General features: G+C 30.9%; 14 protein-coding genes and 1 long non-coding RNA gene across 22 annotated transcripts; 9 read left to right on the top strand and 6 right to left on the bottom strand.

Moving 5' to 3' along the window:
• Nucleotides 1-10,453: 10,453 nt before the first annotated feature.
• On the top strand, nt 10,454-11,768 carry LOC108342593 (WUSCHEL-related homeobox 4). Its single transcript, XM_017580385.2, has 3 exons — nt 10,454-10,749; nt 11,023-11,307; nt 11,392-11,768. The coding sequence occupies exons 1-3, from the start codon at nt 10,516-10,518 to the stop codon at nt 11,557-11,559; spliced, it is 687 nt and encodes a 228-aa protein (XP_017435874.1). The 5' UTR covers nt 10,454-10,515; the 3' UTR covers nt 11,560-11,768.
• A 5,245-nt stretch (nt 11,769-17,013) lies between these two features.
• On the top strand, nt 17,014-19,727 carry LOC108341274 (polyadenylate-binding protein 2). Its single transcript, XM_017578970.1, has 9 exons — nt 17,014-17,230; nt 17,497-17,615; nt 17,715-18,362; nt 18,455-18,532; nt 18,618-18,707; nt 18,823-18,957; nt 19,058-19,207; nt 19,292-19,438; nt 19,530-19,727. Exons 1-9 carry the CDS (start codon nt 17,014-17,016, stop codon nt 19,725-19,727), a joined length of 1,782 nt encoding a protein of 593 aa, XP_017434459.1.
• A 3,540-nt stretch (nt 19,728-23,267) lies between these two features.
• Nucleotides 23,268-25,459, bottom strand: LOC108342571 (protein ENHANCED PSEUDOMONAS SUSCEPTIBILITY 1). Of its 4 annotated transcripts, none has more exons than XR_008248280.1 (3): nt 25,249-25,459; nt 23,756-23,950; nt 23,268-23,479 (listed from the first exon to the last, which is right to left on the bottom strand). XR_008248280.1 is itself a non-coding variant. In XM_017580361.2 (2 exons), exons 1-2 carry the CDS (start codon nt 25,289-25,291, stop codon nt 24,362-24,364), a joined length of 675 nt encoding a protein of 224 aa, XP_017435850.1. In that variant the 5' UTR covers nt 25,292-25,459; the 3' UTR covers nt 23,965-24,361. The 4 variants fall into 4 exon arrangements, 1 of the variants encoding a protein (XP_017435850.1); XR_001833396.2 differs by having other exon boundaries at nt 23,268-23,531; XR_008248279.1 differs by having other exon boundaries at nt 23,268-23,531; nt 23,756-23,953.
• A 7,622-nt stretch (nt 25,460-33,081) lies between these two features.
• On the top strand, nt 33,082-34,632 carry LOC108342388 (uncharacterized acetyltransferase At3g50280). The gene has a single exon (XM_017580158.2). The coding sequence runs from the start codon at nt 33,155-33,157 to the stop codon at nt 34,520-34,522; it is 1,368 nt and encodes a 455-aa protein (XP_017435647.1). The 5' UTR covers nt 33,082-33,154; the 3' UTR covers nt 34,523-34,632.
• A 639-nt stretch (nt 34,633-35,271) lies between these two features.
• On the bottom strand, nt 35,272-36,808 carry LOC108342398 (uncharacterized acetyltransferase At3g50280). Its single transcript, XM_017580173.2, has one exon. The coding sequence runs from the start codon at nt 36,790-36,792 to the stop codon at nt 35,416-35,418; it is 1,377 nt and encodes a 458-aa protein (XP_017435662.1). The 5' UTR covers nt 36,793-36,808; the 3' UTR covers nt 35,272-35,415.
• Nucleotides 36,809-46,526: 9,718 nt separating this feature from the next.
• On the bottom strand, nt 46,527-48,087 carry LOC108342341 (uncharacterized acetyltransferase At3g50280-like). The gene has a single exon (XM_017580100.2). It carries the CDS (start codon nt 48,042-48,044, stop codon nt 46,671-46,673), a length of 1,374 nt encoding a protein of 457 aa, XP_017435589.1. The 5' UTR covers nt 48,045-48,087; the 3' UTR covers nt 46,527-46,670.
• A 3,190-nt stretch (nt 48,088-51,277) lies between these two features.
• Nucleotides 51,278-52,881, bottom strand: LOC108342457 (uncharacterized acetyltransferase At3g50280-like). The gene has a single exon (XM_017580240.2). The coding sequence runs from the start codon at nt 52,871-52,873 to the stop codon at nt 51,494-51,496; it is 1,380 nt and encodes a 459-aa protein (XP_017435729.1). The 5' UTR covers nt 52,874-52,881; the 3' UTR covers nt 51,278-51,493.
• Nucleotides 52,882-55,406: 2,525 nt separating this feature from the next.
• On the top strand, nt 55,407-56,959 carry LOC108342183 (uncharacterized acetyltransferase At3g50280). The gene has a single exon (XM_017579904.2). It carries the CDS (start codon nt 55,500-55,502, stop codon nt 56,889-56,891), a length of 1,392 nt encoding a protein of 463 aa, XP_017435393.1. The 5' UTR covers nt 55,407-55,499; the 3' UTR covers nt 56,892-56,959.
• Nucleotides 56,960-62,419: 5,460 nt separating this feature from the next.
• LOC108342523 (uncharacterized acetyltransferase At3g50280-like) lies at nt 62,420-64,074 on the top strand. Its single transcript, XM_017580310.2, has one exon. It carries the CDS (start codon nt 62,524-62,526, stop codon nt 63,898-63,900), a length of 1,377 nt encoding a protein of 458 aa, XP_017435799.1. The 5' UTR covers nt 62,420-62,523; the 3' UTR covers nt 63,901-64,074.
• A 1,851-nt stretch (nt 64,075-65,925) lies between these two features.
• LOC108342619 (uncharacterized acetyltransferase At3g50280-like) lies at nt 65,926-67,575 on the top strand. The gene has a single exon (XM_017580413.2). It carries the CDS (start codon nt 66,053-66,055, stop codon nt 67,445-67,447), a length of 1,395 nt encoding a protein of 464 aa, XP_017435902.1. The 5' UTR covers nt 65,926-66,052; the 3' UTR covers nt 67,448-67,575.
• Nucleotides 67,576-69,028: 1,453 nt separating this feature from the next.
• Nucleotides 69,029-70,896, top strand: LOC108342346 (uncharacterized acetyltransferase At3g50280). Its single transcript, XM_017580105.2, has one exon. It carries the CDS (start codon nt 69,184-69,186, stop codon nt 70,567-70,569), a length of 1,386 nt encoding a protein of 461 aa, XP_017435594.1. The 5' UTR covers nt 69,029-69,183; the 3' UTR covers nt 70,570-70,896.
• A 4,748-nt stretch (nt 70,897-75,644) lies between these two features.
• On the bottom strand, nt 75,645-77,330 carry LOC128196133 (uncharacterized). Of its 2 annotated transcripts, none has more exons than XR_008248282.1 (3): nt 76,688-77,330; nt 76,146-76,359; nt 75,645-75,974 (listed from the first exon to the last, which is right to left on the bottom strand). It is a non-coding gene; the product is annotated as an uncharacterized LOC128196133 (long non-coding RNA). The 2 variants fall into 2 exon arrangements; XR_008248281.1 differs by having other exon boundaries at nt 75,824-75,974; nt 76,232-76,359; nt 76,688-77,307.
• A 5,138-nt stretch (nt 77,331-82,468) lies between these two features.
• Nucleotides 82,469-85,582, bottom strand: LOC108342380 (uncharacterized acetyltransferase At3g50280). Its single transcript, XM_017580150.2, has 2 exons — nt 85,499-85,582; nt 82,469-84,027 (listed from the first exon to the last, which is right to left on the bottom strand). The coding sequence occupies exon 2, from the start codon at nt 83,997-83,999 to the stop codon at nt 82,596-82,598; it is 1,404 nt and encodes a 467-aa protein (XP_017435639.1). The 5' UTR covers nt 84,000-84,027; nt 85,499-85,582; the 3' UTR covers nt 82,469-82,595.
• Nucleotides 85,583-104,546: 18,964 nt separating this feature from the next.
• LOC108341275 (probable E3 ubiquitin-protein ligase RHG1A) lies at nt 104,547-111,279 on the top strand. Of its 4 annotated transcripts, none has more exons than XM_052876007.1 (7): nt 104,561-105,182; nt 105,511-105,724; nt 105,896-107,689; nt 108,460-108,510; nt 110,381-110,482; nt 110,623-110,763; nt 110,847-111,279. In XM_052876007.1, exons 3-7 carry the CDS (start codon nt 105,992-105,994, stop codon nt 110,976-110,978), a joined length of 2,124 nt encoding a protein of 707 aa, XP_052731967.1. In that variant the 5' UTR covers nt 104,561-105,182; nt 105,511-105,724; nt 105,896-105,991; the 3' UTR covers nt 110,979-111,279. The 4 variants fall into 4 exon arrangements, 3 of the variants coding, with proteins under 3 accessions (XP_052731967.1, XP_052731968.1, XP_052731966.1); XM_052876008.1 differs by having other exon boundaries at nt 104,562-105,182; nt 105,491-105,638; XM_052876006.1 differs by having other exon boundaries at nt 104,562-105,182; nt 105,511-105,638.
• A 23,903-nt stretch (nt 111,280-135,182) lies between these two features.
• LOC108341982 (heat stress transcription factor B-4) lies at nt 135,183-136,939 on the top strand. Its single transcript, XM_017579681.2, has 2 exons — nt 135,183-135,664; nt 135,767-136,939. Exons 1-2 carry the CDS (start codon nt 135,416-135,418, stop codon nt 136,619-136,621), a joined length of 1,104 nt encoding a protein of 367 aa, XP_017435170.1. The 5' UTR covers nt 135,183-135,415; the 3' UTR covers nt 136,622-136,939.
• Nucleotides 136,940-144,179: the final 7,240 nt, after the last annotated feature.

Consider the following 144,179-nt stretch of genomic DNA (forward strand, 5'->3'; position numbering starts at 1 on the left):
TTTAATTAGTTAAACGGATATACTACATCCACATGTTTTTTTTAGTTTACTAAAATGTTATATTTTAAATTAATTTATAAAGTATTTAATTTTTTTGTTTTTTATAATATATTACGTAAATAAAAATATTATTAAAATAAAATCTAAAATAAAAAGAGTAAACTAAAATATAAAAAAAAAGTTAAAATATGTAGCAGATGTCAAGATCTATTTACGGATATTAACATCCGTTGAAGGTGAAACGGATGTTGATATTCGTTTTATTAGAAGGGCAAATTAGGTATGAAGTGCTGCAAGGAGCATTTAGTGGTAGTGGAGGGAGCAACGACCTTTTGTCAAAAATGTTTATTGTCAGGATTGGTTATGTTTTTATTGCTTTTTTTTGGTACAATTTTTTTGTCCTAATAAATTTGTAGTCGACCTCAATTTCTCGTACTTGTATAATAAGAAAGGAGTCTAAATAAGAGAAAGATGATAAATTTTAAACTATTAAATGATGATGTACATCAATGTATGTGCTTTATATCCTAAAACTGTATATTTGACCATTAAATGTAAAGATAGAAGTCCTTAGATGGAGATGGTGAGATAAACAATATGTAAAAAAAATTATATATTTATTGTTTTGTGTTACATATAATATCAAGTCTCTCATATATGAGTGACTTATGATTCGGGATACATCGAATAAATCCAGCACAAATTGGTAAGTATTACAAAATTGTGCATAGAACACTTTCAAATTGGAAATTGAAAGGTAAGGGTTGAATATTGTGAAAAATTAGTCGGATCACAACAATTAACAAGTGGGTACGTCTATATTCGAGAAAGGTAAGGAAATGAATAGGAGGTGTACAAGAATTTTATGGGTTGCATAAAGAAACATTGTCCTTCACTTTACAAGTTATAATGGACTTTGGGTTAATGTTTGTCCACAGAAAATTAGAAGTCAACAATCTTAGAGGGTTTCTCCCTACACTATCACATGCTTTTTCCTCCACCACCTCATTCCATGTTTGCCCCTCAGTAAAAGGTTAAAAACAATAAAATAAAAATGTTGAAAACCTAAACGGAAATGGAAGATCCGTTGACGGATATTGACATCCGTTGAAGATCTAACGGATCTCCATTTCCGTTGAAGATCCAACGGTTCTCCATTTTCGTTGAAGATTCAACGAAGAACCAAAGTAAAAAATGGCCTTTGAACTTGAAGAAGAGATGAAAAGATACAAGAGAAAGAGGAGGAGAGAAAATTCAAAAGTATGAGAGTGGAAGAAGGGGAAAGAGAAAGAGAGAAGGAGAAGATATTAATGTGGAATAAGGGGGTGGGGGGAGTAGGGTCTTGTGGCACTGTAGTAAGAAGGAAAGGGGATTAAAGTTTTAAAAAGTGTGGGAGTGAAAGACGGAACAAGAGAAAGAGAGAAGGAGAAGAAATATGTGAAGCTAGGGTAGGGGGTGAAGTGTTGCGGCTGCAACAAGAGGAAAGGGGATTAAGGTTTTTTTTAAGAAAAAGAAGTAAAAGTTAAAAGGTAAAAGTAAAATCATTTTTACCAAAGGCCATTTTAGTAAAATAGAAAAATTTTGGGAGGTGCAGGGAGAAATTGGAGAGGTGCAGTGAGGAACCCTCACAATATTATTATGCGATAGTAGACCGTGAGTCCAATTTAATTTGGTGTTTTTCACCCTACACCTCCAAGGGTTTCATCCTGCACCTCTAATTTCCAAAATTACCCTCATGATTAATGAGATTGATAAGAAGTAAATGGTTTTTTATTGAATTAAGTGGTTGATCGAGCATATATTTACTTCTCCTGCAGTCCCTTGTCATTTCTCTCGTATCTCTTTACACCCTTTTCATTTTCTCTTTTCTGGTGGTCCTTGAGAAAGATTGTTCATTGAGAAGTGGGTTGAAGATATTGCTGTGTTGGTGTTCATCATAGTGAGTTTTTTTTTTAGCTTTTCACATGTGCATGAATCCATTACAAAAATCTCAAATCTTAATCGATTTCGAAATTCCACAAAAACTGAACTCCGATCGGATATCAAAACCCAATTTATCTTTTATCGAATATCGAAATTCGATTTACACTTTATCAAATTTTAATATCCAATAAAAAGAATCAAATTTCCACATCTGATTAATAATAAATCTAAGTCAAAAACCACATATCAGATTTCCATATCCGATATGTATATAGCTTGATATCCGATACATTGAAATCAATTGCAAATTATGTTTCCTCTGCTTTACTTTAATTTATTATTTTAGTCTCATTTTTTTTGCAAAGTATTATTATAGTATTTTTAAATATTATTAAAATAAATATTAAATAATTTTAATTCATAATAAAGTTAAATAATTAAAATATTTATATAATTATAAAATCTTAATTTTATTAAAAAAAAATAAAATATCTTAAAATTATAAAAATTTAAAAAACTATAAAACAAATAAAACATTAAATAATTAAAAAAAATTAATAAAATTAATTAATTAATTAATAAAAATAAATATTAAATAATTACAAAAAATATTTAATTCAAAATAAATTTAATTAATTCAAATATTTATGTAATTATAAAATTTTAATATTTCATTAAAAAAATAACTAAATATCTTAAAGTTATAAAAAAATTAAAAACTATAAAACAAATAAAACATTAAATAATTTAAATAAAATAATTTAATCAAAATATAATTAATTAATTAAAATAAATATAAATGTATGAAATACTAAAATTTTATTAATAATATACATAAAATATAAATGAGAAAGTGGGATCTGAGAGAGAAAGAGAAATGAGGGTGGAAGAAAGAAAAAGCTTTTAAGAATTTGGTCAAATGGTCAAAAAATTCTTTTCAATTATTTAAAATTAATAACATTTTAATTAGGGATATAATAGGAATTTTGGAAACATTTGGAGGTGTACGATGGAACCCTTGGTGCATGATGAAACACTCTTTAATTTGATTGAGCCTATTTTGGGCTTTATCTTTCACCAAAACCTTCTATTTGAATAAGGGTGGAAGTTAATTGATTTGCGCAGTGTTGTTTCTAGATGCTTAATATATAATTCCGGAATTTACTGCAGGGATGAGAAGGGGGAAAGTTAAAGACCTAAATTAATTCATACGCCATGGCAGAATCAAGACGAATACGGAGAAGGGTAAAACAGTAAAGTAACTAGTAACTTTATGGATGAAGAAATCTTGGGAGGATAAAAAACATTTGAAGGAAGAAACCGAGAAAGATAATCAATCATGTAGTCATTTTTTGCACCAAGGGTTTCCTTGTGCTCCGTTTTCTCTCTTCCTCGACGTCGGTCAAACCGGAATGTATAATTCAGAAAGATCCTTCCCGAACATATTCTTGAAAGTTTTCTCCTCAGCTGTGTGTACTATGTCTTTACTATATTTTTTATATATTTTTGTTATGTTTTATTTTTATTGATATAAAAAGTTCGGGTTAAATAATTCATAATGTTAGGGTTGGAATTTCACGTAAATTATGAGTGCAGAAAGAAATTTGAGGGGTTCATAAAGGAATTTACTTTTCTCACCACCATATGTTTATCCTACAAATTCGCAAGCCCATCACTGGACTATGTTTTTTGTACCAGCCCATCACTGGAGTTTACTTTTGGTTATTCATTTAATTTTTTTGAAATTTTAATCTATTTTAATATTTGAAAATTATTCTTGTTATTTTTAAATACCGTGAATCACATATTTAGATATAACCAAAGTTATTATGATGACGGAAAAAGGTTCAGATTTCTTAATGTCCTAAATTGTGTAAAAAAAATGTTCACATCGAAAATGATCAATAAATTTTCTTAATCGATCGTAAGTAAAATTGGTACATAATCCACACCGATGTCATATGATAATGTGAAAAATATTAAATTAATGGTCAATGCTAATACTGTATAAACATTTTTCCTACCGAAACTATACAGTGAGAGAATTCATTTTAAAAACTGTAAGAACCAAGATTATAAAAAAAATAAAATATAATTGATAAAGAAAATCAAATTTAGTTACATCTATTAACATAAAAAAGATGTTTTATTTAAAAAATTTCTTATTTATATTAAAATAAACAGTATATTTTTAGGTATTTGAATTTTTAATAAAATTATTTTATACGTATTATTTTTTGTCTGGCTTTTTTAAAAAGGGTAACATTGATATATTTAATGGAATGTACATGCTATGCTATTTGAGAAAGAAATATTTTGGTATATGTGTTCATATTTAAAGGATAAATATTAAAAAACATCAAATAGTCATTATTTTTATACCATATGACCACTCAATTAGCACTTGATTAGACGATTAATTTCCTCGTACCCTTAGTTAGTTTTTGGAAATCGGACAACCCTTAGCAGAGAGTGTTAGAAATCCCACATATCAATTACAGATAAAGTCAATTTATAGTATATAAGTGGGTGCAAATCTCACCTTATAAATCGATTTTGTGGGGTTGAGTTAGACTTAAAGTCCACTTCTTAACAAGGTATCAGATGTCTATACCTTGACGTAAGAAATGACCTGACCTCGACTTCAGTACCGAAACAATTTCTTTTATACACAAAAAACAAAAAAGAGAGAAAGAACCTACACTGTAAGTTGTGTCATACACATCTTATTAACTAATACCAATATACAAAGATGATATGAGTATCTTTTTAGTACATCTTAATTATAAATTATTTAAATACATTAATTTTAAATTGATCTCATTTTAAATTATTTTATATTTTTAACCTTTTTTATTTAGACAAAAGAATTCAAATTTACGGAATTTAAATTCTTTTATTTGTGTAAAGTATTTTATTACCACAAATTCAAAAAATAAAATTAAATATCAAATAATGCTTAAAAAATCAATATTAGCAATATGTTGAAGTTAATATTTATTTATGTTAATTTTTGGTTAAAGTTCATCCTATATGTGCAAAAAATTTCTCAATTGATATTTTGAGTTTAATTGCAATTCTTTAGACCATATTAATCCAGACTAACTTTATTATAATGCTGACAGTTGGATTGTTTTTTTTATCAATGTCAAATGGTAAATTTTTTCAATGGATATTGGTAAAAGAAAACAACCCAAATAAATGTTGACTAAAAATTTTCCGGTTAACATTACAAAAATAAATCGTAACAAATTACTGATGAAAAATAGGAGCATTGTTGATGACAGTGAGATTCACGAAAATTGGTTAGTGTATCTACATATATGTTTTCCTGTCTAACATTATGTTTGCTTTTTGCTGGTATATTTTAGTTGTGAACCCACCACCACCAACACATATTTGTTTAGATTTTCAACTCCTCTAGAATAGCTTATTATAGCTAATTTTTAATGATAGATGGAAGATTTTTGTTTAGAAAAACAGGAAAAATGACATCTGAATCATAGTTTATGTTACGAATTTAATTATGAATTTAATACAAATTAAATATAAATAAAAAAGCTAAATATTATGTAAAAAACAATATTTGTAACTTTATTATAAGATTTTAAATTAGAGATAATATGAATATCTTATATAGTTTTGATTTATATTTATAAGTTTATTAATCTCTTTGTGTGAGTTTGTCTTTGGAATATAAAAGCGGTTCAATGAATCACCTTGGTTTTCATCTATATGATTTTGATTGATAAATGATCAAAAAAGTCTTGCACAATTTGACAAACTGCTGTTTATATTTAGAAAAATTAGAAAACTCTGACTCCGTAAAACAATATGTAATTTTTGGACCGACAGATTTGTCGATGATAAATAAGGAAAAGATGAAGTGAAGTGTTTCTAAGGATGTATATCTGCCTTTTCAAATTAATATTTTATATACCAAGAGGACTTTAAATTTAAAATAATTTTATAAAATTGATCGTGATAAAATATAATTTTAAATTTAACTTAATTCTATAAAATTGATTATTAAAGTTGAGGGTTTATATCAATTATATATTATAAATTAATGTTATTTTTATTCAATAAAACCTCTAATCTTTACTGATTTTTTTTATTGTATATATATAGTCTCCTATAATTACATTTTCTTTCAAATAATTATAAAATAATATATAAAAAAATAAAATTAAAACAAATGACATGTGAAATTATTAAAAAATTTGCTAAAAGAACATATATTTTCTATTTCTTCATTATCTAATAAAAAAAAATATAACTAGATAATTTTAAAATAAATAAGGAGAAAAAGAAAGAAAATATACATATTTATTCTGGTACAAAAAGGTAAGTGTTAGTATTTGATTATGTATCATTAAGATTATAATAAGTTACACGAGTTTATTTATAATCCGATCTAAGGCGATGACGTGGACTGAAATTAAGACTTTGGAAACAAATTAGCTGGAAAACCTAAATCTGCAACACAAAAAATTTGAAAATAGGAAGAGAATGATGAAAGGCTATATATACGTGTGGAAATAGACAGAGCATTGGTTTCATTGGCATGGATTGTCGTGATTGAAGGGATTTGAGATAAGAGTGGTGCAATCAGATACGAGATCTGTTTAATGTGAGGCCAAAAACATCGTCTCAGGGTCATAATCTATTATTTGTCAACCTTGCTATTATTATCCCACGATTTCGACCTTCGTCACATCTGTCTAATGGGATAATTAAAGATTAAAGAACTCACCTTTTAAACCATACTTTTCAACTTAATTTGAATAAGCCAAGCTTATTAAGAATCAATACAACTGGCCAACTTTTAACAACTTTCAACGTGAACCCAGCTTAAGTAATTTTTTCTCGTTCAAAGTTATCAGTAACAATTTTAGAAAAACTATTGAAAATTAATTTTCAGTACTATTCGTAATAACAATTCTTTCAACTAATGGAGGAACTTCACGTGGGAAACTTTAAGTACTCTTGTGCACTCTATCTTTGAATAAAAAGAAGAAATAATCATAAACAGTGAAAGAATACTGAAAATTTGCTGGTACCTTGAAAAATTTTCAAGTACAAAATGAGCTGGTACATGACATAATACAACTCACCAAGGATTTGGATTATGCTTATGGATGATGGAATTCGCATAACGAGGGTCACATCAGGGTAAGGAGCCAGCAGTACTGAATTTTTGCATGGTGTGAATCAAATGTCTATAGATTAGCTTAGGTTTCTTCATATAAGCAGTAAAAGTTAATTAGCAAGTACTTACTGTCAACACAATTAGGTAAGATTTTCTCTTCTATGTAAATCTATATGTGTTCTTGAGTTGAAATCAATTAATTTAATATAAATGAAAAATGCAAAAATAAACTACCTTCCATTACGTATAAATTCATGAGACTATTATCTAACAATATGAGAGCTAGATTTCACTCCCAAAGCCCTGGTTTCATTTAATCATATATAAACACTAATCTCAAAAACAAAAAAACAAAAAATTACTAACAATATCTTCCTTAAACTAAATGTTTAGGAAAGTTTTTAGTTTATTTATTATGCTTCAACCATGCTCAATATATACTTTTGATCTTCACAAATTGCTCCAATTTGAGTGACTTAGTTATTATATCAACTACTTGATTTTGTGATTTTGAATGCTACAGTAGCTCAACTTGATCATTCCTTCTTTAACAAGATCTCTTAAAAAATTGAGTCTAAGATCAATATGTACACAATAATTTCAAGTCCATGTGAACGAGCTTTGATACCAAATCTGCAAATCTCTTTGTGTTCTTGAATTGAAATGTATTACATCAACATAAATAAAAAAAAAATAAAAGAAATTGAACTCCATTATTTCCAACTTCATGGAACAGTTACTTAACAAGATTAGAGTTATATTTTAGCTCTCTCTTCATAAAGAACCGGTCAAGAGATTGCCTGATTTTATTTAATCTAGATAAATCACTAATCTTAAAAACAGAAAACATAAATCTACTAACACTTACACTATTTAATTATATTATATTATGTAGATGGTAAATTATATATTTTCTAACACATGTTTAATTTGTTGATATATTTTTTGATTTTTTTTTTCAATATATTATATAATACACTAATCTTGTTTATGATATTATGATTATTATTAGTACTGTTTGTATATTACAAAAATTAAATATCTATTATATTCTTCCAGCATTATATTCACATCAAGCTTTCTGAAGTTCCCTTTTGTTTTCTGTACATTTTTTTTTATTTAAAAGTCATTTACTCCTATGTTGAAAGGGAGCCATAGGTCACACTTTCTAAGAAAGCTAGTTTGCAACGACGTTTACCGGTCCTATATCGTGTCCTTAAAAACAGATCATGGGTAAATCTTAAAGTTAGCGGGTGGTTATCTTTTTCACACCAATCTCTTTTCCTTCCTCGAATTAATAATCATACTTGTCTAAGTCTTATATCCATATACTATTTATTTTGTCTTATGTAAATTACTGTACAAAATATTAACACGTTAGAATTTTTTTTTTTGTCAATAACATTTCAGATATCACATATAATTAGTGCATGTATGTATGTTTTCCTCCATTGATTATATTGATACATTACCATTTATATTGCCACCCTCGAGAATGTGCTCCCAACACTATTTAGAAAGCGGCACAACTTGAATTTCCTTTGAAGCAACCTTTATTTTTCTCCAATCATAGCTAAAACTAAATTATTATACGAACTATTTCTAGGAATATGTTAGTCAAGAAATAAGGAATTTTTTTTTATATAAAAATGACGACATTGATGACATAAAGTTTATTTTGATAACGAGATGATATAGCATTTGGTGGAGAATGGTTTAATTTATAAAATGATGAATGTATACATTTAATGGTTAACAATATTAGGAATGAATGTAGATGGGTAGCATAATTAGCCGTAAGAGGAAAGTTTGAGTTTGGAAAAACTGTAGATGGGGAATAAAGGGTTTGATAATGATATCCAAAGGAGTGAAACAGGAAAACTCACGCGCAGCTTGCAGGTGCATGATTGTGATGTGATGATTGGCCATCATGCATTTTGACTGAGACACGTGTGCTCCCCATTTGAATGGCACGTGCATAAGCAAAGGGTGGAATTACATGAGTAAATGTTTTGTCACGTGCCTCCCTGGATGCCCAGCTGGGCTGCTCAAAGAACAGTGATTAGTTATCCGACCAGTTGCCAGCTGCACTCAACACTCAATCATATGCTACGCGGGAAATCAGAATTATTGCCACAGGTTTTCTTCCTTCACTTCAGACCACGCATGTCATCATTCATTTTTTGCTACAAGGTTTCCGACGATTTTTTAAAATATAATGGTTTAATAAAGCGATTTTGGATATTATAACGTAAGTGGAGTGTATAAAGCAGTGTTGGGAAATTGTAGTAGAGTTCCCGAAAGAGTGGGAAATGGGTTTGGGGGGTGAGTTGAGTGAGTGAGTGTTGTGTTGTGTTGGACATTCTCTGGCACTGGAAAAAGACAAAGACGGCATTCATGATACCGAAGGTGAGGAAGTCCCATTCATCCTTTTTGATATAAAAATCCGTATCCTGAAAAGTAGATCGAAGGGCTTCCATTTTCAAGTTTTGGGATTGGAGGAATCTTTTTGCATTCCTCACATCACTTTATTCATCACCAAAAGCTTTGAAAGAAAGAGAGTGAGAATGAGCCAAAGAGGCCACCGAAAAGCATGGATACCTTATCATGAAAGCAAGAAAAAAAAGTCCCGATTTGACGGGCCAACCCACACGCACAAACGCATACTTCATCATCCCACCCTTCTCCACACGCGCTCATTTCATTCCACTTAATCAAATCTACACTCAACATTTTAACATCTTTTAATTACTAATAAAAAAACGCATTATATATATAAATTACTATTACTCTACTATCATGTGATTGAGAAATACCTCATATTTAATACTAGTAAAATTTAATGTAATTAACTGATTTTCTTAATCTGTCGTAAACTAACAACACACATTTTTAACATATATTTTCAATACACGATACTCAGTTTAGGGATTCAAACCAATCACCCATCCTCCTCTCATATATCCTTTTACAGGTATATTTGTACAACGTGACAATTATGTAAATTTTAACGCTTCACTGAATATAAATAATTGCTTAATAATTGTTGTTTTGAAGCAGATGAAGTATTCAAAGCGTAAAATCAAGTAGAAATAATTAAATACGTTCAGACATATTTAACGAGTGTTAAAGAACTCAAAAAAAAGTATCAGGAATACATGTTATTGGAATATTTTTTATGATCATTAGCTAGAGGAATAATTTACTGCGTACGGTGGTATTGTGCTTTTCCTTTAAAATATATTTAGTTTTACTTTGGATTGGGTGAGTTGCATTGCCTTTTACTTTAATTTATAGGTGGAAATTCTTAAGTCAACTACATCTCATGATTTGGTCTTGGTTTTTGCAGGCAACACCTCATTTCCCACTTCGTCCACTTTACTAAAGTCTCATCCAATCCTCTTCTATATCATCCCCTTCCATTCTCTCTTCTCTCCACCATGACCATCAGCATGAAGGTGCATCACTTCACACGTGCATTCTGGGAGCACGAACCCTTCCTCACCCTTGGCTGCAAGCGATTACGCCCTCTTGCTCCCAAGCTTCCCAACCTACACACCACCACCCCTTCTCTTCCTTTCGATCTCAAGAGCTTCATCAGACCAGAAAGTTGTCCCAGGAAACAAGTTTCCTCTCTCCACAATAACAAGGATCCACCTTCACCCCAAGGCCAGGTTCGTATTATTATCTAATTATCACTATTATCACCATCATATCCCTTTACCTCTTTTCTTTAATTAGTTTAATTTTCCTCTCTGCCCATCATATCCATGCATTAGGACTGTAATTCACGTACACGTATGCACGTAAAACACACTACTAAATGCGATGCGCATGCATTTTATTAATTATAGTTTATTTTTTGAGAAAGGAAGATCACAGAGTGGTTGAAGATGCATATTTGTTGTTAATTGTTTGTTTGTTTGTTTGCTATGATTAATGCACAGGTTGAAACGCATCCAGGAGGGACGCGGTGGAATCCGACGCAAGAACAGATAGGTATATTGGAGATGCTGTACAAAGGAGGGACGAGAACTCCAAATGCTCAGCAGATAGAGCAGATCACTGTTCAGTTAGGAAAGTACGGAAAGATCGAAGGGAAGAATGTGTTCTATTGGTTTCAGAATCACAAAGCACGCAAGAGACAAAAGCAGAAGCGTAACAGCCTTGCCTTTTCTCATAGTCCTCGAACTCCCACAATTCATTCTGTTGTTACTTTAGAGGCAGCAAAGGTATGTATGCACTGACCTAGTAATGATACGAGATTTTGTTTCAAGAGAAAAATAAAGTTGAATTAATTTAATGAATTATTGCAGGGGGAAGTAGTAGATAGAGACGAGGAGGAAGGTAGTCCGTACAAAAAGAAGTGTAGGAGATGGGTATTTGATTGTTTGGAAGAGCAAAGCATGTCGTCGTCATCATTGTGTGAAGAGGAGGAATATAGAACTCTGGAGCTTTTCCCATTGCACCCGGAAGGAAGATGAAGGGGTTTAAGAAATTAACCATTAATTCATGATTTTGCTTTGCTTTAGTTCCGAATCCAACCAAGCTGATTAAATGAATGTGGTTTAGTTTTCTTTACTTTTCTTTTTTCTTTGTATTGGGAAAGAAGAAAGACAAAGTTGTCTCTGATCTGTACTCTTCCACTTAATGCTATTCCTGACTTTGGAACCAAACCAAAGCGATTTGTCTACCTTTATTTGTTGATTTCAGCTACATGGGTGTGACTTTGAAAACGATGGATCCTTTTGACTACAGGAACAAATAAATCAAACGAAGCTTTTAGGTTAAAAGGAGAAGCTACGGACGCACAAGTCCACGCACCTACTCCTTCTTAATTCTTCTTCTTCTTCTTCTTCTTCTTAAATCTATGCTTTTACTCTTCTAGTTTCAAAATTGAAAAAGCATTAGTGTCCTGAAGCTGAAATCTTATAAAATAATCATGTTAGATACTCCACTCACCCGTCATAAATCAGACTTTCATAAAGGAGAGGGCACATCAAGTATCAAAGGGTACATTCATATTTATTTTTTGGCCATTGACATGCAAGTTTCTTTTTACCACCTAGTGCCTCGTAGGGCCATGAGAACCACACTTAGGAGGGAGAGGGAGACCAGCAATTTGAATTTACAACTCCCGACCAGTTTCACCACGTGTACTGTGTCTGCATATTCAGAAAAACAACAACCTTATCCTTTATCTCTAGGATTTCGATCACATTCACAGGTTATACTTTTACAGTTTAGCGAGAGATGAAAGTAGAAGGGGTGATACTGAAACAGGCTGTAAAAGCCTGATGAGATAGTTACAAAAAATCTTTTCATAGACTTACAAAAAATATTTGTTAAAAAAATTAAATTATCTATCTTATGATAAATTTTACTATTATACCTGATATTTTAATTAGTAAGTAGTCTTGTTTCTAAATAATTTAACTGTAACCTTGTTGTTCATTTTTGGAAAGCTAAAAATAAACAATTTTGGATATCCATATATAGGTAGATTACCTCTACCCTAAATTCTTTTAGTAAACCTATGGCTCCAAATTTTAACATAAATGAATTATCTATGACATGGATATTTTTACATAAATCTTAATAAAAAGATTACACACACAGACACATTCACATGTATATATATATATATATATATATATATATATATATATATATATAACTACATATTTTTATATCGATTACTTTGTATGTAAATAAATTTACTTTTTATATTGAAAGTCAATTTAGAATATGGTAATTTCTTTACTTAACGAAATTCGAATTCATTTTACCTAATTAAATTCTAAATTTTAAAAAAATTGTTCACTACAAAAAATATTAATATTACCGATGGATTTTTACCGACGGATCAATATCCGTCGATATATCTTAATTTTCGACGGAATTACCGACGGTATTTTTATGTGCATTACCGACGAATTTACCGAAGGCTTTCGGCCGTTGGTAAGTGACATGCGCATTACCGACGGATTTACTGAAGGCTTTTGACCGTCGATAAAAAGAGCGGGATTTTTTCCGCCCATTATTTCGTGGATGATATTACCGACGGATTTACCGAAGACTTTTGGCCGTCGATAAAAAGAGCGGGATTTTTCCCGCCCATTATTTCGTGGATGACATTATTTTTCAAAACCAGCTTCGCATCCAGTGCCAATATATGTGGGTAAAAGAAGTATTTCTCCTCTCATTTCAATCAGTAAAGAAATCTCCACCGTCACTGCTCTCCACCGTCACTGCCCTCCACTGCCGCTTCTCTCCACCACCGTTGCCCTCCACCACCGCTGCTCTCCACCACCGCTGCTTTCCACCACTGCTCTCCATCATCGTTGCTCTCCACCGTCACTGCCCTCCCGCCGTTGCCCTCCCGCCGTTGCCCTCCCGCCGTTGCCCTCCCGCCGCTGCCCTCCACCACCGCTTCCCTCCACCACCGCTGTCCTCTACCACCATTCTCTCCACCACCGCTGCCCTCTACCACCGTTCTTTCCACCACATTGAAACGATTAGAAACATTTATCTTACAAATCTGATAATTGCAGAAAAACTCTCCATGATTCACTATAATTTTAACTATTGAAAATAAATTGGTTGTTTGATACTTTGGAAACTAGTTTGTTACTCGCGTGATGCCGTTTTGGTGGTGGAGTTCGTGGAAATGGAAAAAAAAATTTACACAGCGACGAAGGAAGAGGAAGAAGATGAACCAGGTCGCAACATTTACCGACGGATTTACCGATGGCCAAAAGCCTTCGGTAATTATCGAAGGATTTACCGACGGCCAAAAGCCTTCGGTAATTTCAATCATTCTTGTAGTGGTTGAAAATGAACTGAAATAAACTATATTATTAATCAAAAGTTTGAAGTACCAGCGGTGATGATTCTGATTTATTTTCAGAAGGAAGATACAATAAGTGAAAACTCTAACAAGCTATTATTACTTATTCTTAGAAGTTATATAAAATATCACATACTACTTGATTATCTCTATATGACCCTCGCAAGATTAACAAATTAATTTAGTTCGCAACTGTATTTTCATACAACTACATGATTCACAAGTTTTTATTGAAGAAGATATTTTAAATGTTTGAGCTTAAACATTTAATTGACACATATTTGTAACTTACTGAAACTCATGATATTTTTTGTTTAAAGTTATTGTACCATATAACCGGACGATTATCCACAATACAGAAAAGTGGTCGGCCTCACTTATTTCAATCTCTAATTTTGTATACAATGAAAATGAATGTTATCCGGGCATGCATGAGTTGAGGCCGAACGGTAGATTCCAGTAATAAAATACTTTTCAAAAGACGTTAAGAATCAAGATTAAGGGTAAATATCAATTAGTGTAATGGGCTGAAATTGAGCCGTGATTAGAACTCCACTCATTTTAGGCTTATCTTAAAAATTATAAATAGGGATCAAACGTAAGATAGATGATCGCATTTATTGTGAATTTAAATATTTGCTCTGACTTCCGATCAAATTAATTATTGACTTAAGTATTGGAATATCTTTAACAGATATTCCATCCTGTTTAGAATATAAAAGGAGAATTTGGATCAAACCGAGACAAATACATACAAAGACGTGTTTTGTAGAATTACTTCACCTGAAACAATTGCTTAATTATTTTATTACATCATTTCACTGTTGGTTACTAAAATTATTAACGATAAAAAACAAAACTAATTGCAAATGATGATTACTAAAATATTAAATAAAATAGTTGTCAGCAAAGCAAAAGTGAGTCTCTGTGTAGTAGTCAAAGATTTTCACCTATTTCTTTGAGGACATGAAAAATATTATATGAAGTAAAAAGTATTTTTAAGAGTGACGTAGGAGTTACTTTTCCGTTAAAATGATGGATTTTTTTTTTTGGTGGAGATTGACATTAGGTAACTTCTTGACTAAATTACATTTTAGGGACCTTGAGGAGAGTAAAAATGCATGGGTGTTTTCAGTGTATTTATGTGAATTGATATTTTTAAAATTTAGTTTTTGAAATATATTTTAAAAATAATATTTGAAAATTTTATCAATCTCTATAATAAATTTCAGATATTAACCTCAGAGACCTAGGACTTTCGAGACCCTTTATATTTTATAGAAAAGTAATAGCTTGGTATACTCTATATAACATTTATAATACAAAAGTATAATTAAAAGTTAATATTTTGGATTGTGAATGTTTCGGTACTAAAATATAACTTTTTATTAAATCGTGTCAGGTGAACACATACCCTCGATTATTAGCAAAGTACTTTCTTATAAAAACCTGATGATTGGCCTTAATGATAAAAAAACTTGATGTAAGTTCTATTGCCATGGAGAAGAAGATGGTTCTTGTTTACAATGAAGAAATAAAAAGGACATCAATAAAAGAGAAAACATAATTAATATATTAATTAAGCCGAGAAAAGTGAAAGACCCTCTTCTAATTAGAATACTTTTAATGTATATAAATAATTTTATAGTCTTTCTGCGATTCATGATACCTTCTCATGTTATAGATGTATATTGTAATAATTGGTTCAATTATAACTTATATCTAAGCATAAATATTATAATAAAAAAACTTAAAAATACAAACATCTTTTTAAAATAATATCTAATGAGAAAATAATGCTAAATGTCTGGTCTTATAGTTAAATTCAATTCCCTAAACAAGTTTCGAATTCATAAAATAAAAATATTGAAACACATATTTAAAATATAAATAAATATTTTAATTGACATTGTAATATTTGGATCATCACGCATTTAAGATAATACAATAGTAGGGTCATACAATCATTTCTAATTGGATTGATTTGCATATTCTTAAAGGAAAATGATACATGAACAACCATTTTTTACAACATTTAGACACGCGCACACGTGTCTAAATTTGAGTGGTCCAGTTGGAAAAATTAAATGAAAATGGACCACTCAAATTTAGACACGTGTGCGCGTGTCTAAATGTTGTCAAAAATGATTGTTCAAGTGTCATTTTCCATTCTTAAAACAGAAACGATATTTAGGTACGGAAAGAGTAGTATACTATTTATTTTGGAATATTTCAATATAAAATGTATTTGTAATTAAAATGTTTTAAAAAGTTATTAAAATAACAATAGTAAGGACTGTGATGTGATCGGAAGAAAAATGTTCTCAAGTTTAACGCATTATTTCTTATTTTTTTATTATTAAAATCATGTAAAATGAGTGTAATGTCAACCTACTATTACCTTACCTTTTTAAAATTGCAGTTAGATGACATTTATAAACACTTTTTTGAGTGTATACTGAGGTAATATTGAAAATAAATTGTACACAGTGGAAGACCCTATCTTTTAAATTACATGATATATTATTAAAAAAAATGACCCTCCTTTAATTATAGTGTGCCAAAAAAAAGTTAATTTTTCTTTCTTTGTAATATAAAATATCATTTTACTTCTTATTGAAATTATAATAAAAAAATTAAAATAAAATTTTAACTTTGTTCACGTATTGCTTTATTTAAAGTAATGAAAATTTAACGTAATACTGAATAAATAAATCCACAAATTTAGCATAGAATTCTCTTACAAAGTTATTTATTACCGGTTTCTCTTTCAAAATTATAATTTATCATTTCATTTTCTGTTAAATATTCTAATAATGATCTAATTTAACATTAATTCGTGTGTATATATCATAAATATACAATAAAATAGTAAATAAAAAAACTAGGAAATTAAATTACTAACTAGTTCACAGCTACAGAGTCACAGAATTCTGTAAAAACTCTTCTCCGAACAGAAATTCGTTATAAATATTTGCTCCGGGCTTAAATTTTACAATAGTGATATATTTCGTACATAGTTGTACTTGAATTGAAGCTACTACCGCATTCAGTTTTTTCAGTTTTCAAGAAAGAAAAAAAAAAGATAATGGCGCAAGTTCCTGACAATGATAGCAGTGAAGAGACGAATTCCAGGTTCCACACGACGTTGTACGTAGGGGATCTTGACGAGACCATCGACGAGAGCCAGCTCTTTATTATCTTCGATCATGTTGCAAAAGTCGTTTCCGTTCGAATTTGCCGCGACTACGCAACTGGGAAGTCCCTTGGTTACGCCTACGTGACTTACAGTAGCCGTTACAATGGTTGGTTTCTTCTTGCACATTCTTAGGATTGGTCATTTATGTTCTTCTGGGTTTGATAGGACTCATCGCGGTTGCTCTTGGAGGGATAGGATGGTTGTTTTGTTCTTGCATTAATAATGAAATGTTGTTCTTGCTTAGGATTAATCTTTTTCTTTCTTGCATTGAAAATTGTACGTACAGCTTTTGTTCTTGCATTGATAGACTAATGGTGAGTGTTGTTTCTTTGAGTATTTTAACCTTCATTGCACATATTAACTACCATGCAGCCGCTAAAGCAATAAAAGAGCTAAATTTCGTTTCGGTGAATGGCAAAACCATTAGGGTAACGTATTCTAATCGGGACCCCAGTGTTCGTAAGAGTGGTAGAGCTAACCTTTATGTAAAGGTGCCTTTTGCTTTCTTCCCCAGTGATGAGTATTATTGAATCTTTTTTCTGCTTGCTAATTGAGAATTCTGTCTCGTAATTTCTTGACTGATGACGCAGAATTTGGCTCCGTCAATCTATCACAAGGCTCTATACGATCTCTGTTCGTCTTTTGGGAATATTCTATCTTGCACGGTTGCAACGGATGCTTCTGGCCAGTCTAAAGGTTATGGTTTTGTGCAGTTTGAGAGCGAAGCATCTGCAAAAGAAGCGATTGAAAAGTTAAACGGCACGCTGCTCAAAGATAAAAAGATCTATATGGGTCCTTTCGTGTCAAAGCAGGACAGAGTGAATAGTGACGCAAGCTTTTCAAATGTTTATGTTAAAAACCTGTCAGACACAATAACGGATGCTGAGTTGCAGAATATTTTCGGAGAATATGGTGATATTACAAGTGCTGTAGTGATGAGACATACAGATGGTAGATCAAAAGGTTTTGGTTTTGTGAATTTTGCAAATGCAGACAATGCTGCTAGAGCTCGGGACGGTCTTGATGGACAGACCTATCATGGTAAGACTTGGTGTGTTAGAAGAGCCCAGAAAAAAACTGAAAGGGAGCGTGAACTGACAGAGCAATATGACCAGAATAGGGGGATTTTCTCTCCTAGGCAAGGTAGAAACTTGTATATAAAGAACTTGGACAATAGGATTGATGATGACACTCTTAAGAAAATTTTCTGTGAGTTTGGTATAATAATCTCAGCCAAGGTGTGTGAGTATGTTTCTTCATTTTATGCGTAACTGCATTTGTCAAATCTTCATCGCCGTAAAGGGTGTTTGTTTTCCCCTGACATGCTCAGGTTATGAGAGATGCAAATGGAAGAAGTAAAGGAGTTGGATTTGTTGCATACTCAAGTCGGGAGGCAGCAAATCAGGCTGTAAGTATTTAGATATTATGGAATATCCTTTAATAACTGATGAAGAGCTTATTAATTCTCGTACAAAATCTGTCGATACTTGTAGATTGTGTTGATGCATGGTCGAGTAGTTGCAGGAAAACGTCTATATGTTGCCTTTGCACAGAAAAGGGCAGAGAGAAGAGCAATGTTAGAGGTAATATATACGAGTGGGCAATCAACTACTTGCTTTATAATTATGTTGTGGTCATCTTTAAGAATAAAACTTGGTAAATCCCATTCAGGTAATATTATTTACTTATTTTATGCAGGCACATTTTTCACAAAATAGGGCTGCTCCACCAGCACCTTTTCCTGAACCTCAATTTCCAATGTATCCTATACGGGCTCCTGCGCTAGGATCACGAAATTTAAATAGCCAAACACATCAAACTTTAATATCACAAGTAATTAAGCCGATTTTCGATTTCAGTTTGGTGATGTCATTAGAAGATGTGAATTTCACCTTCTATGTTAGATTGTGAATTCATTTGATCTCCATTACAGGAAGAACTTGATTACCACCTGCAGAATCTTCCTCGCTTAGAGATGGCAACTGGTCCTCCATTTTCATTCTTAATGCCTCAGCGTGGACCCCCGCGGCCAAGAGGACACCGACCACCAGGTCTTGGGCAACCGCTCGTGTCACACCAGCAGGTCTTATTCCGTATTCCTTTGGTCATTGCATTGTATTTTCCATTCTCTACTTCTGATGTGGATACTTGTTACTGTGGATTTCAGACGATTCCACGGGGAAATTTTTTTCAAGGTCCTCGTCGTCCCAACGTGCAAAATAGTGAAATGGTCCCCTTTAACCTTGGTCAGCCAGTGCCACCTCAGACCTTGGCATCAGCCGTTGCCAATGCTCCTCCTGTAGAACAGAGGAATGTAAGACCTGTTTCTGGCATTGAATAGTGTTTTTTTTTTTCATGGGCACTAGAATGGTGTGAAGCCAACTCTGTTGTGAATGGTTTTGCAGGTGCTTGGTGAAATTTTATTCCCGTTAGTACAAAGGCTGGTGCATAATGCAGCACCAAAGGTTACTGGTATGCTTTTAGAGCTGGACCAGGCTGAGGTGTTACATATGATTCAGTCAGCAAATGCTCTGGAGGAAAAGGTTGCGGAGGCCATCGCTGTACTGAGACGACATGCAGAAGAGCGATCAAACAGGCGCTGATCAACTCGCCTATCTCTCTCTCTCTCAACGAACGCCCTTAGCGTAGATTCTCTCAAATATTCACAGTTTTCTGCTTCTGCCTTTTTGTACTAGGATTAAAAAACACTGACTGTTGTAGCCTATGCATCTCATTTTGCTTTGGTTCCTATTTTTGCTACAACTTTCTTTAAAATAACAACTGTACATTTCAGCCTTTAGCCGTGTTGCATGCTATCTTTAATTTTCCATGATAGTTCGACATTGTCATTTACTCCAAATGCTCAGCAATTATAAATATTAATATTTTACTTTTATTTTTTATATTTATTTTTTTTAATTAAATATAATATTTTATTATTAAAAATGAGTTGTAAAGTGGAAATAAGTCAAGTATCAAAAGATTGTTTTTCTAAGGAAAACTTAATAATATAATAATACATATTAACATTTTATATTGACAAATAAAAATATCATTAAAATGTTAATATATTGAGTTGGGAAGTGATTATATATTTTTTTCTGAGTTCATGTCCTTTTTTTATACAGTTGAACAGAAAGTCATATTGTTTTCAAAAGTTAAATTTGGAAAGAAGAAAAAAGACCTTTGGAAACAAAAATGGATAAGGTAAAGTACCCTCTCATATTTCATTCTAAAATCAAAGAGGGTCACTAATTACTGAAGTGAAATATATTGTTTTGGTTTGTTTAATATTTTAGTTAAAGAAAACGGTAATCTCCGACAAAACAAATAGAAAAGTTAGAAATTTTCACCACTTAATATATTAATTTACGTAGGTCATGTTAAATCCAAGATACTCCAATTTTCAATTTTCGTAATATTCAAGCTAATTTAGATTTGTTTCCTAAGTAGTTACCTTTTCTTGATCAAGTTGATTAAGGGATTTTGAAAATAGAAGACTCTTTAGGTTTTGAAAATACAAGGCTTTACATGAAAAATAAGAGGGAATTTCCTTCAATTGGTCCATTCGTGAATCCCATATTTCTAAAAATTGACTTCCATAATTAGGGTTATATATCTGCCTGATAAAAGTCATAGAATCATAAAACATATGAAATATAGAAATTAACTAAAATTAAATCTTATTATTTCAAATCATGAATAACTTTAGAAACTTCAATCTTTAATTTAATTTAAGACACTCAACTATATGTCTCTTACTTATTTATGCTTTTAGAAAATCAAAATATTTAATTGAAATAACAACATATGTAAAATTTAAAGTAAAAATAAAGTAACTGTGAATATTAATCAATTACATAAATAACTTAATATATTAAAATGTTTTTCGGAAAAATTAAAAAATAAAATCAGTTTTATATTAATTAATTATGTACGTGACTTAATTGATTAATAGGATTTGACCATATTTTTGGAAACTTTTTAGATTAATTGATTATATCACGTATTAATTGATTAATACAAAGAACATCTATGGTTTTAGACTGTATCTTAATTTATTAATATATATCTGTTGTCACTTTTGATTTCAAACATGATTAAGCTCCTCAAATATAATCTTAATTGATTAATTTAATTTTAAGAGTGGTCAAAGATTTATCTTGATTATAAGATTCTTAATTAATCTAATATACATCTCATATTTACGTACTTGAACATCATCAATCATCATGTGGGCATTCATAAAAAAACATATCAACACTTTGACATATCAACAATATTTTCTTTGGTGGAGATTCACGGACTTTAATTGAGCGTGGATAACCTCGCTTTATTAAGTTGTTTTTCCAAGGTTACATTTTTTAATACCTTATGGACTTCATAGACTCAATCACAACTTAGCCTAAAAATTATAATTTAAAGAAAAAGACAAATCTTAAATATTATATGTTCAACAAATAAAAAACAAAATGATTAATATTTTGAACAAAAATACCTTCTATTATATTATGTTCTTTGGCTTCCTTTTATGATGATGAGTTGTTTTTTTTGATCTTTATTCGTTCACTCATCTTTATCAAAATTCTTTAACCTATCCTTAAGATTTTATACTAAGAAAGTTCAATTTTATCTACACTTTTCATTCTCAAGCTTCCATACAATTTACAACCAGTAGAACAATTTCATACATAACTTAAACACATAATTAAGTTTAATTATTACTTTTACAAATTATTTCACGTTAATACACAAGAAAAAGTCAATATAAAAAACTTTGAAAATTTATTAATATTCATATTGCTTTAGTATCATTAAAAATAACTCAATCTCTTTTATAATATGCAGTTGTTCAATTAAGATTTTTATATTTTTTAATTCTTTTTTCACAATTTTAGTAATTGTAAATCCATCATAGATTAAATTTTCCGAAATTTGTATTGTTAAGATTTTGTAACAATGAGAAATGTTAAACTTTTTATTACCGAAAGGATTTTTATTATATAAAAAATTTGACATCATTGTCAACATAAAATCTTAAAACTTTAATATATGGTTCTAATTTTTTTTTATATACTAACCGTCCAAAATTTTCAATTTTATTTAATGCAAGACTTTCAATGCATACATAAATTTTTTATAAGAAAAATATTTGTTACTATTTTTGAAAGGAAATAAATTTATATTTGCTTATTTTTATCATAAGTTATGGTGAAAAAATTTGTTGTGACGAATTAGACTGTTATCGTGAATCTTGGAATCAAAAAGCATATCTCAATTGCGATGGCAATTTATTGTCACATTTTCTTACTAATTGTTTTCTGATAAAATATTATTTATTTTGTGACATATTTGTTTTCTCAATAAAATTAACTTTTCCTGTAAAAATTCTAATTATTGTTCTCTCCATTCTACCACACCTTTTTAAAGGAGAAAAAACAAAACTCATTAATTACACTTGCACAATTGTTTTATCAAATGTAGAAAAGTTAATTAACAGTTGAATCAAGTTGCATAAAAATAACATGACGAGACTTTTTCATTAATTACGTCTTATTGTACACTTAATCATTGATTTAGTTTCTGAAGGCTTGGAATCATAACAATAGTCAGTCAAATTATTCTTCAAATTTATAACATAAAAAGGAGGTTTCTCAAAATGTACTATCCATTAATACATTTACATGTCATTGGCAATACGAAACTGTCGTGTATAAGAATCATTCCAAAGTGTGAACGAAAGTCTGAAATCATAGCTTCTTTTTAGTTTTGTATTCTATTATAGAAAATGATATATCATATATCAATCAGAAAAAGAAATCTTAAAAGTTTTTAAACGAAGAGAATAAAAAAAGTATAATTGTTCAGAGGTTCTGCAGATGAAAATTGGATAATAGAAATATTTTTGAGTAATTCACTATCAAAAAGACTATTTTTATGTTAGCGGTTTATTTTTATTGGTGATATTAAACCGTTGAAAAAGTTATAATTTTTGCTAATTAATTTTAACCGTAACAATTACTTTTTTATATATATATATATATATATATTAATATTATTAAATTTTTATACAAGAAATTCTGTTTTGAATTGAATCATAATTCTGTTGATTATATACCAAAAAAGCATCAAAACAACGACGGATATGAAAATCAAGCTACTCTTTTGGATATGAAAATCAAGCTACTCTTTTGGATATTTTTGTAATAGAGAAGAATGAAGACTTAAAATACATCGAAAAAAGACTTTCCAATATAACGTGAACGACCTCTTTCAAGCTCACAATAACTCTTGTGCACCTCTTCTGATAAAAAGTTTGTTTGGGCTTGAGGGACCCCTTGTACTGTAGGACCACCTGATCAGCCAAAGTATGAGACGACTGAACGTCGAGCAAGAAAATGACTGGTCTGGAAATTATTATAAGCAATAATAGTCATTAATTGACAATTAATGAGAATAATAGTCATTTATTGACAATTAATAGAAATAATGTCATTTATTAGTAATTAATTAGTCAGACTTAATGGTAAACTCATTATAATAATTCATAAATATTTGTCTACAAAAAAGACAAGTAATTTAACTATAATTACTAATCTTTATTACAAGATTATAATGAAAAGTCACTTACTTCACCGTTAGAGTGTTTTCTGCCAACATTCTTTCCCACGGCTAGGACAAGGAGAAGAGAGAATAGTGCAACTTAACAACTTGGAATGTTTTGGATAAGAGATCTCAACCTTACTAAAACATTTTGATATCCACCATGAAACCAATAATATTCTCTTTAACTTCAGAGCCAGACAAGCATTCGGTTTCAGCATCCCTGCTTCATAGAATAGAAAATCTCACCACCAATGTCAACCAACTTCTCAAACATACATATATTTTATAACTATTTTTATATAACCATCTTAAATTTATTTTATTATTCTTTGTGGAATAATTTAATTCCTATTTTAATTCAATACCCGATTATGTTATTTGATTATGACAGAAAAAAAATGGGTTATGTTAAGGAGCATCTCGTCCACATACGTCGTTATTAACAAATTTTTCCATTACCCTGTTCATCTGTTTTTATCAGCATCAATGGGATCAAGAAAAACATTTCCCCAATTATAAGATAATTGCAGCCAGATAAATCTCAAAGTGAAATCAACACCATAGGTGTTTGTTTGATTACTAATTCAAACAAACAAGTGAAGGTGGTGAACATAATGGGCGTATTAGGAAACTAGAACAACAGGGGATCAAACTCAGTAACTGCATTCATGAACTCTTCGTCTGATTCCAAAGCAGTCATTGTCTGTGGCAAAAGGCAAAGTTCCAAATCAATGCTCCCTCCTTCACGCCCTGGGTATGTCCACATCGTCCCATCAAAATATTCATCATAGCCACTTCTAACAGCCACCGCTTTACCCATTCCAAATTCACACCCATAAATGTTGAACCTGGGCGAACCACTCATCACCAAGTTGTATGGTTCATGTAAACGACCCATTTGATCTATGAATGGAGAATATAACCAGTATTCCAGAACTTCTAGCACCCTTCTATCGTTAAGGTTTGTAACAGCCAGATGCAACTTCCATGCTGCCCATCCTATACCATTCTCAAGTAATTCCCTTGTTGTCGCTTCTGCACTCGCTGCATGAACGCAGTTTCCAAAGTATTCTTCTGCCAAAGGCGGCTTCATTCTTGATCGACAATCTGCGGCTAATCTGAAAGTTGTTTTCTGGTCAGAAGGTGGGGAGCGCTCACGAGTTATGGATCTCCAAACAAGTGCTGATAATGACTGGAGGGAAGAGATTACTGTGGTATTAGATTCTGAGTTGGCCTTTGTTTTCAGTTTGGCAATAGACTCTGCTGAAAAGTGGAAAAATCTCAACCTCAGGAGGGGTCTTTCAGATCTCTCTATAAACTCGTCATGCTGTTTGTAAGGAAGAGAGTATTGAGATTACTGTCAAAAGACAGTAATCGGCTATTCCAGTTTTGTATTCCCGTAGTTTTCCCTTTCCCCAACTAACTCTATAAATAGAGTTCTCCATTTTATTTTCAGTTGTAACAAGACACACATAAACAGATTTCATTACAGTAAATAAAACAAGAGCTCTTTCTTACCTCCGACGAAGTCTTTGTGCCGGTTGCGTCTCTTCCCGAACATCCATGCACTGGAAGCACGCCATTCCACTCTTCTCCTTAGCTGCTGGAAGAGCCCTAGGCTTTCTCTTTCTCGCGACTGTCTGAACGAAAGATATGTCTTCGTCAACACGCTCGTGCAAGAGAGACATTAAGTCTTCTCACGGGCTTCTGCCACAATTGGGCCGCACAGTGCTCAGAGACACATTGGGCCATATTTTAATAGAGAGATCGGTGGTCTAATATTATTTGGAAACCAACGATTGTGAATGGGTTGGCGTGAGATGGGAACATCGTATTCATGGTTTTCAGATTGAGATTGTGCTTGAAAGATCTGAGACCATGTATTGAAGAAATTCCAATACGAAGTGCCATCACCGACAGAGTGATTCATAGAACAACCAATGAAAACACCGTCCACTAATTCAGTGACTTGGATGGACAACAGCGGCACGGTGTGACCGTCATGGTTGACTGCTTTGTGGTGGTCAAAGAATGATTGAACAATGGGTGGGACGTCAAAGGGGGAGAGGATATCAGCTATAGTCATATCCAGAGTTGCATGAATGAATCTAGCTCCATCACTGTTGTTGCAATCAATAGAAACAGTATTAAGAGGGAGGGTTTTGGGTTTTGTGAGTGACAAGGCGACCCGTGCCACCCGCTCCTACCCACGGGTTATTTATTTTATTGTATTTTTTTTCTATAATTTTTTTATTTTGTATATAAAAATAATAAAGTAATAAAATTATTATGTATCCAGATATGATAAAAATTAAATTGTATTATTGTAATTGTTATTACTAAAATAATTAAAGGTTTAATTATTTATTTTTTCTCCAATTTCGTTTAATTATAAAAGTTGTCCATCTTTTTAAAAAATATCAATTTGGTAAAATTTGTCTTAATGTTTTAAGACGTTAAAAATTGTAAAAGAGTTTTTTTCTGTTTTAATAAAAAAATATCTTTATCCACATGTTATTTCTGAAAATAATAATTTTAAGAAATAATTAAATTCTAACGTGTTAATTTTACTAGGAATTAAATTTACTATCATAGTAAATAATTTAATAAAGTTAATATTATCAAGTTATATTTTCATATTTTTGGAAATTTTGTCATAACTTATTCGTAAAAAAATAAAATGTTATTTTTTTAAAAGATAAATCAAAATTGGTTTACAAATTTATATTCAGAGTAAACTGAAATGGCTGCAGAAGCGTTGCTTCCCCAAATGCTCAGCTTCAAAATCAACTGCTTTATCCGGGTTGAAAGAAGGAGCATTAGGACCCAAGAAGACTCTTTTGGTATTTTCTAAACTTGTCACCTTCTTCAAGCCTCGCAGTCATTTCTTCCCCACCAAGAACAAGATTCTTAGCATCTTCGTTGGGGTCCTCATCATCAAAATTCACACTTTGCCAACCTTCATGATGATAACAAACCTCGGAGCCACGTTACCCTCACTGAAATCCTTAAGTCCATGCCAAACTCCAACGAGATTATGTTACAGGAAGATGCAACAATAGTGGTGCCACTGTGGCGAAATTTGAGTGAGCTGTTATGTTTTGATGGTAACGTGGCATTATAAATTGGGGAAATATCCTAAATTGGAGACCCTAAAGTGGAAATTAGAATCAGAAGCCCTAAATTGGGGAAAAATCCCCAATCTTCTCCTGCTTCTTCTTCATTTCTACTCCCTGCAATCTCATCCAGACTAGACACACCTTCTTCACATTCCGAATCAGCACTACAGCAACTACGGTGATCACTCTTCTTCTACTTCTTTTTCTCCTTTGCTAGACGATTGATTTCAGCTTTTGCTTGGTTCAGCAGCCACTCCACGGTATTGCTAGCTTTGTCAAAGCCCAACATATCTTGCAAACCAAAAAACCTCCTTGCAACATTAAGAGAAAGTCTCATTCTCCTATCCCTTAGTCCCTTGCGGTGCTGTTGGAGGGAAATATGAGAAAGACTAACCGGTTGAGGGTCGGGGTTTTGATATTGGGGAATTTTCCATAATTTAGGGTTTCTGATTCTAATTTAGGGTTTAGGGTTATTAAAACTTTAGGGTTTTCCCCAATTTAGGATATTTCCCCAATTTACAGTGCCACGTAACCATCAAAACATGACAGCTCACTCAAATTTCGCCACAGTAGCACCACCACTGTTAAGTTTCTAACGCCGTCCACGAAAAGGACCGAATTGAACATTTTAAACCAAAATATGGGACTTTACTGAACTTTTTCAAAAGGTGGGACCATTTTGAACAAAACCCCCAAAAGTAGGGACCAAATGATGTATTAAACCAAAATATTATATTTTTTTCAAATCCAACCCGACTCAAACTCGTGCTGGGCCGAGTTAGCTCACGAGTTATAATTCATTTTCACAGCACTAAAATTAACTAATATGATTTTTATTCATAAAAAGCAAGTAGATTAATATTTTATTTGTATATATTTATTTAAATATTTTTTATAATAGATATAATTTAATTATATTTTATAAAATATAAATTTTATTATAGAATTGATATAACATCTCATACTTGTATTATATTTGTTTTTAATAAATTTTTATGTAATAATAAATTATTGATACATCAGATTTTGACATGTGATTATACTTATATGTTATACGAGTTGTATTTTTTTAAACATGCATATATTTAAGTAAGCGGTCTGGGGCTGCAACTGATTATTTACACATTAGTGCGTTAACGAAAGTTGTGGATTGTCACAAGCATTTTTAATGGTATCACAAGCAAAGTTTTGTTCAAATTAGCCCTTCAATGGTTAATTAAATAGAGGAAATGGATGCTCTACCCATCATTCTTGATATGACTCAGAAATGTCATTATGAATTATAGGGTTGGATGCATTGCATCTCTATGCATGTGTGACCAAAAAGCCATTAGTGATGCCGTTAGTAATTTTTTACCAGCCTAATAATATATTCTGAACTTTATGAGTCAAATGGACACAGTCAACACAAATAATATATTGTTTCTTCAACTTTATTTTCTTTATAAAACTAACTTCAACTTATCAATATAGAACCATTTTTTTTACGCAATCTTATTTTAGTCATTTCTCAAATTAATATCCCAATAAATTGGTTCATCAATAACTGATTCCATTTGTTAAAATCAACCCTTCTATACAAATTCTGATTCAATACTGTATAAATTTTAGTGCCGTGGATTAATAACATGATACAAATGTATAAGGTTAAAAGAAAAAACGTATAGATATTAAAGTACATTTTATCTAAATGTAGTGAATAAGATGTAAAGACGCAACTCAAAAGTCAATCATATAATAACTAAATTGCTTTTAAAATGGAAATTCATAAGATGATTGAATATGATTGACCATGTATCAAAGATAGGGTATGCATGTGTAACAATGGTATGTACTTAACAAAATCCTAAATTATAAAAATGGACACATATTTAACAGATTATTAAATGTACCTCACAAAATAACAACAATAATATTTTTATTAAATATTTTGTTAAATAATTGATTAAAAATTTGTTAAATACAACACTAAATTAATTGTTTAATAAATAAATTCTTTATTGAACACATTGTTTCCTAAATTGTTACACAAAACATTAAAGAATTTATTACTCAATTTAACCTAATGCTGATAAAAAAAAGTTAATTTAATTTAATATTTTAAAGTAAATTAGTGTATTTTTTATGTAATTTATTTTCTTATTTTTAATATATATTAGTAAATAATTCATTAGAAAAGAGCTTTTATAATGAATGAAACAAATTATTACAAATTTTTTATAAAAACCAAACAAATTATTCATTTATTTATTGCATAATTTTATTTCATACCTTTTAACAGTAATTTTTTTTTATTAAGTTTACTTTCTTGTGCAGAAACTTATTAAATTTTTGAAAGTCATGAAGCTAACAAAAATAAAATAAGGGAAAATTATGTTTTATGTACACGACTTCTCCTTTATAAAATAATAAATAAAGAACTATCTTTTCTTATATGTGACTTCATCCAATTATCATTATATTAATTAAAATAATATTCAGTAAATACAACTTTTTTGAATTGTCCATTTTTAAACATATTCGTGTTTTGTTTTCCCAACTTTCATTATTAATTTCTAGTGTAATTTAAAGTCTAATTTGTTAGACATGATATTTTTTATATGAAGTCCTATGTTCAAAGCACAATTTATCTACTGTAATTTTTTTTAAAAATTCCATTTTTGTAATTTAAATAAAATTGCAACATAATAATTAAAATCCACTGTTCTTTGTCGAACCTTGTATATATCCTTTTTCAACATTTTTAATCAATTTTCCGTACATTGTCACCTACCACAATTTGATCTCTAATAACTAGAAAAGATATCTAGGAATCAGTAGCTAACCTTATTGATATTTTGATAATTAATCAAAAAATAAGTCTGGTGTGAAAAATAAAATTAAAATACGTGCATATTAATTAAGCTAGAATACTTTTAAAAAATTAATTTTAATACTATTATTATTATTAGTTGAATTATCAAATTACAACCTAACTTTTTCATTTTAAAATTGTTACTAATCACTTCAATTGTCACAAACTTCCAGTGGTGGATTAACATCCTCAATAATGTTGCTAAATTTATTACTGTTTTTTTGAAGTATTTCCTTTTTAGAGAGCTTGTTTCTTAATTATAAGGATATATATATATATATATATATATATATATATATATATATATATATATATATATGTTTTTTATTATTTATTCACCTTCGCAAGACTTTATAATATATAAACAATAAACTCTAATTTTTTTTTAGAAAAACTAAGGGTTTAAATCTTTTAGTTTAAATATATCATTTTAATTTTGTAAAAGTCATGATTGGCAAGGTTGGTCAAACTCATGTTGATCATGTTTGAGTTCATGGAACTTGTGTTGGTTAAATTTGTGTTGACCGAGATAGTTATAATGAAAGTTGTTGTTAGACAATCTCTCTTTAACAAGACTCGAATAGTTGCATCTACAAGAATTGTAAGAGTTGTTGTAGTTAGAAGATGCATGATATCTTTTTTATGTCATGATTTGTTTAACTAGTTTTGAAACTCCTTATTTGTGCTTCCACTAAAAACACCAAACACACTTTTCAAGCTCTCTTATTATTTATTTTTGTTTTCTCCTTTCTTTTCTTATTTTTAGAGCATATGGATATTAATTTTTTTTAGATTTCCTTACTATCCTAAATTTTTTTAGAAAAGTTCTTGTTATATCTTAAAAGATTTACACAACACATCGTGTATAAGTCTTTAAAAGCAATAAATTGATGTCTCGTGAAGTTTTATTTTATTAATTTTTTACAACAAACCTTTCATAGCAAACAAATATAATATGTAGAAAATAATGTTATGCGAATTTCTAATATAGAAAAATGTACATGTTTCCATCTTCTAGTTTAGCTCTATTAGCTAGTGTTAGAAATTTAAGGTGAATTTAAGTTTTATATTAGATAAGAATGAATGAAATGGGTAATATATAAGTACTAGGACCATAAACTCATTACCTTAAATTTTTTTGTTAGAAATGATGATTTGGTCTTTTTATGAGTTTGTTCATAATTCATTGGAATCAAATCTCTCATGTCTCTATGTAAAAACATCATAGTGGAATGAGTTAGACAATTATAATATAAATTAGTGAAAAATAAGAAATTATATCTTGATCTCTTTTGTGAACTTATTCACTTGAAAATCACAATATTAATGAGACTGGAGTCGAAACAAATAAAATATTAATATTACTCTTAAATCAAAATATTAGAAAATGGGTTTATATATATATTATTTTTATGCGGTGTTTCACCTTTTCAATTTTATCTAATGTGAGATTTAGATTCACATCTGTATTTTTGAAAAAAATCATACATTTTATAGCTACTTTATCGTTATGTGTTTTATTAACTACATTTTTGAAATAATTTTATGTCTCTTTCGAGATGGAATTCACTGGATAAACATATAAATGAACATAAATCCAATTCACATAGAAAATTAAAATATTTCTAGTTAAAACATTAAAATAATGAGTTTATTTATCTTTTACCTGTGTTTATTTTTTTTCTATTAAATTGAATAAAAAATTTTAGCTAGGAAACATAACTTTCCATGGTATGAGTTTTATTTATTAATATTATTTTACAGCGTGATCTAGACAAAGCACAACTATCGTAATATAATAACATTCGGTCCAAAAGTTGTGATATATACATCATACGTATAGATTCCTTTTACAGCGAAATTTTTTAATTGAAGAGTATAAATAAAACAAATGTGTAGAGGTTGGTGTAGGTGACAATTTCTTAGCAGTCTATTGAGGAGGCTGAAAGGGTATTTTCCAATTGGTGCATAAATGGAAGTTGGAGTTCTTTATGGTATCATAAGCAAACTTTTGTTCAAGTAGTCATCGAATGGTTAAATTAAGAACAATAAATGAATACTCCACTTATCCATCTTACCGAATTGATGCTGAAACAATGACATAAATTACATAATTGGATGTGTTTGTTTCATCTCTTTGCATGTGACAGAAAAAGCCATTCTTATTAGCCATCTTTTGACCAGAATAATAAGATATTCTGAACTTCTGAGTCGTATTCGGACTCATTCAACCAAAATAATATATCATATATATTAAACTTTATTTTTTTATAAAACTCAAACTCATTATTTACTAATCAATATGAAATTACTTTTTCCACATTTTCCCTACAGCTATAGTTTTTCTTTACGCAATCTTATGTTTAGCCATTCCTCCTATTCGGATTTGAGCATCGGTTCATCAAATCTTATCTTTTAAACTTCACCCTTGTTAGTATTTCATACAATTTTGAATCAGCGTAACCTTTATGAACTATAAATTTGAACGTCGATGTATGTTTAAAAATAATATTCATTGCTTGGATTTGAGATTGAAGGTACCAATTACAAAAAAGACATTATCAAACATAATTAAGAAAAAATAATTGTTATGTGTATTTCATGCAATTCAATATTCACTAAACCTTTTATTTTGAATTATACTTCAATTTTTCTTTTAAAAAACAAAATTATACTTAAAACTGAAATAGGTTTTTGGAATATAAAACAAACATTATTTGAACTCTTAGCTCTCGACTTCTAAACAAGATGAGACTTATAAACGAGAAAAATGCAAAAAAATGCGGGTGCGTTGCCCTAATTTTTACCTCACATTTCCTGGATTGCTCTAGCTAATATAAATATAATAAAATATAGAAAATTAGAAAATTTATTACTTTATTTTGGCTTGGATAATTTATTATCTAGTATGAGATTCTATAACTTCAATCAATCTTTGTCTGTGAGATATATATTTCATTTTTTAATATTATTTAACGTTTAGTAAAAAATATTAATTAACATAAATAATTTCTTTTGTATTAAAAATAGCTCCTAAAATGGTTGAGTTTAAATACGGAAAAGCTCTGCTTCCACCACTGTTTTGTTTTGACATTCAAATAACAACAATAAAAACTATTAAATTAATTAAGCTATTCTAATTAAATATAAACTAAATTATTAAATATAAAAGTAATAAAATAAGTTGGTGTGTGAGAATGGAATGTTAAGATATCGAATCTTCAAATATAGGAGTGAATAATTCTAAACTATATTCTAGTGGGGACACATTCTAGCAAAATTCAAAATCGCATTTGGTTCCTATATGCTAATGGGTAGAAGTTTCCTGGCAAAACTTAAAAACTTGTTTTTATTTAACTCATCCGTCTATGTTACCTTTAAATGCATATTTTATTAGCACTTACGATTTCTCTCTTCAACACAGACCAAAACTTGTGTGTAAACTTGAATCATGGTTACCCCTGTCGTTCGACGCATTTCAGAATGCTTCGTCAAACCGCATGGTTTAACCCAAGTTTCAAACCAAATATGCAATTTAACACCTTGGGATATTTCCATGTTGTCTGTGCACTATATCCAAAAGGGTCTGCTCTTCAAGAAGCCTGAAACCCATGTTGATGAACACGATTTCGTGCAAAATCTGTTGGAGAAGCTCAAACACTCTCTTTCACTCACCCTTTTTTATTTCTATCCATTGTCTGGTCGCCTTGTTACCCACAAAACCCAAAACCCTCCCTCTTATACTGTTTCTGTTGATTGCAAAAACAGTGATGGAGCTAGATTCATTCATGCAACTCTTGATGTCACCATATCTGAACTACTCTCCCCAGTTGACACCCCATCCATTTTTCACTCATTCTTCGACCACCACAAAGCAGTCAACCATGACGGTCACACCATGCCGCTGTTGTCCATCCAAGTCACCGAATTGATCGATGGTGTTTTCATAGGTTGTTCCATGAATCACTCCGTCGGTGATGGGACTTCGTATTGGAATTTCTTCAATACATGGTCTAAGATCTTTCAAGCACAACCTCAAGCCCAAGAATATGATGTTCCCATTTTGCGCCAACCCATTCACAATCGCTGGTTTCCAAATGATTGCAGTCCACCAATCAATCTTCCTTTCAAACATCACGACGAGTTTATCAGGAGGTATGAAGCACCCTTGCTGAGAGAGAGAATCTTCCACTTTTCAGCAGAGTCGATAGGAAAACTGAAAGCAAAGGCAAACTCAGAGTCCAACAGTAATACGACGAAAATCTCTTCGTTCCAGTCATTATCAGCACTTGTTTGGAGATCAATAATTCGAGCATGCTCCCTACCATATGAGCAAAAAACACGTTTCGACTTAACTGCAAACAATCGGTCAAGAATGGAGCCACCTCTGGGTCATGAATACTTTGGAAACTCGGTTGATAAGTTGAGTGCGGAAACGACAGTTGGGGAATTACTTGAGAATGATCTAGGATGGGCTGCAGGGAAGTTGCACCTTGCTGTTACAAGGCACAATGACAGAGAGGTGTTGCATTTACTCCAAGAGTGGTTACAGTCTCCAGTGATCAAGCACACTAGTCAGCCTTTGGAGCCGTACGTTGTGTTGATAAGTAGCTCACCAAGGTTCAACATGTATGGGAGTGAGTTTGGAATGGGGAAAGCAGTGGCAGTGAGAAGTGGATATGCCAACAAATTTGATGGGAAGATCACATCATTTCCAGGTCGTGAAGGAGGGGGAAGCATCGATTTGGAAATCTGCCTTTTACCACATATAATGACCTCTCTTGAATCAAACATAGAGTTTATGAATGCAGTTTCCTAGTTGTCATTTCCAATCCTAAAATATTCTCAGTCTGTCAAGCATTTATTTTTAAACCATTATTAATATTATTCAAAGGAATCGTCATTCTGAGGCTTTTAAGTCAATACTAATCGGATTGTCAATAATATTATTTATCATTTTAATTAAAAATTATAAATAATACTATTGTATGAGTAACACTAGAATACTTTTCTTTACCCAATTATAAGTTTCTTTAAATATAAACAATTAGTGTAACGATAAAATTTTATACATGTTTTTAATCAAGGAGTATGAAAACTTCAGGTTAAATTTTTAGTGTTTTTTTTATTGTCACTCTTATTTAACTTAACGTCTTGTTATATGAATAATTTATATTTATTATATAAATTCACAGTATTTATTATCATATACACTTCTTTAATATTATTATTCAAATATTTTTAGTAACAAAAATAATACAAATGTTTTAATGTTGAGACTCACTCATTAAGTACATATTAACAACACAGTAATTAAATACTAATATAGGGTAGAGTTTGACGAGAGAATAAAAAAGGAATTGAGTCTTAACACTAAAAAGTTCGTGAGAGATCCATGAGCTTAGAGGTTAAATATGTTCTGATATCAATGACTCTGATCAACAATCTACTAAATAGGATATCCGACACCCATGAACAATTCTTTTATATGTTCACAGTAAAATTTTCTAACATAATAAAAAGTGAAACTTAAGAAAAGTTAAGAGGGAAAATTAAGAAAATTAACAATTTATTGGGCTAAATTGCCCATCTAATCAATATTATTTTTCTACTGAATCCCACATATATATATATATATATATATATTTCAATCGCCTTTATTTGATTATTAATTCAAACAAACAAGTGAAGGTGGTGAAGATAATGGGGAAACTAGAACAACAGGGGATCAAACTCAGTAACTGCATTCATGAACTCTTGGTCTGATTCCAAAGCACTCATTGTCTGTGGCGAAAGGCAAACTTCCAAATCAATGCTTCCTCCTCCTTCACGCCCTGGGTATGACGATACCTTCCCATCAAATTTGTTTGCATAACCACTTCTAGAAGCCACCGCTTTCCCCATTCCAAATTCACACCCATACATATTGAACCTGGGCGAACTACCAATCAACAAGCTGTACGGGTCAAAGTAACGACCCATTTGAATTATGAAAGGAGAATCTAACCACCCTTCCAGAAATTCTAGCACCACTCTATCGTTAAGGTCTGTAACAGCCACATGCAACTTCCATGCTGCCCATCCTATACCATTCTCAAGCAATTCCCCTGTTGTCGTTTCTGCACTCACTGCATGAACACAGTTTCCAAAGTATTCTTCTGCCACAGGCGGCTTCATTCTCGATCGATTGTTTGCGGCTAATCTGCATGTTGTTTTCTGGTCAGACGGTGGGGAGCGCGCACGAGTTATGGATCTCCAAACAAGTGCTGATAATGATTGGAAGGCAGAGATTTTTGTGGTATTAGATTCTGAGTTGGCCTTTGCTTTCAGTTTGGCAATTGATTCTGCTGAAAAGTGGAAAAATCTCTCTCTCAGCAAGGGTGTTTCAGATCTCCAAATAAACTCGTCATGATGTTTGAAAGGAAGAGAGATTGGTGGACTACAATTATGTGGAAACCAACGATTGTGAATGGGTTGGCGTGAGATGGGAACATCGTATTCATGGTTTTCAGATTGAGATTGTGCTTGAAAGATCTGAGACCATGTATTGAAGAAATTCCAATACGAAGTGCCATCACCGACAGAGTGATTCATAGAACAACCAATGAAAACACCGTCCACTAATTCAGTGACTTGGATGGACAACAGCGGCACGGTGTGACCGTCATGGTTGACTGCTTTGTGGTGGTCAAAGAATGATTGAACAATGGGTGGGACGTCAAAGGGGGAGAGGATATCAGCTATAGTCATATCCAGAGTTGCATGAATGAATCTAGCTCCATCACTGTTGTTGCAATCAATAGAAACAGTATAAGAGGGAGGGTTTTGGGTTTTGTGGGTGACAAGGCGACCAGACAAAGGATAAAAATGGAAGAGGGTAAGAGAAAGAGAGTGTTTGAGCTTCTCCAACAGATTTTGTATGAAATGATGTTCATCAATAAGGGTCGCAGGTTTCTTGAAGAGAAGACCCTTCTGGATATAGTTTGTAGACAGCATAACAATATCCCAAGGAGTTAGATTGCAGATTTGGTTGGAGAATTGAGGCTTCACAAAGCATTCTGAAATGCGTCGAACGGCGAGGCTACTCATTATGCAGGGTTTCTGTTTCCTTTGTTGAGTTCTGAAACAGGACATCCTTTATACTCTCTTATTTAGATATTAAATAAATAATAAATAAAGCAGTCAATTGCCACCTCCTTTGACTAGTATCCATGACCCTGAAGTTCCGGGAAAATAAGTATAAAAATGTTAAGAATATTTGTTTAATACTTTTCTTATTTATATTTGTTTCTAGAAAAGTTTTAAATTTTAAAAATATTTTTATATGAAAATGAAAATATATTTAGTTATTATTTAAATTTTAAAAAATTAAGATTAAGATATTATAAATATTTAATATTTTGTCATATTTAATTTTATGTATAAAAGCATTGTAACATCCCATAATACAATATAAAACCATACCATAGAATATTCATAATTTAACAATATTATAGTTCAATTCTGAAAGAGAAAATGTATGTTTATGGTCGAACGGCCTTACAACAATACTACAAAATTTAAACCTTTCAAAACAAAAGTCTAGACCGAACGGTTTCAAGACTAACTTACACCGATCGGTTATACAAAATAGAACCAAATTCTAACGACCAAACGGTCCTATGGTTCAACTTTCACTTCCACTTCTTCCAAAGCTTCTTCCAGCAAGAACTCGCTCTCTTCTGCTCACATCCACAGGATGATCATTACAACAGAAAGAAGAACCAAACGGACAACAAGACAAGACAGAAAAATAGGGTAAACTTATGTAATTTAATTAATTCAGTAAAACATATATCTCACATAATTCTGATATAATTCAATAGTCAAGCATGCAACAACCAATCATGCATTTCCAACCATAATCATACATCAATGCATGCAATGACTGACCACTTTACTCTGACTGTCCGGACTGTATGAATTCTGTGTAGCTACGACGTTTTTGCACCCAGGTGATGTAATAGCTGGGATGCCCTCAACAGATGTCACCCGAGGTTAGTCCGTTCCGCCCAAGTTCACCTTATAAACTAGGACCTCCTGTCATTCTCACACATGACTTACTCCTCTCTACTTGAGAACGAGTAATCACAGAATATCAGGATAAATGCCAACTAAGCATAACCACATTCATACTCTACCATTCAATAATAGATCCTGAGATATTCCTCCCTGAAATACTCTTTCATTTTCATACTATTCCATTCATATCACATTTTAAATACCATCATATTTCATCAATACAGTCAAACCGAAACCTAGAAAACAAGATCCCATCTTCGAATAGAACCGAGTAAGAGAATACTATTTAGACTTAACATAACTGAACCCTTATAAGACCAAGCGGTCTTTCACTTATCTACAGAACAGGACCGAACAATCCATACTAGGTAAGACTCATCAGCAGCCTAACACTTTAGATAATACGAAATGTTTACTCGTTACTCAACAATTAAGACCGAACGGTCTTTACTACACATAACTTCAAGAATGTTTGGAATACTATAGAATATATATAATTAAACTTAACCGAAAATGATGAATTCTTTTATCATAGACCTAAGGGTTTAAACCAAACACTATAAACCATGGTCAAACACTATTGAGTTTGGACGAACACTCTTAATACCTAATGCAGATATATTACAGAATGTTATTAGACAAAACACTTAGTTTAAATCTGAGCACTATAGAGACCGAGCACCTGGTCTATGACCGAACACTATTGAGACCGAACACCTGGTCTATGACCGAGCACTACTGAGACCGAGCACCTGGTCTATGACCGAGCACTACTGAGACCGAACACTTGGTCTATGACCGAGCACTATTAAGTTTATACAATGAAGGAATATATTCTAAATACAATTACATATAACTTATTTTCAATAAGGATAACTATAATATCTACGACTTTAAATATTATTGAAAACCTCAACTAAGCTGATTACGAAATATAAATAAAAAGTTATACTTAGACCGAACGCTTATTTACTAGTATACTAATAGAAAAATGATCGGTCATGAACAAAAATTCTATACTGAAGAAGAATCTAGTTCAGACCGAATGCTCAAAGGAACAATTGAACGTCAAATATGACTCTCGGTGACAACCACAGAATTACGCAGAAAGTTGCAGACTTAATATCAAACCTTATATCAACCCAGTTTACATTATTTATAAATCATCCACTCATATAAACAAACAATGCAGTAACACCAATACTTCATATTCATCAATTAATCAAAAAAACATACAACCATTCAGAAGAAAGAATCATAATCAAATTATATAAGCTTCCCTTACCTCTAGCTTAGCCAAACGCTCACGGTTATAGGATATGGCTCACCACTACCAATCTTATACACTTAGAGTTCACTGATTAAGAAACTAAACCAAACAAAAGACCAGAATTTCATAGAAGATGATGATAAAATCATGCAACCAAAAACTTGGCTTCCATGTGATAGAAAACAGCCGTTCTAGAGAGAGAATGAACTTACCAGTTCAAACTAACACTTGATCAGTGAAATCGAAAGCTCTTGCCACCAGGATAACTAAGGCGCTGCCTGAATGATGATCGCAAGAAGAAAATGGTGAGATTTTGTAGAAAGAAGAAGAAAATTGTTGAGAGAAGGAGGACAAAATGAAAACTCAGAAGGTTGAAGATGAAGGGTGCATGCAGAAAAAGTGACACGAAGTTTAAAATTTTGCTTTAAATATTACCGTTACTAAACCGATCGGCTACTCAGCGCTGCACACTTGTCTTCCACTTTCTGAATTTCAAAAACCCTTATACCTATACTTGTCTTCCACTCCAAGGGATTTTAAGGGTCCTCACAAATATGAATACAAAAGATGCATTTATATATATATATATATATATATATATATATATATATATATATATATATATATATATATATATATAACATATCCTTCATATTTTAATATTTTCAAAAATCCTGAAATTATAACAAGAATAAAAAATAATTTTGATTATTATTATTAGTGTAATAATGGTTGGATTGATTGGTAAATAAAATAAGATGAACTGATAAATAAATTAAAAATAAACGTAAATTTAATCACATCTAGATTATTTATACTGTTTCGGTTATTTGGGGCTAAGTCACCAAATGCCTCCACAATTTATCTTCTTGTTGTCCGGTCCCGCTTCAAGCTCCGCTGTCCACTCCTACCATCTGGGGGGAACTTGTCAAAGATTCTCCAATGCCAAAGTTAGTACGGAAACTGTTGGCGATTCGATGGAATAGTAATGAATGTGCAGTAAATGCAACCTATCTACCACTTACCTCTGACCTGTATTTATAGTTTTTACTATGGGCTTGGGATTAGTAAAAAGTTAATCTCGGCCCAATTCCAGCCCAATAGCTCTAATCATTATTTACCTTAATCTTCGTCGTAATGACCTGGTTTAGCGATCGGTCGGTCTTGCTCCGCTACCCGCGCGGTGAACTATCATGAATATTTATGCAAGCCGCCCGGTAATGCTGTTAGAGGAGTAAAAAGGTAGAAGAAACGCTGGCCGTCACAGAAGTCTCGACGCTGCTTTTGGACCGCCCGGTCCATATGGTACACAAGCCCCCCAAGCCCTAGTGTACGCAGTGGACATTGGGTTTAGGATCGGGTGAAATCTCGACAGTGGGTTTGGGGGACTCCGTTTGTTGACCGTCCGTCTTTATCAATGGTTGGACTGGGTGGCTCCCATGTTGGCCTTTGGGCCGAATTTGTTGGGCTTTTGCTTACCGATTTTCGGGATATGATTTGGGCGGGAAAATACGTGTCGCATGTCGAGAGGCGGCAGTCGAAACGGCTTCGCATTTGGATCGTCAATCGTGATAGTTTTTAACAGTGTGGATGCCTTGTCGGTTACAAAAGTTTCTCCTATAAATAGGGAGAGGGGACACTGTCATTTTCACTTTCTTCTTCTTCAAGTTCAGAGCATTCATTTTTCTTCAGGTAATAAATGGCAGTCGTCCATGTTGAGTCTTCTTTGGAGTATTTCGGCAGAGGTGGCGGGAGGTCGGTGGGCGGTGATGGCGAGCGTGGTTCTTCTCCAAGCTCGGTGTCGTCCTCCTTCTTGGAAGAGTTCGTCCAGTCGCTAGGGCTAGAGTCGAGTTTCGTCGAGGCGAATAAGCGGATCATCTATGGAATACCTATCCATCTTCTCAAGGATGGTATTCTTGTGGATGGTTCGCCGTTGGAGCTGGGCGGTACCGGAGTTGTCATTCCGGGTATGATTGGGCACCTCATGACGCCAGCCTGTTTGCGTCGGAGTATGCTACAAAAGATGCATTGTCATGGAGAGTCAACAGATTATACGTCGTTCGAGACGTAGAGGACTCTCGACTAATTCGAGCGGGAGTCAGCATACAGAATGAGCGAGTTTATCACGGGAAGGAAACGAGTCCGGACGACTTCTTCTTTATGTACGCCAATCTTTTCAGTCAGCTCTGTGTTCGAGTACTGTTTACGGAGTTTCAAGTGGTCGTTCTCCGGGAAATGAATGTTGCCGCTGCTCAGCTACATCCGAACTCTTGGGCGGCCATCTAGGCATTTTTGGTTGTGTTTTTGACGGTTTCGGTTATTTGGGGCTAAGTCACCAAACGCCTCCACAATTTGTCTTCTTGCCGTCTGGTCCCGCTCCAAGCTCTGCTGTCCACTCCTACCGTCCGGGGCGGAACTTGTCAAAGATTCTTTGATGCTAAAGTCAGTATGGAAACTATTGGCGATTCGATGGAATAGTAATGAATGTGCAGTAAATGCAACCTATCTACCACTTACCTCTTACCTATATTTATAGTTTTTGCTATGGGCTTGGGATTAGTGAAAAGTTAATCTCGGACCAATTCCAGTCCAATAGTTCTAATCATTATTTACCTTAATCTTCGTCATAATGACCTGGTTTAGCGATCGATCGGTCCTTCTCTATTGCCTGCGTGATGAACCATCATGAATATTTATGCAAGTCGTCCAATATTACTGTCAGAGGAGTAAAAAGATAGAAAAAACGCCGACCGTCACGTAAGCCTCGGCGCTGCTTTCGGACCGCCCGATCCATATCTTACATATACTTTTAAAAATATAGTGGGAACTTGGCTGCTTTTGAGGGAAAAAAGTTATGAAGAGAAAATTATAAAGTTGAAAAGGAGAGAAAAAAAATGTGAAGAGAAATCGTAGAGAATGTGGTAGAAGATATCTCTGTACAAAAGAGTGAAGTAATGTGAAAAGAATTTGTTTGTAACAATATAGGCATTTATTTTAAGAAAATTTACTTCGTTTTAAACAATAAACAACTCTATTTTGGATACTAGTTTTATCATCATGTTAACATAAGTATGCTGTATTATATTCTAGTTTTCCGTGCTATTTGTTTTATTTTTTATTTGGTGTAATTGATATGTGGTAAACCTTTTATTGTTTATAGGTTCGTTTGGTATTTGGTACTAGATAGATAGGGAACCCATCCATTAAAAGATAACCCTATACAATTTCTTATATTGTTATCTTGATTTTTTTTTTCTCAAAGATTACATTAAGTATTATTATAAATATTAAATTTTAAATCACTAAAATAAGAGAGTATAACAAAAATATATTTTGACATATTAAAGAGCTTAATTTAATATTTTAACCTAATAAACTATATACATATTTATATTGTTCTCTTGATATTATTTTTTCAAGGTATAAATTACACATTAAGTATTAGTGTTGTCTTTCCGTGCACCGATCCCTCGTATAAAGTTTTTGTATTTGCGATTTGGAAGAAATATTCAACCAAAACCAAAAGAAAAAGTATTAGTCTTTTGGGAATGACTTAGTGAGAAGCAAACGTGGATTTTTTTAATAGTTGACGAGAAACTTGGCCCATTACGGTGAAAAGTCCCGAAGAAAATCCATGACAAGGGAGAAATAAACGTTTGGATCCGTTATATTAATAATTTTTTTGACAATAAATTATCTGAAATAGATCCATCACAAACTATTAAATAGACTGTTGTAAAAATATTATAAAAAAAAGTCGTACGTTTTTGAGATATCATGGGAAACATTCCTTTAGACTGGGAAAGGTATTGGAGAATGATCCCAGGGTTAGGAAAAATCTATCCCTGACGAAACTTTTTCCTGGAAAATCCTACACTTACAAAACAAAACCCTACGAAAAAGCACATGTTGGTCATAGAATGTAAAAATCATAGGGAAGAAGAGTAAACAGTTCAAAACATATAATTAAGAATATATATATATATATATATATATATATATATATATATATATATATAACAAAACATAAATATATTTTTCTTAACAATATAACAAATGTTAATAGCTATGTCATATATTATATATTAAGAACATATGTTAATGGTTTATAAAAAAGTTGGTATATACATGTTGGTATTTCAAAGTTTTATGAAAAATAATCTATTAAACAAAATTTAATATTTATAAAAGGATTTCACTGTCTTCCCAGTAAATACTATAAAAGAGCAATAGAATATTTTAATTATAAATGATAAATATACTATTATATAAGTAACACTGGAATACTTTTCTTTACCCAATTATAAATTTCTTTAAATATAAATAATTAGTGTAAAGATTAAATTTTATACAAGTTTTTAATAAAGGATTATGAAAACTTCAGATTAAATTATTTAGTGTTTGTTTTCTTTATTGTCACTCTTGTTTAACTTAGGGATTGTTATATGAATAATTTATATTTATTATATAAATTCACAGTATTTAATATCATGTACATTTCTTAAATATTATAATTCAAATATTTTTATTAACAAAAATAATTGAAATGTTTTAATGGAGACTCAGTTACATTAACAACACACAACTTAAATATTAATAGGGTGAAGTTTAACTAGATAATAGAATTGAAATTGAGTCCTAATACTACAGATTTCACAAACTTGAGACCCATGAGTTTAGAGATTATATGTTTTGATAGCAATCTTTTGTAATTTTCTATTATACGTGGTGGAGTACCTCTTAACCACATTAGTATTAATCTTATTCTAAGATGATATATAACATAAAATACAATTGAATATGTTATATGTATCCGGGACTCAAATAAGTTAGCTCACTGTGACTACTATTGAGTGTTCTGCATCAATCTACAAGAACTAATGACAAACTAATTATTGTTTACTTTAACTATGATCAAACACTAATTCAAATAAGATAAATGAGTCAATAAACTTAAATTCACACCCATACATAATAAATTATAAGTTTAATAGCTCTTTTTGTCCCTTGCTATAATTTGTCAAGTTGGTCCTATCTTTTAAAAAAGTTTTAATTTCAGTCACACTTAATATAATTTGCCTCAATACACAGAAATGGAGATAACATTTTTTTTTCTCTCCTCTCTGTACAAACACAGCGCAGACCCTTTTTTTGTCAGTGCTCTCTCGTCTGCTCCTCTAGGTTAACGAGAAGGTTTAATCCTTGTAAACCTTTAAATAGGATTATATTTCAAATAGAGAAATACATAACATAGGCAATGTTCCTGTACTTTTGTGTTATTGATGAATTTATGGGAAAAAAATTGTTTAAAAGCGAGTAAAAGAAATAGATAAAGTGATACGAAATAGATAAAAAATTGTTCCTGTACTTTTTACTTTATTATTTTAAAAGAATTATGTTTATTTAACATACTGATTTAATTTGTTTTAAACTCTTTTTTACTTTTTTTTAAATTCTTTGTAAATAATTTTTATCATTAAATTTTACATGTGATTTTTAATATATATATATATATATATATATATATATATATATATATATATATATATATATATATATATATATATATATATATAATATGTGTATGGTTAAATATGTTTTTTGTCTTTTAAGTATCGCACGATTTTTTTTAGTCCTTATTCGAAACTTTGATTGCTTTTAGTCTTTATAGTTTTGAAACTAGTATTATTAGTTCTTAAAATTGGACAGTGTTAACTTTTGTTTGATATGGCTAACGGCGATGCCACGTCTTATGCCAGCTATCATGCCACATTGATTGTTTCATTTTTCAAGTTGAACCTAACTTCGTCTCTACAGCGACCCAGAAGCTTCTCGTCTCGGCCCCCTCGCCCTCCACACCCTCTAGCACCGTGGTCAAGAAGGCATCGACATCATCACCGTGGCCAATATAAAGTTTCTATATTTCGAATTTTGGGTTTCTCTCTTGCGTCAATCGTAATGGCTGCTCTGCAATACTTGGAATCGCTGCGCAACGCGCACCCTGAGCTCGTCGAATGGTACAATTCGCTCGCGGATCTGTACCAAAAGAAGCTCTGGCATCAACTCACCCTCAAGCTCGAGCAGTTTGTCGCACTTGCTGTTTTTCAGCTTCCACTCTTCTTCTTGACTTCATTTTCTATTCTGCTTTTTGTACTCGTAATTGATGGAAAGTTGTATTGTACCTCGGTTTGTTTTGTTTCGAAAATTGTTAGGTTTAGGTTTAATTTGTTTTTGTGTGTGTAGTTGTTGGTTTGAGCTTGATTTGGGAGTTAGGGGTGATGTTGTCTGGAGAGAGTGATTGTGTTGTTGTTAGGGTTTTGTTTTGGGGGGCTTGAATTGTTGTGTTTGGAACGGTGGGAAAGATGGGAACTTTTTTCACAAGGATTAGTTTAGATTTGGCGTCCAGTTTTATGGTTTTAGTTATTTAGATTTCGAGGAGAGTGGTGAGTGATGATTTTTAGCGACCTGGTATATACTGGTATAACGTGTGGATCATGTAATTGGTAAGTCAAGGACCATGAAGATCAGAGGGCAGTGCCGTTTGGATAGAATGGAACTTCAACCACATTGGACTGAATGTGGATGTTTCACTTCAAACAAGATCAAGTGAGCCCTGTTAAATTTGGGAATGGCTTAAGTAATTAAACTGAATGCAATTTTATTCTGTTGATGCCTACCAAGAGATTGTCGTGGACGGCGACGATGCCGGCACATTCCTGACCACGGTGCTGCTGGAGGGCGAGGGGTAGAGATGGAAAGCTTCTGGGTCGCTGTAGACGATGAAGTTTCTTTTTATGTATCCAAATTCACATTTTTATCCAAAATAATCAGTTTCTTATTTAAAAAATATTTATGTCTAAGTATTTAAGGTTTAGATTTATAGAATATAATTTAAAGTTTAAGATCTAGAATTTATTGTATAATATATACAGTAACATGACATGTAATACATACAGTAGTATAAATATATCATTAGCACGTGATATGTAATACATAATGTTCATTGTTTCTTAAGTATTTAAACTCGAAAAAAAAACTAAATTAAAATAAAACTAACGGAAATTAAATGTAAATTAAAAAATAAATTAAATTAAAAAAATATGAACAAAATTAATATTTATGTTAATAGAGTTTATTTTAAATTATAGAACTGGGACCAAGAAGGTACTATTACAACATGAATGTTGTACGTCAAAGACGATAGATGTATCTTCTAGAACTTCTAGAACTTGAAGAATAATACCATGCATGAACCCTAATACTACTAGGACACTCATGAACAATTTTTTTATTAGTTGACAATAAAATTTTCTAACATAATAAAAACTGAAAATTAAGAAAAATTAAGACGGAAATAGACCCATGTAGGCCATTCAAGTAATATACTTTTGCATCTCGATATTTTAATACTTTTTTAACAATTTTTTATAATGGATTACCGGTCACTGTTTTATTAGTACATATATTTAAAACGCACAAATCACCTTAAAAATGGTCAAAAAAAATTTATTAAAAAGAACATTTTTCCTTTATTTTTTCTGCTCGATCCCACATATATTTATTTCAATTGTCTTTATTTGATTACTAATTCAAACAAACAAGGGAAGGTGGTGAACATAATGAGCGTATTAGGAAACTAGAACAACAGGGGATCAAACTCAGTAACTGCATTCATGAACTCTTCGTCTGATTCCAAAGCACTCATTGTCTGTGGCGAAAGGCAAACTTCCAAATTAATGCTTCCTCCTCCTTCACGCCCTGGGTATGACGATACCTTCCCATCAAATTTGTTTGCAATACCACTTCTAACCGCCACCGCTTTCCCCATTCCAAATTCACATCCATACATATTGAACCTCGGCGAACCACCCATCAACAAGCTGTACGGGTCAAAGTAACCACCCGTTTGACCTATGAAAGGAGAATCTAACCACCATTCCAGAAATTCTACCACCACTCTATCGTTAAGGTCTGTAACACCCACATGCAACTTCCATGCTGCCCATCCTATACCATTCTCAAGTAATTCCCTTGTTGTCGCTTCTGCACTCGCTGCATGAACGCAGTTTCCAAAGTATTCTTCTGCCAAAGGCGGCTTCATTCTTGATCTACAGTCTGCGGAAAATCTGAAAGTTGTTTTCTGGTCAGAAGGTGGGGAGCGCGCACGAGTTATGGATCTCCAAACGAGTGCTGATAATGACTGGAAGGAAGAGATTTTTGTGGTATTAGATTCTGAGTTGGCCTTCGCTTTCAGTTTGGCAATAGACTCAGCTGAAAAGTGGAAAAATCTCAACCTCAGGAGGGGTCTTTCAGATATCTCTATAAATTCGTCATGATGTTTGAAAGGAAGAGAGATTGGTGGACTACAATTATGTGGAAACCAACGATTGTGAATGGGTTGGCGTGAGATGGGAACATCGTATTCATGGTTTTCAGATTGAGATTGTGCTTGAAAGATCTGAGACCAGGTATTGAAGAAATTCCAATACGAAGTGCCATCACCGACAGAGTGATTCATAGAACAACCAATGATAACACCGTCCACTAGTTCAGTGACTTGGATGGACAACAGCGGCACGGTGTGACCGTCATGGTTGACTGCTTTGTGGTGGTCAAAGAATGATTGAACAATGGGTGGGACGTCAAAGGGGGAGAGGATATCAGCTATAGTCATATCCAGAGTTGCATGAATGAATCTAGCTCCATCACTGTTGTTGCAATCAATAGAAACAGTATAAGAGGGAGGGTTTTGGGTTTTGTGGGTGACAAGGCGACCAGACAAAGGATAAAAATGGAAGAGGGTAAGAGAAAGAGAGTGTTTGAGCTTCTCCAACAGATTTTGTATGAAATGATGTTCATCAATAAGGGTTGCAGGTTTCTTGAAGAGAAGACAGTGGTGGATGTATTTTTTAATCGACAGAATATCCCAAGGAGTTAAATTGCAGATTTTGTTGGAGGATTGAGGCTTAACAAAGCATTCTGAAATGCGTCGAACGGTGGGGGTACTCATTATGCACTGTTTTTCTTTCCTATGTTGAGTTCTGAAGCATGACATACTGTTCTCTTTTATAGACACTAGTTGAGTGACCCGTGCCACCCGTGCCACCCGTGCCACCCGCGCCACCCGTGCCACCCGCGCCACCCGTGCCACCCGCGCCTAGCCACGGGTTATTTATGTTATTGTATTTTTTTTTCTATTTATATAAAAGTAATAAAAATAATAAAATTATGATAAAAATTAAATTGTATTATTGTAATTGTTATTATTACTATAATTAAGTAATAAATTTAAATGATATGATAATAAGTTATGTTTTAAATATAACAAATGAAATTGATATCACAATTTATATCATAATATAATATGTTAGTTTATTTTACCAAAAAAGTCAGTTGAAGAGTTATATGAAAACAAAACTCATAGTATTTTTTAGGAAGAAATAATAAATCAGTGAAATTATTATTTAGTGAAAAATAATAAAAAGGTTATTATAGTAAATAATAAAGTAATTGATTAATTGTTGGCATTTAATTTCGTTAGAAGAAGTTTGAAATTAGAATCTATATGGTACGATAATAATTTTAATTTTATATGTAATAAATAAAATTCAAAATGCAGATTAAGTTTTAAAAAATAATAAGATAAAAGATTGTATGTAATAGAATATTCTTTTAAAAATTATAATCAAGTTGAGGTTATGGAAAAATATTTTGGAATTTCATATTGGTATTATGAATTTTTAGGTTGGGGCTATCCAAGTTTTTCTCCTCTCTATTGTGGTCAGTCAATTATATAATAATATGTATTATGAATTTTTATGTTGTTGTTATTTGAGTTAAAGTGTTGATGTTATGCGCACAATTAAACAAGATTTAATATTTATAAAAGGATTTCACTGTATTGGCAGTAAATACTATAAAAGAGCAATAGAATATTTTAATTATAAATGATAGATCAAGTAAGACTGGAATTTTTTTCTTTACTCAATTATAGGTTTCTTTATTTATAAGGAGATTTAAGTTTTGACAGATTTGTTTTTAGTATTACTTTAAAAAGTCTCTTATCAATGGAGGTATTTTATGTGTATATAAACTCATGTTCATATCTTATTTTATCTGATGTGGGACTTTGTTTGTATCCAATAATCATTTCCTCAAACAAAGGACTATAGTTCTTCACCTCCACCTCCTCTACAGCGAAAGTTTTTTCTTATCCTCGAGTACACCATGGTCACCACTTCGCTCTGCTCTCTTTCACGATCCATGGTCAAACACTGAGCATCTTTTGTTCTCTACCTCTCGTGATATATTTGGCTATCTGCCACTAGCCCCCTGTCAAGGCTTCACCATATCATGGAGGGACATAATCGTTTAAAATCGGTCACCAAACCTGAACCATGGACTATGATACCATTAGGGAAGTTCAATATAAAAAATTAACGTAAAGATTAAATTGTATACAAGTTTTAAAATTAAGGAGTATGAAAAGTTAAATTATTTAGTGTTTGTTTTCTTTATTGTTACTCTTATTTAACTTAACGTGGGATTGTTTTATGAATAATTTATATTTATTATATAAATTCATAGTATTTATTGTTATATATATTTCTTAAATATTATTATTCAAATATTTTTATTAAAAAAAATAATTTAAATGTCATTATAAAAAAAATTGTTATTTTGTGAAGTTTTTTTTAAATCCTCACTATTAGAGTCGCTGCTGCAATCGATTTGTAGAAGTTTTCCATGATCCTGGTATGGGATGTATATGTCGGAGATTTTATTAGTAACTATTATTTTGTGAAAGTTTAAAACCTTCTTTGTTTATAATTATTCACTTATATTTATAATTTCTTAATTTAATTAATTTTTTTATAATAAAAATTAAATAAAATATATAAAAATTAATTAAAATTAATTTTATTGATGATTTAAAATAAAGTACATTAATTTACATTAACAATATAAATATATAAAAAAATACACATAATATTATTGAAACATCTAGTATAATAAAAACCAACTCAGACTAATTGAAAACATATAAACTAATGTTGATAACCTAAACAAAATTCCAAACAGAAATAAAAGTTCAATAACTATGCATTTTCTTGTTTTGTCAAGTAAAACAACTTCATTTCTTCAACTACTTCCCTTAAACTCATTTCTCCACCATCACTTTTTTCAAATTTCCTTTAATTTGATTCCAACAGTACGTCCAATACAAGTTATTGTTCATAAACTTTCTTGCTTCCATTGCTTTCACCTGGTTCAATTCCAAACATAGTGTTCTTAAGGAAGGAACGCACTTTAATTTAAAACGGCATCGAAGTTGTGCATTTGGATCCTCTTCCAAAGTAAATCCATTCTTCCTAAAATGAGAATAAAATGTATGTTACTTATCACACTAAAAACAAGACAAAAGTATACTTGAACCCCTTGCCATTCTAATCATAAGAATTTTAAGGGTCTAACAAAAAGTAGTGAGAAGTGTTTCATTTTAATTGACTGAAATTTGGTCAAAGTGAATATTGTATTTATTTTTAAGTTTAAACACTCGTTTGGTCCTCGTATTTGTGTGTCAATCTCAAGTGGATCATCGTTTTTTTCGATCTCAATCGGATCCATAAACTTGTAAAAATGAGCCAATTAAGCCCTCTCCGTTAAGTTGTCACTGACACCGTCTAACTGTGATGCTGTGGTACACACATATGTATACATCTTATATTACGTGAAATATTTTATTTAATTTGTTATTAAGTCTTGTACAACTATATTATTTAATGGTTCAGATTAGGAATTTCTTCAGATTAAGAGATTAGGGTTCGCGTTCTACCATGGTTGCAATGGATTGGGGCTTTCGCGAACCCTAATCTTAATCTGAAGAAATTCCTAATCCGAACCATTAAATAATATAGTTGTACAAGACTTAATAGCAAATTAAATAAAAAATTCCACGTAATATAAGATGTATACATATGTGTGCATCACGTCATCACAGTTAGATGGCGTCAGTGATAACTTAACGGAGAAGGCTTAATTGACTCATTTTTATAAGTTTATGGAACCGATTGAGACCGAAAAAAAAAAACGATGATCCACCTGATATTGATATACAAATACGAGGAACAAATGAAAGTTTAAATCTTATATTTATTTTTAATCGAGTGATGATAATACATATTTGATCTAGATTTTATTGCCATTATTCTGTAACTCTTATCTTATCAAACGGAAATAAGAAATTTTCAATTACTTTTAGAATACGACAACACAGACCATCTTCTTACAATAAAAGAATGTCACATAAGGTTTGAGCTAAGAAATTGCCCATCCAGTAACATATTTTTCCTACTCGATCCCACATATATTTTCCGTCACTTTATTTCAATTGTCTTTATTTGATTACTAATTCAAACAACAAGTGAAGGTGGTGAACATAATAGGCGTATTAGGAAACTAGAACAACAGGGAATCAAACTCAGTAACTGCATTCATGAACTCTTGGTCTGATTCCAAAGCACTCATTGTCTGTGGCGAAAGGCAAACTTCCAAATCAATGCTTCCTCCTCCTTCACGCCCTGGGTATGACGACACCTTCCCATCAAGTTTGTTTGCAGAACCACTTCTAGCAGCCACCGCTTTCCCCATTCCAAATTCACATCCATACATATTGAACCTGGGCGAACTAACCATCAACGAGCTGTACGGGTCAAAGTAACGACCCATTTGAATTATGAAAGGAGAATCTAACCACCCTTCCAGAAATTCTAGCACCACTCTATCGTTAAGGTCTGTAACAGCCACATGCAACTTCCATGCTGCCCATCCTATACCATTCTCAAGTAATTCCTTTGTTGTCGCTTCTGCACTCGTTACATGAAGGCAGTTTCCAAAGTATTCTTCTGCCAAAGGCGGCTTAATTCTTGATCGACAGTCTGCGGCTAATCTGAAAGTTGTTTTCTGGTCAGAAGGCGGGGAGCGCGCACGAGTTATGGATCTCCAAACGAGTGCTGATAATGACTGGAGGGAAGAGATTACTGTGGTATTGGATTCTGAGTTGGCCTTTGCTTTCAGTTTCGAAATAGACTCTGCTGAAAAGTGAAAATATCTACACCTCAGGAGGGGTCTTTCAGATCTCTCTATAAACTCGTCATGATATTTGTAAGGAAGAGAGATCGGTGGTCTACAATTATTTGGAAACCAACGATTGTGAATGGGTTGGCGTGAGATGGGGACATCGTATTCATGGTTTTCAGATTGAGATTGTGCTTGAAAGATCTGAGACCACGTATTGAGGAAATTCCAATACGAAGTGCCATCAGCAACAGCGTGATTCATGGAACAACCTATGATAACACCGTCCACTAGTTCAGTGACTTGGATGGACAACAGCGGCATGGTGTGATGGTCATGGTTGAGTGCTTTGGGGTGGTCAAAGAACGATTGAAAAATGGGTGGGACGTCAAAGGGGGAGAGGATATCAGCTATAGTCATATTCAGAGTTGCATGAATGAATCTAGCTCCATCACTGTTGTTGCAATCAATAGAAACAGTATAAGAGGGAGGGTTTTGGGTTTTGTGGGTGACTAGGCGACCGGACAAAGGATAAAAATGGGAGAGGGTAAGAGAAAGAGAGTTTTTGAGCTTCTCCAACAGATTTTGTTTGAAATGATGTTCATCAATAAGGGTCGCAGGTTTCTTGAAGAGAAGACACTGCTTGATATAGTTTGTATACAACATAGCAATATCCCAAGGAGTTAAATTGCAGATTTGGTTGGAGGATCGAGGCTTCACAAAGCATTCTGAAATGCGTCGAATGGCGGGGGTACTCATCATGCACTGTTTCTCTTTCTTTTGTTGAGTTCTGAAACATGACATACTTTACATTCTTATAGATGTGACCGTGCCACCCGTGCCACCCGTGTCTACCCACGGGTTATTTATTTTATTTTATTTACTTTTTCATAAATTTTTTATTTTGTATATAAAAAGGATAAAGTAATGAAGTAATTATGTAACGAAAGATATAATAAAAATTATGTTGTGTTGTTTGAGTTGTTATCAATAAAATATTTAAGTAGGTAATTTAAGTCATATGACAATAGCTTATATTTTAAATATAATAAATGAAATTGATATTACAATTTATATCATAGTATAATGCTGTTAATTGATTTTACAAAATATTCAATTTAAAAAAGTTATATGAAAAAAATCATAATTTTCATATGAGAAAGTAATAAAACAGTGAAATTATTATTTAATGAAGTGTAATGAAAAAGTTATGACACATTGTAGAAAATAATAAGGTAATTGATAGATCTTTGGCATTTAATTTTATTTGGTATTTAATTTTATTAGTGAGAGTTAAAAATTATGTTATATTGTTGTAAATGTTTAATCTATGTAATATGACAATAATTTTAATTCTGTATATAATAAATGATATTGATATTATATGATTAAGTTTTACAAAATAATTAGTTAAAAGAATTATATGCAATTTTAAAAAATTATAATTAGGTTGAGATTATGGTAAATAGTTTTAAAATTTTATATTAGTATTATAAATCTTTGGGTTACCATATGTTTTAGGGTGTGTTCACTTGGAAGATAGGAATTGAAGGAGAGTGAGTGGATGAATTTGAGAGGATTTGAAAGTGAATTAAGTGTTGTTTGTTTGAGTGGATTTGGAGGTAAATGAGAGTGAATTTGGAAGTAAAATTTATGAAAATTAGTGTAAAATTTGATTGATGTGACAAATAAAAAATTTTGTTTAATTGATAAAAATTGAAGATTACCAAAATACCCTTAATAGTAAAAGTAGTATAAAATTGTAATTATTAATATTATATATAATTGTAAAAATTATTATATAAAGAGAAAAAATAAAAATTAATTATTATTATTATTATTATTATTATACAAAAGAGTAAAATGGATAATTGAGGACAAATACCTGCAAATATTTGCTATCTGCGAAGATGGATTTAAGGAATCAATTTTCAAATCATCACTTTCATTTCTTTGCAAATATCTGGAAGCGAACACAAGTAATCCCGCTAATTCCTCCGCATGCATCTTCATAAACAATAAACTCCTTAAAGCGAACACGGCATTAGTGATTATTAGAATTTTCATTGTTTCTTCTAGCTACTCAGTTGTATAATCAATTTATCCATGCTACTTAACTGTTTTGCCGAGATTTTCTTGCTACTTGGTAACATTGTTGAGTTATCCACTCTACTTGATTGTGTTGATGAGTTATTCACTACTGTTTTACTAAATTCTCCACTCTACTATGTTGTCTTACCGAGTTTTTCATTTTAGTTGGCTATCTTGTCTAGTTTTTTCAACTATTAAAAGTTACTTATTTAATAATTTAAACTCATTTTCAACTGATTTTACTTAACATTTTCATTAATATAGATTTTTTTCACATAAACTATTTTACAAAGGATCAAAATAGTTTAAACTCGTTATGATCCAAATAATTAAAATAATGAGAATAAATTTAAGGACTACAGCAAGACTTTAATATTTAAATTATTTATGGTAAAAAAATTAAGTCAATTATTTAAATGCCTTCCGGGGGAATATAGTAAAAGATTATGCTAGACGACGGCTTAAAATCAATGTCAGTATTATCTGTAATAGTTAATATAATAAGAAAAGAATTGTCTTCAATAAAAAAATATATGTAGTATCTATAAAAGGAACAGTAAAAACAAGGCAGAAGCGATCCAAAATTAAGTTCACTTAATTATATTTATTAGATTATTGAACAAAATGGGCAATGTTTTTAAGCATCTATTTAATTTAATATTATTTTATTTAACACATCAACCCATTTATAGATAGTACAAAAATAAGAATTATAGTAATAATTAAACTTATGGATTTAAACTGTACCTGTACCTTCATTTTCTAACGAATAAAGTCACCATTTTAATATATTTGAGCAATAAGTACAATAAATGTCAATTAATTAATTAATATTCAAATTATACATAATATTTTCTCTTTTCATTTTTAATTTCTAAAATTTATTACAAATAAAATAACTAACTGACGTGTCATTGATGGGATGATTCTCAATCTAATCCTTTTAAACATTTTTAGAGTCTAAATATTATAGGACTCACTCAATTTGTTTTCTGGAACTGTTAATTTATGAGAAAAATAAATGGTGCATGTGATGGACAATCAAGCGGCAGCTGGCAGCATGATATATATTATTTATTTCATATTCATGCAAAAAGACAATGATATTTTAAAATTCCTGTAAACTTTGACAGTTACTAAATTGTTTTTATATTCATTTTTATAACTACAAAAATATCTTTTAATAGGTGAAACGGTTGTCTGTGTTAAAGATCCCTTTCTATTTTAAAATGTGGGAAACACTTGATCTTGGAGATATCTGAAAAGCCAATCTTGGCCGTGTGCGAGTATCTGCAGAATGGGTACTCCTGCCCTACGACGCATTTCGGAGTGTTTTGTGAAGCCTCACCGCTCCAACCACTTATCCGATCAAATCTGCAATTTAACACCTTGGGATATTGCCATGTTGTCTGTGCACTATATTCAGAAGGGTCTACTCTTCAAGAAGCCTGCAACCCTGCTTCATGAAAACGATTTCATACAAAATCTGTTGGAGAACCTCAAGCACTCTCTTTCTCTCACCCTCTCCCATTTTTATCCATTGTCTGGTCGCCTTGTCACTCACAAAACCCAAAACCCTCCCTCTTATATTGTTTCTGTTGATTGCAACAACAGTGATGGAGCTAGATTCATTCATGCAACTCTGGATATCACCATAGCTGATATCCTCTCCCCCCTTGATGTCCCACCGATTGTTCAATCATTCTTTGACCACCACAAAGCAATCAACCATGACGGTCACTCCATGCCGCTGTTGTCCATCCAAGTCACTGAACTAGTGGACGGTGTTTTCATAGGTTGTTCCATGAACCATGTTATTGGCGATGGAACTTCTTATTGGAATTTCTTCAATTCATGGTCTCAGATCTTTCAAGCACAATCTCAATCTGAAAACCGTGAATACGATGTTCCCATCGCACGCCAACCCATTCACAATCGTTGGTTTCCAAATAATTGTAGACCACCGATCTCTCTTCCTTTCAAACATCATGACGAGTTTCTAGAGAGATCTGAAAAACCCCTCCACCTGAGAGAGAGATTTTTCCACTTTTCAGCAGAGTCTATTGCCAAACTGAAAGCAAAGGCCAATTCAGAATCCAATACCACAACAATATCTTCCTTCCAGTCATTATCAGCACTTGTTTGGAGGTCCATAACTCGTGCGCGCTCCATACCGTCTGACCAAAAAACAACTTGCAGATTAGCCGCAAGCAATCGATCAAGAATGGAGCCGCCTCTGCCTGAAGAATACTTTGGAAACTGCCTTCATGCAGTGAATGCAGAAACGACAACAGGGGAATTGCTTGAGAATGATCTAGGATGGGCGGCATGGAAGTTGCATGTGGCTGTTAAAAACCTTGACGATAGAGTGGTGTTGCAGTATCTCGGAGAGTGGTTAGATTCTCCTGTGATATATCAAATGGGTCGTTTCTTTGAACCATATTGTGTGATGATGGGTAGCTCCCCGAGGTTCAATATGTATGGGAGTGAATTTGGAATGGGGAAAGCGGTGGCTGCTAGAAGTGGCTATGCAAATAAATTTGATGGGAAAGTGTCATCATACCCAGGGCGTGAAGGAGGAGGAAGCATTGATTTGGAAGTTTGCCTTTTCTCACATACAATGAGTGCCTTGGAATCAGACAGGGAATTCATGCATGCAGTTTCTGAGTTCAATCCCCTGCGGTTCTAGTTTGCTACATCTTTTAATTAATGTAATATCGATTCAGTTTTATTAATAGAGAGAAGTTATTATTGAAACATCTGTTAACTTCATCTCTTGTTTTCACCAAACATAAAAGTGTAAATAGAACAATACTTGCTATAAGATCGTAGTGAAGTAATATCTATAGGAAAGATTAACAGAACCAACATAGACATAGCAGAGAAAGAGCACCAAAACACAAGAAAATCCAAAGTCTACAGAGAATCCAACAGGGTCACGAGAAGAAGTTTTTAGCACAACTTACAAAAAACAATCATGTCTCGTGAACTCATTCGGTAGACGTTTTTCTGCTCCCTTTTTACTTCTGTGACATCTCCATCCTAACTTTCACCGTCTCCGAAGTGGTCATGGATTAAATTGTTCAAAATTCACTCTAAATCTAATATGGATTAAAAAAAATAGATTAGATTTATAATCTAATTCATTTTATCTAAATTAATAGATTTGAAATTTTCTCATTAGATTACATTTAGATTATATCCAATTAGATTAAATAGAATAAAATTAATTTAATATATTGGACTATTAGGTTAATTAGACATTAGTTAAGTCAAGTTGACCTAAATCCAAGCCAACTTGTATCTATTTAAGTCTAGATCACTTAGCTTGACTTAAGTCTAAGACATCACATCTTAATATTAATCAGAGCTGACTTGAGTCAATTTGTTATGATCTTCAATGTGGAGTGACTCATCTCAACTTTTGGTCAGAGCCAACGACGTGACTTTCAATCTGGGATGACTCAACTCAATCTATGGCCACATGTGACTAGGCTCAATCTTTAATCATCTGAGGACAACTTGACTTAACCTTTAATTCGAGCCAACATTGCTCGACCTTTAGTCTGGTTGACTTAGCTCAACCCTTGACCTAGACCAACTCATATTGACCTTCATACTAAACTAACTCGTCTCAATTCTTTTGCCCAAACCCATTTGACTCGATCTTTGTTTGAGATAACTTGGCTCAACTTTTAGTTCGAACCAACTTGCCTCGATATTCGATTGGAATAGATTCTTCTCGACCTTCAGTTAAGGCCAAAATTGGCTCAATTTTTGACCAAGCCAGACTCAACTCGAGTTTCATCCCAAGTCAATTTGGATCGCCCTTTATCTAGGCTAAGTCATCTTGATTTTTTGAGTTGGATTGACTCATCTTGACCTTCATGTTGAGTCGACTCATCTTGATTCTTTAGGCTAGGCCAACTTGGTTTGACCTTGAACTATTGACCTTAACTTGGTTGGTTTGAGTCAACTCAGCTTGGGTTGACTTGTGTCCATTTTTAATTTGGGTTGAATCATCTCGACTTTTGGTCTTAACCAACTTGGCTTGATTCTTTAGTCAAGACAAAGTCAACTCGATTCATCAACCCAACCAACTCATTATGATCATGGGCTCGTGATGACTCAACTCCTTATTTGATTTCAAAACTTTTTGAAATTTTATTATAATTTTTATCTTAATTAAATATAGAAATAATGATTCAATAAGAATTAAATACAATATAAGTAGATATTAAATATCAATTGTTGAAAGTTAATGTGGACTTGTATAATTTATTCCTAATACAAAATACAACATATGAATTCATTAGTGTAAAAAGCACATTTTACAATGACAATGTATTGCTTTTAGACCATGAGGTGTGAAATGTGATGGAGTAACAATTTTGTAAATAGTGTGTGATTTTCCATAATCGATATAAAAAGTGAGTGTAAATAATGCCACCAACTACAAACCTCGCAAGAGCAAAGTGGAGAGCAAAAATGCAACGCCACCACAATCACTGCGCCCATATTTTTCATGTCACCAGCCAAACAACTCGTCGAGAAAACAACACTTCATCCGAACCATTGACACTATAGCAGCTCAGCTCCTCCACACTTGACCCACCAGAGAACGTAACCTCTTTAAACTCCAAGGAAGAAAAGAATGAAAGTTGTAGATCCTCTTTTGGAAGTCTTAGAAGAAAACGCTTATTTTTGGATGGACAATGATAAGTTAACAATTTTTTAACAATGAATTATGTGTTACTATTTTATTGGTCCGTATATTTAAAACGGACTAATCACAAGGTATCACATAGATTCTTCTGAAAAAGTTGTAAAAAAAATTGTTAGAAAATTTTCCTTTTTGGATTTGAACGAAGAAGTTGTGGATGATGGAGATGGTAGGAAAATGTTCAAGTTATTCTGGAAAAATGTTTGTTTTTCTTTTTAATTTCTGAAAGAGTTTTTGAAATAATCCATTCCCAAATGTTCTATAATCTTACGTTTTCATTGACAATTTTGTGTACAGGAGCAACGCGCCCAAGTTTGTTCTTTGATGTATGCAGCTATTGGATACTTTTTCCTCATGTTATGCTTTGTACTTTATCTTTGTTTTTTATAATTAATGTCAAAATTGTATTGTTCATATTGTTGAGATGTTGACCCATTTTTTTAATTGAAAATTGAGGAACAACATTATAATTAAAAGTATAATAAATTATTTCAAACTTTTTATAACAGATCGACACTACAATCATAATTAGTATAAAAGGAAATATTTTTTATTTTAAAACTGATATAAAAATCCAATACTTTTTATGTTTCCTGGTACACAACAAATACTTTTTTTAACAGTATAAAAAGATTTCTTTATACTAATAATTATATAAAAAAATTAAATTTTTTCTTTAAAAGTTTTTAGAATTCTAAATTATATTATTTAATATAATTCTAAATTATTATTTATTATTAAAATTTATTATATTATTTAATATATTTGTTTTAGATTATTTATTTCAGTTTAATTATGATATAAAAAAATTATATCTATAAAAGTATATACATCTCAATTTATTTATTAATATTTAAACTATAACATAATTAAATTTTTTAAAGTGAGTAAAAATGTATTCTAAGTAAATTCAAATCGAGCTTATCGCTTCGCAGTTATTAGAGAAGTTGAGATCATTGTGCAAAAATTGAGTTCAGGGTATTGAGCTCCACAAATTTAGAAGAATATTGTAATTACGTACAAAACAAAATAATAGAAACAGACACATTTAAACAAAAGTACAGATATCTTTTAATAAGTTGTTTAAAAACATAACTTTAAAACAAAGAAGATATGTTTTAAAACACAACTTTATTTTTAAAAGTCGTTATCTCGTTCATTTAGACAGATATTCAAAATGGGTCCTGCTTAATTGGTGGAAAGTTACGGATTCTGATAAATATGGAGCCTTTTGGGACAGAACTCTCTTTCGCCAGGAATGTTGTGCCCAATTGCTTTCAGGATTAATGCTCTTCTTCCATCCTCTCCAATCTTTCTTCTTCATGCCATGGCCAATCTGAAAGTGAAATACAAATTTAAAAGAGATAGGATTGGACCAACATATTTTTATTTTCTAATTTATCAAACCAGATTTCGATGGCAATTTTTATTTCTGAATCTGTCACACTGGATCAAACTACCCATTCGTCTTAATATTTTAACCAATCTATTAACAAACATCTTAAGCAATTGTCAAGAATAGTAGCTGAATAATTAGTGTAACAAGTATGTAATTATGGAAGTTGAGACGATTATGCAGAGAATGTGTGTTCACGGTAGGGATGGCAACGGGTCAGATCTGGTACGGGTAGTGTCTATCCGCAACCTGTCTCGCCGAATAAAATTGCACCTACTATCCGATTCGTTACCTGTCGGGTACCCGTTTAAAAAATACCTGCAGGTATTCTAAAACCAGCGGGTACCCGTGGATACCCGCAAAAAATAAAAAAGAAATATTTAATACATATTTAAAATAAAATTACAAAAAAAAATAAAATATATATATATATAATATAATATAATATAATATAAATTAAATATAAATTAAAATTTAATTTTAATTAAATTTAACCTAATAAAATATAATTTTATTTTATTTTTAATTAATTTAATTTAAAATATATATAAATTATTTTTTTTTAATTTTTCGCGGGTACCCGCGGGGCCGGTAGTATACTACACGTACTCGACCTGTTTAGAAGCGGGTATTAAAATACCCGCTACCCGTTACCCGCGGGTAGTAAATATCTGCGGATAGTTACTACCCGCCGCGAATTTTACCCGCGGATACCCGTGCCCGCGGGTAAAATTGTCATCCCTAGTTCACGGTATTATGTATTTACACTATGGATATACTTTGGTTGACCATTCTATATCGATGTATATTATATGTGTATCGATCATCGTTGTCGACCATTCTTGATTGATTATGATAGATCGAAAATTCTGACTAAATGATAATGAATGTTAGATTAATATGAATAATAATCACAAATCAATTTACTAATGATGATTGAAGTATGATTGAGTTGTAATTAAACCAACAAAAAGGGAAAAAGTCCACAATAGCTATTATAAATAAAAGTTTAAGGTATGACTTCAATGCTATGTATGTTAAAATTCCAAATGTCAGTCTAAGTCTCACATTGAGTAGAAATGAGAAAGTAAAACACTATATAAAGATGAAGACTCATTACCTTAAGATTTTTGGTAGAGAATGATATTAATCCCTTATGTGGTCCTCTCCAACGAAGTTCCTCCTCCATAAACCCAACAATACACAACACATGCATTATCAAACTTAATGATTTTTCATTCATCACTTACTCACTTTAGCATCAGAGTACTTTTTGTAGGTACCATCCGATCGACTTTCAGGTTTAACATTTTGCCTGTCTTGCCTCAACAATCGAGCCTTTTAGGCTTAAACGTCTCATTCGTCGAACCTCGACCATGCAACCTCAACAACTCAGCCTTTTTAGGCTTCAACGTCTCGCTTATGAGCTTTGACAGTCAGTCTCAACTCCACTCTAGTTGTCATAATTGACTTTTTTTGTCAAGTGAAGTAAGAACACACTATTTACAAGGTTGATCATCCTTTAGCTCTTGAACATTTTTTCTCAAATACTCAAACTTTCTGCTTTTGATATCAATTTGTTAGCAAATAAAAACTTCACTCACTATGTTGTTTTGCTACAATTTTACATGTCAACTAAACATTACAAGATTTACATTTAGTTTTTTTATCTCCAAGTCATAAACTTGATCATTAAAATATAATTATTATTTATTATTGTTTAATAACTAATATATTAAACTAACTCTTTGCCATCTAAACAAATAAACAATCGATTTAATTTATTTAATTCTATTGCATCTAAATTTACCTTGAGCTCTTGTTACAGAAAATAAATTGAGTAGGTTTTGCCAGAGAATAATTGCTGTATACAAAGGCAACAAACTTGAGGCTGATCGTTGACTGCATTATAAAAGGTAATGATTTATGAACACTAGGTGCATTAATATTTAGTATATATTAAAAAGAGAAGAAAAATGATAGACTTATAAATCATGTGATGTAATACGAAGAAAGATAAAAAAAAATTGTAATTAGAGTAGATAAAATCACAGTATGAATGAATCATTTACCTACTACCCTACCGTTCATTGAAAAAGTAACTATTTCTTGGTCAGATTTGACAAACGAAATATATATGTGCTAAAATCTCTAAGCTTTATGCCATATAAGTCTGAGTCGGAGTGAGTGCTCATCTGCATCATGGCTAGCCATGCCTTTCGTCGCATTTCCGAATGCTTCGTCCAGCCACACCGCCCCACTCAAATGTCAAACCAAATTTGCCATTTAACACCTTGGGATATTGCAATGTTGAGTAGCCACTATATCCAGAAGGGTCTACTTTTCAAGAAGCCTTCAACACTTGTTCATCCAGATCATTTCACAGACAAACTGTTGGAGAAACTCAGACACTCTCTTTCTCTCACCCTCTCCCATTTCTATCCATTAGCGGGCCGTTTCGTCACCCACAAAACGCAAGACCCTCCCTCTTATGCTGTTTTCATTGATTGCAAAAACAGTGACGGAGCTAAATTCATCTATGCAACCTTGGACATGACCATATCTGACATACTCTCTCCCATTGACGTCCCACCCATTGTCCACTCATTCTTTGACCACCACAAAGCAGTCAACCATGACGGTCACACCATGCCATTGTTGTCCATCCAAGTCACTGAACTAGTGGATGGTGTTTTCATAGGTTGTTCCATGAACCATGCTGCTGGTGATGGCACTTCTTACTGGAATTTCTTCAATACATGGTCTCAGATCTTTCAAGCTCATGATCAAGGACATGAATACGAGGTTTCCATTTCACAGCAACTCATTCACAATAGATGGTTTCCGAATGATTGCAGCCCACCAATCAATCTTCCTTTCAAACATCACGACGAGTTTATCAGCAGATTTGAAGCGCCCTTTCTGAGAGAGAGAGTCTTCCACTTTTCGGCGGACTCTATTGCGAAACTGAAAGCAAAAGCCAACTCAGAGTGCAATACCACAAAAATCTCTTCATTCCAGTCATTATCAGCACTTGTTTGGAGAAGCATAACTCGAGCCCGCTCCCCACCGTACGAGCAAAGAACAAGTTGCAAGTTGGCCATAAACAATCGACCAAGAATGGGAGCGGTGCCTGAGGAATACTTTGGAAACTCAATTCATGTGGTGAGTGCAGAAACAACGACAGGGGAATTGGTTGAGAATGGTCTAGGATGGGCAGCGTGGAAGTTGAACTTGACTGTTGCAAAGCATAATGAGAGAGTGGTACTGGAATTGCTGAGAAAGTGGTTAGAATGTCCATTGATATATGACCTTGGTAGTTTCTTTGACCCGTACTGTGTGATGATGGGTAGCTCGCCCAGGTTTAGCGTGTATGGAAATGAATTTGGAATGGGAAAAGCAGTGGCCGCTAGAAGTGGGTATGCTAACAAGTATGATGGGAAAGTGACATCATATCCAGGTCGTGAAGGAGGGGGAAGCATTGATTTGGAAGTTTGCCTTTCGCCAGATAATATGAGAGCGCTCGAATCGGATCAAGAGTTCATCAATGCAACTTCTCACTCCAGTCTCTTGTACTAGTTCACTATGTTTTCTTTTCTTTCTTTTTCTTTTTTTATTTGATCAGCTCACTACGTGTTTTGTGCTTGAATGTGTTGAAGATGTCATCCTCAAAATAAGATCATTTGTACTTTGCTATTTTGCAAGTCTTTCACTTTGGAGAAATATTATTTAAGACCACTCACTTTCCTATTAGATTTCCACCGCCTTTAAAAACTCTCCTATTAATTTTTATTTAAAAAATAATATTTTTACATACATAAATTCGTCTACATGTATTATTTTTTAAAAATAAATTATTTTTTTATAATTATTTCATTTTTATACTGTGTGTCTCTAATATTATTCTTTCTATTTTAAATGTTTCTTTTTTATTAAACAACTATTCACTTTTCTTATTATAACATTTTTAATAAAACTAATGATTCATCCTGGGTTCGTGTTTGTTGTCTTTTAGGCCTAACATTACACAATCTCCTAAAAATTCACCTTTAAAATATTTCCTATTTATTTCTATTTAAATGTTTCTTCTTTATTATAAACTCCTCACTTTTCTTATCATAACATCCATAATAAGACTGATGATCTAATCAAAATTGATTTGCTGACTCAGTCCCTTGTACCTACCACCATAAAGACGAAATAAACGTAATTAAATTAAATTTTTTAAACACGTAATTAAATAGTATTTTAACGATTTTGGTCCTTCACTAAGGACAATGAGTCCTAAACTTTACCTAAATTTTAGGAAGCCAAATTTAACTCTAATTCATCTTCACACAACCTGCTAAAAAATAAATTTAAGTCTAATGATTTCTTTATAATATCCACTTGTAAAGTCGGAATGAACCTCCAAATTTAACTTTAACTCTAATGGATCTGCAACACTAAAATCACGAAATACAGTATTTGGAGAGACTAAACCTTGAAATCTGACCTTTACAAAGACAAAAGCTTAATCAAATGTTTTCTTTTTTATTTGTCATCATTCTCAAAGACCTTCACAATAGTGTAGTGGGCCAAAGCTTAGTAGCCAAACCCAAACATATTTGCTTTGTTTTTGTACCCTGTTATTTTCAATGACTTTTCCGTTATTCTAATGGGTAAAAGTTTATACCAAATGTCGGAAAAGTAATTAGATTTGATTCGTTTGACGAGAACGAAAGATGGCTGAACGTGCACGGCAATGTAAACCTTTGGCAGCTGGTGTTTGACTGCATTTTAGTTACACAAAGATACATGTTATTGTGTCTTCATTCACTCTTCACAAACGGAATGCTACCCCCATCGACCTTTCAACACAAATCTAAGTTGTGTCTCCGACCATCTGCATAACGAGTACCACTGCAAAATGCAAATCTCCAACTATTTTTGTGTATAACAACATACAAAATATGAAACATTTATAAATGGAAATTCATTTTAACTTTTGTATATGTCCAAAAGCTTTTCGATTTAATACTTATTATTTCATAAACATTTTATATTCTCCCGTGAAAGAATAATGTTAATTATAAAAAGTACGAGGTGACATATAATAAAATAAAATCAAGTTCCTTTTCTCTTCTCATATACTTTAAATTTAATTCAGTCCCACGAAATTAATTTGTAAGCTGAAGTTTACACCTATTTATATATTATAAATTGATTTTATCTCTAATTGATGTGAAACTTCCAACACACGTTCCTCATGCGAGATATATACATCTCGATCGTAAGACTAAATATTAATTGGTGATCCGATAGCAGGTGGACTAATATGTCCAACACAAATCTTGTTGGTATAAGTTTCAATCTGACTGTGACACCATGTTAAGAAATGAAAGTCTAACTCAAGCTTACAAAACCGAGTTTGTAAGATGATATTTGCATCCACTTATATACTATAAATTGGTTTTATATATGAATGTTAAAAAACTTTTCGATTGAATACTTATTATTTCATAAACATTTTATATACTCCCGTGAAAGAACAATGTTAATTATAAAAAGTATGAGGTGACGTATAATAAAATAAAATCAAGTTTTTTAAAGGGTAGATGGCTCCTTCCTCACACCGAATTCCAAGTTGAGAAATTCAAGTGAAATTGGTCGGTCCATGTTGAAACTATTGATTATTGAATAGCTCTACCTGTATTAATCATAATATTCTGAAACTTTTGTGTGTATTTGGATGATGAATTCCCCCGTCGTTCGAATCGTTTCAGAATGTTTTGTCAAGCCATCGGGCCAAGCTCAAGAATCAGATCGAATCAGCAATTTAACACCTTGGGATATTGCTATGCTGTCTTTGCATCACATCCAGAAGGGTCTACTCTTCCAGAAGCCAAAAACACTTGTTGATCAGCATCATTTCATACAGAATCTGTTGGAGAAACTCAAACACTCTCTTTCTCTAGCCCTCTTCCATTTCTATCCGTTGTCCGGTCGCCTTGTCACCCACAAAACCGAGGACCCTTCATCTTATACTATTTTTGTTGATTGCAGCAACAGCAGAGGAGCTAGATTCATCCATGCAACTTTGGATATGACAATATCTGACATCCTCTCCCCCGTTGATGTCCCTCCTATTGTGCACTCATTCTTTGACCTCCACAAAGCAGTCAACCATGATGGTCATACCATGCCACTCTTGTCGATTAAAGTTACTGAACTAGTGGACGGTGTTTTCATAGGTTGTTCCATGAACCACAATATCGCTGATGGCACTTCTTATTGGAATTTCTTCAATGCATGGTCTGAGATCTTTCAAGCTCAAGCTGAAGGGAATGAACACGATGTTCCGATTTCATGTCATCCTATTCATAACCGGTGGTTTCCAGATGGTTGCGGCCCATTAATCAACCTTCCCTTCAAACATCACGACGAGTTTATTAGCAGATTTGAAGCACCCCAGCTGAGGGAGAGAATCTTCCATTTTTCAGCAGAGTCTATTGCAAAACTGAAAGCAAGGGCGAATTCAGAGTCCAAAACCACACAAATCTCTTCGCTCCAATCCTTATCAGCTCATGTTTGGAGATGCGTAACACGGGCACGCCAGATGGCACACGGTGAGAGAACAAGTTGCAAATTGGCCATAAATAACCGGTCAAGAATGGAACCGCCTCTGCCGGCCGAGTACTTTGGAAGTGCTGTTGGTGTGGTGAGCGCAGAGAGCACGGTAGGGGAATTGCTGGAGAATGATCTAGGATGGGCTGCACGGAAGGTGCTCGTGGCTGTTGACAACCATAACGACAGAGTGGTGAGAGACATGGTGAAAGAGTGGTGGCAGCATCCAGTGATTTACCAACTTGGTGTGATCGTTGACTCCAGTTGCGTGATGATATCAAGTTCTCCCAGGTTCAATGTGTATGGAAATGAATTCGGAATGGGAAAAGCGGTGGCAGTTCTGAGTGGGTATGCCAACAAATTTGACGGAAACGTGATCGCACATCCAGGACGTGAAGGAGGAGGAAGCATAGATTTTGAACTCTCCCTTTCACCTCATGTAATGTGTGCACTGGAATCAAATCACGAGTTCATGGAAGCTGTTTCCGTGCCCAATATTCTGCACTACCCAGTTCGTTGATTTGCCATTAAAATAACATGTATCCATATCAGAACCGTTACACTCTTCTGCTCTTCTTTATTAAGCACAAACGATGTGTGTAAAAGAAATAATGTCCTTTTATTTAGGATTTCATGTTTCAGGGATCACCGTCTTCTCGCAAAGTCATGTCTCTCTTTAAAACTCTCTCGTTATACACTTCAACTAAAATTGTTTTACTAAAAGTATATCTTAGTTACATCTATAAATTTTTCAAAATATCAACTTTAAAATAAAGATGAATCATTTTAAATTTGAGAAACTTAAAATGTTAATTCCATTTATGAGGAATTAAAAAATGAAATAAAATTTAACTCAAACTTTTAGGGATTACTAAAGTATTTTAACAAAAACAATTAAAAATGTATTTTCATTCTATTATTTTAGTGAAACATATAATCATTGGCGTGCATCAGTTAATAATAGCGAACCAGTCTAACATTAAAAATAATGCAAAACCAAAAAATTATACTCTATATAATTGAGTAGGGTCAAGAGACACATTTTTCCTTAATCACTTTTCTTGCTTTCTGATTTCTGAATCACTTGCTTCAAGTTCTTTGAGTTTGAATCCGAATCGAGCGGTGAACACCTGTTTTCTACTGTCACCTCTTTTGTCTTCTGGTTTCTGAAACCTGTTTCAAGTTCTTCGAGTCCAAACCGGTGGATACATACTAAAGGTATTCCGACGTCAAGTCAGATTTTAATCAATGAACTTAATTCACAGTTAAGTATCAGAACTCAATTAAATTAACCTTATCTCTGTAGCTTATCTTTGTAGCTTACCCTTATATTTATAGGTACCTGATGAACCTTAAATTGATATTGGCCTAATAACTTAAATATTTTGTGGATCTTAAATTAACATTGATCCATTATAATAATATTTGTATTGATCCAATGGTCCAATACTCATAAGTTCACTTAACTTTCTTGATTATTTTGTTAAGAAATAAACTGAACGGTTATTAATAAAACTCGTTTGGTTGGCATATCATGATTGTTATCGACGCTACTTTATTATCTTGTTAGGCGATCGGATCAAATCATACACTATACAGTTTCTAAATTCAGAAACTAAAAAGTTATTTATATCCAAAAAACTAAGGAAAAGTAACTCATTAAAATGACTAAAAGGTATTACAGTAATTGTATTACGTAGGTTAGATGCACCATAATTATTACGTGTTTTAAATTTAATTTTTTAAATGTTTTATATGGTTTTATAAAGATCATACTCTTTTCAATATTTCATTAAATTATTAACAAAGTGATATGTTTTAAAATAAAAGAATATATATTTTTTATAACATCAAGTCTTATCTAAAACTGATCATATTAAATTTTGATATATGATAGGTTAACAATCTTTTTTAATAATTTTTTGATATTTTATTGATTTTTATATTTTAAACGAATCAATCACGAATGTTGTAAAAAGTTGTAAAAAAAAATTATTAAAAAGATATTTTTCTTAAATTTTATGTTAGGTGATATGATCTTACTAGAAACGAGTCTAAGACATCATGTATGAACGTGATGACCATAAAGCTTAAGGGAATTTGATTGGTCCCCCTTCCTAATATGGATGATGAAAACTGACTATTAGCTGCTTTACCGGCATTCTTTTTCACACGACGCAAACATCCACCGATTCAGTTCAGACATCTCTACGATATCTGCGAAACAACTCCGAAATTTTGGTGAGAGTTTGGATAATGAATTCCACAGTCGTAATAAACGTTTCAGAATGTTTTATCAAGCCGTTTGGCCCAGCTCAAGAGTCCAATCGAATATGCAATTTAACTCCTTGGGATATTGGCATGCTGTCTATGCATTACATCCAGAAGGGTCTACTCTTCAAGAAACCTGCAACACTTGTTGATCGACAAGATTTCATAGAGAATCTGTTGGAGAAGCTCAAGCACTCTCTTTCTCTCACCCTCTTCCATTTTTATCCATTGGCAGGCCACCTTGTCACAAACAAAGACCCTTCCTTTTATACTATTTTCGTTGATTGCAACGACAGTCATGGAGCTAGATTCATCTATGCAACTTCGGATTTGACAATATTTGACATACTCTCCCCTGTTGACGTCCCAGCCGTTGTTCACTCGTTCTTTGATCATCACAAAGCGGTCAACCATGATGGTCACACCATGCCTCTGTTGTCCGTTAAAATCACTGAACTATTGGATGGTGTTTTCATAGGCTGTTCTATGAACCACGCCATAGGCGATGGAACATCTTATTGGAATTTCTTTAATACATGGTCTGAGATCTTTCAAGCTCATGCTCAAGGCCATGAATACGGTGTTCCCATTTCACGCCACCCCATTCATAACCGGTGGTTTCCTGATGGTTGTGATCCTTTAATCAATCTTCCCTTTAAACATCACGACCAGTTTATTCGCAGATTTGAAACACCCCAGCTGAGAGAGAGAATCTTCCATTTTTCAGCAGAGTCAATTGCAAAACTGAAAGCAAGGGCTAACTCAGAGTCCAAGACCCCCAAAATCTCTTCGTTCCAATCCTTATCAGCTCATGTATGGAGATGCATAACACGCGCTCGTCAGCTGCCACATGATGAGGTAACTAGCTGCAAATTGGCCATGAATAATCGAGCAAGAATGGAGCCGCCTCTGCCACATGAATACTTTGGAAACTGTATTAGTGTGGTGAGTGCGGGGACAACAGTAGGGGAATTGCTGGAGAATGATCTAGGATGGGCTGCATGGAAGGTGCGCCAGGCCGTTGCAAACCAAAACGACGGAGCAGTGCGACACGCGGTGAAAGAGTGGTTACAACGCCCTGTGGTGTACCAACTTGGTGTGCACTTTGATTCGCGTAGTGTGACGATGTCAAGTTCGCCCAGGTTTGACATGTATGGGAATGAATTTGGGATGGGAAAAGCTGTTGCAGTTCTGAGCGGATATGCCAACAAATTTGATGGGAATGTGACTTCATATCCAGGATCTGAAGGAGGGGGAAGCATAGATTTGGAAGTGTCCCTTTCGCCCGATGCAATGAGCTTACTAGAATCGGATGAGGAGTTTATGGAAGCTGTTTCTGTGGCCAATTCCCTACACCGGCGACTTTGTTGATCTTGTTCAGCGGATGATCATTAAAAATAAGGTAACATGTACAAGAGTAGATAATTCATGTTTTTCGACAGGACATTTTATACACCATCATATCTGTTTCGCTTACTCTGCACATGAATCGGAAATGTTTAAATGATTTTCATCTTAGCCAAACTTGAAAGGCTCCAAAATATGTTGGCCACGCAATTATTTTATGTAAATATAGAAAAGTACGTGTTGATTCAGTGGTGAAGATCGTGGTTGGTTTGGTTTTTGATGGAAATCCTGTTGAACATAAATGATGATAGACTCTGATGGACTCTTCTAAATTTTATTTATATATATTAAGAGGAAAGAATGTTATGCTGATTGCTAAAGAACTATCCTTTTACTTCTCAATTGATGTTCGAACGCTTATAAAACGTATTCAACAAGTGGAAGAAAAGAACAAGAGATTCAATACTTGTGGATGAAGGGAAGGGCGTAGAGCATGTTGAGAGACTGAAACAACTCCTACGCTGCATAATGAATTTAGAAAATATGATGAAATGAAAATATAACAGATCTACATGTATCTGGTTTTGTCATATTCTTCATAGTTCAAGAAAGTGATATTCATTTGCATTTCCTAATCTTCTAATCTTAAATTATTTTTCCTCGACCTTCTTTATGCTTTAGGAAACTCAATACAAACTCCTAGATTACTCAAAAAAATAAACACTCTAATAGTAAAACATCTTAGTAATCAAACTCAAAATCCATACTCCAAAGAACAACTCAAACAAAGCTCATTCATTGTCTACAATAATTCCACCTACTCACCTAAACACAAACAACATTCATTCTTCTAATAAGATCTAAATAGTTTCATATGCCATTTAATAAAACTTTAAACTCATAATTAATTAATTAATTTAAGGATTGAACACAATTTCAAAAGTATTTTTTTCTGCACCTTCTTTCCTTCTGCTTACACCTTCAAAGTTATAAATATAACCTTCAATTTTTTATTAAATTAATTTCCTTTTTTTACTTTTCTCTTTTCTCTCTTTATTCTCAACTTTAAGCCGGATATGACTTCAACAACTTTAAAAAATCGATTAAAGTTTAAAATATGTTTTCTTCTTAACTACCTTTTGATAATAAGTGAGTTCTTAACTGACTTTAAGAGATATGTTTAAGAAAAATATATATTAAATTTAAAATAATAAATAATAAATTTTGAAAAATCAAAATAAACTAAACAAAACAGAAAAAAAAACAATTAACAAAACTTAATAAAATTTCAAATAAAAAATAACGATCAAATATAATTGCAATATTTAAAAAAGTCAACTAAATTTTAATTAAAGAATTATAAGAAAATGAAAAAAATCAATATAATTTCAAACAAAAAAATTATTTTAATAATAATTATTAAATATTGCAAATTTATTAAAACAAAAAAAACATAAAATTAAATAACAAAAACATACAATTTAAAATAACAATAAAAAATTGTTATTTTGTTATTTTTATTTTAAATTTTGTTAAATTTTCAAATAATAATTTTCTTAATTTTTTTCAGTTTTGTTTGTTTTATTTTTATTTTTCAAAATTTATTATTTTTTATTTTAATTGTTTTTTGTTATTTTAAATTTAATAAGTTTTTTTTAATGTATTTCGAAATATGTTTTTAAAATACGTTTATGTTTTCTTCCTTCATCATCTTCGAAAGTCGGTTAAGAGTTTGTTAGCTTTTGAAAACCGATTAAGAAAAAAACAAACTTTAATAACAAATTATTAAACTCTTAATCGACGTTTAACAATTTCAATTTTGTTTGAGACATTTTATGAGTCATGGATATCACGATATTTGTTCTCATTTAATTAAAAAAGTGAATAAAGAAAAGTTTATTCTCACATGTAATAAATACTCATTAAAAAGAATGGTATATTGAATGGTATAGTGCTTAGCGGAGTCAGGGTGTTGCTAAGCACCTATGTTTTCAAATTGTTTAGCGTTTAGTGGTGTGAGGGTGTCATTGAGCGTCATCCTTGTATTGGAAGTCTAGAACATTTTAACTTCAGAGCATTGAGTGTTAGAAAGTGTCGGTTAACGAAACTTATTGTGAAAAGAATGGCGTTGAACGCCATGACTAGCATTGAGTGTCACCTTTTGCAAGACGTTTTGTGCTAGGCGGCACCTATGAGCATTAGTGTGCATGTGTGACTCATTTGTCTTCTTTGACAGTTTGAAATACACATAAAATGGATTTTATGTACGTGTATGGTTATTATGATGATTTATTAAGGTGATTGATATTTTGTGGAAACTGTGTGGTATTGTTGTTGGAAGAATTTCAAGGAGAAATTATGTGTGGTGGTGATGTATAGTGAATGCATTAACATTTGTGGGTTCAAAAATTAAGTATCCTGAAATACTACCAATAATTAAATTCATATATAGAAGAATGATGGAGGGTAAAGAATGACAAAAGGTCTTAGCCACTAGACTCTTTTGATCTTCTGCGCGAAGAAGACTAATTTGTGAGTAGTAGGATCATAACATATTTATTTATGACTATGTAGAGTATAAATACTACTACAAACTCAATGTCAAATGTATGTATCTGTATAATTGAATATAATGGCAACTGTCTATATGTTTATGAGTTATTATTTTACATAAATGTTTAATTTAAATCTTATATAGTTTAATTGTCTTTGAAAACCATTTTTGCACATTAACTTATCTTGTCGTTTTCTTGTATCTTTGTGTTTTTTTTGTCATGATCTTCTTATTGGTGTGAGAAGAAGAAAAATAAGTGTTGAAGCATCTTTGCTGGAAAACGGTAATACAATAAAGTTTTCTTCTTGATCATTTGTTTATGTAGTTATTTTAGATATATTTTATTATTACGGTTATTTAGTTTTGATAATTGTTTTAGCACTATATATTTATATGTTAATATTTATATGTGAAGACAATTTGTTTTGTTTTTATCAATTGTAAGTTGTTAAAATTGAAATATTGTATTTAATTTTCTCAAATTTTATTAATTAAGAAATGTAGTTTTTGTAACCAAATATTATTTGTTACGTCAATAAATCATTAACAAATTTGGTGGTGAGTACTACTTTTGAAATAAAAAAATTCAATATAATTTAAGATCTAAAAAATATTTTTTTTTTTGTTTTTATGTGAGTTTAAAGCTTCAGGCTTTTTATTTAAAAAAACAATTTTAATATATTTTATTGTTTATAATTAAACTATGTAAAGGTAAATTTATATTAATTTGCTGTCATTTCGTCTCATCCCAAAAATAATATACACCCGTACATATATTAAAAAAAAGTTTAAACGTTCATATGATCTTAGTATTTATTAGAAAATCTAAAGTGAGTCCTTGTCAAAACTGAGTGCATATATTTATAAAATTGAGGCAATTTTTTCTCTAAAAAAGTTAAGATATGGTATGTGTGGATGTGAAATTATGGAAGAGGTTGCCAATTAATGTGGGACACGGCAGTGGCGAATACCTCGGCCACGGCCACGTTTATTTTATTGTTTTTGCTATGACCATTACCTACTTACCCTAACATAAAAACAAAATGTTTCTAGAAAGACAAACTACAAGACTTAAATAAAACAAATGTACGAGAATTAAAATATTTTTTGTGTGTGATATGATTTGTAAGAGTTATTAGAAACATATTCAAAACTTTACAAGATGTTAAGAAATATATATTACATAAATATTAAAATAAATAATTAAGTAAATTAAATTTTACTTAGTTTTTAATAATTTCTAAAAATATATTATTTTTGTTTGAAAATGAATAATTAATGAAATATTAAATAATTTTTTTTTCAACGAAATTTATCATCGAGATGGTAAGATCCGAGAAAAATACTTGTGATTTATGGGTGAGATGTAACGTGAGTAGTTTTTCTGTATAAAAAAAATACAATACGTTTAGGTATGTATAACCTAATTGGTAAGAACTTTTCTTGGATTATATTGTCTTCGTAAATTATTTGTTTAATGTTTTAATAATTTACTAGTATATGAAAATGTATGGTGTATAATTTATATTTATATGTTGCATGTATTTATCAATGAAATGTGAATAGCATAGTGGTTAAGGTTTTAGGATTGTGTATCTATATTGGATGTTTATTTTAAGTGCTTATCATTTTTTTCGGTTTCTTTTTCAGTCAGTTTTAAGTGCAGTTTTCTTTTAAAAAAAAAATAAGTTTCACTATAACACGAGGATATTTTTCGTGGTTGGAGAGGATTAAAAGAGATTTTTGGAATAGGGGAATAAGGGAGGGCAACAGAGGTGAGTTTCTTTTTAAAACATAAAATACAAAAACCTTACGTGAACTGAGAGACGAGAGAGGATGGACTGTTTGAAAAGAAGAAGAGGAACTTCTAGCTAGTAGCAGGACGTGAGTGAAAGATGGTAGGTTTTGCTCTGAAAAATTAGATCAAGATAGTAGCTTTGGCCAAGGTATGGGAAGCTACCTTAGTTATTTTTCCTTGCTTTCAATATGTATTCTGGGTGCTTGCTGTGTTCTGGTTTTATCCTATTATGATGTGTTGAGTGTGTTATACGTTCCAACATTTAAGGTCCAGAGAGAGCCTTTTGTGTTGAAGTTAGGATAACTGTTTTATTGTCTGGACTCTGCATGTTGGTTTTTAAGTTTGTATGATGCTAATTTTTTGTTTTACGTGCATATGGGTTGTTCGGGGTTGATAACAGCAGCTATGTTGTAGCCATGAGAGTTTCATGATTTTATGCTTGGAGAGTGGCTTATGAGCAGAACCCCTGACTTTTATAGTTATATCCTTCCTTGTGGCTTTGTATCTTGTTTTTAAATTGTAAAAAGAAAATGTTTTCAAGTTCTGTATAGAAAAATGAAGAAGTGTTTTATTTTGGTTTTGGTACATTTATTTTGAGCGGGACCCGCGGCAATTAAGGGTGGTAGTTTCTTTGGTTTTATTATACTTTATAAATCATTTTAGGCTTACACCATCTCTTGGTCCTAAATTTATTAATTAAATATATGAAATTAATCCCTCAATAAACTCATTCGGGGTATTGCTAGAACTTGGCTCCCCTAAGCTCCATCCACTCAAATTTTGCCATTCATGATCAATGGAATTCACATAAGGTGAGTTCATATTACCAGGAGAAAGTATATAATCAGGTATTTGATTTTCTGCAGGATTCACATTATTCCAGCAAATCTGCTGATCCACAGTCGAATTACCTGGCGTAGAGCCACAATCAAATTCTAAGGCTTCTGGCATTGGACCAACTGTACCTCTCTGCCCTTGCATTGAAGGAATCTATTGATTTCCCGCACTTATTAATTAAATATATGAAATTAATCCCTCAATAAACCACCAATAAGCCAGGCACTAAACTTAGCAGCGCTGTTCAACAAACCAAGAAAATGTTCATCAGGAAAACTCAACAATCATGCAAGAAAATGTTCATGTAAGATGTAAATCACATGCTTCAGTAAAACCTAAGATATAAACAAAAGTATCAGAGTACAAGGCAAACTCAACAATTAAGAAACAAAATTACAAAAACAAACAAACCTCAACACGGGGAGGTCATCTATTAATAAAGTCAATGTGTAACTAAGAAGCCAATGTGTAGGTGCTTCTTAATCTTATGCCCTAACCTTCTCAATTGGCGTACAGAACAGGTATGCACCACTACCCAATCCTTGATAACCAGTAAGAATCTTGTAGTACAAATTCCCCTAATGCAGCATTGGCAATGGATTAGTCCCAGAAATTCGCGCACCCCCTGCATAAAATAGACGAAACCTCAACAACAAAGTCAGCACGTTCTCATATAACTCAACGAATAAAATCGGTAAAAACAAAGAAACAAAAAATTTTCACAAGATCAGCTCCAATGTTTCAAAACACCAAACTAGGTTCAACAGACACATAACCCAGCTGAATTTAAGAGACTCTGCAAAAACAAGAACCAACAACAAACTCCGCAGTTGAACAACCAATCTTCCTTAAAGTCCCCTCCAAAAAAGAGCATAACTTTATAAATTTCTGAAACGCAACACATCATCAAGTAATCAGAGCAGAAAAAAATAGGTTAAATGGAAGAAACTCACCAGATGAAACGGAAAACGGCCGATCTAATTGGATAATCAAGTATGAGTGGGTCAAAATAAATAGAGAAAGAAAGCGACCATGTTGGATACAAGGGTGCTTTTTATTCGATTTAATGTTCCCTTTCCTCCTGGTAGAAAACGAAGAAAGGCAAGAACAGTGAGAAAAGGGGAGAGAAGAGAGGGTGTTGGATGGTGGAGGATATCAAAATCGGATAGAAAACTGAAAAGAAGAAAAGATAAACAATAATAAAATAAAAATGTATTTCATTGAAGACAGAAATCTTCAATTTACAAAACAATCCAAGAGATTTAAATTATTGTAAAGGCTATAGCCTGAAAAGAAGGAAGATAGAAAATGGAAATAAAAAAAAGAGTTACATTGGTAATTAACAGTAATAATTAATAATTAAATTAGTAATGGGTGATTCCGGATTGAGAAAGTGGGGGGAAGGGATGGGTGTTTGGCAGATTAGCAATTGAAGTGAGGTGAGGTGCGTGTCTTTAGTTCTGACCTTGTTCAATCCATATGGGTCTGCCTCTGTCCTCGAGCAGATAATAATGATGTTAATAAATTATCCGTGTTGGCCTTCCTGTCTCAGTGCAACCCCTTTTCCTTTTTGTGTTCCCATCTATTCCATAACACGTTAAGGACTCCTTCTTTCTCTCTCTTCTTCTGTGCTATTGTACTGTGTGTACATGGAAAACAAAAATAATACACAAATTCATGCATTACATATACTCTTGCTTCTTCTTTTTTTATTCCTATTCAATAAAGTCTTCAAATAATAAGAAAATGTACAAAACAATTCATATTGCAGGTTAAGTAATAATAGCCTTTGTGTGCCACTCCTCAGATTTTATTTAAATTTATGCTATTATTAGTACATGTATTTTCGTTTGAAATTATTGTTTTTCTATTGCATGATTCTCAATCTTCTAGGAGAGCTAGGGTAATTAACAGGAGAAGTGAACATTTTGGTATGCTGACCAAAATTAATACTGTATGTTGTGTTTTTTTAGTGAGGTTAGTCTTTATCATTTCATTTTTACAATGATTTTGTTGATATATGTGTAACTAAATCTGACCTGATCAAAATAGTATTGGTCATAAATTTCACTTTAAATATGAGTGAGTTGTAAGTGACAAAGATGTGAAAATTTTTAACAAGTCTTGTGTATAAGATTGTGAACGCTGATAATAAAAAAATATTATCATTGTCAATATAAGTGTAAAAGTCACTTATTAGGCAATGTTTATTATTAAACATACCAAAAATATATGAAACTTTAAGGAAGAAAGATATATTCTTCTTTAGTAGATATAGTAGAACAAAGTTACATTAATTAGTAAAATAAAATTATAAAAGGGAGAGATGAAAACATGAAATTATAAAAGGGATGCTTAATGACACTTTCTATCTCTTAGTGTCTTGAAGATAAAATACTCTAGACTTGTAGTAGAAAAGTGATACTCAGTAGTGTTTTATTGATGAGCACAAAAATATTTGCAAAATACAACGTTCAACGGTACAAACTCTTATTCAACGGCTTAGAACTAAATGCTCCTAAACCTATACAAAGAGGTTGGTGCTTAGCATCAGTCTTTCACCATTCAACGCTATACCAAATATCAACTTTTATATTTTTAAGGAAACTTAAACCTATTCAGTTGATCAAATTGGTACTTCTTTCTCACTACATTAATTCAAAATAGTTTTAAATATAATTGCTTATATTGTAAACTCTCTTAATCACACCGAACCAAACAAAACACATCAATCAGATTCTTCATCAGAGTCTAACTCCATTATCAAACTCATTGTACTTTCTCATCTAAATAAATTAAATTAGAGATTATTATCAACTTTTTTGATATCTACTATTTCTTTGACTTTTTAAAATGTTTATTAAAATTAAAAAAATACATAATATGAAAGAAAAAACACCAAATTTATAATAAAAAATTACATTTGATACATACTATTAAAAAATAAATACTTAAGTAAGAGTATTTGTAAAGGAGAAGTCACGCTTTTATTCTGGATCATATAAAAGCCAATTTTAAGTACTTTTACTTTGTTTAGTATCATTAATTATTCATTTTCAATATATATATGTTAACATCTTTTAAAGTTTTGAATATGTTTCTAATAATTCTTACAAATTATATCACACACAAAAATTATTTTATTCTTGTACATTTGTTTTAAGTCTAGTCTAGTCCATTTCCTGTACTTTGTATTTTATTTTTATGTTAGTGATAAGTTGGTAATGGTCGTAGCAAAAACAATAAAATAAAAGTGGCAGAGTCATTGGTGATTGCCGTGTCCCACGTTAGTTGGCAACCTCTTTCATAATTTCACTTCCACACATTATCTTAACCTTTTCTTTTGTCTTCTTCCTTCTCTGATAGCCATAAACATCAGAGTTTCTAGCCAAATCTGCTTGGTGCACCCCACCAATATTACTTCAACACGTAAATCACCGTATCTATCTAATCAAACTCTCATATTTTCATATCACTATAATCTTTTAAAACAAAATTTAAGTTTTGTATTCTTATAATTAAATATTTTAAATTTAAAACTCTCTCATTTCATATTATCATCTTCTAATTAAGGCTATCTGTGTTTTTTTCCACTTGATGTGATGTTAAAGGATTCCAATAAGGTATGAAAAGAAAACTTTGTCATGACATTTTAATTGTGGCAACTAAAATGTTTTCATTTATGATTTTAAATATAAAATTAAATATTTTTTAAAAAGAAAACATTCTTATCTTGTTGTGAATCAAACAAACAAAACCTATTCCAGGATTGTTCTACTAAATATTTTAACTTAAATTTATAGTTTATACAATTTTTATTTTAAAAAAAAAACTAATTAATTATTTGTTCATTTTTTTAGTTTAAACTATTTTAATTCATTGTTAATATATCATGTAGTTTCTAGAAAGTTATATGCGATTGCCAATTTATAGCAATACTAAACACCTGTTTATGTATAATATTTATTTTTATCCAAATTTAGTGATGAAATTTCACACCTGTTATGAGATACACTTATTGTTTTTGTTAATAATTGAATAATAAATTCATAACAAACCAAATTAACTGATTCTAAAATTTTGAGAAATCACATACAATTAAATCGTTATAGAGACTAAAATTAATTAAAGAGAATCAGATTTAAACGATTTTTTCCATTCTCTTTTCTCAACTATACATGATATCAAGAGAAAAATAAAAATGGCTATCTTCTCCAGCAAAAAAAATTCAGGACGACAAGAAATGTGTATTCTGTTAGCTCAAGTTAATGTGAACTTAAACCATTCACAAAAATAAATTAATTAAGGATAAAAAACTAAGAATTTAATAGAAATTAAATAAAAAATGTTTCTATAAACTATGTTGCATTTTAATTAAATAAAATGATTATTGAGATATTTGTATAATACTCACATCTCACTATTCTTTTTCTTTTGATAACATTCTTTTCTGTCTTTAACTATATTATGAGTTTATTTGGATAACTTTTTTAAGCGTAAAATAAAAATAAAATAATTTTAAAAGTATTACTTATTTAAGTTTAAAAAATTAAAAGAAATAAAAGTTAATTTTACCAATAAATTTAAAAATTTATACAAACATGATCAGATATAATATTTTTAAGTTGCGTAATGATAATCAAATTATTTTTTATACTGATTTAGGAATCTGCTTTGCCTTTGTATACTAATTTACAATACGTTGTTCCTATTGATTATGTTATTTTTTATGATGATATGCAATTCTTTGTTGTTCTTTATATTTTTGTTTTTGACTGATGATGAAATCAATTTTTTATTAAATGTCCTAATTTTTTATGAAGTTAAATTTATAGTTTTTGCTTTTAATGATAGAAGTGTCTTTAGTTTAGAGGCTGTTTTTATCGTTCTTTTTTATATATTGTTAACATCAATATTTGTAGAGTTATCTAACATTTTTTTCAAAAGAGATAGACTTTTTTTGGTATAATTTTAATGATGTCTCTCTTATTTTTGAGATTGGTGGGGCACATGGTATTGTTGATTTTTGTCTTATAATAATAATTAAATTTTGTTTTAGAATTATTATAAAAAAATTTAGCATATAAACTTGTGATGGCTAATAAGATTATTTCTCATAATGGGTACTAATTAAGAACTGTATGTGTATTATTTTTTATGCTATTAGTATCATTTATGAAAAATGAATACGGATAATACTAGTCTTCCATTTGAGAAAAACTTTAAGTATAAGTTTAAATTTTACATTTAATAAAAATGAAAAAATTAAATATTATATAAAAGTGAAGATTCATTATTTTTTTTATTTTAAAGTTTTAGGTAGAAAATTATCAATATATTAATATCTTATGTGTTTGTATTCATATCTCCTCTTTTAATAAAACCAAACACCAAATTATCATTTTTAGAAATTGACAATTTTTAATTTTAGTATTATGCTTATTTTTTTAATTTCTATGATAGAAGAATCACGGACAGAGATTGAAGAATAAATGTGGTAACACTAATATTTTTTTGTGAATTAAAAGAAATTATTAGATTAAATTAATTCAATATAAACAATAAGAATTAGACTAGATAAATTTAATTAAACTCGTCTCAGAATCCATGATGAATATATTATTTGTTTAATATAGTTTTCTACAAAATGATTTTATATTTTGTATACTATAAATATTATCATAACTTTATAACTATTAAAAAATACTTATTTAAAATTGTGTTGCTAAATAAAATATATATATATATATATATATATATATATATATATATATATATATAGGGGTTTGCTAACGCGCGTACGCTTGTTTTTCAGTTGGTACATTTTAGCAATGTATACCAGATTTTAGTAGACAAAAATATCCTTATATACCATGGATTCTAAGTTTTAAGGTTAAGGATATTTTAATAATTTTCATTCTCAAAATTAAAAAAAAAAAAAAGAAACCCCCAAACTCTTACTCACCTCTCTCATTCTCATTTTGTTTTTATGTTAGGGTAAGTAGGTAATGGTCATAGCAAAAACAATAAAATAAACGTGGCCGTGGCAGAGGTATTCGCCACTGCCGTGTCCCACATTAATTGGCAACCTCTTCCATAATTTCACATCCACACATACATTATCTTAACCTTTTCTTTCCTCTGATAGCCATAAGAACATCAGAGTTTCTAGCCAAATCTGCTTGGTGCACCCCGCCAATATTACTTCAACACGTAAATCACTGTGTTTATCTAACCAAAGTCTCATATTTTAATATGACTATAATCTTTTAAAACAAAAATTAAGTTTTGTATTCTTATAATTAAATATTTCCTAAAAAGAAAACATTCTTATCTTGTTATGAATCAAACAAACAAAACCTATTCCAGGATTGTTCTACTAAATATTTTAACTTAAATTTATATTTTATTTTCATAGTTTATACAATTTTTATTTCTAAAAAAACTAATTAATTAGTTGTTCAGTTTTTTAGTTTAAATTATTTTAATTCAATGTTAATATGTATCTCGTTGATAGAAAGTTATATGCGATTGTCAATTTATAGTAATACTAAATAGCTGTTTACGTATAATACTTTTATCAAAATTTAATGATGAAATTTCACACCTGTTATGTTTTTTTAACAATTCTTTTTAGAACATTTTTACAACCCGATATAGTAACCATAATGTATTGTGAAAAAATTGTTAAAAAAATTGTTAAGATATTATGGTACTCTCATATACACCTATAATTAGTAATAGTTGAATAATAAATTGATAACCATCTAAATAACTTGATTTTACATGTCGGGTTTTGACAAGATACGCATAAACCAGACAGAAACGTTACAGGTACAACATTAATTATGGATAAATGATCTAGAGAGGATTGGAAGCTGAAACTGAATCCATGAACTCCTGGTCGGATTCCAGCGCAGTCATAACACTTGGAGAAAGACATACTTCTAAATCCACGCTTCCTCCTCCTTCATGACCTGGATATGACGTAACTTTTCCATCAAATTTGTTGGCATATCCACTTCTAACTGCTACTGTTTTCCCCATTCCAAATTCATTCCCGTACATGTTGAATCTGGGTGAGCTTCCCATCATCACACAGTAGGGGTCAAAATAACGACCAAGTTGATATATCAGAGGACACTTTAACCACTCCCTCACCCATCCCAACACCACCCTGTCATTATGGTTTATAACAGCCATGTGCAACTTCCACGCTGCCCATCCCAGACCATTCTCAAGCAATTCCCCTGAGGTGGCTGTTCCTGCATTCAGTGTATGAATCGAGTTTCCAAAGTACTCCTTAGCCAGTGGCGGATCCATTCTTGTACGGTTGTTTGTCGATAACTTGCAACTTGTTTTCTGATCACGCGCCAAGCTCCGCGCCCGAGTTATGCATCTCCAAACAAGTGCTGACAGCGATTGGAACGAAGATATTTTTGTGGTATTGCATTCCGAGTTGGCTTTTGCTTTCAGTTTTGCAATAGACTCTGCTGAAAAGTGGAATATTCTCTCTCTCATCATGGGTGCTTCATACCTGCTGATAAACTCGTTGTGGTGTTTGAAAGGAAGATCGATTGGTGGAACGCAACCATTCGGAAACCAGCGGTTGTGAATGGGAGGGTGCGATATGGGAACATCATGTTCATGGCCTTGAGCTTGAGCTCGAAAGATCTCTGACCACGCGTTGAAGAAATTCCAATAAGCAGTGCCATCACCGAGAGAGTGGTTCATGGAACAGCCTATGAAAACACCATCCACTAGCTCGGTTACTTGGATGGACAACAGCGGCATGGTGTGACCATCGTGGTTGAGTGCTCTATCGTGATCAAACAATGATTGAACAATGGGTGGGACATCAACGGGAGAGAGGATATCAGATATTGTTATATCTAAAGTTGCATGGATGAATCTAGCTCCCGAATTACTTGTGCAATCGACGAAAACAGTATAGAAGGGAGGGTTTTTGGTTTTGTGGGTGACAAGGCGACCACACAATGGATAGAAATGGGAGAGGGTGAGAGAAAGAGAGTGTTTGAGCTTTTCCAACAGATTTTCTATGAAATCACGTTCATCAACAAGGGTTGCAGGCTTCTTGTAGAGAAGACCCTTTTGGATATAGTGTGCAGACAACATGGCAATATCCCAAGGTGTTAAGTGACATATTTGGTTTGATTCTCGGGTGGAGTGGTTCGCTTTGACGAAGCATTCTGAAACCTTATGCACTACAGGACCATCCATCGTCTTCGTCGAACTGTTGCACATCTCCGTTTTGTGTTTTGTGTTACCAAGTCTACGAAAAGAGTCAAAAATTTATTATGATCAAATATGCTATTCTTACGATCCTATAAATACAGAATTATTCGAAAAGTTTTGAAATGCTGACAAATCATTCTTAGCACCACGAAAAATAAAATTACAATATAGAATTATATATATTATCATGAAAAGAATACTAATTATTTGAAATATTTGCAGTAATTTTATAATATACTTTGCACCCCTTTGGGTGTAGAAGTAATTTTTTTCATATGAATTTATGATAATAAATTTAAATTTTAGAAATTTATTAATAATTTTGTTTAAATTTTATTTTATTTATTTGGGTACAGTAATATATATTTAGTTTGATTTTGATAAAAATAAAATAAAGTTAGGTAGTTTTGATTTTTAATTTATTTAAAAACAATATTATTTTATTGATATAAGATAGAGATATATTAAATAAATTTTATTTTAAGTTAATTGATATTTTATTTTTAGTTTTTATTATTTATATTTAATTTAAAATTTTATTTGCATCTATTTAAATATTCTCAAAATTTAATAAAAATAATTACAATAAATTTAAGAATCCAATGATTTGTGTAGATCACTTTTTTTTTAACAAAAATAGCACTAAAAAAAAACACAAACACAAACCCACACCTAACTCATGATAAACGCCGGTAGCCCAGAGACGCAAACGCGGGTAGCCCTACCAAGTAAAGAATAAAAAACTTTCCTAATACAATGGAAAATAGTTGAAATCAAACAATAAAAACTATACCCGTATAAGCATTCTACATAAGCTATTCCGCGAAAAGTCCAATTCAGAGAGTTTAATATCAACTACTGTTTTAAATTTGAGTAGCTTTCTAAAATATTTTGCTAAATAAAAGGAAGAAAATGGAAGAGAAACAAGTTAAGTAGTGATAAACATATAAATTGATTTGTTTAAAATTAGCATTCCTATGGATTTCTTTTGAACCAATCATTGCTTAGAATGTAATAAAATAAGAACTTTTTCTTAATTTAAGTACTATGAAGCAAGTACATCCCATTCTAAAAGCAACTGCTTGTAATTAGTTGTTCAGTTTTGAGCGTTGTCAACCACCCCAAAGGCTCCCCACCAACCTACAGCTCAGACTCTTGACGTCACTTCCCAAGTTATGATATAGCACTGTTTTCGTTTGAAAGATCCCCAAATCATCGGGTCTGTAACTGCTTTCCAAATTAGTTTGGACAATCTTTACACAAATCTCAGACATTAATATTAATAGATGTTCAAACCGTAGAGAATTTCAACACACATAGAAATCTATGTTGATAAAATATTATCCGTTTTATACTAAATTTTCATAAATTTATTTTTGATATTATTTTAAAATATCTCTTAATAATAAAGATATATTATGTATATATAAATTCATGTTGATTTCTTATTTTATCTACACTTTGTTTTCCTATCAGAAACAACATTAACAACACGTTATAAAGCATACCTCACCGACACCCAATCGCGATGGCTCCTGCGCCGGTTCAAGACCCCCTTTAATTAAGGATCTCAAACCTTTCTCTGGAGAGATAAGAAAAGGTTGATATCCATCTGCTTCGACGACAACCTATAAATACTAAATTATTCGGTACGTTTTTTAAATGCTGACAAACCATTTTTATCGCCGTGTGAAAAATAAAATTACAAATTAGAATTATATATATTATCATGGAAAAAATATTAATTATTTGAAATATTAATCAGGATATTTTTTTTAAAAAGTGAGTTTAAATAAAGCTTAATACAGTTTTTTTTGTTTATATTTTCGTGAATCGACTTTTTTTTAATGTGTATGTGAATAATTAATGAATAAGTAATAAGTGAATGAGTTTGCTAATTTAAATATTGTTATGAAAAAAATTAAATTAAACAAAAATTACCAAAAATTAAAATCATATTCAACATTTCAAAAAATTAAATCCTACATTAAACAAAGTGGAAAAGAAATAGTATTAAGTCTTTGAATAATAACACTACGACTTTGTCATACGATACCCAAAGAAAAGAAACGGTGAAACCATGTAAAATAACAAAAAAACATACTTCCACAAAAACAAATTCATTATATATTTTATTTAATATTATCTTTTTTAATTTATTTTTTTTAAATATAAAAATTTACTTTTTTTTATTATCATCTCACTCTTATAATATATCAAATAAATATAAATATATGTCATTTTATTATTATTAAAAATCTTAGAATATTTTGAATGAAAAATTATCAATAAAAATGTGATAGAGGAAATATTTTAAATGACTTTACATTACTTGATTGCATTATTGTCCCGTGACTTTTAGTACATCCAGAGACAACTGGCAATATTGTCCTTGTAATAGTATATATTTATATATATATATATATATATATATATGTATATATATATATATATACATATATATATATATGTATATATATAATATTCCTTGCTTCATTGACTCAATGAAAATGAGTGAGAGAAATCCTAATATCTTTTTTTTTTCTCTTTGAAAACTTTGATTATTAGACTAAAATAATTTTTTTTTTCCTTTTAAAGAGTTTGAATGTTTTAAACGCTCTTTTCAATGTTTAAATAAGGAAAAGACTCAGGACATGTTCACTTCCAAAGAAATTACTGCTCACATAAATTTAAAAAAAATGGATTGAAATTAAAAATTCTGGTCGTTTCAATTGATTTCTGAACAATGAAAGGCGAGTGAATGCGAAATTGTTGTTTTCTTCGATCATTACATAAGAAGTGTGATTTGGAGAGATTTATGAGAAATTCTCATATCTACTCTTACTACAATTAATAATTCTCAGGTGTGAAACAATGTTTCAATCGTTTTTTATAATAATAATAATAATAATAATAAAATAATAATATTAATAATAATATATTATTATTATTATTTCAATTTACTATATTATCATTTTTTTTACATTTTAAAAATTAATTTTTATTTATTTTTTTTTACAGACATTTTTACAATTATATATAACATTAATAATTATTATTTTATATTATTTTTATAACTAGAAATATGTCAGTAATTTTTAATTTTTATCAATTAAACAACTTTTTTTTTATTTGTCACATTGGTCAAATCCTACACTAATTTTGATAAATTTTATCTTTAAATTCACTTTTACCCATTCCAAATCCTAAAAAAGCTCTCAAATTCATTCACATATTCTCATTCATCTTTTAAAGTGAACAAATTCTTAATAATTATTTTTTTCTGAAAACAAAATTATACTGCTGAAATAACAAAATATATCTCCAACTTAAGTTATTGATTACCTTTCCATGGGAGATATATCACATAAAAAGACAATAATTTCTTAAAATAATATATATTTGTTTTCAAACATGTGATTTGTGTTTAAATAAAGCTCTCTTATATGGTAAAACTTTGTTTAACATTTATATGTGATTATCATGAAACATGTGATTGAAAATAAATTTAAGATACATGTGAATGGATTGGTTATCTAACATGCTAATTTGACCTATTTAAGAATTATCATATTGAGTGTTGGAATCCATTATTTTTAAAGAATATATGTTAACTTATTACTTTGAAAATTCTATATTAAAATATTAACTGGTGAAAAGTTGATAAATACTTTTGCACTGTGGGGCATATAAAAAAAATTACCTTGTTTCACGTCAACTAACATTAAGGATTTTGGTAGATTATAATGTAAGTAAGAGATTAATGAATGATAGGATTTATTCAGTAGATTATGATTATCAATCAGACACTACAATATATTGTGTAAGATTTATTCATTAGACTATGATAAGGATAAATTTGAATCCTTATTAGATGATAAGATTTACATTAAATACATGTTTTTTTGGAAGATACTTAAGTTTCGTGGGCCATGAGCATTGTGGTTATTTTTTTGTGTCATTCTTAGATATGTATTTAATGCTGAAATTGATTAAATTTGAATTCATTATAATATAATAGATTGAAATTGAATGAATTATTATAATTTCACTAACTTACCATTTTTTTTTATTTGAAATTTATTCATCTATTATACGTGAATAAATTATCATATATATAAGAATAGTGGTCAAGAGGGATTGGTAAGTGATAATTTAAAGATTAATTTTTCTTCCTATATATATATATATATATATTATAATTTATATGACAAAATTATCTTTATTTTAAATTTTAATTAGAAAATTAAATTTACTTCTATAAACGTAGGTTAAAATATTACTAAAAAAATCCAAAAATCTGGTCTAGAAAAGCCTTTAATATTTTTTTAGATGTTCTTTGTTTTTTCAAATTACATATATCTTCTTTTTACAAACGGTATTTTTTGAAACATGTTGCATACCACATTTTGTCAAATTATATATGATTAATGTATTCTAGTTGACACACTGTTTGTTTTAACAAGTTAAAATACTAATTTATCTGATGAATTTTAATTAAAAAATATATATTTTTTTACAATATGCACGATAAATTTTCACAAGTCATGTTAAAAATCTATGAATCTTTTTTTAATGTTTCTTTTCTTTTCTGGTAGGTAAATATATATTTTTAAAAATAATTTCATCAGTATACGATAAAACTGTGAAAAACTCTCTTAAAGAAAGTCAAAAATCAAATTTTTGTTATTTTACAGTGGAGTAACCCTTTTGCTAAACAAGAAAAATGGAAACAATCTAGAAAATACACGTTATTCACGTTCGTGCACCACCATCTACTTTATTTTTGTAAGGAGATTTATAAATAATTTTTCAAGAGTTTATACTGCTTCAAAACTAAATATATTACTGACATGCTTTCTGAAGACGTGTTTAGTTCATATTAAAACTCTTACAATCATAAAACAATTTTACATACAACATTAAACAAACAAAACTTCTGTAAATAATTATGGGTATTATTCTACTTATATAATTCCTCTCAATTCAAGTCAATCATATGTACCATATATATTAAGGGATCTTCTTCCTTATACAGCTTTTCTATTTCTATCTTTTAAGTATAAATCTCCATCGAATATTCTCTTAACTTTGTATACTTTGCATTATTCTCTCAAGCACCACCGGATATTCTCTTTCGCATACTTTATTCGCACATCTTTTACAAACTATAGAATTTTCAGGTCTATTTTTGAAACAATGATTTAGTCTTTTAAGTTTTTACCTATTATTCCACAAGCTTATTGGAGTTTAAGAAGCTTATTATTGTTTATTAAGCGCCAAACATAATAACTTTTATCATATTTAGGTTAACACATTTTCTAACCTTTTTCTCTTGGTGGCATTGGGATTCGTCGTACAAATTTGGTTTTATTGAGCATAACTGTTTTAAACGTGTTGTTTAATGTGGACTTCGTTGAAACTAAATCATAAGGTGAGCCGTCATCTGTCCTCAATATCTTGTAATGATCTTGATTGTCTTGTATGATGGAATATTCTTTTTAGCTTACTTTTTCCATCGTTGAAAAATAAAATCATTGAATTTGAATCTCGTTTGTAGATTAAGGACGTGTTATTTTATGAGGATGGATTTTGGGACACTGAGTTTAAGGATGGATTTGGGACACTGAGTTCATGAATTTGGATATATTTAAAGATAAAATTGTGTTATTTTTTAAAAATATTAAAAATGAAAGTTAAAAAATTTAAAGATAAAAAGTTTTTGAAAAATTGAATGATATGATAAAATAAAATAAAAAATTAATAGAATAAAGTATAAAATTATTATTTTACTTCTATAGTTAAAATTAATATACTTAGCTAGAAATTTCTTTAAAAAAAAATCTAACTTAAACGCGGTTTTAATAAAACTGTCGATTTTTTTTTTTAGGTTTTCGAAACTGTCAAAAATATATTTCTCCTATATTACATTGTTTTCAAATATTAACTAGAATAGAATAGACTCTTAATAACTTCAATACAAAATATTAGAAAGTGAGTTTCAATGTAATTTAATCTTATTAAACCTGTTTAATATATATATATATATATATATATATATATATATATATATTATAATTTAATATTATCTCTAGTTTACATATGATTTCAATTTACAAGTTTTCAACTTTTTTACATATTTTCATAATAACAAAATCTAATGAAATTTTAGCAATTAATTTAAGACGAGTTACTTGATTCATTTGATAGTTAACTTGGATCTCAAAACTTGAACTAAACAGATGAATTTATTGGACAATTAAGAGGTCAATCTCAAATAAATGGTTCATGAATACGAAATTAATTAATTGTTTTTACCAACCTTGTAGCTTCTGATCTAATTAACCCTTGGTCAAAACTCATTTTGTGATTATGTTGTTTTACTCTTTATATCATATGTAACTTCTAGTCCCATTTTTCCATGACATGTTTTAAATTGATGATTCTCAAGCTTCTTGATTCATGTTTATACTACTCTTTTCATAAAAAATAAACAAGGTTTATTCATTCATATAGTCGTTATTTTTTATTATTTTTCTCAATAAGTTTCTTATTTTGATTTTTGTCTTAATTGGATTCTTGTTTTTTAAAAAATAAAGCAATTAAGTCATTGGTGTTAGTTTCGTATTAATACAGTTAAATAGATGTCACGTGTCAACTTGTGATTTTTTTGAATCTTTTATATATTTTTTTATTTTATTTTTATTTTAAATAAAAAAATTGTCACATGTTAAGCAGACACTGTGCCACACGACAATGAAAGTGTGATATGACATTGGTATTGACAGTGTCACGTGTCACTATCAGGCCACGTGTCATTGTATTTGTCTCAATTTAGTCCCTTAATTTTTTTAAAAGTTAATCAATTTTTCCCTCCCTTAATTCAAACAAAATTTAATTTGTATATAAACATATACACGTATTTTTATTAAATTTGATATTTTTATTCTATGTTTTAAAATTCTTGTCTTTAAATCTGTTTAAAAAAAGTGAATTTTTAGTGATGATGTATTCCAAGTCTTAATGTTTAAGTCCATAAACGTCTTATGAATTATTGATGAATTATCGAGACTATTTTTTTGTAGATCACCTTCACGAAAATATTTATTATTATTAACTTTTATAATTTATTCATTCATATTATTTAGGTTAAATGATTTCATTTTTGTTTAATTTTGTAGAAAAAATTTAAATGAGTTTCTTTATTTTTATTTGTCTGAATTTAGTTTTTGTTTTGAAAACTTTAATGCAATTAAGTTATTTTCGTTAATAATACATAAATAAAAATGTGTCATATGTTAGTTTACAATTTTTTTATTTTTCTAATAAAAAATATCAATTTGTATAAAAAAAATTGTAAAGATTTATATACAAATTAAATTTTGTTTGAATTTGGAGATAAACAAAATTATTTAATTTTTAAAAATATTATGACTAAATTGAGACAAAATAAAATACAGGACCAAATTGAGTCAAAATAAAAATATAAGGACCAAATTGATACAAGTGCAATGATATAGTGACACATGACATTGTCAATGTCATGTCAGATTGTCATTGTTACGTGACAATTTTTTTTAAAATAAAATTAAAAATCAATAAAAAAAATATTTAAAAAATTAAAAAAAATCACAAATTGACACATGTTATCTTTTTTAACTCTGTTAGTACGAAACTAACAGCAAAAACATAATTGTTTCAATTTTTCAAAAATAAAGAAAAATCTATTTAAAAAAAAGTCACAAAAATAGAAAGTATATGAATTATTAAACCTTTTGACGGTGTCGTAAAATCATAGAAGACAAATATATATATATATATATATATATATATATATATATATATATATATATATATATATATATATATATATATATATATATGAAATATAATATAGAATATACGTAAGTATATATTAAACCTTTTCTACACTAACATCCAATAAAGCCTAATCATTTAATCACGTAAGATTAATAGTTAAGAATTGTATTCTAAATTAAAATTCTTTAATAATAATAGGTTGACCAACAATCTATTTTTTTTTCCAACACTTCTCTACTTTATCAAAACTTCAGTTCATTTTTTTTCCCACCTTCCTTTATCTGAGAACCAATCCCCGTTCTTTCAACACTATCCTCAGCTTGACTTCTAAAAAAAATAAGTCAACTTCTTTTGCCCCATCCTTTCATCTTAGGCCATTGCTTCCTGCACCCTATGTTTTCTAACCACCATCTTTTTTCAACCACCCTCTTCAGATACAGATATGTAGCCTTTGCTTAAATGGGCTTTGACTTTTCTTAAACGAATAGACTTAAGTTTGATATGTCAATTTCTTTCTTGAGTTTATTCAAAAAACATGTTCTCATATTTGAACTTTTTATATACGTGGTAATTCTTAGAGAGTCATTCCCTCCACCACCACAGTCTTCTCCCTACACTTCTCCATTCCTCATTTACACTTGCCAAAAATTTATATCGTGTGGTTAAAAAAAAATTAACTTTTCACCAACAGATATGAATATGCGTTCTTCCTTCATGGGACGTCAAACATGTTAGATGTGGACTTTAAACCTAACTCAATCCCACAAAACCGGCTTGTAAAGTGAGGTTTGCACCTCACTTATATATTATAATTTGGCCTTATATCTAGTCGATGTGGGACTTCCAACACATTTCCTTTACGCCGAGGTGTAGACATCTCGTATGTGATAGTAGAAATTGGGTGGTCCTAACGGCCCGATAACGGGTGGAATAGAAGAATAGAAATCATGACTCTGATACCATGTTAGAAGTGGACTTTAAATCTAACTCAATCCCACAAAATCGACTTGTAAGGTGAGGTTTATACCTCACTTATATATTATAATTTGATCTTATCTACAATTGATGTGGGAAAGGAAATAAATAAAGGAAAGAGAAGTTTGTGTGGAGGTAAGTTGTATGTGCGCCATAAGAAATTTAGCTTTTAAATAGAAGTATAAAAGCTAAGGCTAAAAGTAATAAAATTTTAACTTAAAAATAATTTTGAAAAACAAAATAAAATGGGGAGGTATAAGAATTAAATGATCATTTTATTCTTTCATAACTGATCATTTAAATTTATTGGATATAGAAAAAAAGAATCAGTACATGACAATTAAAATTACTACTCCTCCAAATATAAGACAAAGTTGGAAACAGAGAGACTAGCTTTGGAAAAAAAAGCAAAGCTTATCATATTTTATGTGACGTGACTTTTTAACGTGCAGTGCATTGCAATTTATTTTAAATTATATTCATACCAACGTTGTATTTTTTAATTTCAAATATATATATATATATATATATATATATATATATATATATATATGGAACTAGTTAATATAAAATATATAAGTACTATTCGTATATATAAATGTACAACTACATAATATTAAAATTTAAAAATAATATTTAAATACATTACAAAAAAGTATGTGTAAATGATTTCTTAACTTAATAAATCCTTTATTAGCACTTGTAATGTTAAGTATTATCATAGCATGTATAATCATAACATGGTTCAATAACAACATGTGAAAATGAACTAATAAAAGAAGTAAACATTTACCATATTATATACAAGTAAATATTCATATACACACGTGTGTGTATATAATTACACATGTACATCATATACATATGTATCATTATTTTGCCACTTAAGTGATATTATGCTACTTGAATAATACTAAACGTGATAACAACTTTCTTTTCCTGAAAAATCAAAGAAAAACAACATTTTATCTCATCAACACACATGTTAATACATCCAAATCTCACTTTTTACATCAATTTCAACTCCATAATTAACCAACACAATATATTCTTTATTCATACAAAAAAATATTCAAGGATGCACGTATATAACTTTTTTTCATATATGCATTTATATATATATATATATATATATATATATATATATATATATATAAACTTAATTACTCATTTCATTTTTATTTTGGTTGAAAAATTGCAAGTAGGTCTTCACTTTTATTTTTGTTTCAATCAAGTCTTGATTTTTTTAAAATTAACTCAATTAAATCATTTTTCCGTTAATACTTTGTAAACAACGTTAAAAACATGTCACATGTTAGTTTGAAATTTAAAAAATATATGTATAATTTTTTTGCAAAAGTTTGTTACCCACGTGTCAAATACTATGGTGAGACATGTGATAACGTTATTGTCACGTGATACCATATCACACAACATTGTCTTATATTCAATTGAGACTATATATATACATCTTTTTATCCAATTCAGCCTTTATTTTTTAATTGAATAATGTTTTATCTTTCCAAATTGAATTCAGATTTATAAATGTTATACAAATATTTATATTGAAATTAATATTTTTGTTAAATATTTGTTAAATAATTGTTTAACTAATTCTAAAGATATTATGGGTTCGATTTAAATTAATTATTTTTAATCTTATAAAAAAATTGACTAATAATATAGTAGCTTTAAATAAATATTATTTTCGTAAATACAAATTAAATTTATTTAATAAATATAATAATATTTATATGATAAATAAAAAAAGTATTATTTGATTTAAAATAAAATAGAATATAAAATATATATTTGTGTGATTAAAAATATTAAAATTTAGAATGAAAATAATTTAAAATATCAATTTTTTATATAATTAAAAAAAAGAATATAGAATAATTTAAATAATTAATATCTATGAATTAAATTTTAATAATAATAATTATTATTATTATTATAACAATAAAATAATTTAATTTGTAAATAATTTAATTATTTTAATTTGACATGTTAAGAAATAACTTTTAATAAAAATATCACTATTACAAATTTACAAATAATAAATTTTTGTCTAATCTGGAGAAAGACACCATTGTTTTATTTTAAAAAACTTAAAATTGAATTAAATAAAAAAATTAAATATAAAAATTGAATGAAATATTAAACAACGACAGTGATACCATGACACATAAATATATAAAAAAGAAATACTACCATTTGTTATTCCAAGAAATTGATACATAAACAACAACTTTTTTACAAATATGTAATTAAAATGATAAAAAAATTACAAACAAACACATAACATTCTTTAATATCATATGTAATGTAAGTACAGTGGAAAGAACTAAAGTTTTAAAAAATTAAGACTTAATTAAAAGAATAAATAAAATTAAGAATCAATTTCCAACTTTTCAACTAAAATCAAGACAAAAAAGTAATTAAAACTAAAAAAATACAATCATTAAAATAAAATTAATCATTAATTTCGTCTCCTATTAAAAATAAGTGTTAAAATTGCACAGTAAAATGTTTGTACATGAAGGATGAATTTGTGTGTTAAAAAAATTGTGTCTTTTAATTTTTTTTTATAAACTAATTTATAATAAAGATTGATTCTTTTTAAATAATAACAATGATAACGAGTGTACCAACATGGACGACTAATTTTATATCTCTATGAAATGTTTTACTTCTTTGAATACACTACTCCAATTATAATACCGCTTAACACACTCAATTCTAACCTATAAAAACAGGTTGGTATATCAAATTTTATTTTCCTTTGAGAGAGAATTATTGATTTTTCTAATTAATAAAAGTTACGATTATAAAAACATATATAAAGCGAATAAATGGAAATGGCGATATTATTTATTTTTCTTAAAAAGTCATTTTTTCCATTTCAAATCTCTATAATGGAATTTACATTTTTTCTTTTAAATAAATTGTTTTATCATAAAATTGTAAAAAAATTTATAGAATTTACATTTTTTCCTTTAAATAGATTGTTTCTATCTTCAAAATTATAAAAATGATTTAATGTTTATAAATATTTTTTATTTAACCTTTTCCAGCAAAATTAAAGGAAATATTAGAAAAATGAAACTTTTCAAAGAGCTTTAAAATATAAAGAAGTAGAATGTTTTTTTTATATAGGAAGATGAGTAAAATGACGAAGTAATGAATACAAAATTAATAAGAAAATATTTTTAAAAACGTGAAAATTAAGTAACTTTGTAACAAAAAAAAGTAGAAAGCATAAACCATTAAAAAGAAGAGAGAGATTGAAATAGACTGAAAAATAAACTATATGAATTGAAAACTAAAATAGGTAAAATTATAAATTGTGGAGAGAATTCTTAATATATATACATGTATATATATTAATATTGATTAGGAAATGTTTTAGTTAGTTGAATATACTACTCTAATTATAATACTATTCTAATTAACACACCCAATTCTAACATAAAATTTGGAATATCATACTTTATTTCTTTTAAAAATAATTATTGATTTTTTTAATGGGTTGTTCTTTATTTTTCTTAAAAAAAAAGTCTTTCAAAAGGATCCTATAATAAAATTTAGATTTTTGTTCCCTCTAAATAAATCGTTTCTATCTTCAAAATTATAAAAACATATTAGTTAACTTATACAAAATTTATTTATTTTAACCCTTTTTGTAACATCCCAAAAATATACTATAAAACCATATAGAGAATAATCACATGTTAACAATACTACAGATCAGTTCAACGCTCGGTTATATACAATTACGGCCGAACGACCTTACATAACAACAGGGAATTAAGTACTAACGCTAGTTACCACTACTCTAACTGCCACTAGACCGAACGTTATACAAAAGGAACTCATACCGAGCGATCTTACAAAATATAAAGCTAATATCAGACCGAAGTTCCTAAGGTTCGACCTTCACTTCCTCTGCGTCTTCCAAAACTTCTTTCAGCAGTTCTTCTCCTTCTGCTCACATCCACACGGATGATCATTGCAACAAGACAACGACAAGACGTACCACACAGACAAAAATGGTAAACAAGGTAAGCTTATGTAATTTAATTTATTCAATCACAACATACAACATTCATAATGTAAGACCCTGAAAAATTAAAGGAAAATGTGAATCTTGGGTCATTAGTAGAGTAAGAAACCAAAAATGTATCAAGTTGTAACAAAAGTTAAAGTTTATATGAAAAATACAATGTTGTCAACTTTGACATGGTTTGGTATTTTAATTATAATTAATTGTACAAATTAGATATTAAGTTGATTCTTTTTCCATTAGAAAGTAGACTTGAATAGTTTCGATTCGAGTACTTATACGCGTAATTCCGACATCGGGAAGGGGTTCAACCGGACTGGCAAAGTTGTCAAAATCAGACTCACTCGCTGTACGCGTTTTGGACGCGTTTTGAACGCGTTTTGACTCAGTAAACGCGTTTTACTATTTAAACACGTTTTTCTGGTTATTTAAGAGGGTTTTGGGGCTGAGAGAATTCCTAAGTTGAATCTGAGAACTGTTACCTAAAAGCATTGGACCAGAGAAGTTTTAGAGCTAAGTTTGGAGCCACGAGAAGGAATTCTAAGGCAGAGGAACGTCGGGGAACCGTTTGAAAGCAAGCTTAGGAGAAAACCGTAAGGGGAGCTAACCTTGAGTCTTTTTGTTTCTGTATGATTTTAAATTTGGTATATGTTTAGGATTTTGATTCTCTTTATGATTTTAGAATGAAATTCTACTTCTATTGTATCTTTTGAATTGATGTACGGTTTGGAATTTGGATATGTTTCTATTTTGATGGTTTTGAAGAGATCTTGTTCATATTAAGCATTTTGAATCGGTGGAAGTTTTTAGGTATACGTATAGATCGAAGATTTTGAATCTGTTTATGGATTTAAAAGGAGACTAGGTCTTGATCGGAAATTTTGGATTGTACTAATTATCCGCTGCCTTTTTAATTATATGTTTAGTTTAGATGTTTATAAGATTTGGATGAATATGGGTTGTTGATGGGAGATAAGTTTTTGGATGTATAGAAAATCTGTATGATGGAAGGAATAGTCGTTATAGTCCGGGAAGTGAATTTTCGTAATTTTGGAATAGTAAATTCGCTTGAGTGAATGAGTTAACTCGCTGAAGCGAGTTATGCGTAACAAATTTAGTGTTTTGATATTTTTGACGTTTTGGGAGTTTTGGATGTCCGTTTTAGACGTTCTTTAGGTTGATATGGGGGTTTTTGACCCTTCCAGAGCCATTGGTGAGGGTATCCAAGCTGTTTGAACTACTTAATGGTTCAAATTAATAGACCATAAAGAGTTATGTGTTAATAAGTGATGTTTCTGTGAGGATGTGGAATGTCTGAGTATGTGAGAATTATTTTCTTGAGATATGACTAAAGATGATAATATGTTGACATGTGTATTTATGAATGGAAAGTGTATACTAGAGTTCCAAGGAGGAACTCCTTATTGATTTTGTGTCAAGTACTGTACGTATGAATATAGGAACTCCGACTTAGGGGTTCATTCTTATGCTCTCAATAGTCTCGATCTCACTTAGAGAGAAAGCTATGTGGTGGAGAGTGGAAAATCCTTACCGAAGATCCACAGTGTGAGTGGACAGAGTAGGAAGGATGTAGCTTCAGTGGTGATATTCATATCCGAAGATCCAGTTTGGAGGACAGAGTAGGATAGAATAATTGAGCTAGCGAATAAGTACATCCATATCCGAAGATCCAGTTTGGGGACAGAGTAGGATAGGATGTAGCTGAGTAAAGCACCACTGCAAGTGTAGAACTAGCTAAGAGTTCAATATTCATACGATTATCCGAATGAGTGGAGTTTACGAATGATAATGGTATGTTTATTATATTATTGAGTAATTTAACTTATAAGATGGAAGTTTGGTTATTAATTTAATTTACCATGATGTTTTGTATTGCATTAGCTCACCCTTGCTTTGTCTGTTGTTTGGTTGTTATTTTGTGTTATGTATTTTGATTGGCGATGATCATCCGGTGGATGGGAGCAGAAGTCGGTGATATGCCGGTGGAGCAAGCCTTAGATGGAGGATCGACTGAAGAATAGTTTTAATAATGAAACCAATGTTTATATTTCTGTTTTAAGGTGTGGAGTGTAATTAGTTTGAAATTCAGTGAGGATTTGTAGAATAATGAGGAAAACTCTTATTCCTCCTTCTATCAACTGTTCTATCGTATCAATGATGTAAGAACTCTATTATAGTTTGATGCTATAATTATTGGGATGTTACACATAACAAAACCAACAACGACCACATCATAATTCATACATCCATGCAAGCAAATAACGACCACATGACTCTGACTGTCCGGACTGTATGAATCATGTGTAGCTACGTCGTTCGTGCACCCGGGTGATGTAGTAACTGGGATACCCTCAATAGTTGCCACCCGAGGTTGATCCGTTCCGTCCAAGTTAACCTTATGGACTAGGACCTCCTGCTATTCCCACACGTGACTTACTCCTCTCTACATGAGAACGAGTACTCATGGAATATCAGGATGAACGCCCGCTAAGCTTTGCCCACATTCATACTTTACCAATCAATAACCACTTTCTGAGATATTCCTCCCTGGAATACTCGTTCATAATCAAAATATTTCATACACATCACATTTTAAATTCTCTCATACTTTATCATCCAAATGAAATAAGATCATACGTTCTTATCATAGCCCAAGTACGACTGGTATAATGCTTCTTAGAAACTAACAAGACTGAGCGCTACTTATTAACTTAAATAAACAAACCACTAAGAGTTCAAAACGGACGTCACGAAGCCTGGGCCGAGTACTAAGACTCTAGGCCAAACACCTTTTAAAGACCAACACTGTTTGACGCACGACACTAATACTAATGAGAAACTATGAGTAACGAACGCTATCGAGTTTGAATGAAGACTCTTATTCTAAACACGGTAATAATATATATATATATATATATATATATATATATATATATATATATATATATATATATATATATATATATATATATATATATATATATATATATATATATATATATATATATATATATTAGAAAACTAGACCCAGCGCTTGGTTTAAGACCGAGCCCTGTAGAAACCGACCACTATTGAACGAGCGCTGGTCCAAGACCAAGTACATATCAGGAACGAGCGCTACTGAGATCTAACGCTTGGTCCAAGACCGAGCACTAACAAACTTACGTAAAATGAATGAATATATATATATATATATATATATATATATATATATATATATATATATATATATATATTTATAAAATTGCGCCACACTTATTTCTAATGAAAGAGAATGATAACGTCTACGACCTTAAGTAATATATAATACATTAACTAAACTATTTAGGAAACCTAAAGAAAGACTACACTTAGGCCGAACACTCATTTATACACATCTAATATTGTAGCACGATCTTCATTAACGAAATTCCTTGTAGAAGAAGAACTTAATATAGACGGACGCTAAAAGGAAAACTGAATGGTTAATACGAACTCTTAGTCACAGTTTACCTAATCCTATATAGTATTACAGAAAGACTCTTAGACACTATCCTTAAGGCATGATGAATCAGTTAAGACCATGCACTCCCAAAAATAACTGAACGCTCGCTTACGACGTTCGACCATACTACCACCTTTACTCAGAATACCACAGTTTGAATATCAAGTCCTATCTCAACTCAATTCACAACGCATATCAGTCATCCATCCACACATCCAAACAAGCAGTACGTACATATTTCATACTCATCAAAAAATTCAAACAACATATCATGCAAACAGACCAATCGTTCAGAGCAAGAATTTAATTAAATTATATAAGCTTCCCTTACCTCTATACGTAACCGAACGCTCAACGAGGCAGAATGTAGCTCCCCACTTTCGACAATCCCGTTTTAGGAGTACTGGACCAAACAGAGAAACCAGGACACTCAGAATTATACTATCCCATCAGGCGACCAGAAATAGAGAGTTGCATGTGAGAATGAATGAACGTGCTTAAAGAGAAGGAAACTCACCAGCTCAGAATCACAAACCGATCGGTTTAAATGGAAGCTCTTGACGCCGGGAGTGTTCCAACGGTGCCTGAGAGGTGATCGGAAGAAGAAATGGTGAGGTTTTCTTAGAAAGAAGGAGGAGAAAGAGTTTCAGCAATTTGGAGAAGAAGAAAGGCATACAGAGAAGTGACACGTTATTTGAAATTTGGCCTTAAATACTGTCGTCACCCAAAACGAACGGCCACTCTTCTGCAGCCACCTGTTTTCCACTAACTGAGACGCTCACTCTCCTTTTGCCACATGGATCTCACTACTTGAGATTTTGGGTGCGTTTTAATGGGATCTGACACTTTTTTCCAGCTACTTACAAACTTTAGGCAAAAAAACTAGATAAATATATTTAGAATCTAGTATTAAGAAAATAATTTAAAGAAAATCACCTAAAAAATTTAACATTAGAATTTCTATATTGATGAATACTTAAAAAAATATTACTTAACATTTATTTATTTTTCTGTCAAAAACGACAAATATTTTGTATGATTTTTTCTAAAAAAAACTGCAAATCTTTGTCTATTTTCCTATAATTTTTGTGGACCAAATTATAAATCTTTCTTTTACCATTTTCATGGAAAAAATTACAAATTATTCTCGTACACTTTTTTCTATACAAATTACAAATTCTTATAATTTTTTTATAAAGTTACAAATTTTGTGATATCTTTTAGGAAAAAAACTGTAAACTCATGTGATTTTGTTTTACAAAATCGTGAGCTTTTACAGTAAATTTTTTTAATAAAAATTACAAATTTACCAATAACACATAATTACCCAAATACTTTATACTAAAAATATCCTATCAAATTGTATTATCTCTATCAAATAAACTCTTACTTTTATAATAATTTTTTTATCTCAATTCTTTATATTATTGAAACTTTGTTCGATATTTATTAAAGAAGAATATATCTTCTTTCTTTAAAGTTTGATATACTTTTCGTATGTTTAATAATAAACATTGCCTAATTAATGACTTTTACATATTGACAATGATAATCCTTTTTTATTATTAGCGTTCACAATCTTATACACAAAACTGGTTAACAATTTTATAATAAAGATTGATTCTTTTAAAATAATAACAATAAAGATATCAAGTGTACCAACGTGCATGACTAATTTTATATCTCTATGAAATGTTTTACTTCTTTGTATATACTACTCCAATTATAGTCCAGCTTAACACACTCAATTCAACCTATAAAAAGAGGTTGGTATATCCAATTTTCTTTTCCTTTATGAGAGAATTATTGATTTTTCTAATTAATAAAAGTTACGATTATAAAAACATATATAAAACGAATAAATTGAAATGGCCATATTATTTATTTTTCTTAAAAAAGTCATTTTTCTATTTCAAATCTCTATAATGGAATTTACATTTTTTCTTTTAAATAAATTGTTTCTATCTTAAAATTGTAAAAGAAATTATAGAATTTATATTTTTTCCTTTAAATAAATTGTTTCTATCTTCAAAATTATAAAAATTATTTAACGTTTATAAATATTTTTTATTTAACCTTTTCCAGCAAAATTAAAGGAAATATTAGAAAAATGAAACTTTTCAAAGAGCTTTAAAACATAAAGAAGTAGAATGTTTTTTTTATATAGGAAGATGAGTAAAATGACTAAGTAATGAATACAAAATTAATAAGAAAATATTTTAAAAAACATGAAAATTAAGTAACTTTGTAAAAGAAAGTAGAAAACGTAAACCATTAAAAAAAAGAGAGAGATTGAAATAGAATGAAAAATAAACTATATGAATTGAAAACTAAAATAGGTAAAATTATAAATTGTGGAGAGAATTCTTAATATATATACATGTATATATATTAATATTGACTAGGAAATGTTTTAGTTAGTTGAATATACTACTCTAATTATAATACTACTCTAATTAACACACCCAATTCTAACATAAAATTTGGAATATCATACTTTAATTCTTTTAAAAATAATTATTGATTTTTTTAATGGGGTTGTTCTTTATTTTTCTTAAAAAAAGTCTTTCAAAAGGCTCCCTATAATAAAATTTAGATATTTGTTCCCTTTAAATAATTCGTTTCTATCTTCAAAATTATAAAAACAAATTAGTTAACTTATACAAAATTTATTTATTTTAACCCTTTTTTCCAGTAAAATTAAAATAGCTACTTACAAATTTTAGGTAAAAAACTAGAATGAATATATTTAGAATCTAGTATTAGGAAAATAATTTAAAGAAAATCACCTAAAAAATTTAACATTAGCATTTCTATTTTGATGAATACTTAAAAAAATATTACTTAACATTTATTTATTTTTCTGTCAAAAACGGCAAATATTTTGTATGATTTTTTTCAAACAAAAAACTGCAAATCTTTTGTCTCTTGTCCTATAATTTTTGTGAACCAAATTATAAATCTTTCTTTTACTCTTTTTACGGAAAAAATTACAAATTATTCTGGTACACTTTTTTTTATGCAAATTATAAATTCTTATAATTCTTTTTTATATAGTTGTTGAAAGTCTCTCGATTAGATATAAGGCCAAAATATAATATATAAGTGAGGTGTAAACCTCATCTTACAAGCCGGTTTTGTGGGGTTGAGTTAGGCTAAAAACTCACTTTCTAACATGGTATCAGAGTTATGGTTAGAGCCTATCTTAGCGAGTTCTAAGTGAACATTCTATTCTTCTATTCCACTCGCTATCGGACTGTTATTGGATCACCCAATTTTGTGATATTTTTTAGGAAAAGAACTGTAAACTCATGTGATTTGTTTTTACAAAATAGTAAACTTTTACAGTAAATTTTTTTAATAAAAATTACAAAACACACAATTACCCAAATACTGTATACTAAGAAGATCATATCAAGTTGTGGTATCTCTATCAAATAAACTCTTATTTTTATAATAATTTTCATATGCTCAATTTTTTATATTATTGTAACTTTGTTCGATGTCTACTAAAGAAGAATATATCTTTCTTTCTTAAAGTTTCATATATTTTTCGTATGTTTAATAATAAACATTGCCTAATCAGTGACTTTTACACTTATATTGACAATGATAATATTTTTTTATTATCAGCGTTCACAATCTTATACACAAGACTTGTTAAAAATTTTCACATCTTTGTCACTTACAACTCACTCATATTTAAAGTGAAATTTATGACCAATACTATTTTGATCAGGTCAGATTTAGTTACACATATATCAACAAAATCATTGTAAAAATGAAATGATAAAGACTAACCTCACTAAAAAAACACAACATACAGTATTAATTTTGGTCAGCATACCAAAATGTTCACTTCTCCTGTTAATTACCCTAGCTCTCCTAGAAGATTGAGAATCATGCAATAGAAAAACAATAATTTCAAACGAAAATACATGTACTAATAATAGCATAAATTTAAATAAAATCTGAGGAGTGGCACACAAAGGCTATTATTACTTAACCTGCAATATGAATTGTTTTGTACATTTTCTTATTATTTGAAGACTTTATTGAATAGGAATAAAAAAAGAAGAAGCAAGAGTATATGTAATGCATGAATTTGTGTATTATTTTTGTTTTCCATGTACACACAGTACAATAGCACAGAAGAAGAGAGAGAAAGAAGGAGTCCTTAACGTGTTATGGAATAGATGGGAACACAAAAAGGAAAAGGGGTTGCACTGAGACAGGAAGGCCAACACGGATAATTTATTAACATCATTATTATCTGCTCGAGGACAGAGGCAGACCCATATGGATTGAACAAGGTCAGAACTAAAGACACGCACCTCACCTCACTTCAATTGCTAATCTGCCAAACACCCATCCCTTCCCCCCACTTTCTCAATCCGGAATCACCCATTACTAATTTAATTATTAATTATTACTGTTAATTACCAATGTAACTCTTTTTTTTATTTCCATTTTCTATCTTCCTTCTTTTCAGGCTATAGCCTTTACAATAATTTAAATCTCTTGGATTGTTTTGTAAATTGAAGATTTCTGTCTTCAATGAAATACATTTTTATTTTATTATTGTTTATCTTTTCTTCTTTTCAGTTTTCTATCCGATTTTGATATCCTCCACCATCCAACACCCTCTCTTCTCTCCCCTTTTCTCACTGTTCTTGCCTTTCTTCGTTTTCTACCAGGAGGAAAGGGAACATTAAATCGAATAAAAAGCACCCTTGTATCCAACATGGTCGCTTTCTTTCTCTATTTATTTTGACCCACTCATACTTGATTATCCAATTAGATCGGCCGTTTTCCGTTTCATCTGGTGAGTTTCTTCCATTTAACCTATTTTTTTCTGCTCTGATTACTTGATGATGTGTTGCGTTTCAGAAATTTATAAAGTTATGCTCTTTTTTGGAGGGGACTTTAAGGAAGATTGGTTGTTCAACTGCGGAGTTTGTTGTTGGTTCTTGTTTTTGCAGAGTCTCTTAAATTCAGCTGGGTTATGTGTCTGTTGAACCTAGTTTGGTGTTTTGAAACATTGGAGCTGATCTTGTGAAAATTTTTTGTTTCTTTGTTTTTACCGATTTTATTCGTTGAGTTATATGAGAACGTGCTGACTTTGTTGTTGAGGTTTCGTCTATTTTATGCAGGGGGTGCGCGAATTTCTGGGACTAATCCATTGCCAATGCTGCATTAGGGGAATTTGTACTACAAGATTCTTACTGGTTATCAAGGATTGGGTAGTGGTGCATACCTGTTCTGTACGCCAATTGAGAAGGTTAGGGCATAAGATTAAGAAGCACCTACACATTGGCTTCTTAGTTACACATTGACTTTATTAATAGATGACCTCCCCGTGTTGAGGTTTGTTTGTTTTTGTAATTTTGTTTCTTAATTGTTGAGTTTGCCTTGTACTCTGATACTTTTGTTTATATCTTAGGTTTTACTGAAGCATGTGATTTACATCTTACATGAACATTTTCTTGCATGATTGTTGAGTTTTCCTGATGAACATTTTCTTGGTTTGTTGAACAGCGCTGCTAAGTTTAGTGCCTGGCTTATTGGTGGTTTATTGAGGGATTAATTTCATATATTTAATTAATAAGTGCGGGAAATCAATAGATTCCTTCAATGCAAGGGCAGAGAGGTACAGTTGGTCCAATGCCAGAAACCTTAGAATTTGATTGTGGCTCTACGCCAGGTAATTCGACTGTGGATCAGCAGATTTGCTGGAATAATGTGAATCCTGCAGAAAATCAAATACCTGATTATATACTTTCTCCTGGTAATATGAACTCACCTTATGTGAATTCCATTGATCATGAATGGCAAAATTTGAGTGGATGGAGCTTAGGGGAGCCAAGTTCTAGCAATACCCCAAATGAGATTAACAATAATGAGCCAAAACGAGAAGTTGGATGGACATCAACCATTACTGCTGGTGCGTTGCCTGGTGCAAGGCTAGAAGAAAGGCGCCTTGAACCAACCAATACACTTTCTCTAGACAATGATAACACAAGTGCTGTGTACATGCGCAGTCCCGAGTCTCGTTTAATGTCCCAGAATCTCAACCTAAATGCAGGTTTAGCGGATAGTGGCGATGATAATAGTCAACATCTGGAGCTCCCTAACTTACACATGTCTAGTGGGTCATCAAATGAGCGCTTGCCATCTAATGTTGGATCTGGTTCATTTTTGCTTCCTTCTGCAAATAGTGGCTTCCTGGTAGAAGGTTCTGATGGTAGGCCAAGTTCTCTTGATACTCGACGAGTCTCTTGTAAAAGAAAGGCTCTTGAAGGAAATAATGGACAATCTTCAGATGCTGGAAGTTCTAGCTACAATCAGCATGCAGATGGTAGTGTTTGGCATGCGATTCCTACTCAGGACAATGCTGGAAGCAGTTCAAACAGAGCTGTATCCTCAGAGCAGGTGAATGCAAGACTTGGCCTGGGAATGGGGAATGAAGCATCTGAAAACGTTCCTGATTCAAACATTGCAGGAAGCTCAGAAAGCTTTCACAGGAATTTCCGATTGAGGTTAAATCCTTTGAGTCAACAAAGTTCTGTTCCTCCCACAGCATTCTCAACTGGGAGCACAATTAGGCAGTCTGGTGTTTCTTCATCCTCTCAAGCATCACAAAGGTTTCATTCCGTTGATAATTCTCTGAACTTGAGATCAGCTCCACCAATAGATAACGTGGTTCCTCAAAGCCAGCCACTTGTAATCCATGTTCCTGCTTTGCCTAGGAATAGGCAGTCGTTTAGATGGAATGGTGGTTCTAGCTCAAGAAATATCCATGCATCAAACCCAGTTATATGTGCCGACAGAGACCAAGAAGATGCAAGCTCAAGGCGAATGTCTAGAAATATTTTGGAGCATCCTGTCTTTGTACCTGCAACTGATTTAAGAAATTTGGTTCAAAATCCAACAGTTAGAGCTTCAAGTTCAAGTAGTGAAAATTTAAGTATTCCAGGAAATGTCTCTTCTTCATCACGGACTGGATCCAATCCAGCTACCAACCCCTCTCCTGCCTCAAATTGGGTATCTCGTCCTAATCCTCCACAACATCCACGGAGGCTATCTGAATATGTCCGTCGGTCCTTGTTTTCTCCTGGTTCTGATCCTATTGGAAATCCAAGCAATGCTTATTCTTCCTTGCGTTCTGCTCTTTCAACCTCTGAGCCAAGGCCATTATCATCTGGGACTGGGGCAAATCCAAGATCATCTCCATGGATGGATAGGCAAGGGGAAAGTGAATTTGGAATTCCTTATTCACTGCGTGCTCTGGATGTTGCAAGTGAAGGGGGGAGTAGTAGACTAGTCTCTGAGGTTTGTATTTAACTGTCTTTTTACTTGTGTTTCAATACTCATAGTTTTTTGTGCTGGTAAAGATTGTTGCTTTAATGATTATATCAAGTGTTTGGAGGCATCAAGTGATTGGCACCATTTTCTTTGAAATTTTAGTTTTTGTTTCAGAAATTGTTTAAGTGGATACTTGTCTATTTAAAAATTGCAGCTTTAATTCTGAAGATTTGGTTTGCATGGTATGTTAGGATGATGAGTAGCCAAGCTTCTTTCCTTTTTGTCTCTATGCTATGAACAATATTTGGCTTCAAATTTATTTAAAGCAAACTCGTGGCTGAAGGAGGTGATCTTAAATTTAACCGTTCATAATGATTTCTGACAAACAAAATGAGTCTAGGAGCAAATTTTGATAACATTTACTCCTACGTTTAGTTGCTCTGGCTAACACACTTGGTTTGATCGCTCTTTTTGGATCTACAATAGTTTGATGTAGTTCCAATGCTTCAATAGTATTGAACTTCAATAACTAGCCTATAATGTTCATAAAGATCCAAAGTAGGATAAAGCCAGTAAAAAACCTTTTCCCGGAGATTACTAAATACTAAGAATATACTCTAATAGCATGATTAGAAAGGAATAAATATTTCAGTAGCTAATAAAACCTCATATTCTGCCAATGTCCTATTCTGCCTTCTGACAATATTTAAGGTGTTATTTAAATACTCTTAAAAGTTGCTGTATTTTTTTTTTCTGAATAATTATTCTCTTGCATGACATTTTTTTCCATGATGCAGCTCCGCAATATGTTGGGCATTATGCGTAGAGGTGGGAATGTGCGATTCGAGGTTAGTTATTCTAAATTAATGGTGTATATTGACAGATAGATGTTACTTCCTTTACCTTTATCTGATTTTCTGATGCGATAAACACTTCAAAGGCTGTTTAATCCCTATACAGATCTAATACAAAAAAATATAATTACCTGTCCCATTCTTAGCAGCGAGGATTGAGTTGTCACATTGACCCTTAACAGGCCTACAACGATGTTGATTTATTTGTGATTTTGTTTGGACATACACTCAGATTCTGGAATGTATATTCTGTCCAAAAGTTGCTAGTAATAATGATAAAATTCTTATTTGAGAAAAATTGGAAGAATGCAAAATTTTAAACATTATTAGTATGTCTTGTATGTTTCTGATAGAGCAGTATGAAATATTGTGAGCAAAATGATGAATCTGTATTAATCAACCCTAGTTCCTAATCCAACTCTAATGAGGGCACAATACCAAGAACTGGAAAATCTCAAAACAATGGTGAGTTCCTGGATTTTCGACAGATATAGGACTCTCTCCCTCCTTTTCCCGAAATGCAAGTTTGTCCCACCCTTCTCTAATTTTCATTGTTTATTCTTTCAGCCTAACTAACTGTTACCGTAGTTTATTAAACTCTCTTCTAACTACAACAACCCCTTAACAAACTTAGAGTTCTTTCTATATAGTATAATTATTGAATTTAATTTCTTTCTTTAATTAGCTTGCACAAATTGTTAGCCTCTTGAGAAATGACGAGTTCTAGTCTGAGGTTTAGGGGTGTTGGATCAGATAATCCGATCCTAACATATCGAGTCTGGTTTTCATTGCAATTGGGTTGGGTTTTCTTTGCTATTAGGTCCAACCCAACCAATCTCTTATAGGTTGAGTGACAGGTAATGTATGATGAACTCGATACCCAACCCAACTTGACCAAAATTATTAAATAATAATAGTAATAAAGCTATTATTCAATTTACTTCATTAATCTCTTGACTAAATGTGTATTTTTGAAATATTGTATTATTCCATTCATCAAGTATTAAATAATATAGTCTATTTGTAAAAGCAATTACTCTAAAATATTTAACAAAGAATGTTTTGAAATTACTTATTTTAACAAAAAGAAAGAATTTGAAACCTATGATCCAACTGACCCAGGCTCACTCTGAGATTGCCAAAGTGCAACTTGGAAACAAATACCCCTTCCTCCCTCAAATATATCACGAATTACTTATTTATTTCTCCACGTATCAAAAGTTAAAAGCGAATAAGGTAAATAGGTTTACCCCCAAAAGGAGCACTTTCCTTTTCTACCCTTGAAATCCCAGTTTACACAATCAAAATTCCTAACCTCCTTTTGGTGAAACCAGGTCACTATATAAAGGAAAATACATTTCCTTAACAGGCTGTAATAGAAAACAGAAAGGAACCCCAATTAACACAAACATATATAACAAACCATATATGTCCTTATTTTAATCTTTCCTTTCTCCTATATCCAACAATACCTCCCTCCTCCACCACAGCTTGTCTTCAAGGTTTTAAGATGGAAAGCTGATCTCTGATGGAAGAAATATCTTGCCAAGTAGCTTCTTGTGGGGGCATTACTTACCATTTGACCAACTGTCGAGATGTTTCTGACCTGCAATGATTGACTGTCCTTGTTCCCAAAATTTATAGTGGCTGGTAATTATCTATTGTATCTTGTAACTGAGTTAGAAGCTCTTTTTCAACTGGACGATGCACTATTACTTTCTTTGAACTGTGATGTATGAAAGACTGGGTGCATCTTTTTTATCTGTTCATAATCCCAATTTGGTTGTTTATTTACTATTTTTGGCTTAATGGATATTTTATAGTAAGCTTGTAAATGCTACTGTAAGTCTTCATTTTGTGACAGGATGTTGTGATCCTTGATCATCAGTCGTTTCTTTCTGGAATAGCTGATGTTCATGATCGACACAGAGATATGCGACTTGATGTTGATAACATGTCTTACGAGGTAAAATTCATTTCTTCATGTGGATGCAAATATTAGTATATCAATTTAATCATAGTTTCAGTTTTTTTTATCCTTTGATTATATTTCAAATTGCTTCTTCATTTATAGAGTTTCTCATTTGACATTTATGACAACAACAGGAGTTATTGGCTCTGGAAGAGCGCATTGGAAATGTGAGTACTGGATTGAGTGAGGAAGCCGTATTGAAACTCTTGAAACAGAAAAAGCACTCGGTTGAAAGCGAATCTCCGATTGATGCAGAACCCTGTTGTGTTTGTCAGGTAAACTTGACTAGCTGACTTAATTTAAATATCTCTGCGTGCTTGTTTACACAGGTCTCATCACTTGATTACGTTGAGTGCAGGAAGATTATGGTGATGGAGATGATATCGGAACGCTTGACTGCGGCCATGATTTCCATAGTGACTGTATCAAACAGTGGCTAATGCATAAGAATCTGTGTCCTATTTGTAAGACAACAGGCTTGGCAACATGATGTCTGTGACTCTATCCTCGGGCAATAACCATGATCATGAAGAGAAAAATGCACAATTGACCCAGGAAATTCTGGTGCTTTGCTGCTGCCTTGTCATCATACCTTCTTTTTTTTTCTATCTGTAGCCTAGTAAATTGTCGTACCTGTCTGACAAAGGTTTCCCCTACACTCCCTCCCTGGAATTTGTTATATCATTTTGTTTATTTATCTAAAAGCCAATTATCACCCGGTTTAGGTGATGGATTGGTTTGGATGAAGGAGCAATTTCTTAACTCAAGTTAACAAGGCTTGCTTTCGTTTATGATTTTTGTTTTTATGCTGAACGGATAACTAGGTACAAGAATATATTATACAAATGTAAGAATCATAGCTACTGGATTCTAGAGTATGAGGTCTTCTTTTTTAATTATTATTATTACTATTATCAGTATTAACAAACTTAGAACTCATAACTACTTTTCCTTTCTTTCCTCAACGTGGGCATGATGAATGTTAGGGATGGAACTCTTAGCATTGCAAAGTTTTCCCTCCACAATCCTATTGTAGACAAAGGGAAAAGATTCCCATTTACAAGATGGTGAGAAAAGTCAAAACAAAGTTAATAGGAGATGGATGTTCTCGTAGAAAAGGATGTCATTATCATAGACATCCAGATCGTTTCTTTCACTAACACGAGTGTTACAATATTTTTTAAAACTTCTCAAGCTTTTCTGTATTGTTTATAGCATAACATTGTTCGTATGAGGTCATAATTTTTACTAAACTCAAAATGCTTGTGAGATGTATGATTAAAGCTTGTGAGAAATACATTAAAATTAAAGGTGAAAAATCTGATTTCTAAAACACATATATCTATACCTATATACAGATACACATACACACACATTTGTTTTCAAAACTTACCCTTTAATTTCTTTTTAAATTAAATAATTATTTTTTTAGTTTTACTGTTCCTTTAAATTTAATTATTCTTTTAATTTGATCGTATTTTTAAAATTTAATAATTTTTTAATTATAAAATTATCTATAAAATAAATAAAAACTATTTATAATAAAATTATAAAAAATATTTATGTTTAATTTTATAATAATAATAATAAGTATAATAATAATAGTAATAAATATAATAAAAATAATATTAAATATAATAATAATAGTAATAATAATAATAATAATATATTATTATTATTATTAAAATATAAAAATAATAATAATAATAATAATTATTATTATTTCAATTTACTAAATTAATATTTTTTACATTTTAAAAATTATTATTTTTTCTCTTATAAATATTTTTAGAATTAAATATAAAATTAACAATTATTATTTTATATTACTTTAATATCTAGAGACATTTTCAATTAAATAATTTTTTTTATCTATTACATCAATTAAATCCTACACTAATTCTTCCAAATTCACTTTCAATTACTTTCAAATCCATTCAAATAAAAAACAAAAAAATTTATTCTCAAATCCTCTCAAATCCATCCACTCACTTTCTCCTAAATCATCTCCTCCAAAGTGAACATAGTCTTAGGGAGATAATTTAGAAAAGAGTGAGAGATGAATTTGAGGAGATTTCAAGGTAAATTTTTTGTTGTTTATTTGAGTAGATTTAGAGATGAGTGAGAGCGAATTTAGAAGTAAAGTTTGTAAGAATTACTATAAAATTTGACCAATGTAACACATAAAAAAATAATTTAATCGGTAGAAATTAAATATTACCAAAATATTCTTAATAATAAAAGTAATATAAAATAATAATCATTAATATTATATATAATTGTAAAAATTATTATAAAGAAAAAGAAAATAAAAATTAATTTTTAAAATCCACTATTATTATTATTTAATTATATCATTATTTTTATTATATATATATATATATATATTATAAAATATTGATCGTGTACAGTAAAACAACAACACACTTTGATATTTTCATAAAGTAAAAAGTATATTTATGTAAAGTTAATTAATATACACAATAAATGTCTCCAAATCTTCTGTCTATCCCGAAGATTTATTCCCTCAGATCATCTCTCTCAATTCTTCACAAATATGCTAAAATGAACATCTACTTCTCTCCCAATTCCTCACAATTCCATAATCTTCAACAGTAAAAACACACCCTAAGAGTCTAATACTTTCCTATCTATTTATAAGCAATATTCTTTATTTTTTTCTACAGTAACTTCCTCCCTTACGTAATAAACACCTAACAAATATTAATGAGTATTTTTACTTTTCTCTTTATCATATGGTCTACAAGAATAAAAATAATTTAACTTCATTTCATCACAAAATTCATTTTTAGGACGATTCCTACTTAAGAAAATATTTCTTATACTTGAGAGAAAATATATATTTTCATTAACATGTCGAAACTTAATTAGTAACCAGGCGCATATATAAATATATGGGAGTTGTTATTATAAATTGAGATTAATATATATAAATATATATATATATATATATATATATATATATATATATATATATATATATATATATATATATATATATATATTTTGTAATCGCCTTGAAGATTTAACTTCACTAGCCTTGTAGATCTTTCTGCATATATTTTTGTTTTAAACCGTCTTATTTTGAGAATTTTCAGTATATTTTTATCTTCTCTCTGAAATGATTGGTGTTCAGTATTTGCACGTCACTTTAAGTCTCTTCATTTTTTTTTTCTTTTACCTTTTCTTGTTTATTTTTAACGGAGATAAAAAATGTTTGTCATATTTATAGATGCTAACATTAGGAACTAACTTTAAGGATTAGTAGAAATATCTTTAAAAGATAATAAAAATTCCATGTTAAGTTTAGTTATAAATTAGATTTTCACTATTTATTAATTAAATTTACAAAGTTTATTATATTTTTAAATTTCTTTTCTTCATATTCTCTCTGATTTTTTTTCCTAAAATTTTGATATGATTTCTCATTCTTTTCTCTAATAAGAAAATGTAATTTAGAAAAAAATAAATTTTAGAATAATTTAAGCCAACCAAATTGTGTTTTTGAATGAGTTTTTTTTTTTTGGATCTTAACTTTTTCATTTTTGTGGTGTGGTTTGTATGTACGACATCTTGTTTCTATATGTGATATTTGAAAATAATTTAATCTATACTAATTTAGATTTATAGTGATATGTTCTGTTTGTAAATTAAGTTTTTCGAGAGAAAGTTAGAATTTGCTTAATTTTACTTAACTCTTGGATATTTTTTTTTAAATGAGCATATAAATCAAGGTACCAGGAACTATATGCTATTTGAAAGTGAACTTTTTGTATCTTACAAGTTGGTTGAGATCTTAATTTTGAAAAATTGTTTCATTTGAAATGCCATATAGATTTTGAAAATTTCACTCAATTAAGTATTTGAATAATTTTGAGCACTGGGATAATCATATTTGTTCTGAATCATGGGAAGTATAAAGATGAACTTTGAGTTGGATTGAATTGAATTAGGTGCAAACGGTTAGTTTATGTGTTGATTTATATTGTTTAAAGTTTATTAGGAATGTCAAATTTATTTTGATAAATGTTGAATTGGTTACTTGGTGTGCATTGAGTTTTGGATGTACATAATGGAATGATGTTATTAAGTTGTAAAATGCGAAATAATGTGTAATGGTATATATTCATGAACGAGGGAGATTTAAGTGGGTGCATAGATTATTTATGATTTACTAAAGTATCTAAATGTGCCAAATATAACTAAAGCTTTGTGAAGGCCAATATGAAGTGGAAGCTTCAATGATGACATGGGTTGGGCTAACTAAGTTCAACTAATCCTAAAATGTTTCTTTCTACACCACTTTACATTTCTTTGTACACTCTCACATTTTTAAAAAAAATTTAAAACTATTTTCTACATTTCAGAAAATCCTATATCTCATTAACGAATTTCAAAATCTGCTAAAAAAAATCCTTCAATAGTTTTCAAAATTTGTTAAAATTCTTTTCAAGCTATCAATAAATTTTAAAATTTGTTGAAGTATTTGAAAAATTCTTTAACGAATTTTTTATTTTTCAACAAATTTCAAAATCTGTTAAAATTTTTTTTTCTTCAACATTCGAAATCCGTTAAAGGATTCAAAGAATTCCAAAATCCTTTAAAAAAGATTATTTTTGTAATGTAAGGTGCATAGAAACGTGTGGTGGTGCATAGAGAAATTCCTAACCCTAATCTCTTTTTGTCTGACCCAATTGCAATTCATGCTACTTGTTGGGCTAAGTGAAACACCCATATTCCTTCCATCATGAAAACAAAAATGGTTAGTTTTAAAAATCAAGCTTTATTTATAAAAGAGAAGGCTATAATTAGTGGGAATTGGAGAGAGAGATGCATGATTAAGAAAATGAGTTTGAAGAAGTGATATTCATGTTTTGTAAGATGAAAGGAAGAGACAAATAACCTTTTTATTGTTGTTGGTTAATTAATAGTTTAATAGTGAGGAATATGTGAAACTTTTGTGGATGTATATTCAAGTAGTTGGGAACATAAAAGGGAGAGAGAAAGAGGAAGAAAGAAGGAAGGAGGTGGAGAAGATTGGTGAACTTTTTTCTAATCATGCCTTAGAAAGTGATGACAAAGAGGAAAGTGAATGTGGTTTGCCCATGATTATAACTATCTATATCTTGCAATCTATTATTGTTATTATAATTATTCCCACCACCTCTTCCACTTCCACCACCTTCCACCGCAAAATTCCAGCTGATCTTAGTCCTGTCCTACTCATACCCTTTGCCTTTTTCTTTCTCTTTCTTCAAAAGTAAATCACTCATCATCCTCTTCTAAATTTCTATTCTACACCACAACTCAAATTAAGCGTATATGATGTTGTAAGTCTACACTTTCACTTCAATCATGCAACCTCATCCTCTTATTCCTCATAAAGCTGTTTTTATACTTTCTTTTTTCTTCTTTCTCTTTGTGGGGTATTCTCTAGGCCTGCTTCCTTCCACTTTGTATCACAATATGCTTCTTCTTTTTTCTTTTTTTTCCCCACTCAAACCATCTATACCATAATGAATTTATTTTAGGACTCCACCAATATCTCTGTTCTTTTCTGCAGTCAAAGTTATTCCCTCTTTAAGCTGAACCATGTAGCTACTTATGCCCACAGCTTCTGCTTTTCATGGATATTGCGCTCTGATGCAAAGCTTCCCCCACGTAAATGGAACATTTGTTCTTTTGCCAGGACATCTAAAACCCAATATTCTTTACCCTTGTGTTGCACCTTGGGAGATGAATTACTAACTTTATGCTACCTTACGGAATTATGCAAGTCCTACCTCGAGTATACATACATACATACATGCTGCTCCCTGTCCTATCTTTTCTTTTTCAACTATATATCCTTAATTTCATCACATTCATCACTAATCCAAATGCCTCCTCTTGTTTTTCGATCTGTCAGAATGTTATATGTTACTATTAATCAAACATTCAAGAAACAATTTTTGTTCTCATGTATACGTATAGGTTGGGTAAATGACGTTGTTTTTTATTTAGTGAGGGTTGAATATTGAATAAGTGAAACAGTAAAATCAATGATGAGAATGGATTTGAAGGTAGTGTCCAGCATGGAAAACTAGGATGTACGCTTTGTCTTACATGGTTGTACGCTTGTGTTCTTTCACTTAAATCTACAAAAGTTTGGTGCGTACGCTTTGCTTTTTTGGGTGGGACGTGAAAACAGCTTCACTCTTGTTCTGCAAATAAAGCCAAACACCAAAGAAGCCCCGGACCATAATAGGATGTTGGTTCCACTTTTGGCAACAGTGATGCGCTCCTTCATACTTATACATCTCACTTACATTAAGACCATGTTTTTCTCTCTCATTATATCTGCGCCTACCTTTTAATTGCCTTATCTGCATTATCTTAATGCACATTTACTGTCTCCCCACCACTTTTTCATACCATATTAAATTCATATGTCTCATTAATTAATTGTTTTTCTCGTCCACGTACCAAATCTTAACTGGTGTTAATCTCATATACCAAGGACACAATCACAAGTTTTCATTATTTGTCTTTTCCCTTGTTTTTCTAATTACAAAACCACATCAGGAGATGGACGCACCAAAAAGATGATACAGATTTCATATATAAACCACTCCCAATGAGAACTGTAAACAAAATTAAATTTTAAATAACTAAGTTTTACGATTGAACTGGATCAAATTTAGATGCAATTTCAGAAACTAATTAAATCCTATACGATCTGAATATTATACGCCCTTATATATATATATATATATATATATATATATATATATATATATATATATATATATATATATATATATATATATATATATATATATATATATATATATATATATATATATATATATATATGTAGAATCAAGTCACTCATAATATGCAATTACAGCATCAATTTTTTTTTGTAATTAATTCGTCAGTTTGTTGGAATTTTTTTTATCTCGTCAATTGTTATATAATTAGCATTTATTTTTCCAATGTGTAACAAGTTATATAATGATACTTTGAGAATATTTTTTTTTACAACATTTTAATATCATCTACGTGTCATTCTGTGATTGGTCCATGTTGGTGTTTATGATTATTATTATTGATTGTGGAGTAATTTTAGGCCAATCACAGAATGACACGTAGATGATGTTAAAATGTTGTCAAAAAAATATTGTCAAAATATCATTATCCATAAAATATAGAGAGAGAACAGACGGAAGAAAAAACGAAATGACAGAGAAGTACGCATTTGCTATAAGGACCATGATATATGTTAACAACTTTTTGACAATAGATTATGTATCATTATTTTATTGGTCCATATATTTGAAACGGACCAATCACAAACTAACACAAAAGCTGTTGTAAAAAAGTTGTAACAAAAAAATTATTAAAAAACATTTTCCTTGTATTCTTGAGTGTGTCTATTTTTTTTAGAAATAGTTTTTTGAGCAAAAAGATATTTTATTATCATGATAGAGCATTTGAGATACAAACCTATTTACACTTTTTTTTTAGAAACTTTAACATATTTAAGTAAATTATAATTTGGACAAGAGACTTAAAAGGAGATCAATAATGCAACCGATAATACGTAACAAGTAAAAAATATTGTTATATCATATAGATTTATATAACACATGTATGCATTTACAAATATTTTAATTCATATTTCATTTTAAAATGAGATTACAAGAATATTCAAATCCTATTTATAGTGACTTTGAAGTTACGATAACACACAAATTCTAATTTTTATAATCCTCAACAAGCTACCACGCATTAAGTTATATCCTAAATACAAAACTTCATTAGGTACTTAATAATTTTAATTCTAAGTTTAAAAAACATTTTTCAACACCTAATTAATGAACCAAATATCCTGTTATGAATAACAAAATCAAAGCAAAAATTAAGCATAGAAATAAAATACTAACATGAAAATAGAAAAACATATGTACTAACACCATATAATACATAAGAAATCAATTTATTACATCTAATCTCAATAATAGGTTTTGCTTTCTCTATCAAAGAACCTAGGTCATGCAAATTGAAGAAATAAAGAAAAAATTGAAACTAAAGAGAAATGCATACCATTTTCCAGGGTTCTTTGCCTCTACTCCATGCTCCAATTGCACTTCCTGCACTAATGCAAAAAACTCCTTTAACTTTGCTCAATATGCCTCAATTTTAAGAAATGGAAGTCTATCAAAATGCAGTGACATTTTTGAAATTATTGAGAAAATTTAGGCTTTAATTCTAATAAAATTGAAGCATATACACCTTTTGACTTTGGTTGTCTAAGAATCGGTGCGTAAAAGTTTCCATTAATTTGAAAATTGTTACTAGTAATTTTTTTTAATTTTTAGACAAAATTTTAGGTTTCGATTATGTAAAACTGAAGCCTAAACGTGCTTAAACTTAGGTTATTGTTAAAATCTTCAATTTTATAAATAACCAAATCCTAAACACGTGATTTGGATTATTTTTCTTAAATTTTACACTTGCCCCAAACATTTCATCCCTGCAGAAGTTGCTTTCCTCCATTATCCACCACTCTTACCTCCTTCTTTCTTTGTTCTTGAGCATCTCCGTCAAACTCAAGTCGTTACTACCACTTAGTGTTGAGTGAACGATGAGTGAGTTTTCTTTCTTCCCTATTTAATTTGTTTTTATCTTTTTCATTTTTCATTAGGTTCCTATTTTTTTAAAACTCCATAACAACGAAGGTGACCTACGTGGGTTTTGATTGGGATTTCTAGTTGTCTTATTTTTTTGGATTGGGACTTTTGGTTGCCTTGATTTTTTCAAATTGAGATTTTTGGTTAGATTATGTGTTTTGCTAATATGGATTTTTATGCCCTGAGTTGAGTTCTCAATGCATAGATGAAGATGATGGATCTCACACCTCTATTTTTTTTGTATGAAGGTGAAAATATGATGAAGAAAACAAAGGTTAATGATGATAAAGAAGAACAAAACCCTAAATGGAAGAAGAGGTTCAAAATAATGGGAAAAAAAAAATAAGGATTAGGCTTTCGTTTATGAGAAGAACTAAAACCTAATTTGGAAGTTTAGGCTTCAGTTCACGATAGAAGCCAAAAGCACACTCTTGTTTACCTCACTTGGAATCGAAGCACAATGTCTGAAATAACTTGTGCCAAATCCCTTCCTTACCCTAATGCTCTTCACATTTCTATGTTCCTAAACTCAAAAAGGGCAAAATCACCATTGACAAAAATTGAAGCCCAAGGAGGAGAATGAAGAGCTTCCCAGTACTCCAAACAGTCTTCAAGGGCCTCTTTCAATTGCTCTAAGTGAAAAATGAAGCATGGGAGGAGAGAAAAATTTAAAACTCTCACAATAACCATGTATCGATACCTATTTTTGATGAGTCAACGTCAACATGACCCCACATGTACCGCTCAACGCAACAAATCAAAAGCCTTTGTCAAATTGTCGCTCAATACTACCTATGCAAGGGCAAGTGGCTCTTAGCCCCACAAATGTGACACTCACTCAGACAATTTGACAACACTCTTTTTGGTTGATGCACTGGATGTGATCCCCATGGTGTATGACCTGGGTATTTGCTATAAATTGATCTATTTTGTCTAAAACATGTCTTTTTGAGTTCTTACTTATTTTCCTCTGCTAGAATGACACTCTATTAATTTATTTTATACACTTAATCAAATATATTAGAAGTAAAACAAAACATAAAACAACTAAAATATTAAACAATATAAAATGAACTAAATTTAAGGATAAAACAAGATAAAAAATATAAATAGTTGATTTATTCGTGACAATAAACATACAAAAATAATGGACGTTGTGATATTTAATAATTTGGGCAAACTTCTTTCTTTCATTTATTATATTTATTGTGCGTTTTCCTAGTTTTATCTTATGTGTTTTTTTATGATAAACAAAACAAAGGTAAAATTAATTAAATAGTAGATCCAACTCCGATTAAAAATGATTAGACGTGTAAAAAGAAGGAAGTGAGTTAGACAAAAAGAGAAGATAACCCGCTATTAGTTCTTCTTCCGCTTCTGGTAAATCAAAAGGTAATCTTTCACATTCTGCTAGGAATAGATCGACCGATAAGAATATTTGGCCATCTGTAATGAAAATAACATTCGTAGGAATATAAGCTGAAACATCTCCCGATTGAATTTCAACTATTGTGACTAGACATCTAGGGGTAAAGCACTGTTTCGGTGGGGTCGTGAGAGCGGTACCAAATCGAGGCAAACTCTAGATACTAGATATGACCTCAAAATAACAAGGGTCAAGGTTGACCAGTAAGACAATGTGGGATAAGGTTCATCGTCGAGAGGGAAACAACCCGGATCACCAGCTAGGGCCCCTAAATGACCGCTCAGTGATAAAGGAGGTAGGGGTGTAAAGACAACCAGAAAGTTTGCCTACAAGCAGCCACCCTTGAAAGAGTGCGTAATATAAATTAATTCAAATTGAACCATAATTCACATATATGATTGTATACCTAGGGCGAAAAGCTAAAATAGGAATATGCTAGCTACATTGGTCCACGAATAGAAATCCAACATCTGCTAAATGAAAGGTTGAAAAACTAGGACAATCAAATTAAAAATGCTTTCTCCTATATCATCAAAACTGAGAGAGTATTAGTACGATATTGGGAATCAAATAATCGCCTTTCTTTAATAATTTCTACTTTCCTTTACGTCGCTTAACAAATGAAAAATATATATTAGTACATAAGTAAGAAAAGGAAGCAATAATAGAAAGAATGTTGCCGTAGTTTAAAACATGTGAAACTTTTAGTCAAATAAGTTTTTAATTAAATAAAGAAGGCAAATGGAATTAGTGCATGTTTGATTACGATTTTAAACAAGCATACGCTGCATTGAAATCCATGTCCAACGGAGAAGCTATTCTTTGTAGTTTTTACAATTCATGTATTTTGTGCATCTCTCGTGGCTAAACCAAACATGATCTCAATATACACCTTTGAGATGTTCATCCTAACAACAAGAAGCTGAACCGAATTTAAATTCAAATGAAAATCACAAAATATATGATTTACAAATAATCATTAATTAACTCATCATCATCAAAATATTATAGACGGCAAAATAGGTTTCAATTTATGAGTCAACTTAACTCATGGATTCAAATAAGATTAGATTAAAAGAAATTAATTTTCTTAAATGTGAGTCATATTAGACATGTCTCACTTAATATGTGAATTAAACGGATTTAAACTAGTTTGAAAGTAGTTTGGTTTATACTATAAACAACAATCTTTTATTAATTTTTTACTTGTTTTTTTATTATAATTATTTTCTACATTTAATTGTGTAGATTGACAATTTCATGGTTTTAAAACTAGAATAATGTTTAATAATATTTAAATAGTTTAAATGTTTAATTTATTTGTTTATCAAATTATATAAATTAACATTTTAATTTTCAATAACTATCTTTATCATAATATTTAGTAAAATAGATGAAAATAATGAGTTGAATCTGTCTGTTTTGATTATACGGTAATAAATATATATAATAAATTAAAAGAACAAATATTTTTTAATAGGACCCAAAACCAAGTTACAATATTTTTTACTCACAAAAAATAAACCTTTATTCATTTTTAACTCAAATAAGATCGTCTGAAGATTGACTCATTTTTATATTTGATTTTTGCTGTGATAATTTTGAAAGTATTTTCGTCTCAGTTTTAAACTACTGAGAAATTAAGTGAATTAAAACACTCTGTAACTTTTTGTTTGCCTATTTTAGAAGAGAGGCCTAAACAGCCCAATTTGGTACAGCTTAAAACTCAAACAACAAGCTTCGTTTCTATATTTTGATTTAAATGAAAGTTTCCAACTCTCTTCCAAATTTGGTCCTTCAACTAATACCCTAAAAAAGGTAACAGAATAGAAAAGAATATTTAAACCTAGAAAACAATTAATTCTGAACACACGAAATATTAAATAATTGTATTTAAAATACTCTAAAAATGTATATAAATATAGATGACTAGAAAACCCGACATCTTATGGAAAGATTACCATATTCATAAGCTCATTATTGTTTTTCTTTTTATTTTATTTCAGAAAAGTTCCTTTGAAATTTAATAATTTGAACAGGATGAAACAAAATTTGCGCTTGTCAATAAAAACAAGGAAGATGGTCTCTTGCTTCAGGAAATGAAAACAAAACCCATGGTATATTTTTCATAATTAGAACTAAGATAGATACTTTGAAGACTGAAGCAATTTTGAAAAGATTGCAAGGGATGAATTATGGCATGAACACTATACAGAAGGAATTCCGTGATCACGATATGTAAGGACTTCAATCCTCAAGTAATAAGTAAGTTAGCGTGAATCAAAGATTAAATTGAGGTAAATAAAGGATATCTTATATACGAATTAATGTGCAAAAAATACTGTCACATAGTTACTCGCACATAAGGAACAAGACACCTTGGGTTAGAAAAAGAAGACGAGGCAAATGAAGGGGAGTTTCATCCTCCGGCAAACTTTCACGGCGGTTTCACGGCGGCAAACTGGTGAAAGCCAGCCAGGTAAAATGTCGTCCAGAACTATAATATAGTTTGGATTACTTTTTTCTTTTCTTTTTCTTTTCTTCTGGAGTGCACCTTGGATAACTAGACGCATAGGTTGTGGGGTCAAAAAGTTTCAATTTGTAGTAAAGAATAATGTCTTTTTTCTACTTAACCAAATTATTAATTTTGTTGTGATGCGATATCTCACACAAAGACTCTGCATAAAGATATTGGAATTCAAAATTAACCAATAACACAAGGTCATTCAAAGCAGAAAATAAATTGTTTGATAAAGAATAACACGTATAGCATTTGTTAACTTTTGAACAGAAAGATTTCAATTCATTAATCAGTTACCTTGCTGAATATTAAACTTAATGGAAGTTTTACTTTAAAATGTAGTGTCCATGAAAGTGTAAAAGAAAGTCCCAGCGCCAATAAACTAATGAATTGAACCCATAAAAAGGATGCTGCTACAATTTTTAAAGATAACAACAAAGTTTGCGTAATAGACAGATAGTTAGGTTTATTATAAATTTATAATTAGGGTTTCTCTCTTGTTCCTATACATAGAAAGAGTTTATTACGAAAGGTTGAGTTCGCTCCAGTAATTTTTACACTTTAAAAAAATCAATTTTCTAGATAACCAGATTATAAACGGAAAACTTGAGATTAGTTAGTTCCCTGGTTAATCGAACAAGAGTCGATCGTATGCCTATCAGATCACTAAGCGAAAAGAACTTTATGTGAGACATGATTGACTCAGCAAAAAGGGTTTTGGTTTAGTGGAAAATTAGGTGGCAAGGCAAGTGTGTTTTTTAGCATTATAGATGTAGACATAAGCGTATACAGTAGATGTTGTATTTGTGTAAGGAACAAAAAGGGTAAAGATTGAAGGAAGAAACTGGACAGTTGGAATCTATGGAACAAATGAAATGATTTTCCGATGACAGCATAATTATTAGAAAGTGAGTTTATGCCTAACTCATCCCCACAAAACCGGCTTGTAAGGTGAGGTTTGCACCTCAATTATATATTATCATTTGGCCTTATCTCTAGTCGATGTGGGACTTCCAACACACCCCCTTCACGCCGAGGTATAGACATCTCGTGCGTGATAGTAGAAATTGGGTGGTCCGATAGCGGCCCGATTGCGGGTGGAAGAGAAGAATAGAATGCCCACTTAGAACTCGCTAGGATAGGCTCTAACCATGGCTCTGATACCATATTAGAAAGTGAGTTTATGCCTAACTCATCCCCACAAAACCGGCTTGTAAGGTGAGGTTTGCACCTCAATTATATATTATCATTTGGCCTTATCTCTAGTCGATGTGGGACTTCCAACAATAATTAAAAAACGCGAAGGGTTTGTGATTCAGTTAATTTAGGTTGTTTACTGGAAGTCGATGTCAAGAGGATAATGAGAGTGGTGGTGAGTGAGGGTGGTTGGCATTTTGATGAAGATGCAGTGATGCATTATTGGGTGGCATCAGAAAAAAATGGCACTTTAAGGAAATGGTTTGCAAAGTTATGGACGTGAGAGAGGTGGGTCTTTGAAGTATATGCATGAAATGATGAGGTGGGGGACCCAGAAGCAGAAGGAAGGAGTTTCATCATGTCATGGAATCCCTTGGATTGAGGAGGGTGTAGCAGAAGCAGCCTTCAAACTGTGGAATATGGAATGTGGATGTGGAATTAACCATTCCCCTTTTAATTTTTTGTTGCTTAGTAATCACCTTTATTTTTTGTTTTTTTCTCTTTAAACGATTAATCAGGGCACAGTATGAAAAGAAGAGAAGGAGAAGAAGAAGGAGAAAAGAATGTGATATGCATGTGATCCAACAGACTTTATGTTCCCCGTTACCTCCCACCTCTACCTAGATATCTATCCATCTATCATATCTTCCTTCTTCTATACTTCAACTCTATTTCTAAACCAAACCATTGCTTCCATCTCTGTCTTTTTTCACATTCCGTCCCTCCATCTTTTTGCTTAATCATGTTTAGGTCAAGCATCCACATTTTAATGCTAATTGTACTGAAACCACATTTTCGCTCGGGTCCCACTCCTAGACATGCGAGGTCGGCCATGCATGCCTCCATGCATGCTGCTAATATGTGCTTCATCATCCATCAAATTTAAACTTTCTTAGGCCCAACATCCCATCAACTACGCAATACTTCTGCTTGCTTTTCTTTTCAATAATTAAATTACCAAAAAATAGATGGTGTTTTGATGAGTTAGGTGATACGAATATGAATATGAATATGAATATACTACACCGTTCTATTCTTATTCTTTGGTACGAGCCAAAGTATCTCATGATATCGCATAATAAATAGAAGGATCTTTCTTTTTCTTCACGTAGAAGTCGTATGGATGGCTTTAAGAAAGAAAGAAAATAAAGCGAAAGAAAAAGGAGGGAAAGGAGAGGGAAAAAAAAAGAGAAAGTTTTGAAAAGCAGAGGAAGAAAGACCTCTCTTGTTGTTCTCTCCTTTTAATGTAACTCTAAAGTATGCTAAAATGAACTTTCTTTTGTTGATGAGAGGTATCAATATGCCATGCATGTATAATATTTTGATCATAGAGATATTAATATTCTTCCAGGAAGCTGCTTTACAACGTCTTTTCCAGGACAATTTAACTTTTGCATGCAAACCCATTTCCCCCATGTACATCATACTTTTTATTCTATATACCTTCCTTTGTGTTACTTTTTCGTTTCATCAATTATGGATACTAGTTTTGCACATATGTATGTTACATCTTCTTTTCATATATAAACATCTCGCTAATATTATATATCATTACTTGTAATTAAGATTAAGTTTCCCTGGACTTGCTTAGTTACTCAGCAAGTGTTTTTTTACATGAAATTTCTTACATCATATCAGAAACCACAACTAATTTAATTATATAGAACAGTTTTTCTATATGGCTATCTTAATCAAGTTTCGAATTAAACGATAACCTTACATTCAAATAACATTTTATTGACACAAATGTCTTCATTATAGATTGCATATCTGTTATCTGAGGGAGAGTACGTAATTATTCCTTTTATCAATCTTTATCAGGTTGGCTCTTCCATTCGTTTCTGCACTGTTGTTAAAATTTAGGAAAACGCTGGAGGGAGTAAATGTTGAACTCCACAAAATTTCCTATGGCAGTACGTGGTTTTGTCACATTTACTGTTATTTTACTATTTTAATAATATTTTATCTGATAAAGTTTGAACATGTTAGTACTAATTAACAGCTCTATAAAACTTATGTTCTTTTTTCTTTGTTAGACAAAGAAAAAAAATCCGCAGTTACTGATTGTGTTAACAATAATTTTGTTAGCATTTATGGGCATCGGAACTGTACTTTTGAAGTGTTGGGTGTATTTAGATATAAAGCTGCTTATAGTATTATCCAGTCTCGACAGAGGGAGCTCGTATATACTTTTGCCATTTTTAAAAAATGTGCCTTTTTTTTTCCTGTGAAAAAAATATAGTTGCTATAGTTACGTTGAGGAACATAATTATCGTATTTTTTTATTATGTTTAATTATAATAAAAAAAATTCAGAATGTAATTTGGGCATGACTTAGTTTTGTGGACTTTTACTCAGAAATATTTTTTCGTTGAACTTTAATTTTAAAAGGGAAAATGGTTTTCTATTAGATATTTCACTTTTCATGTTATGGCAGTGTTTATTTAGATCACCCTCTTAGGGTGTTACTTTTAACTTTCAAGAAGGATGATGAAAGCTTCGATTTTGGATATGGAATAACATAAGTGCATAATGCTACTATTATTTTGATAATAATTTTTCACACACTTTACATTTACTATTTTGGTTTTTAATTTGTTTTTTTATAAATACAAAAATAAATTTTTCCAATAATCAAAATACTCCTAAAAATAAGTTGTCCTAATTTTCTTATTCAACTTTCCTTTTTAGGTTTTCTAATTTAGTACGTCTAATTATTGTATGTGGTTTAGACCTCTTTGTCCTCTTAATGATGCTTTGCTCATAAAGAAAAAGGTGCATATATAGAGAGACAAAAAAAATACTTTTGATTTAATAAAGGCAGTGTAAGTTTGTTCTAAAAAAACAAAAGATCCGAGAAGTAACAGAATGACCTAAGTTTGTAACTTTTGATTCGATTTGCAAAATTTAAACTTGGAATTTTATTTTATCTCCAAAAAATTAGCAATGTTCACCACAGCATATACATATTAAAAAATGAAATAGTATTTTCATTTAAAAAAAATCAACCAATTTTTAATTTTCATTTAATAGCTTTATTTTTAAACAAATGTATATTTAAATAGCAGGAATGTATGTTAAGAAGTATCTGTTGTTGAAGAAGAAGAATCAGAGTTGGCATTAAACTGAGAAGAAAATAGAAGAAGAAAGTAAATAGAGAAAACGCAAGGTGTCCGTTATTGAGGAAATTTATGCACGAGTGTGATGTGGGAGAGATATTTGAATGATTCCATACACAAAGAGAGCAAAAAGAACCTGGGGCTGAGGTACACGAATGTTTCTACATAAATTTAAATGACACTATAAAAACAAACGCCTATGTTGTCCTCTACATTATTATCAGTGTCATTTCCTCGTGGGATTCATATGTCATAGCCTCATAGCCCCTCGTGACCCTCCATTTAACCAATACTCTAAGAAAAAAAGAAAAAATTGAATTCAACTCACAAAAAAAGGTACATCATAGCCAAAATATGTGCTTCGTATTAGTTCCTAAACAAGTTTTAACTTCAAACCTAATACACATTACCCTCCTCTTAAGTTATTAATCCAATCTTAACAGCTTATTTGTCTCTCTTCTCATATTTATTTTCCTAAATTTAACAGGCATGTAGGTATCTGTATGCTGTAATTTAATTAATATAAAATGTGTGTTTTATGGAAATTGAAGAGGCGTCAGTGAAACAGACAAAAAAGGAGTGCGGAAACAGACAGAAGAAGAAAGAAACAAGTTCAGTGGACTTGTCGTGTAGAGAATACGATTTGTTTTTTTTTTTTAAATGATTAAATAGATATATGGGTTAGTATAACACAGGATGTTGGTAGCTTAAGGGTAGAATTGAAGTATAATAAATATTTATAATTAAAAAAAGAATTAATTGGTTGGATTGATAAAGAAAATGGTTTATCCGTATTGGGTGTGTGTTTTGAAGTTGTCTGTTCTTGAAATTGGCGTTGGAGTTTTGTCCAATAATAAGAAAAATGATTTTATTGAGAGGTACACCGGCGGTGGTCATGTGACTGGAGGTGGGGTTGGTTCACTTTCACTGCGTTTTAGAAATTAGAATAGAATCTTCTTGGCTCTCGAACGTGAGTGAGTGTGAAGTGCGTGAAGCGAGAGCGAGGGATGTGAGTTTCATTTGTTTGTTGGGTGAATTTTGGGAGTGATTTTGCCCTTGGTGGGCTCACTAGGATCTGTCTCAGTTGCTGACAACTTGTGAGCGAAAATCAGCCTTTCTTTTTCTAGATTTCCTTCCTCTCTGGCTCCACATCTTCTCTCTCTCTCTCTCTCTATATCTAATTATTAAATAATATATACCCCTTCCTTATCTTCTGTTAAAATTACAACCCTAATCACCAAGCGAAAAAACAAATGCAAGGACTCTTCCATTTCAATTTAACAACTACGGTCCAAAAACTCTATCGTATCATATCACATAAAATAAAACCGAGACGTTGGTGGGATTGGATCATATCACACACTTCACTTCTTTTACCAAAATACCCCTAAAGAAAACTTGGGGCCCACATGGGTGGACCAGTCTAGTTCTTATCTTTCATTTACAAACACATAATTAGGTCAAATTATATGCTGTTCTGGTCAAGGCAATGAAGCGGGCATAATTCTGGATAGATAGTATTATGGACTGTGAAAACATGGAGAAAGTTTCCATGTCGATGAAATTGTTTAATATTCAGCCGAGAGCGAGGTTAATTGTAGAGGTAGCTAGGTGGAGAAGAAGATGATGGTTTGAAGTAGCTTAGAGTGATGAAAGAAATAATTTAAAAAAAAAAGTGTGGAGAATTCCCATAAATAAGCACGTAACATGAATAAGGGAATAAGGTGGTGGTAATAAATATATGTTAGGATGGGAAAAAAACAAAAGAAGAATCACGAGACTAGTAATACTCAGATGCATAAAAAATAAAAAGGACTACTACTACTGTCTCCATGTCAGCCGCTGCTGCTGCTTCTGCTGCAATGGTGCAGTAGAGTACAGCGAAAGAGTCAGGGGGGGGTGTGAACTGGGAATTGGGAATTAAGAAAAGGTTAGGAAGAAGCAGAAGGGGTGCAGAAGAAGAAGCAAAAAGAAATAGAAACAAGGGCATGATTGTTTAGAAACTTGCCAGATACTTATCACTTTGGTCCTTTCCTCTTCTTACATAACATACACATCTACCTCATCTTCTTCTTCTTAATTCATTTTTTACATTTCTCTCTTTCTCTTTCTCTTTCTCTTTCTCTTTCTCTCTCTTTCTATCAATGCTATCATATGCTACACTACAATACAATAATAGAGTAGGGGAAGAACAACTACAAGGCATCATCCGTTTCCCCATTCTCGTTTCATTATTGGGACTTGAAGCTGCCGGCATTGTTACCTCATGCTGCATTCTTTCTCACTTCTCATGCTTCCTTTTACTCATCTATCTTTTATTTACCTATACCACCTTAATAAAACCACAAAAATCACTGAATAAAGGACAACACATATTCTGTTTCTTCAGTCATATTTTTATACTTTACTTCTTCACCAAATGTAATATTTTGTTTGTAAAACCATTGTTTTAACTCCACTTCAGGAATAACTGAAAATTTAGAGCTACTTTTTTTAGAATAATTGCAAATAATTTACTGTTTATTATTCAATTATAAAATAATAGATTATATTTTCTTAAAAAATACCCTTTTCGATGGTTATCTTGTAAATCAAGGTTTAAAAGGTTAATGCTTAGTAACTTGTTGGATTTGTTACATGGATTATCTTCAGTAAATTCATCAGTACCATTGAATGGTACAGAATATTTTCTAAGAAATTTTATATTATTTTATCTAAAATAAAAAAATCCTACTGTACATTTGACATCAAATTAGACAGAGAATAGAGCAAAATATTATATTGACCCAGTTGAATTTCATCATTTTACTTGTATCATTATTTGTAAATGTGAGGGAAATGTAAACTTGAATAAACAAAAACAGATTACAAAATATTATAAAAAGAACTTGCTTTATTATCCGTATTTATGTTCAATTTTTTTATAATAATAAAATTATAATCACAAAAATAATATAAATATTTTTTACAATTTTATTATAAATTATTTTTATTTATTTTATAAGTAAAATTTTATTATTGATGATTATTTTAGTTTAAAATATTATCACTTTAATAATATAATAAATAATATAATTATTTTAATTTAAAAATTGATTACTTGCACCAGTATAATCGGGCTTCTAACTCTCACAAATTTTAGTGAAATTTTAAATATGTTGTTTAAAGTTTATATGTTCAATAAACTAAAGAAAGTTAATTTTCTTGAATGGAATAGGTTAAACCTTAAATATAAAAACGATCAAAGTGGTCATTAAAATTATTGAAATATTATAAACAATTTCAGTATATATACGTATGGATCGAGGTTGAATTAATTAATCATGCATCAATGTTGAATACGAGAGAAGAGTAGAAAAATATATACAATTTACGCAACGTAACGAGGGTAAAAGTGATGATGAAGTGAACTTCAAATGTTATGAACTTTATTTGTTATATAAGTGTATCGTAAAATATTTTTTTGGTATAGAGTCAGAAAATTAAATAATTATTTAAAATAAGACATAGTCTATGACAATGGTTGCTATTGGACTGCTACAAAAAATCGAAAATTATTTTATTTCTTCTTTAAATTTTGTTCAGTTTACTATTATAATGTTCTTATAATCGAAGCAAAATCTTCAACTTTTGGCTTCGATTATGAACTGAGACGGAAAGTGTCTACTTTTTTACCTTGTCTTAATATGTTTCGATTGATAAACTATTAATTATTGTCTAAATAACCGTTGTCGTATTATTTCATTCTCCTAATATTATAAATATGTATAAAATGTAAACTTGAATAAACAAATCAATCTATAAATTTTGCAGTTTTACAATAGAAAAGTCTTTAAGTACTTAATAATACTAATAAGTTTTATATAAATTAAAGAGAATTTGAAATTCACTTTCACAAATTATGAATTTTATTTGAGAATAGACTCAATTTCATTAAATCAAGTTATGAAATTAAAATAACTTTTTATATATTTTTTCTTTTTTAAGTTTCATATATTGAAGAAAGATATTGGTTCCTCATATATTATTTTTTGTGTTAATATTATAATTTGGTCTAAACTAGGTTCAAGTCTACAAAAGCAACTTATAATAAAAGTTATCTTCACTTTTTTTATGCATTATTTAAATTTATCTCTATTCAAAGCAGTGATTTTTTTTTATAAAATATTTTACTTCACAACCAATATTAGTGTAATATCAAAATATTTAACTTCACGACCTAGTGTAATATCACGATATATTCAATTTAAATTATATCAATATCACAATGAATCACATAAATATTTTTAAGACTTTTGTTTCTAATTAAAGTATAACCATGGCTTTTCTGATTAAGAAAATTAATATGTAAAATTAGGAACTGATTGCTAAACTTAACTACTTTAAATCCCATAAACCGTATCAATTTTGATAACATCAATAATCTAATTTACAATTTTTTTTGTAATACATATTTTAAATATAAAGCTTCCAAGAAATAATTAAATAAATATGATTTATCAATTTTTTTCTAGAATCATTGTTATGCTATTTTCATTATAGTAATTAAAATATAAATAAAACATATACATAATCCTTTTTCTACAAATTTTCTAATTTTTTTTTACCTTTTTTATTCAATATTAAATTTTTGTTATATACAGGGCATTCTTTCTTTTCATTACTCTTTTTTACTATTAAACGTATTATGTCATTTTAAACCAAAACATTGAAATTGGATACAACTTCATGGAGCTATATTTATAAAACCTTTCACAGGTTAACTTATATCTTATAAAACATTGAAATTATATACATATTTTTAGTGTGAAATTAACATTAATAAATAATTTTACAGTGATTCGATGGTAAAAAAAATAATAAATTAATAAATAACATAGTCAATATAAACTCTAACTCATAATTTCGATATCGAGTTAAAAAATTAATTTTATATCTAACTCAACTCTACAATTATTATAATATAAGATTTCCAACATAAATAACCATTAAAATTTTATTATCAAATAAAACAAATCACTTATATATTATGAAGTAATAAGATATTTCTATAACAATTAATCAACAACTTATACACCAAATTTGTTTTAAATCCATCATCACACGGATAATAGTATTTTCAACTAAAATTTTGTTTTAATTAACAACACTATTAATTTTCATTTTTTTTTCTTTAAAACAGTATACAATAAAATTCATTTACTGCTAAAAATTGTTATGTGCATAAGATTAACGTTGGTAGTGTAACTTCTAAGAAAAAAAAACTATTCATATGGAGTTTAGAAATATACAGTAGCAATATAATGGATTCCAATAACTATGAAATGTATATTTTGATTCTCTTCCGAATAATTATTTACTATTATAAGTGTAATATCGTATACAAATGCATAGTTAAGTTTTGAGAAAGAAAAAAAATGTTAGTAAACACCAGCTTGGTGGACAGTAAATCATAGTTTTTTCTATAACTTTCACGTGGGAGACCAGTTTTCCTTATCAACCCTATGCAACAAACAAAATGAAAAAGGTAAAAAAAGACAAAGATGTAAAATTAATAGAAAGAAAAGTCGTTTAGTTAAAAATATATTGTTAGAAAGAAAAATAATTTTATCCATTTATAATGTTTTTTCTAATTGTTTATTGTTATTATCATAAAAATTTACAAATTTAAAATTTATTATTAGTAATTCACACTTGGATTATGTCATTTCATAATTGATTATATGTTCACTTAGTAGACCTAATTAGAAAATAAAAAAAAATGTTCTCATCTTCCATTTCTTCATTGTTCATTCTCCCAACTTAATATATACACTAATAAATAGCAAAAATTTTCCTTTAAAGAGCTTTTGTATGATGTTATCTTCCTTGGTATTGTTAATAGTTGTTGTTGTGTTGGGTAGAGCGGTGATAAAGTTAGAGGTTGTGTTGGAAGCTTGAATTGGGTATTGAGGCACTTTTGAGATATTATTATTTATAAGTATATTCACATTGTTATATGAGGAAAGCAAAGAAAATTGTAAAGTGAGAAATAATTACTACATGGGTGGGGAACCGGGACAGTTTAGCTTTGTTTTTCCAATAATGAGAATCATAGACACTATCAAAATAATCAGTTGTGGTATCTATCCGAAATAATTAGTCATCATTTTCCCATTGTTTTGCTTTGGCCCTCAATCTGCTTCTGCGTCCCTACTATTCCACTTTCACTTATTATCACAAAATCAATGCTCTTCTCATTTTAATTATTTGGATCCTCACTCTCCACTTATTACTCTATGGTTTTCAAGCAACTTTTTTTACCTCCTCTTTTCTTTTAAATTATGAAACCTGTAGCTTACTGTGCAAACACAACCCTACCCACCCAGAAAAAAAGGTAATAAAAACTAAACATAATTAGCTAGACAATCAAAGAAATATTAGAAACTCGTTGCATGATTGTTGATGTGAAATCATGAATAGACAGAATGATTTGCTAATTGCCCTCTGCATATGTTTTACTTATACAAACATACACGGTAGATTAATGTGAAAAAGAAAGAAATAAAAAATATAATGGAGGTGGAAAAGGTGTGAAATTTTGGCTAGTTGTTTCATGGGAACTTTTGGGGTCAATAATTCAATTGAATCACCTGGACACATGAGGAAAAGAAGCCGAGCCAAAGTTGGAGGCTCAATGTAATGTAAAAGTAAAGGAAAGCTAAACACGGGTAGCTATAGCTACCTATTGTAAGCTAGCGAGTAAAAGGTACTAGTGGCCACAGTGAGCATACGTCTCTAGCACACGATTTTGAAGTTTGAAATATGTTTTTTTGTTTTTTTTTTCCAATGGGAAGAAGGAAAACATATGAAAGAGAGAAATCATAGAAGCAATGGAAGGAAGAAATGTCATCACCCACAACAGTCTTTAATTCCCATCACGTACTTCGATGTATCCTTTGCCTTATTATATCTGCTAGAGATGTGCAACGCGAGAACAAAAAATAACTGATGGGGATTCGAAATTAGGGACTGTGTTTGGCTGGTGACATTAGACAACAAAAGGAAAGCTACAAATTGTGAAAAGAGGACACTCGTTTGACGTGAAGTGAAACCCACCTTCTTCACATTTCTGATGCATCTTTTGCTTGATTCCAATTCCAATATTTTATTTGGATACGGAAAATGTAATGTCAATACCCAAAACAAAAACCACATTGTTTGTCAAATATCAGATTGTACTTCTCTACGAGATTCCCTCCCCTTTGGAATTCGTAATTCAATACCACACCCCTCATGACATAATCATTCCAGCACATATATGTAACAAACATTCAAATTAATTATTAGTTACGATACCAACAACGACAACAACAAACGGTTAACTAAAAACATTAAAACCTGTTTATAAAATGATTAGGAAAAGGCTGTAACGTAGGAAGTGTTTGACTGATTACCCCTAATGGAACGGAATAAAAGTAAAAAGGAAGAGTGGATTGAGTTGAGGAAGGGTTGAACGGTCAATTGGAAAAGATGATATAGATAACATTGGTCTGCACCTTCTTCCTCTTGTGTGTGATTTTAAGTGGGTGTGCGCGGGATCAATGTCAGAACTCAGAAGCCTCTCTGCATCACCCACACACGTAGAAGGAGAGAGAGAGAGAGAAAGTGAGTCACGGGTTTGCCTTGAAAGGCCCTTATTTCACAGTCCTAGACAGACAGACACATATTCTCTCTCACAACACAACCGATGAGGGTAACAAAAATATAATGCCCCCTACCAGACAATATCCTTTCACCCAAAACATTAATACATCTCAAATACAACCACATTAAAATAATACAAAATATATGTATAAAACATGCCAAATACCACCTTCTCTTTTCTCTCTCTCTCTCCTCTAAACATTTTTATCTATCCTTTCCCTCACCCTTCTCATTCTCACTCTCATTCATACGCACACCACCCTCTCTTTCTCTCCTCTTCCAATGGCTCTTCTTCTTGACAACTGTGAAGGCATTCTACTCTCCTTGGACTCACACAAATCAGTGCCAGCTCCTTTTCTCACCAAAACATACCAACTCGTCGACGACCCCGCCACAGATCACATAGTTTCTTGGGGTGAAGACGACACCACTTTCGTCGTTTGGCGTCCTCCTGAGTTCGCCAGAGACCTTCTTCCCAACTACTTCAAACACAACAACTTCTCCAGTTTCGTTCGCCAGCTCAACACCTATGTACTATATTCGCATACCATCTACCTTCAATTCTTTTTTCTCTTTCTTTTTTTCTTTCTTGTTCTTTCGATTAACATGGTTGATTTCAAATGCATGAACTAGGGTTTCAGAAAGATTGTACCAGACCGATGGGAGTTCGCCAACGAATTCTTCAAGAAGGGAGAGAAACACCTGTTGTGCGAGATCCATAGGAGAAAAACCGCTCAGCCTCAACAAGGGAGCATGAATCACCATCACCACCATTCACATTCTCCACTCGGAGTCAACGTTAGCGTTCCCACTTTCTTTCCCTTTTCCAGCAGAGTCAGCATCTCTCCCTCCAACGACTCCGACGACCAAACCAATTGGTGTGACTCTCCGCCACGTGGAGCCACCTCATTGATGAACGGTGCAGCTAACTACAGCACTTCCGTCACCGCGCTTTCCGAGGACAACGAGAGACTCAGGCTAAGCAACAACATGCTCATGTCGGAACTTGCGCACATGAAGAAGCTTTACAATGACATTATCTATTTCGTTCAGAACCATGTCAAGCCCGTTGCTCCAAGCAACTCTTACTCTTCTTCTTTGCTACTGTGTAATACACCCACGGGTACTCCGATGAATGGGGGCAATGTTTCGATGATGCAAAGGCCAATGAACCAGCTTCTGGGGTATTATTCTAATAACCCTAAGCAAGGAACTACTCCAATAACTCAACATCAGCAACATCAGCAACATCAACCTCAGACCTATGTTGTGAACTCCCCCACCAACACATCAAGGAGTTCTATAACGATTGTTGAAGGGCCTAGCGGTAACGTTAACAGCTGCAAGACAAAGCTTTTTGGCGTGTCGCTGCAGTCAAAGAAAAGGGTGCACCCCGATTTTGGATCTAATTCGGAGACCAACAAGGCTCGTTTGGTTTTGGAAAAGGATGACTTGGGGTTGAATCTCATGCCTCCGTCCACTTGTTAGTTCCACTGATTGATTCTAAGAACTTTGATATCCCAAGCTAGCTTAATTTTCTTTTACTTGCTTTCATTTGTTTTCATTTTCTTCTTAATTTTTATATCACTACTCTCAAGTTTTGAGTCTTGGAGGAGCAGATGATATTGATGGAAACGTGTGTGTGCGTGCGTGGGTTCGTTTGTGTGACTGTTTTTGTGATTCTGTGTACATATAACTTAGCGCCGATATTATTATCTTTGTTCCCGGCCCATCATCTATTGATGTAGGTGGGTTTTGGTTAGTGTAAAAGGTCAGAAATTAAAGCAAACTTTAAATGTTCTTCAACTCCTCTTTCAGGTCGAGTTTTTCTCATTTTCATTGGTACACTTTATTGCCCAGGATTGTGTGGGATCATTCTTTTTTTCGTTTTGTTTGTTCATAGTCTCTTTCGCTTGTTTTGGTATCTGCATGCCTCCAGTTGCATTAATGCTAATGCCAGCGAGAAAAAGAGAGAGAGAGAGAGGGAGAGAGTTAATGATAAAGAGTTGCTTACAGTTTTATTGGGTAAAAAGCTGAGAACTGAGAATGTAACAGGCTGGCCTAAAGACAAATTTGCAAGGCTTTCTTGAGGAAGCTAGCCTCATTAATGGTGTCCGTGTACGAAGCAAAGAACACAAAATACATTGCATCTGAATTCAAAACCCGATGAAAAGACGAGTGATATTACAAAAGATCCATACTATAAAGGAGCTGACAGTAAATCACTGATTCGTTCAAAAAATATTCCCATTATTAGATGTACGATTTGTGGTTAGTCGTTTTAATTAAATAATAATATTTAGTAATCAAGATTGATCAATCTTTTTGTTTGAGATTGTGTACAGTACTACATATGATTCCATAGAAAAAAGGTTATCATAATGCTTCTTAGAGCAGTGCTATTAACATATTAGTAAATGAGAAGTTATTGGGACGTAAATATCCCATTATAAGTTTCATAAGAATGAGATAGATAAGAATCAGAAATGCGAGATAAAACGAAAAAGAAGACAGAAAAATGTAGGTAGTAAATTGTCAGTGGCAGAAAAGGAAAGTCCCTATCCTTTCCTTTCCCTCCATAAGAACGTAAGGAGAACTGTAGAGAGAGAAAGATCACGGGAATAAAATATTCAAAATGGTGTTGGAAGGTTTACAAGAAAAGAACAAGGAAGTGAATTATTCGATGAAAGCGAAATGTAAGGGAAGCTTGACTGAAAATGTTGTTTGAAATGTTTCTATCAAGGCTTCTTCTATGCTTCTGAGGACCAGAAACCTTTGCCTTTCCCCACTTTGAGTAGTCATCTGAATAGCGTTTTCTCAGCATTCTTAGGATTCCATTCTCTCCTTCTTCACTCTCTCACAATACAGTCTCTGTTTTATTTTCCCACAACTTTTCTCCATATATATTTTGTTTCTTACATAGACAATAACACGAGCATTGAAACAATGTATCATGTGTCTGTGCCTTTGCCCGGAAGTTCATGATTCTTGCTCCTTTGAGTCCAGTCTTCTTTTCTTGTCGCATTGCCCTACTCCTACATCCCTATAAGGGTAAAGTGTCCCATAATGTTTTGTCTAGCTAGTGTTCTATAACTTATTTTATTATATTACATATCATGTATTCATAACTTCATAACCATATATATATATATATATATACTCTTGCAAGTATTAAAATCTCAAACAGAGAAACCCTGAAAGGCATCAGAGAAAGCACAACAAGCAATGTCTATATTTGTATTTGAGTCTTCAGACAAAGAAAGGAGGAGTATAAAGATGAGATAATTTGACATGGTGAGAGATAAAAAGTGTAAAAATAATAAAAGAGAAAAAAAAAAGATGGAAACCCTAGTGCAGTTGTGTTTGTATTAAGTAATGATTAATAATGTTGATTTTTTGGTTTGTTTAGGGTGAGTTTGGCACGTGTAGAGGGTGGAATGTCAGATGAGGTTCAGGTCCGAATGTCTGGGGCGAGAAGAGAGTGGAGATGAGTAGTAAGATGGAGTTGGAGTTCGAAGAAGATAAAGTGAGTGATGGGTTTCAAAAGTGGATACCGATCATGCTGCCAAAAGAAGCTTTCGGTTTAACACTTTTAAGCGCATTTGAGATTGGATAGAGCTGTTGTTAAATCTTACACACCGCATCGAACTACTCGCTAAAGCATTTCTTTCAATTACGCCTTAAAACAAACCAAAACTCCACACCAACATTCCTGCTTGTAAAACAAAAAACAATTCAACTTATTCTAAACTTTCTCTTTCTCAAAAATTCTTCAATTAACAATTCAATTCCTTTATGTTGTTAAGTTGCTTAACGAGTACTAATATTTAAGAAGAAATATATTTTTATAAATGAAACATATGTATGTGTTAGAAAAAAAAAAGGTTTCAAAATCAATGCTTGTAAATGTTGGCATAACTATGCAGCATTTTCTAATTTATTTAACTAAAATAACTGCCCAATAAAAGTGACAAAAATTTATACTACTGATTTTAGCTTTAATATATTATATCTTACTTTTAAGAAATATAGAAGTATAATATATTTTTTATATCTTAATAAAAATATTTATTGCTGTTTCTATTTTAATCTTTGTATTTTTAAATCACAATGGAAAAATCTATACAATATTGTACTCGTTGTATTGCTTTATAATAGCCCTTTGAACCTTTTTCGCTTAAACCAAAGAATTTTCTTATTTTTAAATTAATTTTTTAAGTGAGATACCTATTATATTTCTTTCAGTTTTTTTTTCTTGTTACCTTTTTTTCTCTGTTATCAATAACTAATTTTCTCTCTCCTTATCAATTAAAGTAAGAATATAATTAAAAAAATCATTTTATCTTAAAGTTAAGAAAATAATTATATAAAGGAACAAATTTAAGTTAAAAAATCAACAATTAAAAAGGAAAAATACCGTACAAGATTAGGTAAAAAAAAGAGAGAAGTATAAATGAAAAAAAATGTATTAAAATTTGAAGATAATAAAAATATTTCAAAAATTAAAATTGTGAAAAAAAATTATACACCAAATAATATCATTATTTTAGTTTCTGTTTATCGAATAGATATTTTAGTTGAGTGTATTTATTTTAATAAGTTGTTTATTTGAGTTTTTAAGATTTTAGAAGTTAGGCATAAAAAAATGAATCAATTTATTATACTTTTATTTATCTAGTTTTTATTCACTGAAAACTATTAAAACGTACTAACTCACTAATGTAGGTTGAAACTTTAACCCACTAATATTTATAAATAAATATTTAAAAACTTACCTAATTATATGAATAGTTTTTAAGTAAACTAATTAATTAATATTTTTAATTAAATAAATTTAAAGAATTGATACTTTACATATTAAATTATTTTACAACTTAATTTTTGAGTATCCATAATTTAAATTACAGTAATATTGTATATTACATCTTTCACAAAAGTGAGAATCCTCTAAATTATATTTCATAATTTTAATAAATCATTTTTAATATTTTACACATAGTATAAAAGTTATTGGTTCGACAGTGGGTTGAGGTTAGCTATCTCGTACCCTAAGTTCCTAACAAATTTCAAAGTATGTTATATTCCAAGTATTGGTTCAATTCCGTACTACGAGGGTACTTGTAAAAAGTATAAGTTAATAGATAATTATTCGATAAGCAAAATTAACTTTTAACAAAATATGAATTTATTTATCTATTTATCTTAAATTTGTATTTATAAATTTTAAGAAATTTTAATTAATATTGACCTAATTATAGTCCAATTAGTTGATAAATGTACTTTATTTATAAACATATTTTATCTAAATTTAATCATAATTACAATAATTACCGTTCAGTCTATTCCTTAATTAATAAATGTCTAATTTTTAGTAAACTCTCTATTCCTTAATTAATAAATGTCTAATTTTTTAGTAAACTGCTTTTAGGATGTTGGGATTGACCGCCTAATCAACTACAGGACGATATTATGATACATAACTTTTTTAAAATTAAAATGAACAAACAAACTTCATCGGCCTAATAATAGTATACTCATGTCACTTTGTGGTAAACAGATCATTTACTTTTTTTTATACATTTGTTTAAGAAAATTTTATTCAACGTTTTCAATCTATATAAAATGTTAATTTCAATTAGTTTATGGTTACTCATAATATGACTATGTTAGTAGTGTATTCAAGAGAGAAAAAAAATATATATATATATATATATATATATATAATTTTATATTTCGTACACTGTTATTTTATATTAAAAAAAGGCTAAAGTGATTGTTACGTCTTAAAGTTAACTGCTAACACAAAAACAATTGTAAACTCAACTCAATATTAAAGTGACTTAAACTTATCAAACACTAAAATATAATTTTATTTTTCCTTTCATATTTTTTGTGGACTTCAATGAAATAATTTAGTTTGGTTACTTAAATAAAAAACAATTGTCAAGCAAGTGTAGAAATACTATAGAGTCTTAGGTTATAATAAAAGAGTGAAAGTGCAATTAACTTGGTGAAATACTGATATAGACTCGTTGAGTTTTGCTTTATTGCGGGTGGTGGCAGTGGGACCTCATGCTTTCTGCCTTTATCACTATACAAAGTACCTCAAAATCTTGGTTACATAATACATCACTATTCACACTCAATAAAAAATAAAAAATAACACTATTTACATGGGCCATCAACAATCATCATCTTGCATGCAAGCTGCAGCCCAATTCATGCATTGCAGAAATTATCCTTGAACATTGGGCCTGCTTTCACCACCTCCATCTCTCTCGCACTTCCACTCAACGATTTCTTTGCAATGGATCAATGTTCTCATACACCCTTCTTAAACTAGCTCTCCCTGACACTGAATAGTTCAAAATGATGAACTTTGGTCTAAAAGCTTTATTGAGTGCTCTGATTTTTTTACTTTATATCATGACACTTATCATTATAATTCTACACCCTTCTCTTATGGACCGATATATAACCAAATGAAATTATGATCTAATATAAAAACTAAGATATTCATGTCTAGAATCATGACAGTTGTCCCCAAAATTGTTTTTTTGTTTCATTGTATTGCTGTCACTGCTTTGTTAGTCCTTTTACCAACGTAGCCCTGCTTTGTAAACTGAAGAATTGTATCTTGAATGGCAAAATGGTCTATCGAGCACCGCGCCAAGACTGTACTTTTTTGGCTCTCATTTGTAATGTTTCAGAGTAGTATTTGAAATGACAAAGAAGGATTTCAAATGCAAATGTTTATCTCTCACGGTGAAGAAATGTTTGGAATCTTTCTTCTTATGTTTGGAGTTTTTGATTACTATGTTCTATCATTTTCTTAGAAGTTGTACTATGGTTGTTTTTTAAGCTGTGTCCAAGAAAATTTGTTCTTATGTCGTTCTGAACCCGAATGGAAACTTTGGATTGTGGTTGTTTTCTGAAGTTTGTATGTTTGCTAAAATATTCATTTGTTATGTGTTTTTCTCGTCTGATTAAATTTTTGGGTTCTACAGGCACCCGTAAGATAGCATTGTCGTGGTCCACATTGTGACTCTTTTGTACCTTTGAGGACAAAACGTGATCATCACAGATTCCGATTTCGCACCCTTTGGCATGGTAGTTTTGTGTGTGGTGGGTTTTACTTCTAAATTATTTTTTTTGAAGGAAAATTTGTTATTTTTTTCTGTCTTTTTGCAGAAAAATGCTTCTGAGATAAGTCTATTTTCAATGGTTGGACTGGTTGACTGCACAGTTACATAATTAGCATTGAATTTAGTTCAACAGGTGCTAAAGGAATCATGTGTAGTTTTTGTTTCTTGCAGGCATGTCAACAACCCCTCAATGAAAGCCTATTCTATTTCAATTTTCTAAGAAGGTCTTAGAAGTGTGTTGACTTTAGCGACCTTGCTGATTTGAAACTTGCTAGAGGAATCACGGTGGAAGCTGCACCGAACAAAACACATGTTGCATTATTACTCCATCCGTTTAAGTCGCATTTCTTCGTGTTCAACATCTTTTAGAGATATCTGCATTTGGCTGTCAACGAGTTTGACGTTGAGAACAACTGATTATGGTGGTTAACTGATAAAGATTATCTTAATGTTAGTTTTGTTATAAATCTCTTTTTGTCACATAATTTTGTATATAATGATTTTTATTGATTTTGTTTATTCTCATAACAATCCCAATTAATAAATATACTTTTTCTTGATATTTTCTCATTTTTTTTATTTGGTTAATTTGTTTTGTGATTTTAGGTGGGTCTGTCAAAGTTTTATTTTGAAAACATAAATGCTTTTGTAATTTAAGAAGAAAGTATTTCTGTCAAATATTATTGATTATGAGGTAGAATTTTAAGTTCAATAAAACAAAATCCAAAAATAGTTGATATCTTGCCGGTAAATAAATTAAATATTTATTTGTTTTGTATTGGATTGGAAAGATGACAACCATTAAATTAATCATTCATTAAATTGCTAAATTTGTTATATTATTATTATTAGAAAATGTGTATGGACAGACAACATAATGTTGTGCTAACATTTGGAAGCCAATATTTTAGAAGTAATAGAATGATTTTATTGCTAAGATTGCAACAAATATATACACTAGAAAAGTAATTTATGAAATATAATAATTACATTTAATGTACTGATATTACTATTTCTCAAATATATAATAGCTCTGTTAATTAGAGACATAACAAAATTCTTATCATTTAAGGATATATTAATACGGGTTGGCTAACACGCGCATGTTTTTCAGTTGGTACATTTTAGTAATGTGTATCGGGTTTAAGATTCTAAGCAGTTTTAAGGTTAAGGCTATTTTAATAATTTTCATTCTAAAAAAAACAGAAAAAAAAAATCCTCCAAACCCTTACTCATCTCTCTCATTCAACTTCTCCCATAATAATATCTATGCTACCTAGTATTGTCATAATATCGGTCAATTTCAGTCTTTTAACTAATTGAGGAAGAATTTGCAAATTGATAAAATTGGGCGGATGAATTTTCCATCTCCAAGGAAAACCATTTTGATCCCCTATTAGAAAAATCCCTAATTCTCCCTTGGGGGCTTCACTTCTTACATAAAGTTGTATTCTATAAATTCTCAACCATTTCTCTTTCATCTCTCACTCTAACATTTTTTCTGTCATCTAATCCTAATTGAAAATCTCCATATTCTCTCACATCCAGACACAACAACCCGCGACACCACAATTTGTTGTTCTTGCTCTGTTCATTCATTTGTTTTCTACTTTAATAACAAAATAATTGATGATGTTGATGTTGATTTTTGATTGGAGGACTGTGTTATATATTTTCCCTTCTTATTATTATTAAATTTCATTCTTAAATTAAGTGATAGTAGGGATGACACATAAAAGAAAAGATTGGAGTGAGAAAGATGAAAGAAAAAAGATTGAGAGAAATGAGAGAGGTTAATAACGGTTTTGGGGTTTCTTTTTTTTTAGTTTTGATAAAGAAAATTATTAAAATACCCTTAACTTTAAAACTTAGAATCCATGATATATATAAAGATATTTTTA

The sequence above is a fragment of the Vigna angularis genome, chromosome 4 (assembly GCF_016808095.1).
Source record: "Vigna angularis cultivar LongXiaoDou No.4 chromosome 4, ASM1680809v1, whole genome shotgun sequence".
NCBI classification, from domain to species: Eukaryota; Viridiplantae; Streptophyta; class Magnoliopsida; order Fabales; family Fabaceae; genus Vigna; species Vigna angularis.

What these genes read in the sequence shown, in the direction of transcription:
- LOC108342380 (XM_017580150.2), bottom strand. Translation starts at nt 83,999, where the DNA reads ATGTGCAACAGTTCGACGAAGACGATGGATGGTCCTGTAGTGCATAAG.
- LOC108342341 (XM_017580100.2), bottom strand. Translation starts at nt 48,044, where the DNA reads ATGAGTACCCCCACCGTTCGACGCATTTCAGAATGCTTTGTTAAGCCT.
- LOC108342457 (XM_017580240.2), bottom strand. Translation starts at nt 52,873, where the DNA reads ATGATGAGTACCCCCGCCATTCGACGCATTTCAGAATGCTTTGTGAAG.
- LOC108342593 (XM_017580385.2), top strand. Translation starts at nt 10,516, where the DNA reads ATGACCATCAGCATGAAGGTGCATCACTTCACACGTGCATTCTGGGAG. An exon ending in CACCTTCACCCCAAGGCCAG is followed by an intron (nt 10,750 to 11,022) that starts GTTCGTATTATT and finishes ATTAATGCACAG; the next exon opens with GTTGAAACGCATCCAGGAGG. An exon ending in TTACTTTAGAGGCAGCAAAG is followed by an intron (nt 11,308 to 11,391) that starts GTATGTATGCAC and finishes GAATTATTGCAG; the next exon opens with GGGGAAGTAGTAGATAGAGA.
- LOC108342523 (XM_017580310.2), top strand. Translation starts at nt 62,524, where the DNA reads ATGGCTAGCCATGCCTTTCGTCGCATTTCCGAATGCTTCGTCCAGCCA.
- LOC108341982 (XM_017579681.2), top strand. Translation starts at nt 135,416, where the DNA reads ATGGCTCTTCTTCTTGACAACTGTGAAGGCATTCTACTCTCCTTGGAC. An exon ending in TTCGCCAGCTCAACACCTAT is followed by an intron (nt 135,665 to 135,766) that starts GTACTATATTCG and finishes TGCATGAACTAG; the next exon opens with GGTTTCAGAAAGATTGTACC.
- LOC108342398 (XM_017580173.2), bottom strand. Translation starts at nt 36,792, where the DNA reads ATGAGTAGCCTCGCCGTTCGACGCATTTCAGAATGCTTTGTGAAGCCT.
- LOC108341274 (XM_017578970.1), top strand. Translation starts at nt 17,014, where the DNA reads ATGGCGCAAGTTCCTGACAATGATAGCAGTGAAGAGACGAATTCCAGG. An exon ending in ATCAAACTTTAATATCACAA is followed by an intron (nt 18,958 to 19,057) that starts GTAATTAAGCCG and finishes TCTCCATTACAG; the next exon opens with GAAGAACTTGATTACCACCT. An exon ending in CTCCTGTAGAACAGAGGAAT is followed by an intron (nt 19,439 to 19,529) that starts GTAAGACCTGTT and finishes ATGGTTTTGCAG; the next exon opens with GTGCTTGGTGAAATTTTATT.
- LOC108341275 (XM_052876007.1), top strand. Translation starts at nt 105,992, where the DNA reads ATGCAAGGGCAGAGAGGTACAGTTGGTCCAATGCCAGAAACCTTAGAA. An exon ending in TTGATAACATGTCTTACGAG is followed by an intron (nt 110,483 to 110,622) that starts GTAAAATTCATT and finishes TGACAACAACAG; the next exon opens with GAGTTATTGGCTCTGGAAGA. An exon ending in AACCCTGTTGTGTTTGTCAG is followed by an intron (nt 110,764 to 110,846) that starts GTAAACTTGACT and finishes CGTTGAGTGCAG; the next exon opens with GAAGATTATGGTGATGGAGA.
- LOC108342388 (XM_017580158.2), top strand. Translation starts at nt 33,155, where the DNA reads ATGGTTACCCCTGTCGTTCGACGCATTTCAGAATGCTTCGTCAAACCG.
- LOC108342571 (XM_017580361.2), bottom strand. Translation starts at nt 25,291, where the DNA reads ATGTTCGGGAAGAGACGCAACCGGCACAAAGACTTCGTCGGAG. An exon ending in GCACAAAGACTTCGTCGGAG is followed by an intron (nt 24,994 to 25,248) that starts GTAAGAAAGAGC and finishes TCCACTTTTCAG; the next exon opens with CAGAGTCTATTGCCAAACTG.
- LOC108342183 (XM_017579904.2), top strand. Translation starts at nt 55,500, where the DNA reads ATGGGTACTCCTGCCCTACGACGCATTTCGGAGTGTTTTGTGAAGCCT.
- LOC108342346 (XM_017580105.2), top strand. Translation starts at nt 69,184, where the DNA reads ATGAATTCCACAGTCGTAATAAACGTTTCAGAATGTTTTATCAAGCCG.
- LOC108342619 (XM_017580413.2), top strand. Translation starts at nt 66,053, where the DNA reads ATGATGAATTCCCCCGTCGTTCGAATCGTTTCAGAATGTTTTGTCAAG.